This window comes from Tenrec ecaudatus, chromosome 1 (genome assembly GCF_050624435.1).
Source record: "Tenrec ecaudatus isolate mTenEca1 chromosome 1, mTenEca1.hap1, whole genome shotgun sequence".
NCBI classification, from domain to species: domain Eukaryota; kingdom Metazoa; phylum Chordata; class Mammalia; order Afrosoricida; family Tenrecidae; genus Tenrec; species Tenrec ecaudatus.
Genome location: NC_134530.1, coordinates 149,058,649 through 149,202,827, shown reverse-complemented (window position 1 = coordinate 149,202,827; position 144,179 = coordinate 149,058,649). Strand labels below are relative to the sequence as shown.

Sequence of the window (144,179 nt, the reverse complement as noted above, 5' to 3'; positions counted from 1 at the left end):
TAAAAAAATTATTTTATTGGGGGCTCTTACAGCTCTTATCACAATCCATCCATCCATCCATGGTGTCAAGCACATTTGTACATATGTTGCCATCATCATTCTCAAAACATTTTCCTTCTACTTGAGCCCTTTTATCCCTCCCCTCTTCCTACCCTCCCTCCCTCCCTCATGAACCCTTGATCATTTATTAAATTTTTTTCATATCTTGCACCAACTACTGTCTCCCTTCACCCACTTTTCTGTTGTCCATGCCCCCTGGGAGGGGCTTATATGTCAATCATTGTGATCTGTTCTCTTTTCTCCCCACATCTTCTCCTTGCCCTCCTGGTATCACTACTCTCATTATTGGTCCTGAAGAGTTTATCTGTCCTAGATTCCCTGTGTTTCCTGCTCTTATCTGTACCAGTGTATGTACTCTGGTCTAGCCAGATTTGTAAAGTAGAATTGGGGTCATGATAGTGGGGGGAGAAAGCATTAAAGAACTAGAGGAAAGTTGTATGTTTTGTCAATGCTCTACTGGCACCCTGACTGGCTCATATCTTCCTTGTGACCCTTCTGTTAGAGGATGTCCAGTTGCCTAAAGATGGGCTGTGGGTATCCACACAGCACTCCCCCTCATTCACAGTGGTATGATTTTTTGTTCTTTGATCAGACGATACCAGCTATCAAAAGACACTATGTCTTTTGATAGCTGGGCACCATCAACTTTCTTCACAATATTTACTTATGCATCCATTTTGTGTTCAGTGATCTTGTCAGGAAGGTGAGCATGTGTGATACTTTTTTTAAACTTTGAGGGGAATTAGATGAAGGTTTACAGGACATATGGTGTGCTTTACATTTGACAATTCAAACACATCTTATTCTCACTCGGTCATTGCCGTCTCCTCATTGTGTTTACTGTTTGCATTCCTCCTTCTTTCATAACCCTCTCAGCTTTGTCCCTGAGGAAATGCCACCCTTTTGACCCTAAATAGTTGATTATTTGAACAGCTGGGTGAGCTCAGTTGAGATCTAAATGATGACTAAGAACCATAGCCCTGGGGGGTTCCACCAGGCTCTATGTGACCAATAAACTTGGTCTCTTTTGAGTTTTTGTCCACATTTTCTCCTGCTCTGCCCAGGACTTTCTAATGTGACCTTTTTCAGAGAAGTTGGCAGTGGTGTCATTCAGCTCTCCTAGGCTCAGGGCTATGGATACAGCCAATGGTCCTTAATCCACTGGACTAATAGAATCTATATAGCCTTTGATTTGCAGCACTCTTCTTTGCTGTAATTATGGAGAGATCAATATTTGCACCTTAGATAGTTGCTCATGAGCTTTTAAGACCCCAGTAGCTACTCACCCAAGAAGGATGTAGAATACTGTGAACTATCTTATGCCAATTAAACTTGAGACTATGGTCCTGAACCACCAGGCCTAGTAACTCCTTCTCTCAAGGTGTTCAGTTATCTGTAAAAAAAATTCATAACTCTCCCCCCTCTATCCTCCACCATATTCATGGCTATACTTGCAGCAAAGGTAAATACACATATGCAATATATATATATATATATATATATATATATATCAGTGGGTATACTTCCACGCTCCACCCCATACCTGGGTTGCCTGCATGTCTATCTGAGTATCTACTTGGAGCTCCACTACTGCAGGATTGTGAATACAACAGTGTGCTAGGTTGGATTCTCTAGAGAAGCAAAATCAGTGATGCTTGTGTGTGCTGTACATGGAAAGTGATTTGCATCAAGAAATGGCTCACACAGTTGTAGAAATAGGTAAGTCCAGTGCGGTTCAAGTCAGGCTTCTCCTGAATCATGGAAGCTCATGAGCAGGAAGCAGGACAATGGAGCACAGATAACAGGGAGCACAGGCTGGTGGATGCAGAGGGGTTGCTGGACCATATGGTATATGCTGGACCAAATGTTTGAAGAGTCTCTCTGCACGCTCGTGAGCATTTGTTGGTTTCTTTTCTTTTGAACTTTTCTATGAATGCTGAATTAAGGTGATATCTTATTGTTGTTTTGATTTGCACCTCGTGATAGTTTGGTTTATTGTGTCAACCTAGCCATGTGGGATTAATCGGGTCACAGTTTGATTGGAGGGCAAAGAGATAAATGGGTCTGCAAGACTCATCCCCCCTCTCTCTTTTCCTCTGGTGACCAGAGCACGCTGGAGTGTGCTGCTGCTTTAGCTAGTTCTCTGCCTCACTGTGAGCTACACTACCCATGGGCCAAGCCAACCCAACCCGTGGATTGTGTCACTAGAGCTTGAGGCTCCTTTGACGCCTGCTTCACCACACTGCTGGTGCATATATTGCTTGAGTTTGAGGCTGGTGAATCCTGTCACCTTGCATTGTTTGAGTTCGATATCCTATCTGGCCCTGCTTTACTAAGCTCCTGAGCTACTGAATGTTGGTGACCCACCCTGCTGTTTGCTGCCTGTGGACCGACCCTGCTTCCCTTGCCCGAGAAAGGACTCTGCGTTCTCCTTCCTTGACCTTGGACCCAGCAGTCCACTGAGTTGAAGGACTTCCTGTATATTAACTGTTCCATGGAAGTGAGTTGAACTGAGCCCTCTGTACAGCTGTGTGGGTTAATTAGATGTTATATTCCTTCTTTCTGTGTATATATATATATATAAATATATATATATATAATCATAATTGTCCTGGTTTTGTTTCTCTAGAGAACCCTGCCTAACACACACCTCTTGAAGGACTAATGATTGTCAGCATTTCTTCTTTAGTGAAGGGTCTGTTCATGCATTTTGCCCCTTAGATTATTTGTCTTTTTTCTAGTTAAGAAGTTGAAGTTTTAAAATAAATTTTAGCGATTAGTCCCTTGTCTACTATGTCACTGCCAAGAAGATTTTCCCAGGCTGTGGGTTCTTTTTGGTGAAATATTTTGATGCACACTGTCTAATTTTTAGGAGACCCCAGATCTCTAGTTGCCTTCTACTGTTTGTGTTTAGAATTATATTTAATAGTGTGTTTGTGACATGTATTGGAGCCTCTAAGTTTGTCCCTAGATTTTCACAGATGATTTCTATAGTTCTAGGTATACACTTAGGACTTTGATTGTGCTTGAGTTCATTTCTGTATGTAGTGTGAGACATGGGTCCTGCTTAATTTTTCTGCAAATGAATACACAGCTTGGCCATCACGACTTGTTAAAGAGATTGTCTCTTCTCCATGTGCTAAATTTCAGCCTTTGGTCAAAAACTAGATGTTTCCAAGTGGATGGATTTGCTCTCTAGGTTCTCAATTCAGTTTCACTAGTCTCTGTAACGATTGTTGTAACTGTCTTAGGTTGTTTACTACTGCGGCTGGGTTTTGATATTGGCAAGTGAGAGCCCCCCTACTTTGTTTTGCTTCAGTGGTGCTTCGTTTGTCAGGGGTCTCTCTCCTGCCTATACAAAGTTGGTGATTTGCTTTCCATCTCTTTTAAGAATGGTGTTGGGATCTGAATCAGGGTTTCACTATAGCTATAGATCACCTTAGGCAGTACTGACATTTTCACAATGTTAAGACTTCTTGTCCATGAGTACAGTATATTCTTCAGTTAGGTAGGTCTCTTTTGGTTTCTTATAGCAGTGTTTTGTCGTTTTCTTTGTACAAGCATTTGGCTTCTCCGGTTATATTTATTCCTACATATTTCATCTTTGGGGTGGCTGTCATAAATGGTATAGTTCCCATGATTTCATTTGCAGAGCTCCCTTTGGTGATGCAAAGCAATCTCATTGAGTGCTCCATGTTGATCTTGTACCTTCCAAATAGAGCATAGCTCTTACCGTGTGCCACCACTCATCTGTCATACGGTGATGATTTGCATGTTCCTATGATGCTGGAAGCTATACCACCACTATTTCCAACACGGACAGGCTTCAGCAAAGCTTCCAAACTAAGACAGATGAGGAAGAAATAGATTAGCCAATAGATATTGTTTAATATACTACTAGAAGATGAAACCCCTGGTGACTACACAAAAGTCACAACATTCAAGAAACAGAAAGGTGGCAAACGACTGGGAAATGTTTCATTCTGTTATACCTAGGTGATTATGAGTTAGCTATGCCTCCACCCAAACCAAACTCACGACCATCAAGTTAACTCTGATTCATGGTGACCTCATAGGACAGAGTAGAACTACCGCATAGGGTTTCCAAGAGTGTAACTGTATTAGTGTGGGTACTTCAGAGAAACAAATCAACAGAAACTCATATGTATAAGACAGAGTTTTCTATAAAGGGTAAGTGCACATCAAGAAAACATCCCAACTCAGCGCTGCCCAAGACCACAAGTCCAACATTAACCCATATGTTCAACACCAATCCATAAAGTCCTCCTCCATCTCACAAAACAAACGCTATGATGCTGACTGCAGGAGGAACGCCACTCAGTCAATATGTAAGCATCTCAGCGCTGGCAGGGGTCTCCACACAGCTGCTCCAGCACCCAGGGCTGCAGTGGGGTAGGTCCATGTGGCTTCTCCTCAGGGATGTCTTGAAGGAAGTGAGCCTTGCCAGCTGAAGCAGGGAATTGGCTAAGGACCCTGGTCCAACCATCAGAAAGCAAGCGATCCAAGATCTAGAAAAGCGAGGCTCACTGAGCCATTTACCCCTCTGCCCTTCAATTAACCCCACATGTGTTTATTGGCCAGGTTGGCACAATAAACTAACTACCTCAGTAACTCCTTATGGGAGTAGAAAGCCTCATCTTTCTCCCAAGGAGCAGCTGGTGGTTTCAAACTGCTCACCTTATGGTTAGCAATCCAACTGGTAACCACTAGGCCACCAGGGCTCGCTTATGACTCCATAGCAACTGACAATTGTCTAACCCTCTTCCTTGTCCGCTTCCTCTCTTCCTCCACATCCCTCCTCTTAAGCCTTCTATCTACCTGGATGGAGTCCTGGATGACACAGACTTGGTTAATCATTCATCTATTAACCAAAGGTTGGAGGTTCCAAAAGCCACCCCAGAAGAGACCTAGGGAAAGATCGCAGCCTTGAAAGCCTTGTGAAGTGGTTCGCAGTGACACACATGGAATCAAATCAGCAGCAACCGGTTTGGGTTTGGGGTTTTCGGTCAGGTGTTCTTTTCTTCCCAGGATGATGCAAGAAGCATCTCCAGTCCCTTCTTGGTCTTGCCATTCGTCCGGCTCTCCGTGGGTGTGGTCTTCCTCGAAACGGGCTCTGCTGGCACACTGAGAACCCCACGGGTATGTCTGCGTGGATTACGGGAGGAACAAGGGGCACATATTGGATGTTGCAGCTCCATGTTAGTGTCTGCACACTAGCAAGCGCTGCAGTCTGCTTTTCCCTGGATGACCTAAAAGCAAGCACCTCTTCCTACAGCAACAATTAATTTTCTTCCAAAGACTGCAGACGAGGATATGTAGGAGTGCACATTCTTCCCATTAACACAGCATTGACCCTGCTCTTTGGGAAATAATTACCCTGGCCTTATTATACTGAAGGAACATTCGCCTACTTCCTGGCCTGGTTTTTATTACAGAGCATTTCCCTATTCACTGAAAAAAAGCTTCCATCTGAATCTTTGGAGATTGGCACCATCTCCTTGGCATAAATTCTTGGATCCCCAGATTATTTTTTAATAATAGTTTGGCTCTCTGTTTTTTACTTCCAGCTCCCTCATGCAACACCCACTCTGCTGCAGTTTCCAGCCTGAAGGGCATCTCTGCGTGCCAGCTCCCTGCAGAGATGACTAACACCTCCCAAACCTAAAGATTCAGCACTCAGGTTCCAGCTCGCAGACCTGATCACTTCCTCAGGTACCCACTCCATCCCATCCCCTGCCTGCTCTCCTGGAACTGGGATTCTCCACTTTGTCCCTGCCCATCCATCCCCTTGCACTATTGTCTACCTCCTACTACTGTTTGTAGGACTGAGTCATCACCAGATTTAAATTTTTTTATACTTTGTGGAATTAACAAAAGATAGCAGGGCGGTGCAAATGGTTTGTTCTCAGCCACTAACCTGAAGGTTAGAAGTTCAAGCCCACCCTACTGTGCTGCAGAAGAAAGACCAGGTTGTCTGCTTCCACAAAGGATCACAAACGAAAACAACAACAACAAAACCTCAAAGTCTCTGCCATCGAATTGAGTTAGATTCATAGTTGACCCAATAGGGCAGAGTAGAACCACCCCTGTGGGTTTCTGAGACTGTAAATTTCTTTCTCCTTCAGCTGGTGGTCTCAAACTTCTGACCTTACGGTTATCAGCCCAACAGGTCATCCAGTCCTCTGGAAGAGTTCTGTTCTGTGACACATGGGGTCGCTGCAGGGGAAGTGGGTTATTTAATGTGGTCTCCTAGACAAAGTCTCTTTAACATGCAGCAAATGACCTTTTCCTGCATGGGTCCAGGTAAAAAGATGGGGGAAGACCCTGAGAGGAAGCATGTGTGCATACTCGTTAACAGAACGCACAAGGCAAGTAGTGCTGAAGACTTTGGGGCAGGAGGCTAGCTTGTAGAGTAGGGTGCCTCTGGGCACTTAATTGGGGGAGGTAGGGTTGGTGACCAGAGGTAGTGCTGAGTGTCGTCAGGTTCCGGGTACTCCTTCAAGGAACCCAGCGGCTAACCCACGGAGCTTGAGCTGAATGCCTTCCTATTGAGGTTTACAGCAGACTGGCATGCTCTGTGGGATGGATTAGCAGCCCTGAAAGAACTTTGTAACCGGTTCTTACTGAATCACTCTATCCTGTATATTTCTCACCTGCATTCTAACCTGTTACCTTCCACGATGAAGCTTGTAATACTGAGTTTTGTCTGTGAGTCGTGTGTGGTCATTGCAATGAATTACTGAACTCCGGGGGGAGGTGGGGGGAAAGGCAGTGGTGTTAACAAACCCAGGGATAAGGGAACAACAAGTGATCCAAATCGGTGGTAAGGAGGGTGTAGAAGGCCTGGTAGGGTGTGATGAGGGGTAATGTAACCAAGAGGAATTACTGAAACCCAAATGAAGACTGAGCATGATAGTGGGACAAGAGGAAAGTAAAAGGAAATAGAGGAAAGAGCTAGGAGGCAAAGGGCCTTTATAGAGGTCTAAATCAAGGCATGTACATACGCAAATATATTTATATATGAGGATGGGGAAATAGATCTGTGTGCATATATTTATATGTTTAGTATTAAGGTAGCAGAAGAATATTAGGCCTCCACTCAAGTACTCCTTCAACTCAAGAATACTTTCTTCTATTAAATTGACATTCTATGACGCTCACCTTCCTGACACAACCACTGAAGACAACGGGGGTAAATAAGCAAATGTGGTGAAGAAAGCTGATGGTGCCCAGTTATCAAAAGATATAGCATCTGGAGTCTTAAAGGCTTGAAGGTAAACAAGCGGCCATCTAGCTCAGAAGCAACAAAGCTCACATGGAAGAAGCACACCAGACTGTGCGATCAAGAGGTGTCGAAGGGATCAGGGATCCGGCATCATCAGAACAAAAAATCATATCATTGTGAATGAGGGGGAGTACAGGGTGGAGACGCAAAACCCGTTTGTAGGCCACTGGACATCCCCTTACAGAAGGGTCCCAGGGAGGAGAAGAGCCCGTCAGGGTACGATGTAGCAACGATGAAACATACTTTCCTCTAGTTCTTAAATTCTTCCTCCTGCCCCACTATCATGATCCCAATTCTACCTACAAATCTGGCTAGACCAGAGAATCTACACTGGTACAGATAGAAACTGGAAACACAGGGAATCCAGGGCAGATGATCCCTTCAGGATCAGTGGTGTGAGTGGCGATACTGGGAGGTAGAGGGAGGGTGTGTTGGAAAGGGGGAACCTATTTCAAGGATCTACATGTGACCTCCTCTCTGGGGGACAGATAACAGAAAAGTGGGTGGAGATGTCAGACAGGGCAAGATATGACAAAATAATAATTTCTAAATTATCAAGGGTTCATGAGGGAGAAGGGAGTGGGGAGGGAGGGGAAAAATGAGGAGCTGATGTCAGGGCCTTAGGTGGAAAGCAAATGTTTTGAGAATGTTGAGGGCAATGAATGTAAAAATATGCTTTATACAATTGATGTATGTATGGATTGTGATAAGAGTTGTATGAGCCCCTGATAAAATGATTTTTAAAAATCTATCAAGTCTTTAAAACAAAATTACTGAACTCCATACCTGAAAAAGGAGAGGAGGTTGTGGTTGTCAGAGAAGTCACCATGAATCTGGATCAACTTGTTTTGTTGGCCAGGCAGGGTGATGGGGGGACATTAATAAAATAGTCGTCCGGCAATGCTCAATCCCCAGTTCCCACTGTTATTCCAAATCTGTCCCAGAGCTGAACATCACAACCCCACATCTCACTGAGAATCAGTGCGTGATTGAATTCCTGTGCTACCATCTCCTGCAAATCTTGTAAACAGACAAGAACAAACACAAGTCCTTCAAAGGAAAGGGGAGGTTCGCCCCCACCTTCGCCCATAAGGAACCTGTGTTTATTCTGCTTAAATCCCAAACCCCACACTCCCAGAGGCAGCCAATAGCTAGTAGCCTACATTGGGCGCTCCAGCTCACCCCACCTCACCCTCCGCCCCAATTTTCAAGCGTCCGCTTGATAAGCAGAACTATGAAATGCAGAAACTCATTTGTAAGGAAAACAATGAGCAGAATAAACGGCTCTCAGCAGGGGTGCCATGGAGGCTCTCCCTGGGACCCGTGCACTGTACCGAAGGCGAAGGGCACCTGGACAGAAATGCCTATTGTGCAAAACCCCACAGTGCAATGGAAGTGACCCGCTGCAAAATGTAAACCAGCCCCCGGCCCAGGGAGCCAGGCTCATTAGTGATCCGGCAGACAGAGTGGCTAACGGGACAGGACGCAATCTCCCGCCTGCTCCCAACGCGCTGCCTCGGGCGGCTCGCCGAGCTGTCGCAGGACAGCTATTTGGAAAAGGATAGAAAGGAAAATAAAGCGAGGACGCGGGAGGGGGAGAAAGCCTGAAAGGCTGAAGAGAGGCGGCAGACGGGACAGAGACCAGCTTGCCGGGAGGGAATGACTGAGGGGATCTGTTCATCTTGCAGGTGTGTCTGGGGCTCCCTGGTGAGTCGAGAGTTACCTGGAGTCATGTCATGAGTCACGGGCAGGAGCCAGAAATAAGTCCAGTGACCCCCTGTTCCTTCTCACCGATGTCTTGCAGCATCTTGAAGCAGGATGTCTTAGTGCAGAGAGTTTCCTAACTGCCAGGTGGCATGACTGGATGAGAAGCCCATCATCTCCCATCCCAAAGACTAAAGACTGAAAGTCAAGGAAGACCAGGATCTTCTAAAGGACTTCCCTGGCCAGCCCTGCTTCTCTACTCAGATCAAGTACAACTGTAGACCACCATCACGCTGCTGTAACAGAAAGACCGCAAGGGGTGGCTTTAGCGAACAGACCAGTATTTTCTCATCATTTTAGAAGGCCCTAAGACCAATTCAGGGCAGTGGCTGTAGGGGGAGGGTTTTCTCTCTTCACCCGCTCAGGGAGAAGGCCCACCCAACCTTTTGGTTAGCAGCTGAACACATCAACGGTTTGCACTACTAGGGTCTCCCTTTGATTCCAAAATCCAAATCCCTGGCCATGAAGTTGATTCCAACTCACAGTGACCTTCTATAAGGTTACTGTGCCTCTCTATGGGGGAGATAGCCTCCTCTTTCATGAGAACTTATCACGTTGGTTGAGAGAGTTCTAGTTTTGACCCCTCTACTACTGTCTAGCCACTCTAGAGGCAACCCTCTCTGCCATTGTGTCAATGCTAACTCATAGCGACCCCATAAAGACAGGGTAGAACCGTCCTTGTGAGTTTCAGAGCTTTTAATTGTGGGAGTAGAAAGCAAGCCCCTGTCTTTCTTGTGTGGTGTGGAGTGGCTGGTGGTTTCAATTTGGCCAGCCTGTGGACGGCAACCCAATGCGTGACCACTACACTATACTGCCAGGGCTCCTTAGAGTAAAGTAGGAAGTGAAGGGGTCGGGGGAAAGAGTTCTGAAAATAGTTCAATAAGGAGGGAAGTATCTCTTTTTTTAAAATCATTTTATTGAGGGCTCATACAACTCTTATCACAATCCATACATACATCTTTTGTGTAAAGCACATTTGTACATTCATTATCCTCAAAACATTTGCTCTCCACATAAGTCCCTGGCACCAGTTCCTCATTTCCCCCTCCCTCCCCGCTCTCCCCTCCCTCATGAACCCTTGATAATTTCTAAATTATTATTTTGTCATATCTTACACTGTCCGACGTCTCCCTTCACCCACTCTTCTGTGGTCCATCCCTTGGGGGGGGGTTATATGTAGATCCTTGTAATCGGTTCCTCCTCTCTACCCTACCCTCCCTCCACCCTCCTGGTATCGCCACTCAGGGAGGGAAGTATCTTTTTCCGCTCCCCACTTGCGGTTTTCTAGTATGCTTCCTCTTGGAAATAAATTTGAACTTGAGAGAAGTGAGGCAGTTGGAAGGGGAGATGAGATTAGAAAGGGGTGAAGATGGTCAGATTTAATTGCTATTTGACAGTGGGCCCAAATAAGGATAATGGGGAACATTATCTTAGAAATGAGAACACCAGATGTCCAGATGTGCAGACATGTGCCTTCCGAGAAATGACAGCACATTTGGAGGCTTGCCTTCTCCATCATAAAGTCCGATAATTATTCCAGGCCACATCCAGCTCAAAAATTCCATGATTCCAAGAACAATGAGAACAGCTCCATCCTTTCCCTGATAAAATTTAAACATACGATCAAGTTCTGAATTTATTAGTGACAAAGGCTTATGTGCATTAGAAGATGATGGGGAAACACCTATTGGTGATATTAATAGTACCAATAGCTAACATTTACTAAGTACTCACTATGTACCAGGACCTGTGCTAAGTATCCTCTGAGCACAGTCTCTCATAGTCCTCCTGACAACCTCATAAAGTTGATGCTATTTTTATCACCATATGTATTTGGAGAGCCGTGGCTGTGAGACACAGTACTCTCTGTTGTAAGAGTCCTTAGTGTTAGGGGCTTTTATATTCCTCGGGTCTCTTGTGGATAAGGTTCTTTCTAGCGATTTATGGTTTTTTACCTGTTTGTGATGTTTCCCCAGCCAACCAACATAAGAACATGTACAAAACTGTAGTTCTCACGTTCCCTCCAAGCCTGTTCTTCAATTTCCCATGAATGCATTTCCATCTCACACTTTTCCTATCTTAATTGATGGCCTTTGGTGCATTTGCTGACCCCAAATCCTAAATATCACCCTCAATTCCTTCAGCTGTTCCCCAACACCCAGGCCCACTGGCAAATCCTGTCCACTCAGACAGTGTTAAATCTGCTAACATCTCATACCTCCTCTGTCACCACCCTCATTCCAGCTACCAAAAGTTTCCCTCAACCACTCACCCCGTTTCCCCTGCTCCTCTCCTGATGTCCATTCTCCCACAAAACAGCCAATCAGTGCATTTGACGCCGTGCTGTGAATCAAACTCAGCATCAGCCCAAGGCCGATTCCTGAGGCACAGTTCAAACATGCCTCCTCCCTCTAACTTTTTTAAACCAATTTTAACACTAACCATCACTCCCTTGACACTCTCTGCTTCTCTGGTGGGTTCAATAATTCACTGAAGTGACCACACAGAATTCAAGACAATAGTCACACTAAAAGGTTTATTAAGGAATTAACAGGTTACAATTCAGGGTCAGAAATATTCAAACTACAATTCTTTGGTCACGACAGCCTTTTCTCAGCCATGCCCACAGATACACCTCATTCTGATCAGCAGAGTCTTCATTGTGTGGTCAGTATCACAAAGTTCTCTTAGTGCTGCCAATAAGTGCCTAACAGACACCCTACTCCGCCATAAGCCTCACCTTCATGGGTCAACAAATCAATCTCTCCTCGCCCAGGTGAAGTGCCTGGAAGCACTCCACTCTGCAAACAAGCCTCCTGCTGGAAGGCACTCAGCTTTGCTAGCTCCCTGAGTCTGGAAGCCCACTGCTCTCTCCTCTGTTCTGGCTCTCAGGTGTGCTGCTACTGTTCCTTGCTGCTTCTCTGGTATCAGCCATCTCCTGCATCAAGGAGGCTCAGTGAGCAAAGATCTTGGGATCCAAAGGACACACATCACTCTTTGCTCTTCTTTCTTGACGGTAATGACATCATCCCCTCCCCTCATCGTTGCATCTGAGATGGCTTATTTTGTCCCAAGAGGGAGAGCAAAATTGACTAGCAGTTCCATGTTAGAGTTCCAAGTCTCCAATCACAACTAACCCTGTTAACAGTCGCTCATTATTGACTCACATAATCCTCTCAGCGCCTTCCCCGCCCTTCTGTTACTCAGACCCGTCAGGAAGAGAGGAAATACACCCAGTCTGCATGGTCCCACCTAGTTGTTTGGTGGGAGTCACGAAGACTGTGGCTAGAAGAGCCAGAGCAAGTAAATCACTGCACCTCACCTGCCCAAAGACATCCCATCGCATCGCAAGTAAACCTCCACTTCTCCGTGTTCTGTGAGGCCTGTCGGACCAGGTCTTCACTCTCAGGTTGTGCCAGACGTTTCTGTGTTCCTCAAACATTCCTCAGACTTCCTGGATTGTGTTCTTCACCTAGAATGTTCTTCCTCCTCCCCTCTCACGCCAAGAACTTCACCTGGATGCCTCCTTCTTAGTGTCCAGCCTCAGAGAGATCGTCCCGGGCCACCATATTTAGAATGACCTCATTCCTCAACCCACTCCACCTCATTACCCTGGTCGACTCCCTTTTCCTTCAATCTTTGAAAATTAGCTTATTTATTTGCTGACTTAAAAAAAACTTATTTATGATCTCTCTCCATTAAAATTTAAGCTCAATGAAAGCAGGGGTCTCCTAAGTCCTGGTTCACTGGCAAGTCCATTGCCCAGAACAGTATCTGACACGTTATAGGTACTTCTTCATAAATGTTGCTTGAATGCATGAGCAAGATTAAGGTTCTCAAAGCATGGACTATACGTTTGTGTTTCTCCCTCACCTTTTGCTTCCCCCAATTCAGTGTTGTCATCCAAGTACATACTTACCAAATACCTGCTGGTTGGATGATGAGGGAAATCTGTTTTTTGGAGTAGCTGACATTGAATGTAAGATTTTCTGGGTCAGTCCAGAATTTTGAATTCAGAGATCCAGCACATAATATACCTGGATGAGACTCAGAAACTTGACTCCGTTTTTTTTTTCTATAGAGAAAGTTTCTGTGCAGCAAGACAGATTTGCTCTCCGCCTTTTTACAGGCTTGACCAGGTCCAAACTCGGGACTTTTGTGCTCCCACCAAGCTCACATGGCTAAATACATTCCGAATATTTAATACTTCTAGCCCAGAGAAGACATTGGGAGCTCCTGCCAGTCATTCTCCATCTCTCGGTGCTCCAAACTACTTAGGAAATGGGTTTTTCTGCCACAACAGGTAGTGTTTTCACTACAAGGGATTTTTTTTCAAATTAAGTCTATATTTGGTGTTATTTTCCAATGCATTGCATCCATACATGGACATGGGTTTGTATTTCTTGGAAATTGATTTCTTCATTCCCTAGCGTTTTTAAATGTTTTTGCCATACCGTTGACTTTTAAGACTCCCAGAGGTCTTCTCACCTCCACATCTCCCTGTGTAGATTGTGGCAAAGGGATCCTTGACCTGAAAATTCTGCAGGAAGCAGAGTCAGCTCAACAAGAACTCTGAGCTTAGCTGATGTGTCCTGAACACAGTTTCTGCTACTCTGAGAACACACGGCAGGAAGTCTCTCACAAGCTTTGAGATCGTTAATGTTTATTGTGCCAACCTGGCCAATAAACACAGGTGGGGTTAATTGAAGGGCTGAGCGATAAATGACTCGGTGAGCCTCACCTTTCTCGTTCTTTCTAGTTCTCAGGTCTCTTGCTTTCTGATGGTCAGAGCAGGGCACAGCTGCCTTAGCCGGTTCCCTGATTCTGTTGGCAACACTCACTTCCTGCAAGACATCCCTGAGGAAAAGCCACATGGACCTACCCCGATGCAGCCCTGGGTGCTGGAGCAGCCATGTGGAGACCCCTCCCAGTGCTGAGATGCTTACATGTTCACCAGTTGGGCTTTCCTCCTGCAGTCGGCATCATTGCGTGTGTTTTGTGAGATGGAGGAGGACTTTGTGGATTGGTGTTGGACATATGGGTTAATATTGGATTTGTGGTCTTGGGCAGCACTGGGTCAGGATGTTTTCTTGATGTGCACTTACCCTTTATATAAATCTCTCTCTTATACATATGAGTTTCTGTGGATTTGTTTCTCTAAAGTACCCAGACTAACACATGCTTGTTTGTGTCTTGTCTCTTCCTCACTGTTAGCATATTCACCCATTACCCACCTGACCTCATTGCTCCAGGCCTGGAATGAAAATAAGGAAAGGGATTTAAGAACGTTAAGTAACCTCCACATTAGCCTCTAAGAAGGAAGCAGCAGTGTCTATTCTGAATGGTATTGCTTACCAACAAGACTGGGCAAATTTCTCTCAGTGAAATGTGTGGGGAAGCCATCTGGGCTCTGTGTTTTCATAAGATTCCTTGGTTGTGAATAATAGGTTCTAGTTGAACTAGCTTAAACAGAATAGGACATGCAGGACATCTTGCAGAAAACAAGATTACAGGGAGGAGCTGGGTCACAGGATGAACGACTCACAGGACCCAAATCAGTTACTTTGCTTTTTGTTAACTCTTAAGACCACAGATTCTCACCTCTGCTTCTCTCTGTCCCATTGCATCCTTTTCTCTCTGGTAAATGGATTCTAGCTGTTTTTCTCAATTTGATAGTCGCTGTTCAACTCTCAAGTTTATATGTTGCATATAAATAAAAACCGGCTCACTGTCCCTGAATCATAAGTACAGCCCCCAGGGGTCAGAATCTGATTGACTTAGCTTGAGTAAGTTACTGAAACCCAATGTGTTGCCATTTCAAATCCAATCCGATCTTGGACAAGTCACCATATACTAATATGGTTTGAGAACCCATCCAATGAATAGACAGGGTGCAACAGGGAGTGTTATTCGACAAATAGGTATTGGACGTCTAAACAGCAACCCCCGCCCCCTGCCCAGATCTAAATCATATTATCACCCTCTTTGCACTTATGTTGTTAGATGCCATCAAGTCAGCAGTGATATCCCTTTTTCCATGTCCTCTTCTGAATTTCTGGCGGTTCCCTGTGAATATCCTTCTGCAATTATTTGTAGGTTATCTTCAGTCACATGTTCCCTGTATGTGATACCAATGATATTTTCGACTATTTCCACATTCTGTCGGTTCACTTTTCTTCCTGCTGAAAAGCCAGATGTTTTTGCTGATGGAACCAGAGCCCTGGGGCTGGAGGAGTCACATGGAGACCCACACCAGTGCTGAGATGCTTTCACCACCACTGGATCCACAAGACTTTCCACCCACTGGCCTGTGATCTTTCTTCCTGCTTTCAGTGTTATTGCATGTGCTACTTGAGTCTGAAGAAGAATTTATAGACTGGTAACAGACATGTGGGCTAATATTGGATTTATGGACTTAACCTGGACTGGGTTGGGATGGTTCCTTAATGTACAATTGCTCTTTGATATAAAGTTCTCTCTTACACACATATCTCTGGATTTGTTTCTCTAGTCAACCCGGATTAACACATCTGTGTAGCTCTTTATCTGTTGCTTTGTCAGAGGAGAGCACTCTTTGCTATTTTAACGTTCTAATGAACCCTAAAATCGTTTTCTACTGAGTGTTTTTTTCTTTTTCCCAGTTGTGTGAACAGGGGTCTCCAAGTCTCCGGGTCTCCCAGCCTCTAGTTCATTGTTACTGACCCTCAAACATGAGAAACCCCAATTGGTCCTGAGACCATTTTACATTGAGAAGGAGCAACGTGCATCATTAAGAGAAAGAAATAAGAAGTCAGAGGAGGAGGATGCAGAAAGGGAGAAAATGGTAAAGAAGAAGAGATAATATACATGGAAGAGAAGAAGCTAACGGTTAACTAACATTTATAACTGCCAGGTATTGTACTAAGCATCTTAGTTATTCAATGGCCAAATGGTTCCTTAAGCAATTTAGAGATGCTGGGAGCCTCAATTGTTACCCAATCACAAGCAGGACTGCTGCTCTCCCGTAAAGTCCCTCAAAGTACTAGGTTTGATTGCAAAAACGATTACTGATTATTTCCATTTACATGAATAGCTTTCATTTATACCTAATCACCATGTAGCCCGAAGCTCATTATGTGATGATTAACTTTGCTTTAAGATTAATATCAACATTAAACTCTGCCTATTACTTTCAGACTGCCTAGTTGGCTGTTCATACAAAAGTGATTATCCACTCAAACTTAAAAATAATTAGAGGAAACATCATATTGTGGGGGACCAGACTATCATACAGATGGTACACCAGTTTTCCCCACACAGCAGAGGATGACAGGATATGTTCAAGGCTGAATATTAAAGTATCTTAGTATTCTTTTTGAAGTGGAAGAAGTGTTAGGGTCTAGCTGTATTTTCAAGTGCTAAATAGTGAAGGCTCATGCGTGGTATATATTCTTAAGTCTACAAAGCATGTTTGTTAGGTGCCATCCAAGTGATTTCTACTCATAGTGACCTCAGGTGACAGAGTCAGATTCCCTATGAGGGTTTTCTGGGTATAATCTCTATGGAAACAGAGAAAGCCCCGTCTTCTTCCCGGGCAGCTGCTGGGTGGGTTCAAACAGAGAGCAGCCAGACACTCCACCATGTCACTGTCAAGGCTCTGTAAGGGATAGGCTCCTGGGACATGAATCAATGCCATGGTCGTGAGGATTCTGCAGGCCCGGGCAGGGTTTCATTCAGGTTTCTCTGTTATCAATCCAGGTCTCACCAGGGTGGCTGAAAAACAAAGGCTGAGACTAAATGAAAGTGAAAAGAAACCGGTTTACTTTGATTGATGAAGGAAGGAGCGCACCAGACTAGAATTGCCAAGGCAAGCTCCTCCCAAAGACGAGGATTTACAATTTACAAAGCAAATTGAGGGGGTTATGAATATGGAACAGATTTCCAAGGAATGGCCATGAGTTTTCAGTAGGAGGGCCTGATAACTCTCGACCAAGGATCTCTCACTTTTTAAAAAAAATCATTTTATTGGGACTCATACAACTCTTATCACAAACCATACACACATCAATGTGTAAAGCACCCTTATACATTCATCATTCTCAAAGTTTACTTTCTGCTTGGGTTCCTGGAATCAGCTCCTCATTTTCCTTTTTTTCCCTCTCTCTCCTTCATAAACCCTTAACAGTTTATAAATTATTATTTTATCTTTTCTTACACTGCCAGGCATCTCCCTTCACCCACCTTTCTGTTGTCCATCCCCCAGAGAGGAGGTTATATGTAGATCCTTATGATTGGTTCCCCCTTTCTACACCCCCTTCCCTCCTGGTATCATCGCTCTCACTGCTGGTCCTGAGGGGTTCATCTGTCCTAGATTTCCTGTTTCCAGTTGTCTTCTGTACCGCTGTGCATCCTCTGTTCTCACCAGGTTTGCAAGGTAGAATTGGGATCATGATAGTTGGGGGGAGGAAGGGTTTAAGAACTAGAAGAAGGTTGTGAGTTTCATTGTTGCTACACTGAACCCTGGGTGACTCATCTCCTCCCCACTACCCCTCTGCAAAGGATGTCCAGTTGTCCACAGATGGGCATTGGGTCCTGATCATGCACTCCCCTTATTCACAATGATATGATTTCCCACTCCCCTCCTTTGGTGCTTGAAACCTGGTCCCCTCAGCCCTTCATGATCACACATGTTGGTGTGCTGCTTCCATGTGGGCTTTGTTGCTTCTGGGCTAGATGGCCGCTTATTTACTTTCAAGCCTTAAAGACCCCAGATGCTATATCTCTCGATAGCTGGGCACCATCCACCTTCTTCACCACACTTACTTATACACACATTCATCTTCAGCGTTTATGTGGGGAAGGTGATCACACAATGATGATTTTTGTTCTTCATTGGGCTTCCTAGTGTGCACCTTGCTCAGCTAAATGGTCATTCCATGATACCCACCTCCCCAATATGATCACTGAAGACAGACGTGTGCATAAGCAAATGTGGTGAAGAAAGCTGATGGTGCCCGGCTATCAAAAGATATAGTGTCTGTGGTCTTAAAGGTTTGAAGGCAAACAAGCAGCCATCCAGCTCAGAAGCAACAAAGCCCACAGAGAAGAAGCACACAAGCCTAAGTGAATACAAGGTGTTGAAGGGATCAGGTAGCAGACACCAAAGAACAAAAACCATAATTGTGGGATTTCTCGCTTTTAAATGTCTTCCGAGTTAACCTGGTGTCAGCTCCCCAGCATTAAGGCTCCTTAATGAAAGGAATGTGTAGATCCCTAAGGAAAGTTCTTTTGTTCCGGGTGACCTAAAGGTTGTGACTTCCCTTCTGTGAATGTTCCAGGGGCAGATCTAGTCATGACTCAGACTCTTGCTGTGGTGGGACACTTTCCTGGGAGGAAAAGGCTCAGATGAGGTAAGTAGCAAGGAAATTTCAAATCAAAGATGGGCAATATATGAGATATGTCTGTGTGTCTCTGTGTATTTCAACACCCTATGACAATATTTCTTATATCTTTAGGGTACTTTATTGGGCGGGCACTGGGATTTACAACATTATACGGGGCTAAACAGGTTGTAGAGTGGGCTCATACATACATCTCTGAGTCGGAATCAACTTAATGGCACTTAATAACCACAGCAGAGAAATGAGCAGTAAGGTATTGTGGGAAGACTATCTTCCAGTACTACTGACATGAAGGTCAAAGCCATAGTCACTCTGCCTCCAACACCTGGTGACTGTGATACCTTAAGCAAGTGGATCTTGTGGGTGGACTTGACATCTTTTGGCTGTACAGTAGCAATAGAGTTAGACTTTTGAGCTCTTGTGTGTGTCAAGCAATATCATATTTAATCCTCAGAATGAGCCTAAGAGATTGGCAGGTTTTCATTCTCATTTAACACAAGAAACCAAAGCTCAGAGATGTTAACTTGACAACGTTCATGCTGTTAGTTCACAGATGACCAGGACGTTAATCCACATCGATCAGTCTTTCTAATTCTTCTAGACAATTTCTCTCAAAGACTAAATAATCCCCAACCTCTCAGAATCTCATTCTCCTCCTCTGTGATATACTTAACACACCGGTAGATTTTGATTAGGATCAGCAGAAGCTCACCTCTGAAAGCACTCCCTAAATTGCTGATGCTGTTGTTGTTGTTGTTGTTGTTTTGATTCTGACTCCTGCTGACCCTTGGTGAGTCAAAGGAGAGCTCCACCACAGGGTTTTCAACAGCTGGACCCTTTCCAAAGCAGCCTGCCCCCCACCCCCACCCCCCTGTCTTCCAAGGTGTCTCTAGATGGGTTCCAACCGCCACCCTTTCAGCTCGGCGCCAAGCTTGTGCCATCGCGGGACTCTTTATCAATACTAGGGACTTGGACAGTTTGACTGTTTGCTTTGAAGATGACAGCAAACCTTCGCTCCTTCATTCTTGTCACCACTTCTTCCTTCGCTGTTTCTCCCTGTGTTTCCTTCCTCTCCTTTCCTGTTTCTTCCTTCAGCTTTCTTCATATGGAATGACAATCTCACCCCTGTCCTGTCCTGCCTGATTTGGGAAAGAATGCCCAGACAGCCCACCAGGACATGCATATGAATGAGTGACCGCTGAGTCCACTCAAAAGCAGTGAGTTCAGTTTTTTACTAGGATTCAACTGGAACATCACTTTGCTACCCTGAGGGTGTAAGGAGTCCTGGAAATGATTCACACAGGCTCCCTGCATACCCAGCAGAGACACCGTGACTACAATCAATGGGTTTTGCTCCAGTGGAAGTACTGGCTGGATAGATAGGAGCGACTTCTTTTTATAGGATCGTGTGCATGCCGAGTCTCAGGCACTGGTGTGGGATTGTCCTAGGGAGAAACCGGACAACTGCCCTTGAGAGAGTTTAGTGGAGAAGGATAGCATGTGATCAGAAGACCCAGACCCGGTCCTGGCTGTGTCACTTTTGTGCTGTGTGACTTTTAGAAAGTTATTTACCCTCTCTGAACTTCAATTTCCTCATCTCTTGAAAGGGAAGAGTGGGTAAAAAAATGTGTTGGCAATGTGAGTATTTGATGAAGGACTACATTTGTATCATGACTAATTCATGAAGGATGTACTTTATTTACAGTGTGCTTATGATTAACTACAAATATTATTGGTGATTATAATTATGGTGAGTGTTTTTTTTTTCAATAGAAGGGTGAGTTTGGGGTGAAAGGGTGTAGCCTAGCCCCTGGAAGTGCTCCCTCACGGGTAGAATCTGCAGAGAGGGTAGATTGTTCTGGGGCTACACTTGCAGTTTTTGATACCATTTATTATTTAGCAAAACAAGCACAGATGTCACTGGTCAAAACTTACAAAGTAGTCCCTACATCTGAGGCAGAGACAATGTCGATGGTGTGTATGGGTAAGTGTAGGGGACTGAGCTTTGCAGGGACCAGACCCATTTACCTGCAGATCATTCAACAGTAGCTCAGGAGAGTAACCACAGATGAAAGAGTCAAGTGTCTATTATATGCAATTAGCAACCACTCTACTACCCTGGTGTGGCAGTTAGATAATCTCCTGTCAACTTAAGTGAAGGGGTAGAGTCTAGCCTGTCAATCAGGTCATAGCCCATGAGGGCTCTGTGTGGGCATGGCCTTCTCTTGAGGATTCTGGGAACTCTTGTCTTCCTCCTTGGAGGCAGGATACACACTCTCTCTGCAAGTAATTCCTGTTGACAAGCCACATGGAGACACACTGATGGAGCCAGGACCCTGGAGCTGGAGGAGCCACGTGGAGACCCACACCAAAGCTGAGATTCTTCCACTGCCATGAGACTTTTCATCCACCAGCCTGTGATCTTCCTGTTTTCAGCATCATTGCATATGCTATGTGCATCTAAAGAAGAATTTATGGACTAGCATCAGACATATGGGCTAATAACAGACTTATGGACTTGATCTGGATTGGGCTGGGATGTTTTCTCAATATTCAATTGCTCTCACATATAAAGCTCTTTCTTACACACATGAGTGTTTATGAATTTGTTTCTCTAGCCAACCCGGACTAACACACCCAGCCCATCCAATACCCCCAAAACTGCTGCTGGTGTTCTTCCACCCACCCTCACACCCAGCTGCCCTATCCAAATAACCAACCAACCAACCAATGTCATCCAGTCTGACTCCTAACCACCCCAAAGGACAGAGTAGACTTGCCCCATAGGGGTCTCAAGACTATGAACCTTCACAAAAGCAGACTGTCACATCGTTTTCCTGTGGATTTGAACTGATGGCCTTTTGGCTACTAGCCAAGTGCATAATCTTTGCCCCACTGGGACTCCTTCCCTGACATTTTAGATCTTCATGGTAGCCTGACTTTGAAAGAAGGAAGGGGAGCCCTGGTGGCATAGTGGTTATGTATTGGGCTGCTAACCACAAGGTCAGCAGTTTGAAACCATCAGCCTCTCCCTGGGAGAAAGAAGGGGCTTTCTACTCCCATACAGAGTTATCATCTTGGAAACCTATAGGGTTATCATGAGTTGGAACCGACTCAGTGGCAGTAAATTGAGTTTGGTTTTGGTTGAGAAACCAAAGGAACTCTGCTGCTACAGTGAGTTAAGTATGGGGTCACTAACCACAAGTTAGGTGGTTCAAACCCACCAGTCACTCATTTCACTGGAGAAAGATAGACTCGTCTGCTCCTGTAAAGATTTACAGTCTCAGAAACCCAAGGTCTATTTGGCCCCAGAGGGGCTCTATGAGTCAGAATATACTTGATGGCATGGGGTTTTGTTTATTTGTCTAGTCTGGTGTTGAGGGAGTGGGAATGCTGGTGGGAGGGTTGCCCCAAGACCCCCTGGCTGTACCTCTTAGGTCAGGCTCAGGTCCCCAGGACTGCTGGGGTGGGCACTGTCCACCTTCCCCCACGCCCCCCAAGGGAGCCTGATCCAAAGAGCCTGGAGTGTGTAGACTTGGTGGTAGAGAACCAGAAGCACCTGCTGCCACCTAATCGCTCTGGGCCCTGGCTTCCTCCTCAGTAAAGTGATAGTAAATGCCTGCTGCTTTCTTCTCAATACTGCCACAAAGGGCAAATTAAAATAGACACAAAACAAACAGAAAGCCATGAGAACAAAATGCCATTTCGATGTTTATTTTTAGGAAAATAATAAAGCAGTTAAAAGCAATAAGCTCAAACATAACAATATGGTTGCATCTTAAAAACATGATCCTGAAAAGAAAATGCAAGATAATGAGCCATGCAGCGCAATACCATTTGCATGAATTAAAAGTGCATGCTCACAAACGACCACACGTGGTTTTCAAGGTTTCAATACTAAAAGCATTTGAATCGTGATGGGACTAGGGAATGGGGTGAGAATGAATGAGTAAAGACAGGGAGTGGTAGTGGTGGTATAGCATGAGTGGAGGAATTAGACTAACCCAGCCCTGTGCACTTGCGGACTAAGAGTTTGGCATTAGTATTCAGCAGTAGCTTCATAATGAGACCAGTATTGAGGACACTTTCTTTGGCAGCACAGCCATGCATTCGATCATGAGTCACGTAACCTGAGTCAGGTGCAAGGATTACCAAGCTCTGCTTTCCGAAACATGTTGCTGATACACAAGCAAACAGAAGATTACAATGTGCTAGGACAGTGTCTAACAGAGGCAAAGATGAGAACCCAGGGGAGGTCCCTGGATCCGCTGAGGGGAGAAGGGATCGCGTGGAAAAACCACCTGAACCTGGGAAGATAAGAGGGAGTTCGTTGATAAAGAAGTGGGGTGGGGTGGGGCAAAGATTTGGGGTGTAACAAAAAGCAAATTCCGTGGCATTACGACTGGAGGGTTGAGCAGTTCAGGGCAGACCATTGAAAATGCTACAGAAAGAGCTCCAGGAGAGCTGAAGCAGGGGTTGCCAGCGGGGCCCTTCTCTGAAGCATTCTGGGGACTGAGATGGGAATTTGGATTTCTCCTAAGTATAGGGGGCAGTCGTAGTTTACACAATTGAACATAGCACACAGATGTGTATCTTTATTACTTTAATTTTTAAAGTTTTATTGGCATATAATCCACATATCATACAATTAAAGCATTCAATCGCATCAAAAAGAGATGTATAATCATCCCCACAATCAGTTTTAGAAGATTTTCCTCATTCTTGTACACATTGTTATTGGCTCCCTATTCTCCGACAACGCACCATCAACCCAGCTACTATCTCTATAGATTTACTTATGCCGGATATCCAGAAAACCTCTAAAGAAAACACACACAACCAACTAACAATAATAACAAAGTAAAACAATGAAAAACCTCAATAGAAAAGAAAGCAGAAAATATTAAAATCTAGAACAAATTTTAAAAGGATCAAAATGGAGATTAAGCGATAAGGTGTTACGTTTTAACCCAGCTGCATCTGCAGTAATCCTCCCTCTAGTGCACCCTGCATGATAGCCAGGCTACTCCCAACCCTGGTCTCCGGCCAGAGGGGCTTCACCAGAGGTTTGATCCACATGTAGTTCCTCTTCACTTTTTACAAAGTACCCTGAGCGTTACAGAGAGTGGATTGCAGGAGGCACGCTTGGGGTGGGAAGGACTTTTATAAAATTGAAGGAGCATTAGGGGAGCCCTTGGATGGTGTGACTAGTTAACACACTCAACCGTTAACTGGAAGAATGGAGGTCCAAGCTTATCCAAAGCTTCTTGGAAGAAAGCCTGGTGACCTACTTTTGAAAAATTAGCCATTGAGAACACATGGGAAGATGATGAAAATAAAGAAGATGCAGAGAAATGATTAGTCCCATTGACTCACATACCAGGCAAACATCATAATCCTGAGCCCCGAAGAACTAGATAGTGGCCAGCTAACACAGCCACCTACTCTGAAAAGGATCACATTAGGAGGTCCTGGAGAGAGTGGGAGAAAAAGGTAGAACAAAACGCAAAATCATAAAAGACAAAGCTTACTGGTTAGAAAGAGACAGGTGGGACCCCCCCAAGCTTATGGCCCTTTATCAGCCTTCTGGTCTAGACCAGAACTCACCACTGGCGTAAAATAACAACCACTTAAAATAAAAAGGTAGCATTTACTCCAGGTCAGCACTGAGAGGATTCGGAAAGGCAGAGAAACGGAAGCGGGAAGCCAGGAGAAGAAATAAGGGTTGTGCATTGAGGGGACTGCAATGGATGAGGCGAAACAAAATGTGCATAGATTGTTGGATGTCAAACTGATCATGTGCTCTGTAAGCTATTACCTAACTCACACATTTTAAAAGTTTGGGGGGTTTTGGTTGTTGTTTTTTAAGAAAACCCTACGGGTGACACAAGTGGGGTCACCACTGATGAGTCCAGACAATTCAGTGGCCACTTTTGGATTTGGAGTGTTGTGGGACTGAACGATGCAGGTGGCTGTGGAGATGGATCTGAGGTGAGGAACTAGTAAATGACAGAATTGGGATTGTAGTCGTTGGTGTTACCTGAATGTTGGGGGTCGAAAAGGGAGGTAAGACAAGATCAGAGATGATGTCCAGGTTTCTGACCCAGAAGCAAAGGTCGACAACCCTGCCATTCTGCAGAACTGGACATGCAGAATAGGGACAGACTTGTTGGGGTATGAAAATCAATGAGTCTGGCATGCAGAAGGCGGTTGCATGGGCACCGGAAGCTTTGGAGAGGGTTCTGGGTTAAAATGCCTCCACTGGGCAGCGTTGATGGGTGAAACCACAGGACACCAGGACACACTGAGAGAACGTAGAGGGTGAACCAAGAAAATGATCGAGAAGCAACCTCCCATTTGTTGCGGATTGAGTTTGGCACCCACACCCTCTGTGTGTGTGATTATAATCCCATAGGGAGACCAGTTCCCTTTCTTCTATTAATGAGCTAGGATTAGTGTAGAGTGTGTCTTGAGTTGATCTCTTCTGAGATACAAAAGTGATTAAAATAAACAGACAAAAGAAGAGAGATGAGAGAAGATTGATGACAAGCCACGTGGAATATCTCTCCAAAAAAACAGGACACAAGCTAAAGAGACACAGATCTTCCCCTGGAGCCAACAGAGAGAGGAAGTTTCCCCTAGAGCCAATGCCTTGAATTCTGGCTCCCAACCTCCTGAACTTTGGGGAAAGGAATTTCTGTTTGTTAAAGCCACCACGTACAGTATTTCTGTTATGTTGTTGTTAGGCGTTGAGTTGGTTCCGAATTATAGCGACCCTATGCACAACAGAACAAAACACCACCCGGTCCTGCACCATCTTCACAACCATTCTTATATTTGAGCTCACGCTGCAGCCCCTGTGCCAGTCCATCTTGTGCAGAATCTTCCTCTTCGTCATTGTCCTTCTGCTTTGCCAAGCATGACGTGCATCTCTCCTGGCGACATGTCTAAAGTATGTTAGATGAAGCCTTACCATCTTTGTCCTAAGGAGCACTTTGGCTATACTTCTTCCAAGACAGATGTGGTTGATGCTTGTGTCAATTCAAGCACTTTGCATAGTCTTCACCAGCACCATAATTTACCACCACTTGTCTGTCATCTGTTATACCGTGGTAGCTTGTGTGTTGCTGTGATGCTGGAAGCGATGTCACTCATATTTCAAATACCAGCAGGGTCCCCCTAAGTGAACAGGTTTCAGCAGTTTCCAGACTCTGAAGAAGAAATAGCCTGTCCAATTCTGAGATGTTAAACACTGAAAACCTAGTAGGCAGCACCAAAATATTTCTGTTATGGTAGCACTAAATAACTCCGACACGAGGGGAGGACTCGAATCTGCAGAAAAAAGAGTCCCAAACCGAAAAACCAAACTCAAAATCAACTGTCATCCAGTTAATTCCAACTCAAGGAGACCCGACAGGACAAGGTAGAACTGCCCCTGGGGTTTCTGAGATTGTGACTCTTTACGGGAGTAAAAAACCTCCTCTTTCTCCCAAAGAAGAGTCTAGAGCAGTGGTTCCCAACCTTCCTAATGCCTCGACCCTTTAATACAGTTCCTCATGTTGTGGTGACTCCCCAAATATAAAATTATTCTCATTGCTACTTTATAACTGTAATTTTGCTACTGTTATGAATCAGGGGTCCCTGTGAAAGGGTCGGTCGACCCCCAAAGGGGTCTTGACCCACAGGTTGAGAACCACTGGTCTAGAGGAAGAGAAATTAAAAGTAAGTTATGGAAGCCATGGATGAGAGAGTTCAAGGAGGAGGAAATAAAGAAGCAACAGATGATAAAAGCATGTCAAAGAACATCAAGACTGAGATGAGTAGAACCACCGAAGGCCGCGGGCATGGACACATGCTACACGGCATGGACACATACTACACGGCATGAATACATGCTACGCAGCGTGGACACATACTACATAGCCTGGGCACATGCTAAACGGCGTAGACACATGCTACATGGCGTGGAGAAATAGAATGAAAAAATGTAAAGTTAGTGGTGCAGAAAGCCCCAGAAATGTGGCCGGAGAGAGAGAAGGAGGAAGATAGAATTGCGAATAGAGGGAACCAAGGAAGGATTTTGTCAAGTATGAAGAACAACTTGGGTGCCTACAGGGGGAAAATTCAAGAGAAAGGAAGCCATAGAAGCTTTAAGAGAGAAGGGGATCCTGGGAGGGAGGATGGGGTGCAAGAACTGGAGAAGGGATTCTTCTTCCCTTGGATGCACTGACTTTCAACTTTCCTAAAACAACACTCCATCCATAGCCATCTGCTCCCTATGAGAGAAGCCTGGTGTTCCTAATGAGATCTATTAATGAGATGACTGTACGGCTGATTCTACTTATCCTTCCCTCACCTCCTCGCCCCGCCATCTCCCCGCACTGCGGGGAGAACAGGGAAGTTTCTGAGAAGCAGTGGGAAGAGCAGAAGCCACTTGGGGTGGGGGACGGGAAAGGGAGTCAGCCTTTGGTAGACCTAGAGGTCATACCCGCAACTCAACGCATCCATTGAGATATTAAGTCCACAGTGCACCCCCATCACTTTGTGGCAAGCCTGTTGCTGCTTCTACAGTGATTTAAACCCATTCTCACTTCCTCTGGTTTCCCTGAATCCTTGTCTCAATGTTTAGCTTACTCTTGCCTCTTTGGACTGGGGACTTAAAAAAAATCATTTTATTGGGGCTCTTACAGCTCTTATCACAATACATACATACATACATCATGTCAAGCACATTTGTACATTTGTACATATCATCATTTTCAAAACATTCTCTTTCTGTTTGAGTCCTTGGTATCAGCTCCTCATTTTTTCCTCCCTCCCTCATGAACCCTTGATAATCTGTTGTTGTTGTTTTCATGTCTTACACCAACCACTGTCTCCCTTCACCCACTTTTCTGTTGTTCATCTCCTTGGGTGGGGGAGTGGGGAGTGGTTTATATGTAGATAACTGAGATCAGTTCCCTCTTTCTTCCCCAACCTCCCCCTTACCCTCCTGGTGTCACCACTCTTATTATTGGTCCTAAGGGGTATTTCTGTCCTGGATCCCCTCTTCTGTCCTGTGTTGCGAGGTCTCATCTGTACCAGTGCACATGCTCTGATCTCGCTGAATTTGTAAGGTAGAAATGGGGTCATGAAAGTGGAGGGCAGGAAGCATTAAAGAACTAGAAGAAAGTTGCATGTGTCATCGATGCTATACTGAATCCTGACTGACTCTTCTCTTCCTTGTGACCCTTCTATGAGGGGATGTCCAATTGTCTACAGATGGGCTTTGGGTTTCCACTCCACTCTCCCCCTCATTCTCATTGATATGATTTTTTTGTTTTGGGTCTTTGATGCCTGATACCTGATCACATTGACACCTCATGATCACACAAGCTGTTATGCTTCGTCCATGTGGGCTTTGTTTCTTCTCAGCTAGATGGCCCCTTGTTTATCTTCAAGCCTTTAAGATGCCCTGATGCTATACTTTTTGATAGCTGGGCACCATCAGTTTTTGTCACCATATTTGCTTATGCACCCATTTTGTCTTCAGCGATCATGTCAGGGAAGATGATTATCCCAGAAAGCCAGGTTATTGGAGCAAAGTGTTGAGTTGAGGCCCAATGTCCATCTGCTACCTTTAATTCTTAACACATAAATATATGTACATAGATCTATTTCCCTATTGTTATATATAAATATATTTACATATGTATGTGCCTGTATTTAGGCCTGTATAAATGCCCTTTGACTCCTAGATCTTTCCTCTATTTCCTTTTACTTTCCTCTTGTCCCACTATCATGTTCAACCTTCATTCAGCTCTCAGTAATTCCTCTTGGTTACATTGCACTTGATCAAGCCCCACAAGGCATCCTATGCCCTCCTCGCCATCAGTTTTAGACCACTTGTTGTTCCCTTGTCCCTGGGTTTGTTGGCTCCCCCCTTCGTTTCCCCTGCCTCCCCCTCTCCCATGTTCCCCCCAGAACCATTGGTCCCATGGTTTTCTCATCAGGATTGTTTATCCCACCTATCTTAAATAGACAGACATGCAAAAACAATGACAAACACCAAAACAAAAGAAAAACAACAGCAGCAAAAAAGAAAAGCCTACAAATAGTTCCAGATCTGTCTATTGACCTTTATGCATGTTTTCTGGTCGAGTCTGATGAGGTGCCATGTCCTGCCTCCGAAGTCTATTTTGGGGATTCCTCAGGGACTTCATTGCTTTGCTCCCCTTGATGCTAGGTTGCACGCCCTTCGTGTTTTGCCCCGGTGTGGTGGGGTCAGATCGGGCACAATTCTCTCACTATGATCCATAGTGCTATGGGTCAGTGAGGGGATGCCATGTCTCATGGTGGGGCCAGCCTTATGGTCCTCTCTGTGCATTGGCTGCTCTGAGCAGGGTTTGGTGGGCCAGGATGTGTTCCACTTTGTCTTTCTCTCTCCTTCCCTCTTAGTTTGCTCCTGTGTGCTCTGAGCAGACACACCTGCCTCCCTGAGCTGTAGCTTCAGTGCTGTCTTCTGTAGTGCATTCTTCTGGGGAGGGGGTCCATGTAGCTGGGATCGGGGCTGGCTCCACAGACCTCTCTATTGGTTCACTGCTTCATGCCTGTATTTTGTATTCACATCTTGGCGCACTAGGTTTGAGGGCTGGTCCCTCTCAGGGAGTTGGACTTTCATCTCTGGCACCTGATTCTTACCTTCAAGGGTTTTGCCTGTGTTCAATCCTCTGACACTCTAGCTTCTGATTATTTGGATAAAATTCATGTACTTAGGCCCCACATCATTTAAAAAATTTTTTTTCGAGAAAGTTAACAGATATATTGAACACAGCAATATTTCAAAGAGATTATGAATTCAGAAGAAAAGCACAATTAGGAGAAAGTGGGTAAATCCAAGGATAAGGTGAAAATGTCGAAATGCATTACATGTAACTTTTCTATTTCTTACTTAAGGTGGTCCTAAATTGAGTTTTGATCTTCCTAGCAGCCCACATAAAAAATATATGTTAAGGCATGAGATTCACTGTGCTTTCAAATAAGAGCAAGTCCAATGAAATTCAAGAAACAGGAAATCCAAATGAGAAAGAGGCTAAGGGACCCTCGAGAAGGAGAGTTAAGGGAAATCCCAGGAATCAGCAAGCCTAGCAACCACCAGACTATATGATGAGCTCTCAGGTGTCACCATCAGAAGTAACTGATGGATACCTGGTCTGAAATACTGAAAAGTTTAGATACATGGGAAAGTTCAGACATGAACACATGGCAAGTACATAGAAATTAACCATATACAAAAGAGAGCATCATAATCCCAGTGTAAAAAAATAAAATAGTGCAGGAAAGGAAAACTGAATAGCAGTAATATTGTCACAAGAAAGCAATCAGTACATGTTGATCTAAACACATGTGTTATATTGAGAGGAGAAGAAAGTGTGCTCAGGCATCCAGTGATGATGGTGAAAGAGAACTCAATCCTCCTCTTTTATAGTGGAAAAATCGTCAGACCATCCAGAAGTAGACTATACCCAGGTGACTTTAAAAACCAAAACCCACTGCCATCAAGCTGATTTCAACTTGTGTGGCACAGTGACCACCCAAAATAGGACTTCTCATCTTCTTCCCTAAGAGCTGCTGGTGGGTTTGAATCGCTGATCCTGTGCTTACCAGCCATTATCTCTGCCCGACAGCTCCACCAGGCCTCCTCAACCCTGTTATTCCTTAAAATAAAGCAAAACAACTGAGGCAGTTAGTTTATTGTGCCCACCTGGCCGATAAACACATCGGGGGGTAATTGAAGGGCGGAGGGATAAATGGCTCGGTGAGTCTTGCCTTTCTAGTTCTCAGATCTCTTGCTTTGTGATGGTCAGACCAGGGTGCAGCTGCCTTAGCCAGCTCCCTGCTTCCGCTGGCAAGGCTCACTTCCTGCAAGACATCCCCGAGAAGAAACCACATGAACCTACCGATGCAGCCCTGGGTGCCGGAGCAGCCGTGTGGAGACCCCTGCCAGCGCTGAGATGCTTATACGTTCACTGATTTGGCTTTCCTCCTGCAGTCGACATCATTGTGTCTATTTTGTGAGATGGAGGAGGGCTTTGTGGATTGGTGTCAGACAGATGGGTTAATGTTGGACTTGTGGTCTCAGGCAGCACTGAGTTGGGATGTTTTCGTGATGTGCACTTACCCTTTATATAAAGCTCTCTCTTAGACATGAGTTTCTGTGGATTTGTTTCTCTAAAGTACCCAGACTAACACAACTCACTGCCATCGAGTGGATTCTGACTCACCGTGACCCTATAAAACAGAGTAGAACCGCCTTTGTGAGTTCCTGAAGTTTTTATAGGAACAGAAATCCCCATGTCTCTACTAGAGTGGCTAGTGGTTTCAAACTTCTGACCCTGTGGTTACCAGCCCAACTTGTAACCAAGACTCCTTGTTACATGGAAATTGTTGTTGTTGTTGTTAGGTGCCATCGAGTCGGTGTCAACTCACGGTGACCCTGTGTACGCACAACAGAGTCAGTTCCGCACCATCCTCACAATCTTGCTTGTGCTTCAGCCCGGTGGTGCAGCCACTGCCAATCTGTTTTTTTGAGGGCCGTCCTCTTTTTTGCTGCCCTTCTACTTTACCAAGCACGATGTCCTTCTCCAGGGACTGCTCTCTCCTGACACCATGGCCAAAGTATAGAAGAAATCTTGCTATCCTTGCCTCTAAGAAGAATGCGGGACTTATTTCCAAGACAGATTTGTTAGTCCTTTTGGCAGTCCATGGTACTTTTAATATTCTTCACCAGCGCCACAATTCAAATGCATCCATTCTTCTTCAGTCTTTCTTTGTTTTTTTTAAGTCATATTATTGGGGGCTCATACAACTCTTATCACAATCCATCCATCCATTGTGTCAAGCACATTTGTACATTTGTTGCCATCATCATTCTCAAAACATTTGCCTTCTACTTGAGCCCTTGGCATCAGCTCCTCATGTTCCCCTCCCTCCCTGCTACCCGCTCCCTCACGAATCTTCAGTCTTTCTAATTCAATGTGCAACTTACACATGATATGAGGCAATTGAAAATATCATGTTTTAGGTCAGGCGCACCTTAATCCTCAAAGTAATGTCCTTGCTTTTCAACTCTCTAAAGCGGTCTTGTGCAACAGATTTACCCAATGTATTGTGCTTTTCATCTCTTGACTGCTGCTCCCATGAGCACTAATTATGGACCTAAGCAAGATGAAATCCTTGCCAACTTCAGTCTTTTCTCCATTTATTATGATGTCACCAAGTGGTCTAATTGTGAGGATTGAGTTGTTATCATGCTGAAGACTGCAGTCCTCGCAGTCACCAGCAAGTGCTTCAAGTCCTCCTCATTTTCAGCAAGCAAGGTTATGTCATGGGAATATTGCAGGTTGTTTCTAAACCTTCCTGCAATCCTGTGCCTCCTTCTTCATATAATACAGCTTCTCTGATTATTTGCTCAGCCCACTGATTGAATAAGTACAGTGAGAGGATACTACCTTTCCTGAATCTAAACCATGCACTAGTCCTTTGTTCTGTTCACACAACTGCCTCTTGATCCATGTACAAGCTCCACATGAGCATAATGAAGTGTCTGGAAGTCCCATTCTTCTCAAGGCTGTCCATAGTTTGTTATGATCCACACAGTCAGATGGCTGGGTATAGTCAATAAAGCACAAGTAAACATCTTTCTGTTATTCTCTGTTCCGTGTCAAGATCCATTTGACATCAGAAATTATATCCTTCTTCCATGTCCTTTTCTGTAATCCAGCCTGACCCTCTGGTACCCCCTTGTCAATATATTGCTTCAACTGTTGTTGGGTGTTCACCAACAAAATTTTACTTGCCTGCAATATCAATAATATAATTCTATAGTTTGAGCATCTTGTTGGGTCAACTTTATTTGGAATTGGTAGATATATGGATCTCTTCTAGTCAGTTACCCAAGTAGCTGTCTTCCAAATTTCCTGGCATAGATGAGTGAGTGCTTCCAGTGCTTCATCAACTTGTTGAAACATTTCTATTGCTTTTCCATCAATTCCTGAAGCCTTGTTTTTGGCTAATGCTTATAGTGCATCTTGAACTTCTTCCTTCAGCACCGTTAGTTCTTGCTCATATGCTACCTCCTGAAATGGTGGAATGTTGACTAGTTCTTTTAGGAAGAGTGACTTGATGCCTTGTGTCCATCATTCAATGTTTTTCCCATTGAATCCTTCAAGAGTGCATCACAAACTTGACTTTTTTTCTTGTTCTTTCAGGTTCAGATATTATGGATGTGTTCTTCCTTTTTTGTTTTCTAATTCTAGGTCTTTGCACATTTCATCATAATATTGTACTATGTCTTCTTGAGCTGTTCTTTGAAATTTTCTATTCAGTTATTTGGCTTCATCCTCTCTTCCATTCACCTTAACTAATCTATGATTAAGAGCAAGTATCAGCTTCTCTTCTGACGTCCACTTTGATCTTTTCTTTCTTGTCTTTTTTTTAAAAACATTTTATTGGGGGCTCATACAGCTCTTATCACAATCCATACATATACATACATCAATTGTATAAAGCAAATCCATACATTCCCTGCCCCAATCATTCTCAAAGCATTTGCTCTCCACTTAAGCCCTTTGCATCAGGTCCTCTTTTTTTCCCCCTCCCTCCCCGCTTCCCCCTCCCTCATGTGCCCTTGGTAATTTATACATTGTTATTTTGTCATATCTTGCCCTATCCGGAGTCTCCCTTCCCCCGCTTCTCTGCCGTCCATCTCCCAGGGAGGAGGTCACATGTGGATCCTTGTAATCAGTTCCCCATTTCCAACCCACTCTCCCAGCATCACCCCGCACACCATTGGTCCTGAAGTTATCGTCCACCATGGATTCCCTGTGCCTCCAGCCCCCATATGCACCAGTGTACAGCCTCTGCACTATCCAGTCCTGCAAGGTAGAATTCGGATCATGGTAGTTGGGGGGAGGAAGCATCCAGGATCTGGGGGAAAGCTGTGTTCTTCATCGATACTACCTCACACACTAATTAACCCATCTCCTCTCCTAAACCCCTCTATGAGGGGATCTCCAGTGGCCGACACTTGAGCCTTGGGTCTCCACTCTGCTCTTCCCCCGTCATTCAATATGGTATATATATATACCCATATATATATCTTTTTTTGCATGATGCCTTATACCTGGTCCCTTTGGCACCTCGTGATCGCACTGGCTAGTGTGCTTCTTCCACGTGGGCTTTTTTGCTTCTGAGCTAGATGGACGCTTGTTCCCCTTCAAGCCTTTAAGACCCCAGACACTATCTCTTTTGATAGCCGGGCACCATCAGATTTCTTCGCTACATTTGCTTATGCACCCATTTGTCTTCAGCGATCCTATCCTGGAGGTGTGCAGCCAATGATATGATGATTTTTTGTTCTTTGATGCCTGGTAACTGATCCCTTCAGGACCACTCGATCACACAGGCTGGTGTGTTCTTCCATGTGGGCTTTGTTGCTTCTGAGCTAGATGGCCGCTTGTTTATCTTCAAGCCTTTAAGACCCCAGTCACTATCTCTTTTGATAGCCAGGCACCATCAGCTTTCTTGAACACATTTACTTGTTCACCCGCTTTGGCTTCAGCAGTTGTGTCGGGAGAGTGAGCATCATAGAGTGCAAATTTAATAAAAGAAAGTATTCATGCATTGAGGGAGTGCTTGAGTAGAGGCCCAAGGTCCTTCTGCCGCCTTAATATTAAACCTATAAATGTAGACACTTAGATCTATTTCCCCATCCTCATATATATGTTTGCATGTACATGTCTTTGTCTAGACCTCCATGAATGCCCCTTGACTCCCAGCTCCTTCCTCCATCTCCCTTGACTTTCCTCCTGCCCCACTACCATGCTCCATCACCACCTGGGCTACAGCTATACCTCTTCTCTACGCAACCTTACCCTTGATCATTCCCCACCAGGCCTGCCACTCCCCCCTCACTACCATTTTGGGTCCCATGTTGTTCCCTTGTTCCTGGGTTTGTTAACACCACTTCCTTAACCCCCCCCCACCCCTACCCCACCCCAAGTTCCCCCAGGACTGTCGGTCCCCTTGTTTTTCCTCCAGATAGTTCATCCAGCCTGTCCTATTCAGACAGACCTGTGGAGACACTAACATGCACGAAAACAAGACAGAGGAAAACAAAGCAACAGTATACAATCAGACAACAAAACAACAAAAACAAACCACTGACAGAGAACAAAACAAAACACTTCACACAAAAAAAGCTTGTAGTTCGTTCAAGGATCGTTTGCTGGCCCTTAGGAGCGTTTTCCAGTCCAGTCTGTTGGGGCACCACGCCCTGGCCCCAAAGTCCACTTTCAGAATTCCCTGGGGACCTTGCCACTCCATTCCCTTGCTGTTCCACTGCACTCCCCCAGTGCTTTGCCTTGGTGTGGTGGGATCAGGTCAGGTGCAATTCCCACACTGTGTCTCCGGTGCAGTCCCCTGTATCGTCCTTAGTCACTGAGGGGCATCATGTCTCATAGTAGGGCCAGCTATGTTGTTCTCTCCTTTCTTGTCTTTTTAATGACCTTTTGGTCTTTTCATGAATGATGCTATTGATGTCCTCCCACTCACAGCAAATCTGTTCTTGAGATGTTCTCGAGATTTAGGGGGTTGATACTCAAGGTCGTATTTTGTCCCTTGTGGACTTGTTTTCATTTTCTTCAGCTTCAGCTTGAACTTACATATGAGTAATTGATTATCTGTTCCACAATTGGCCCCTGGCTTAGTTTTAGCTACTAATATTGTGCTTCCCCATCGTCTCTTTCCACAGATGTACTCAATTTAATTTCTATGGATTCATCTGAAGAAGTCCACTTGTATAGTCACTTTTTGTGTTGTTTTAAAAAGGTACTTACTGAACAAGTAAATGTGGTGAAGAAAGCTGATGGTGCCCGGCTATCAAAAGAGATAGTGACTGGGGTCTTAAAGGCTTGAAGATAAACAAGCGGCCATCTAGCTCAGAAGCAACAAAGTCCACATGGAAGAACACACCAGCCTGTGTGATCGAGTGGTCCCAAAGGGATCAGTTACCAGGCATCAAAGAACAAAAAATCATATCATTGACTGCACACCTCCATGATAGGATCGCTGAAGACAAATGGGTGCATAAGCAAATGTGGTGAAGAAATCTGATGGTGCCCGGCTATCAAAAGAGATAGTGTCTGGGGTCTTAAAGGCTTGAAGGTGAACAAGTGGCCATCTAGCTCAGAAGCAAATAAGCCCACATGGAAGAAGCACACCGGCCAGTGCGATCACGAGGTGCCCAAGGGACCAGGTATAAGGCATCATGCAAAAAAAAAAAAGATATAAGTGTGTGTATGTATGTGTATATATGTGTATCTGTATATATGTGTGTATATGTATGTATATATATATATATCATATTAAATGAAGGGGTAAGTGCAGAGTGGAGACCCAAGGCCCAAGTTTCGACCAATGGAGATCCCCTCATAGAGGGGTTTAGGAGAGGAGATGGGTTAATTAGGGTGCGAGGTACTACCGATGAAGAACACAGCTTTCCCCCAGATCCTGGATGCTTCCTCCCCCCAACTACCATGATCCGAATTCTACCTTGCAGGGCTGGATAGGACAGAGGCTGTACACTGGTGCATATGAGGGTTGGAGGTACAGGGAATCCAGGGTGGATGATACCTTCAGGACCAAGGGTGTGAGGGACGATGCTGGGAGAGTGGAGGGTGAGTGGGTTGGAAGGGGGAACTGATTACAAGGATCCACATGTGACCTCTTCCCTGGGAGAGGGACAGCAGAGAAGGGGGGAAGGGAGACTCCGGATAGGGCAAGATATGACAAAATAACGATGTATAAATTACCAAGGGCACATGAGGGAGGGGGGAATGGGGAGGGAGGGGGAAAAAAAAGAGGACCTGATGCAAGGGGCTTAAGTGGAGAGCAAATGCCTTGAGAATGATTGGGGCAGGGAATTTATGAATGTGCTTTATACAATTGATGTATGTATATGTATGGATTGTGGTAAGAGTTGTATGAGTCCCTAATAAAATGTAAAAGAAGAAAAGAGAAAAAAATGATTAGGGCAAAGACTGTACAGATGTGCTTTATACAATTGATGTATGTATATGTATGAACTGTGATAAGAATTGTATGAGCCCCAATAAATTGTTAAAATAAATTTTTAAAAAAAGGTACTTACTATGAATAAGTTGTTGGTCTTGAAAAATTCCATCATGGAACCCCCCCAGCTTCATTTCTTTCACCAAGACCATATTTTTCAACTACTGTTCCTTCCTCTTGGTTTCCAACTTTTGCGTTCCCATCACCAATAATGATTAATGCATCTTAATTGCATGTTTGATTAATTTCCAACTGAAGATGTTGGTAGAATTCTTCAATTTCTTTATCAGTAGCTTTTGTGGTTGGTGCATACATTTGAATGATAGTTGTACTGATTGGATTTCCTTGAAGGCAGCTAGACATAATCCTATCACAGACTACATTGTACTTCATAACAGATCTTGCACTGTCCTTTCCGACCATGACTGCGATGTTCTTTCTCTTGATGTTGTCATGCCCAGCAGAGAAAGCCATATGACATTCTGATTGAAAATACCAATCCATTTGGTTCATTAATGCCTAGGACATGTGCACTATTTCATTTTTAACAACTTCAAATTTTCTTAGATTCATACTTTGCATATTCTATGTTCTGATTATTAGAGTTTTGCAAGCTGTTTCTACTCACCTTGAGTTGTGCCCCAACAGCTAATGAAGAGCCCAATGGCTCTACAGGCTCCCACAGGCTTTGCTCCATTCCCGTCACCATGGCCAATTCTACTTTGAGAAGGCAGCTCCTCCTCAGTTATATTGCAAGTGCCTTCTGACACCTTTCCCCCTCGCCCCCGACTCGAGGAACCCATCCTCCAGCACCGTCTCTGACAATGTTCTGTTTCCATTCATCAGGCCTTCAGTATCTGGCAGTGTTTTGAAGCTACAAGTAAGGTTTTCAATGGCTCCTTGCTCAGAATTGGGCAGCGGAGTTCTTCATAGTCTGTTCTTAGTCTGAGAGCTACATCTCATAGTAGATCTGCCTCATAGTAGAATGCAAATATTTGATGAAGGAGTGAATTATTGGCTTCATGAATGGAAGAAAAAATGTTTATAAAGGTAGGGTATTAGAGGCATGTAAATATGTAAGTATATTTATATATAATAGGGAAATAGATTTATGTACATATATTTGTTTGTTAAGTATTAAGGCATCACACAAACATTGGACCTCCACTAAAGTACTCCCTCAACACAAGAACACTTCGTTCTAATAACTCAGCTTTCTGGGATGCTCTCCTTCCCTGACATGATCGCTGATGACAAAATGGGTGTATAAGCAAATGTGGTGAATAAAGCTGATGGTGCCCAGCTATCAACAGATAAAGCATCTGGGGGTCTTGAAGGCTTGAAGATAAACAAGTGACCATCTAGCTCAGAAGCAACAAAGCTCACATGGAAGAAGCACACCAGCCTGTGTGATCACGAGGTGTCAATGTGATCAGGTATCAGGCATCAAAGACCCAGAACAAAAAATCTTATCAACATGAATGAGGGGGAGGGTGGAGTGGAGTCTCGAAGCCCATCTGTTGACAATTGGACATCCCCAGGATTCAGTATAACACTGATGAAACATACAACTTTCCTCTAGTTCTTTAATGCTTCCTACCCCCCACTATCATGACCCCATTTCTACCTTACCTTCAGTGAGGTCAGAGCATGTGCACTGGTACAGATAAGACCTCTCAACACAATGAATACAGGACAGAAACCCCTCAGAACCAGTCATGAGAGCAGCGATACCAGGATGGTAAGGGAAGAACGAGGAAACTGATCACAATGATTGACATATAACAGACAACAGAAAAGTGGGTGAAGGGAAACCTCAGTCAGTGTAAGTCATGAAAAAAATAATAATTTATAAATTGTCAAGGGTTCATGGGGGAGGGAGTGGGGGAGGGGGGAACCGAGCTGATATCAAGGGCTCAAGTAGAAAGAAAATGCTTTGAAAACGATGATGGCAACATATGTACAAATGTGCCTGACACCGTGGATGGGTGTATGGATTGTGATAACAGCTGTAGGAACCCCCAATGAAGTGATTATTTTTAAGTAGGGTATTAGCGGTGGACTTGAGAAAAGGGAGAAGTGGAGAGAAATTTAGGAGAGAGTTCACAGGACTTGGGACAATTGAATATGAGGGGCTCGCTAATATTTGGCTTGAGCGCCTGGTTAGTAAAAGATGGTTTCTGTAGCCACAAAAGTGGTTTTCCACTCTGCTTGGGAATTCCTGTGGGTTTTCTTTAGCACTACGTGACAATTAAGAGGCAGCACATCCTCTCAAAGGCAATTGTGCGAGGGCTTCTGGCGAACGGACCTGAGGTCTGGACAGTGTGAGATGACCCAGTAGAACCTGGATGAGCATGAGTTCTGTCAGCATGAGGCCATGGAGTTTGATTGAGACAATGACAGTCTGGGTACCATCTGTTCACAGCTTGGTAATCATGACCTGTCATATCCACTGTTTGCCCTCAGTCTTGGTGCCTCTCTTCTGTGTGTGTCAGTTAGTGCTAAGAATAGGTTGGCAGGGAAGCAGGCATGAACTAGTCTGTAGGAGGTAGAAGAGAAGGTGTGGAGGGAGTGAGGGAGACCTGGTGGCAAGGGAGCTTTTGAACTGGACATGTAAATAGTAGTTGAAAAGAATGATTGACTTGTTTTTCTGCTCTTGGGCAAGGAGGAGGGATAAAGATAGAGATGGAGGTAGAAGTAGAAGTAGAGAGAGATAGAGATGGAATTATCTTGAGGAAATGGCTCCTGAAATTGTGGAGGTTGACACATTCCAAATCTGTAGGTCAGGTGTCAGAGTGGAGGCTTCTCCTAACTCGTGTAATTGGAGGGACTGCTGAACCCTCAATTGGCAAGTCAAATAACAAGATTTTGACTCACAGGACTGTAGAGACTGACAAATCCCCAAATCAGTGGGTCAGATGTCAGGCTACTGACTGCTGCAGCTGGCAAATTCCAGGATGAGCAGGTCAAATGACAAACTGCTAACTCAAGTTCCAAGAACCAGAGGCCAGGTGATGATGAACTGAACGCAGGATCCAAAAGAAGGGAGCACCTTTCCAGAGCATCCACATGCGTGTATTTTAGATACGGGTCCCATCAACCATGAAACCCATTATGTCAGAAGAGTGTGACTGGTGCCACAACCTAGAGGAAAATTACATCAGAAAAGAAAACAGAAGAAAAATACATCAGATTAGAAAAATAGAGAACAAACCCACAACACTTGCAATTAAGACCCAGACAAGTTTACACATATCGCTAACCATTAAACCTAGCCAGAATCCTGAACTTTCACAAGTAGATGACAAGCCATCTGCACTTCAGCCTATTAAGGAATATGGATCTGCCTTTAATTGGTAACAAGAGAAATTGAATTTCATGCATTTGCCACATGGCATAAGTTCTGAGTCCCATGAAACTTGATATTCTTTTTATGGCTTATCTTTTTTTCACTCATTTTATTAAGGACTCATACAAATCCTATTACAATCCATACATACATCAATTGTGTAAAGCACATTTGTACATTCATTGCCCTCATCATTCTCAAAACATTTGCTCTCCACCCAAGCCCCTGGCATAAGGTCCTCATTTTTCCCTTCCCTCACCACTCCCTCCTTCCTCATGAAACCTTGATAATTTATAAATTATTATTTTGTCAGATCTTGCTCTGTCCCACATCTCCCTTCCCCCACTCTTCTGTTGTATGTCCCACAGGGAGGAGATCACATGTAGATCCTTAAAATAGGTTCCCCTTTTCCAACCCACCCTCCCTATGCCCTCCCAGTATCGCCACTCACACCAATGGTCCTGAGGAGATTATCTACCCTGGCTTCCCTGTGTTTCCAGTTCCCATCTGTACCAGTGTACATCCTCTGGTCTAGTCAGGCTTGCAAGGTAGGATTCAGATCATGACAGTGGGGGGGGGGAGGGGAAGGGAGCATTTAGGAACTAGAGGAAAGTTGTATTCTTCATCGTTGCTACATCCCACCCTGACTGTCTCTTCTCCTCCCAAGACCCTTCTGTAAGGGGATGTCCAGTGGCCTACAAATGGGCTTTGGGTCTCTACTCTGCACTCCCCGGCTCATTCACTATGGTAAGATTTTTTTGTTCTGATGATGCCTGAAACCTGATCCCTTGACACCTTGTGATCGCACAGGCTGGTGTGCTTCCTCCATGTGGGCTTTGTAGCTTCTGAGCTAGATGGCCGCTTGTTTACCTTCAAGCCTTTAAGACCCCAGATGCTATATCTTTTTTTTTTTCCGGGGTTGTTAACTCTTTTATTTATTTTTTATTTTATATATATATATATTCTTTTAACAATTTATTGGGGCTCATACAATTCTTATCACAGTTCATACATATACATACATCAATTGTATAAAGCACATCTGTACAGTCTTTGCCCTAATCATTTTTTTCTCCTTTCTTTTTTTACATTTTATTAGGGACTCATACAACTCTTATCACAATCCATACATATACATACATAAATTGTATAAAGCACATTCATACATTCCCTGCCCCAATCATTCTCAAGGCATTTGCTCTCCACTTAAGCCCCTTGCATCAGGTCCTCTTTTTTTTTTCCCCTCCCTCCCCTTTCCCCCCTCCCTCATGTGCCCTTGGTAATTTATACATCGTTATTTTGTCATATCTTGCCCTATCCGGAGTCTCCCTTCCCCCCTTCTCTGCTGTCCCTCTCTCAGGGAAGAGGTCACATGTGGATCCTTGTAATCAGTTCCCCCTTCCAACCCACTCACCCTCCACTCTCCCAGTATCATCCCTCACACCCTTGGTCCTGAAGGTATCATCCACCCTAGATTCCCTGTACCTCCAGCCCTCATATGTACCAGTGTACAGCCTCTGTCCTATCCAGTCCTGCAAGGTAGAATTCGGATCATGGTAGTTGGGGGGAGGAAGCATCCAGGATCTGGGGGAAAGCTGTGTTCTTCATCGGTAGTACCTCGCACCCTAATTAACCCATCTCCTCTCCTAAACCCCTCTATGAGGGGATCTCCATTGGCCGACACTTGGGCCTTGGGTCTCCACTCTGCACTTCCCCCTTCATTTAATATTGTATATATATACATATATACATATACACACATATACACACACATACACACACTTATATCTTTTTTTTTTTGCATGATGCCTTATACCTGGTACCTTGGCACCTCGTGATCGCACTGGCCGGTGTGCTTCTTCCATGTGGGCTCTTTTGCTTCTGAACTACATGGCCGCTTGTTTACCTTCAAGCCTTTAAGGCCCCAGACACTATCTCTTTTGATAGCCGGGCACCATCAGCTTTCTTCGCCACATTTGCTTATGCACCCATTTGTCTTCAGCGATCCTATTATGGAGGTGTGCAGTCAATGATATGATTTTTTGTTCTTTGATGCCTGGTAACTGATCCCTTTGGGACCACTCGATCACACAGGCTGGTGTGTTCTTCCATGTGGACTTTGTTGCTTCTGAGCTAGATGGCCGCTTGTTTATCTTCAAGCCTTTAAGACCCCTGTCACTATATCTTTTGATAGCCGGGCACCATCAACTTTCTTCACCACATTTACTTGTTCACCCATTTTGGCTCCAGCCGTTGTGTCAGGAGAGTGAGCATCATAGAGTTCCAATTTAATAAAAGAAGGTATTCATGCATTGAGGGAGTGTTTGAGTAGAGGCCCAAGGTCCTTCCGCCACCATAATACTTGACCTATAAATATACACACATAGATCTATTTCCCCATCCTCCTATATATATTTGCATGTACATGTCTTTGTCTAGACCTCCATGAATGCCCTTTGACTCCTAGCTCCTTCCTCCATCTCCCTTGACTTTCCTCCTGCCCTACTACCATGCTTCGTCGCCACCTGGACTAGAGTATACCTCTTCTCTAAGCAACCTTACCCTTGATCATTTCCCACCAGGCCTGCCACTTCCCCTTCTCTACCATTTGGGGTCCCATGTTTTTCCCTTGTTCCTGGGTTTGTTAACACCACTTCCTTACCCCCCCTTACCCCCCCACCCCAAGTCCCCCTGGAACTGTCGGTCCCGTTGTTTTTCCTCCAGATAGTTCATCTAGCCTGTCCTATTCAGACAGACCTGTGGAGACACTAACATGCACGAAAACAAGACAGAGGAACACAAAGCAACAGTATGCAACCAGACAACAAAACAACAAAAACAAACCACTGACAAAGAACAGAACAAAACAGTTCACAAGAGAAAAGCTTGTAGTTAGTTCAGGGATCGTTTGCTGGCCCTTAGGAGCGTTTTCCAGTCCAGTCTGTTGGGGCACCATGCCCTGGCCCCAAAGTCCACTTTCAGCATTCCCTGGGGACCTTGCCAGATGCTATATCTTTTGATAGCCAGGCACCATCAGCTTTCTTCACCACATTTGCTTACGCACCCATTTGTCTTCAGCGATCATATCATGGAGATGAGCATGTGTTGTAATGATTTTTTTGTTCTTTGGTGCCTGATAACTGATCCCTTCAGCACCTCGTGGGCACACAGGCCTGGTGTGCTTCTTCCATGTGGGCTTTATTGCTTCTGAGCCAGATGGCCGCTTATTTACCTTTAAGCCTTTAAGACCCCAGACACTATCTCTTTTGATAGCCGGACACCATCAGCTTTCTTCACCACATTTAGTTGTTCACCCACTTTGTTTTCAGCAGTTGTGTCAGGAAGGTGAGCATCATAGAATGCCAATGTAATACAAAAAATGTTCTTGCATTGAGGGAGTACTTGAGTGGAGGTCCAATGTCCATCTGCTACCTTAATACTAACTTTATAAATATATGCACATAGACCTATTTCCCCATTCTCGTGTATAAATATATTTACATATGATATGTACATGTCTTTATCTAGACCTCTATAAATGCCCTCTGCCTCCCAGCTGTTTCCTCTATGTCCTTTGACTTTCCTCCTGTCCCACTATCATGCTCAGTCCCCACCAGGGTTTCAGCAATTCCTCTTAATTACATTGCCCTTGATCATTCCCAACCAGGCCTCCCACACCCTCCTCACCACCAATTTGGATCACTTGTTGTTCCCTTGTCCCTGAGTTTATTAACACCACTACCTTTCCCCCCACCTCCCCATCTCCCATGTCCCCACGGAACTATTGGTCCTGTTGTTTTCTCTTCCAATTGTTCATCCAGCCTATCTTATTTAGACAGACCTGTGGAGATAATAACATGCACAAAAACAAGACAGAGCACAACCAAGCAACAATATACAACAAAACAACAACAAACCAATGACAAAAACAAAACACAACAAGAAATAAAAGCTTATAAGTTAGTTCAAGGATTGTTTGTTGGCCTCCCTGGCCCCAAAGTACACCTTCAGCATTCCCTGGGGACCTCGCCACTCCATTCCCTTGCTGTTCTGTTGCACCCCCTTAATGTTTTGCCTTGGTGTGGCGGGATCCGATCGGTTGCAATTCCTTCACTGTGTCTCCGGTGTTGTCACCTGTAGGACTACGGGTCAGTGAGGGACGTCATGTCTCATAGTGGGGCCGGTCATGTGGTCCTCTCTGTCGAATGGCTGTTCTAATTGGGAACATTGACCTCCTGGGCTGGTGGACCATGATGTGCTCCACTCTCTCCCTCCCACTTCATCTGCTCTCACCTGCTCCGATCAGATATGTCCCTCTTCTGGAGCTGTAGATTCAGTGCCATCCTTTGAAATAAATTCTTCTGCGAGGAGTGGCAGATGTCCCCTTAGTAGTTGGGGTTGGGGGCAGCCCCCCAGACCTCTCCACTGGTTCCCTACCCCACGCCGGCATGTTGCATTCACATCTTAGAGCATCAGGTTGAAGTCTAGACCCTCTTTCCCGGTGGAGACCCAAAACACCCTCCTCTTGGGTGGGTTAGTGCCCTGTGCCCCACTACCCTTTTCTTTTTCATTATTTTTTTTCCTTTCCCCTCCTCCTTTTTAGTTGTCTACCATGTGTATCCCTGTATTTGGTCTGGTCCCTGCCATATTACCTGGTCCTCACCCCAGGAATATTTGTATACCGTAGCTTTTGCCCTATGCCCCATTTGCTTCTTTTAAGCTTATCTCAGCACCCTTTCAAGTCTTTCTATATTTAAGTCAATGCTATCTTGAAGTCTGTTTTCTCTTTTTTCCCCTCTGGGTGAGGTTGTTCTATGTGGTGGTCTCTTATTTATGCTTGGTGAGTGTTGTTCTTTTGTCCATACTGGGTTGGCAAGGATCTTTTGTAGGGCTGGGTTTCTTCTAACGTATTCTTTGAGTTTTTCCTTGTCTGGGAAGACTCTTACTTCTCCATCTATCTTGATCGATAATTTGGCTGGATAGAGTATTCTTGAATTTGCATTGTTTTCATTCAATTTTTTTATTATGTTACTCCACTCTCTCCTCTTCTTTATCTTTTCTGCTGATAGGTCTGAGCATATTCTTACTTGGGAACCTTTATATGTGATTGCTTCTTTTTCCCTAACTGCTCTCATGATTTTCTCCTTTTCCTCAAAGGTGGATAATTTAATTATTATGTGCCTTGGTGACTTATTTTTGGGATCCAGTCTTGCTGGGGTTCTTTCAGCCTCCTGAATGGTTGCCTGGTTTTCATTCACTAAGCTGGGAAGCTTTCCTCCAAGAATTTTCTCACTATTGGTGCAGATGACTTCTTTGTTGTGTCTTCCTCCAATAAGCCAATAATTCTAATGTTGTTTCGCTTTCATAGCATCAGACATAGCTCTTAAGTTTTCTTCAGCTTCTCTGATGATCTTATTAGATTTTTGTTCACGTTTGTTAAAGTCTGCTTGGCTATCCTCCAAGTCACTGATGCGGTCCTCTGATTCCTCCAGTCACTTCTTGAGGTCCATGAGTGTTTTTGTTATCTCCTCCCTAAGCTCCTGTATTTCTTTTTGATTTATGGCTTTTACGTCTTCTATCATTCATCTTTTTTCTGTATTGTTTCCCTCATATCCTCTATGACTCCAAGAAGCATTCTGAACATTTCTTTCTGTGGCAGCTCAATGTCTGATTCCTCTATGCATGTCATTGTGTTCAGGACATCTTCTGGCAATGCCTTTTGCTTCTCCCGTTTTCTCGTTGAGGTCGTTGGGGCTGATGGCTGTTTGCGTTGCGTTGTTTTAGATGAGCCAGGTGCCATTTTCCAGGGAGTCAAAGAGCACTGGCTCTCTCTGGGAGACTTGTAGGAGTGCTTCTTCCAATTGCCTATAGCTTATTTCACTGTGGAATTAACCCACCACTTAATCCTCCTGTGACTTCCTTCTCAGGGGAGTGACCCAGAAGTGTTGCCTGCTTTGATGTAGTGGAAGTTGGGGAGAGGTTCCTGCCTCAGCATTGAGGAGTGTTGGCCAAGCTGCCTTATGCCCCCAGACACACAGGCAGGAATTCCCCAGTAAGAAGTTGAGCAGAGTATCCCCTGGTGGGAGTCAGCAGGGCGTTCCCAGCCTATCTAGCTACACAGGGTAGAGCTCACCTAGCTGGGTGGGGCACAGGTGTAAATGACCTAGGTTAAGGGGAGTGGTCTGGAGGTTAGCAGTAGCATGTGAGAGACCAAGAAAGAGACAAAGAGAATAGAAGGTTAAAAAGCAACCCCACTGAGCCTGTGGGGGTGGGGGAAGGGAGGATATAGTGAAGAAATGGAAACAAAGCAACAATGTAGCTGAGTCCCCATCCCCGCCAGTGGAGCTGCAAGGGTTTAGTCCCTGTTCCAAGGTGGCAGCAGCAAGCTGTGGCTATGTTGAAAAAAGGCCCCTGCGCAGCCCTGCAAGACCGAGGGGGACAGAGAGGAGACGCAAGGGTCTAGTCCCTGCCCCGAGGCAGGTGGTGACAAACTGTGGCTGTGTTGAAACCAAGCCCCCTTATAAGCTCCAAATGGTCCAGGCTCCAAATGGCCCGGGCTCCAGCAGACACAGTGGCGGGGCCAAGGTCAAGCCCCAGCCAGCCTCCACTGAGTTAAGCCAAAAGCCCCCAACCCCTCAAAACCCCATGGCTCTGGGCCTACTTATCTTTATGATGCTCCTCCTGTGATCCAGCAGTGTTGAATTTCCCTCTAAGCAACTCTCCTGAGTTGGATTCTGCAGAGTCCCTCTGGTATGTGTTACTCCGTTGCCATCTTGCCAGAAGTCGCAGTTTGATATTTACAAACACTCAGTTGCTAAAAAATAGTATTAATGGGAGCCAAAAGACACACAGTCCTATTGTTCTTATTTTGTTGTGGTTGTGGTTAGGTGTATTGAATGGGTTCCATCCCAAACACTGCCCGGTCCTATGCCATTCTCACAACCCTTCCGATGTTTGAGCCCACACTTGCAGCCACTGTTTCGCTCCACCTCGTGAGGGATTCCCCATTTTTGCTCTCCCTCTACTTAACCAAGCATGATGTCCTTCCCCAGCGATCAGTCTTTCCTGACGACATGTCCAAAGGAGCGAGGAGGAAGTCTTGCCATCCTTGACTCGGTGGAACATTCTGGCCATATTCCTCTGAGACAGACCGGTTTGTCCTTCCAGCAGTCCAGCGCCTCTATTCAATCCCACCACTTCTTCAGTCTTCCTTATTCGATGTCCAGCTTTCACATAGGAGACCATGGAAAATACCATGGCGTGGGTCAGGCGCACCTCAGTTCTCAAAGTAACATCTTCGCGTTTCAAGACTCCATAGAGATCTTGTGCAATAGGTTTATGTAATGCAACTCATCTTTTGATCTCTTGACTGCTGCTTCCATGGGCACTGGTTGTGAATCCAAGCAAGATGAAATCCTTGAAAATTTCAACTTTTCTCCATTTATCATGGTGTTACCTACTAGTCCAGTAGTGAGGAATTTGGTCTTCTTTACATTGAGTTTTAACCCATATGATTAAGGAATATAGAGATCAAGGTTGAAATCCTTGATCTCCATCAGCAAGTGCTTCAAGTCCTCCTCACTTCAGCAAGCAAGATTATGTCAACTGCATATCACAGGCTGTGAGATAGTTAAGGTTTATTGTGCCAACCTGGCCGATAAACAAATATGTGATTAATTGACAGGCAGAGAGATAAATGGTGTGGTGAGCCTTGCCTTTCTAGTTCTCTGGCCTCCTGCTTTGTGATGGTCGGACCAGGGTGCGGCTGCCTTAACCAGTTCCCTGCTTCAACTGGCAAGGCTCACTTCCTGCAAGACATCCCCAAGGAGAAGCCACATAGACCTACCCTGATGCAGCCCTGGGTGCTGGAGCAGCCATGTGGAAACTCCTGCCAACGCTGAGATGCTTACATCCTTACTGATTCAGCTTTCCTCCTGCAGTCGGCATCATTGCATGTCTTTTTTGAGATTGAGGCGGACTTTGTAGATTGGTGTCAAACGTGTGGGCTTGGGCAGCACTAGGTTGGGATGCCTTCTAAATGTATACTTACTATTTATTTAAAATTCTCTCTTATGTTTCCCTAGTTTACCCAGACTAACACAGGCAGTTAATAAGCCTTCCTCATTAGAATGTTGGAATCATGGATGTGACTTTGAGGGCTAAAGTGTGCCTGACTCAAGACATGGTCTTCTCAACTGCCTCCTGTAATGTGACAGTTGGACACTGACTAAGAAAAGTAAAAGAAAAATTGATGCATTTGAACTGTAGGGTTGGTGAAAAATATTGAAAGTCCCATACAGTGCTAAGCGGACAAATGGGTCTGTCCTGGAAGAAGTACAGCCAGAGTGCTCCTTAGAGGCAAGGATGACAAGACTTCCTCTTACCTACTTTGGACACGTTGTCAGGAGAGACCAATCCCTGGAGAAGGACATCATGCTTGGCAAAGTGGAGGGGCAGCAAAAGAAGAGGAGGGCCCTCTGATGGCTTGCCACAGTGGCTGCAACAATGGGTTCAAGCCGAAGAACAACTGAAAGAATGATGCAGATCTGGGTAATGTTTTGTAGGATTGCTATGGGCCAAAACGGACTCAATGGCACCCAACGACAATCCCACGAGGCAGGCAAGAAGCCCTGGTGGTGCAAACAGTTAAGCATGCAGCTACTTAGTGAAGGTTGGCCATCCGAACCCAACCAGTGTCCTGGGAGAAGAAAGGCCTGGTGATTTGCTTCTGTAATGCTTACATCAATAAAACCCTAGGCAGCAGTTCTACCCCGCCACATAGCCATGCTAGGAATCAACATCCACCTGAGGGCACCTAAACAAATAACGCCATGTGTAGGCACTGCTCCAGGTGCTGGCAGTGCAGACAAATGCCTGCCCTCAGGGAGATTTCACTTTATGGGAGGACAATTAAACAGATGGATAACAGCTAGAACATGACTGATGATTAAAATAAAACATGGAAGTGGAAAGAGAGTGAAGGTTTCCGCCTTAATTTTAAATAAAATGACTCGGACATTTTTAACAGAAAGGAGACTTTAAGCAAAAACTTGACAGAGAAGTGGGAGTGAGCCACACATCCATCTGTCTGAAGACAACATTCCCCACAGAGGAAAGGCCAAGCCCAGAGACCCGGAGGTCAGGTAGGGCAGGCACACTCATGGATTAGCCAGGAGGGCAGTGTGACTGACTGAGCCAGGGAATATTTAGAGGGTGAGTTCAGAGAGAAACCAGGTCAACCTTTGTGGGACATGATAAGGCATTGGAATGAGTTTGGCTCTCGGCTTGAGTGTGGTGGACAGCCTGCCCTAGAGCCTTGAGTCTAAGGCACTGTGTGGAACGCTATGGTGTACAATAGGAGCCCTTACTGTATTTTGGGGTATCCACGTAGGTTGAGATGCCATTTGAGTTATTTATGTTACTTTCCTCAATGCTTGTTGGCCATTAAACCAGTAATGTGGCTAAGACAAGTCAGAGGCTAGTTGTGGGGGAGTAAGGGTATAGAGTGAGGTTGTGGGGAACAGTCTTGCCTTCAGGAGAAGATGGTTTAAAGTAGATGATAACTCCCAGACAATCCCAGGGAAAGGCAGTTTTCCCATACTCACCCCACTCCACCCTCACCACCACCACCCCCGCCAACACACACACACAAACCCACTGTCATTGTGTTGATTCTAACTCATAGCGGCCCTGTTTCGGGTTTCTGAGGCTATATATCTTTAAAGAAGCAGAAAATCTCATCTTTCTTCCAAAGAGAAGCTAATGGGTTTGAGCCACCAACCTGTGGTCAGCAGCCCAATGCCACCAGGGCTACGGAACGTTCCTAGGTGTGCCCTTAATGATTTCCCAGGAAATAGTCACGTTATATAATTTCAGTTGAAAGGTGGGGACCTGGTGACTATGACTCAGTGCTGCATGGTCATGAATCGTACCCCAACCACCATGGAGCCAGGTGACTGGAGCCCCCAGAACCACCCTGTAAGCTCTTAACCTGCAATTATATATGTCTTCCGATCGGGGTCTCTTGCCTCAATCCACCTCCTTCTGTCGTCTTGCTTGTGACAGTGATGGATGAACTTGCCACCAATCATGATCTTGTGATGATTTACTCTGTTTTCTCTCAAGTATAATGAGCCCCGTGGCCCTGAGTCACAGGACTCCATTGACCTCTATTGACTGTGGGCATCCTCATCTGGGATGATTGTCTTTGTTTTTATCTTTGTCTTGTTTTTTGTTTTTAAATCCACCAACTCAGAGTGGCCTTATAAGGCAGTGCAGTACTGCTCCATAGGCCTTCACAGGCTGTAATCTTTATGGAAGGAGACTGACTCACCTTGCTCCCTAGGAGCAGCTGGTGGGTTTGAACCACTGACCTTTCAGTTATTGGCCCAACACTTAACCCACTGTGCCACCAGGGCTCCTTTATGGAATGCTTACTAAAGAAGTCTCAATAGAACATGTTTGAATCTAGGGTCTTCCCGCCCCCCAATATAGAAGGGTTGGGGGAAACAACCCAGTGGACCCCACTTTTCACCTGCAAACTCCAAATACTCTCAGTCTGGTCTCCCTAACCCTCAAGACTTTCCCTGCTCCACAGCGCCCCCAGAGCCAGCTTTACACAGTACATGTCTCCCTTTCTACTTTATTTTTTGCTTTTAAAATAATATTTTTATTAATTATATATTTTATTAATAAATTCGTTTATTTGGGGCTCTTGCAGCTAACAGTACATAAATCAATTGGACCAAACACATTTGTACGCATGTCGCCACCATCATTTTCAAAACATTTTCTTTCTACTTGAGCCCTTGGTGTCAGCTCCTCTTTTGGCACTCCCTCCCCAACCCTCCCACCCTCGTGGACCCCTGATAACTTATGGATTATTATTATTTTCATATCTTAAACCATCCACTGTCTCCCTTCACCCATGTTTCTGTTGCCCATCCCCCTGGGAAGGGGTGATTATAGGTCGATCATTTTAGTCCATTCCTTGTTTCTCCCCCTTCTCCCCCAACCCCCACCTTCCCACTACCCTCGTGGTAGTGCTATTCCCATTACTGTTCCTAGGGATTTATCTGTCCTGGATTCCATGTATGGAGAACAGTGTACATACTCCGGTCTAGCTGGATTTGTAAGGTAGAACTGGGGTCGTGATAGTGGGGTCAGGAAGCATTAAGAACTAGAGGAATGTTGTGTGTTCCCTCAGTGCTGTGCTGCACTCTGGCTGCCTTGTTCTTGGCTTGTGACCTTTCTGTAAGGGCGTGTCCAATTGTCTACAGATGGGCTTTGGGTCTCTACTCCGACCCCCATCATTTGCATCAATATATTTGCTTGTGTGGGGTCTTCTGATACCTCATACCTGATCCCTGATCCCGTTGATACCTCATGCTCACACAGGAGGCTGGTGTGCTTCTTCCATGTGGGCTCTGTTGCTTCCCTGCTAGATGGCCTCCTGTTTAACTTCAAACCTTTAAGATCCCAGATGCTATATCGGCGAGGAGGCTGTAGAATGCCTGGTGGGGTTTGATCAAGTGCAATGTAGCCGAGAGAAAGTACCGAGAGCCAAGTGAAGGTCAAACATAATAGTGAGACAGGAGGAAAGTAAAAAGAAATAGAGCAGCGGTTCTTAACCTGTGGGTCGGGGCCCCTTTGGGGGTCAAACAACCCTTTCACAGGGGCCACCCAATTCATAGCAGTAGCAAAATGACAGCTATGAAGTAGCAATGAAAATAATTTTCTAGTTGAGGGGGTCCCCACAACATGAGGAATTGTATTAAAGGGTTGCGGCATGAGGGAGGTTGAGAACCACTGACCTAGAGGAAAGAACAAGGAGGCTGTTCTATGTCTTGGTTGCTATAGAGCTTCCGCCACACAGCACCCTTCACTCACACCAGAACGTGGCTGTTGAGCTGGGTGACAAAGACCTGTGCTGCAGTGACTGCCATCTTTGGAAGCAATCACCAAGATGAACTTCTGTGGCGCCTCTGGGAGCACTGAACCGCCAACCTTTGGTTTCGTAGTCTAGCCCTTAACCCTTTGCACCACCCAGGGACCCATAACTGTCAACAGTTCCCCCATTGTTTCCAGAAAAATCTCAATTTCCCTAGTAAAGCTTTCAAACTCTGTAATTGGGCTTCCCCACACCTCCTAAGCCTTGCTCCGGCCACTCCCGAGGAGCACGTTGCATCTTGAGCACTGTGGAACAAAGTCTAGCTCCCGCTCACACCTGTTTCTGTTCAAGCTGCCCTCCCCCAGCGGCTCCCGTCCCCTGCTGACAGCTCACGAGTTTCCTACCCACCCTGGCAGAGCGTCTATGCAGTCAGCAGTTCTCAGCCCGTGTGTCTCTATGGTGAGGCACCCGCACCCCACCCCGGTTTCTAACTCTCCATTCATTTCATGGTGCTTTCAAGGCACGGCAGGAACATGCTTCATCTCAGAACCCCCAGGGCTAACTCAGCTCAATGAAATTTTATTTAAAACAAATCATCTCTTCAACCCCACCTGTGAAGTTAAACTGCAACTCTCCTTGTCCTCAGAAGTTCTTGCAGTTCCCCCCTCCGCCCGCACAATCACCCCAGTTTGAGTTTTACTAGTTGCGTAGGTACGTGTGTTATATCCTCCTCTGGATTTGGATTTTATTATTTATAGTCCTTGAATCACACGGGTTGGTGTGCTTCTTCCATGTGGACTTGATTGACACCTCACGTTGCCTGCATGTTTTGAGAGGGACGGACCTCTAAGACCCTCGGCGCTATTCGGACAGCCAGGCAGCTCTGCAGCACACCTCGCTGAGGTCTTTACCACACTTAGCCCTCGTTTCCTCAGAGATCTCTCCACGAGGGTGAGTAGAGAGCCTCATCTTTCTCCCTCGGAGCGGCTGGCGGTTTCAAACTGCTGACCTTGCAGTTAGCAACCCAAAGCACAAGTCAGCATTTAACCGAGGGCCAACCCAGAGAGCCAAGCAGAGCCATCTTGGCTTCCTGGCCTGTGTGAACTTGGCTAACCACTTAACCTCTAAGCCCACCCAACTCTCCTTTTTTTGGGGGGGGAGGGGATGAGGGCAGTGCCTTCCTCATAGCACTTACTGCAGGAGCTAAATGAGCTACTGTAGAGGGCTTCCTCTGATTAAGGGTTCACAAAGGCAGCCATCATCATGAGAGGCCACGTGGGGCTTCTCAAGCCCCTGCGAAGGTTGGTCCCTTTTGAAGGAGAAAACTGCTCACAAGGTCCCCGAGAGCACATCTGCCGAAACACTAAGTTCACTGTGTTCATTACACACAAATGGTGTGAGAATTTCCGCGAAACCTCATACAATGGAAAAGTGAAAACCCGAGTACTTTTTGGACAAGTGACAGAACCTAAAACCGGATCCACAGCGTGCAATCTGAGAAAGCCTTCTTTACCAAGCCGACTTAGGGACAAGCCCAAAGCTGAGGAAGGCAGCAGGCCATGCCCATGGGGCTGCTCTCTGCAGCCAGGCTTCGTGGTGGCCAGCAGAGACAGGGGCCCTTTGTTCTTTCACAGGGTGGGGCGGGGGTGGGGTGGGGGTTAGAGAGGAAGCACCCGAAGCCAGGGGCTGGCCCCTGGTGCCTGGAGCCTGGGTGGGTCCCGCCTGTGGCTGGGCACAGTCAGCAGCGCTTCATCCGGTTCCCAGGGGAGGACCTGTGGTTTAGGGGCAGAAGCAGAAAGCACTTCAGAGAAAGCCATGTAACTCATTACATTTCATGTCTCCAGGAGATGGGAAATCGCCAAGGCAAGAAAGGGTCTTTCAAAGCAGGGAGTACTTTCAAAGCCACTAAGCATGAACCAGGACCCGGAACCTTCTCCCTTCCCTGCCGGGCACTCCGAGTCACCGGAAGCCCTGGAGGTGCTGAAGAGCCTTTGGGGTCTTCCCATGCCACTTGAGTCACGTGCCACCCGGAACACTTGCTCACCTGTCCTCTCCCCAGTTCGAGGAGCCGGCCTGACCACAGCCCAGAGTGGAGGCATCTGTATCTCAGAGAGGCCTTCAGAAGCATATGGCAGCGCCCCTCCATCATCAGACAGGCGAGGCCTCAGTTGGAAACCATCACCGATCCTGCCCCCAAACTGAAAGGACAGGATTTCTAAGATCGCAAATCTCAGAAGCAAGAAGTGAGACAGCTTCATCTCTCTCCCTCACGAGGCTGGGGGGTTTGAACTCCCAACCTCATGGTTAGTCGCCCAAGGCTCAACTCAACGTGTCATCAAGGATCCTGGACAGAAGCTGTCGAGCTTAGAATATTATGTTTCTCCCCACCCTCCTCTGTCTCAGGACACTTGGGAAAGCATCCAGTGACATTAAACCAAGCTGAGCGCCCAGCGGCACCGTTCCAGGGACACCAGGCCAGTATCCTAGAGTAGAAGAAGCTGTGGGAGCAGCCCATGGGCCGTTCACAGAAGGGGGGGCAGTGAAAAGCCCCGGCAGAAAGACCCGCTGGGCCCCCCGGCAAGCAGTTCTCCTCTGTAACACAGCATCATTCTGAGTTGGAAACCGGCTTCACAGCGCCCAGCAATAACAGGCAGCACTAGGGGTGGCGTCACCCGGTGGAGCCACAGGGTGCCACCCTCCCCGCCACCCCTACCGCGGACAGGCGCCCGTGCTGATCTGTGCAGCCCCTGCCCCGCTTCAGGTGTGCTCACCTCTTCTCACCAGCCAAGGCAGAGACCCTCCTCACCACAGCTCATGGGGATGGGGGAGGACGGGGTGGCACTCGGTACAACGACGGTGACCAATTACACCCAGTGTTTTCAGTCTTTCCCCTGAGGCAGCACCATCACTGCGGTTATTCCACTCTAAGACGTCAAGGGATGCATGCCATCTGCACCCTCCCCCCATCACTGCTCACAACACTACCTCCTCCCACAGCGGCTGCATATGAAACAGCTCCTGTTGGGCCACAGCCGTGGGTCACGGGGCCTGTGGCAGCACTGGTGGACACAGTACAAGTGGGTTAGGCAGGGTTCTCTAGAGAAACAAAACCAGGACACTTATGATTAGATATATATACAGATAGATTTATACAAAACTAAGGAATATAACATCTAATTCATCCACACAGCAGTACAGAGGGCTCAGTTCAACTCACTTCCCTGGAACAATTAATATACTGAAAGTCCTTCAACTCACGGTCAAGGAAACAGCTGAGTCTTCTCTCAGCCAATGCAGGCAAAGTCCACCCAAAGGCGGCAAGCAGCAGGATGGGTCACCAACAGTCAGCAACTCAGAAGTTTAGCAAAGCAGGCCCGGATGAAATATTGAACTCTAGCAATGCAATATGACAGGATCCACCAGCCTCAAGCTTAAATGATGTACACACCAGCACCATGGGGAAGTAGGTCTCGAAGGAACCTCAGCTCTAGCTACATGATCCACGGGTTGGCTATCCCACAGGTAGTGTAGCTCACAAGTTGAGGCGGAGAACTAGCTAAAGCAGCCTTCTGATGGTCTGATTCAATCACCAGAGAGCAAGAGAGGGGTGGGGTTCGCCGACCCATTTATCTCTTTCCCTCCAATCAAACTGAGACCTGATTAATCCCACGTGTTCCTATTGGTCAGATTGGCACAATAAACCTACCTATCACAACAAGGCTGAGACTGAGCATCCTCTGCAGGGGTTTGGAGCAAGCAGTCCCTGTCATATGCCCTGATAGGTATTCAAATGAGAGTTCAACTGTTGGCCCATGTGCCCAGAGACCTGAGACCAGCTCTTTCCATCTGTCACTTTCTCTTTTTTTGGTACATTTTTTGCCATCATCATTTTTTTCTTTATTAAATCTTTCTGGGGACTCATATCTTTTATCACAATCCCTACATTCCTCCAGTGTGTCAAGCACATTTGCACATATGCTGCAATCTTCATTTTCAAAGCATTCTCTTCCCGCTCGAGCCCCTGATACCAGCTCCCCATTTCTTCCCCCTCTCTCCCCCGCCCTCCATCACAAACACTTGATAAGTTACAGATTATTATTTCCATATCTTACATCATTCTCCGTCGCCCTTCACCCACTTTTCCATTGTTTGTCCCCCTGAGAGGGAGTTCTAGGTTGATCCTTGTGATCGATTCCCCCTTTCTCCCCGCACCCTCCCCTAATATTCCTGGTATTTCTGCTCTCATTGTTGGCCCTGGAGGGTGGGGTTGGTATCTATCCTGGATTCCATGTGTTTCAGGCTCTTATCTGTAGCAGTGTGAATGTTCTGGTCTAATCCGATTTGTAAAGTAGAATTGAGGTCATAATAGTGGGGGGAAGGAAGCACCAAAGAACTAGAGGAAAATGTGTGTTTCATTGGTGCTATACGGTACCCTGACTGGCTCATTTCTTCCCTGTGACCCCTTTGTAGGGAGATGTCTGATTGTCTACAGATGGGTATTGGGTCTCTACTCCATGCCCCCGCCCCCCCATTCACCTTGGTTATGATTTTTGCTCTGGATCTTAGATGCCAGGTACCTGATCCCATCACCACCTCATGATCACACAGACTGGGGTGTTTCTTTCATGTGGGCTTTGTTGCTTTCTTACACCTCTGCTTCACCCACTTCCTTCCTCCCTTCTTCACTATAGATGAGCATCATTTTCCAGAGGTCAATTGGGCACAGTGTGCCGAAGGTCTTACTGAGTCAGACTTCCTGGAATGATTAGCTGCTGTCAAGCGGCTCCTGACGGCAACACCATGTGGCCCAGAGGGAACTGCTCCATGGGGTTTTCTTGGCTTGTGATCTTAACATAAGCAGTTCACCACCTCTTTCTTTTATGAAGCCACTGGGTGAGTTCGAACTACCAACCTCTGGTATCACAGCCACTGTGAACCCCTTGTACCATCTAGGCTCCTCCCCAGAGTCCCCCTCAGGAAAAGAATATTGTGGTTTTGCTTTAGTCTGTAAGAGTGCTCTTTGGAGTGTCCATGTCATAAACATAAAGCACCCAACAGCAAGTGATCAACAAAGCAAACGATGGTATTTTTGCTCCGTGGAATACTATGCAGCCATCACAAACGCTCTTGAAGGAAAAATGGTGATATAGGGAGAATGTTTATGCTATCTTGGGAATTTTTTAAAAGCATTTTCCAAAACATTATTTCAGTATATTTCCAATGGTATCAAATAGAACAAAACAAAAAATTTGCATCAAAAAATACTAAATATATAGTTTGTGGTAATGCTATGGGTTAAACTGTGCTCACTCTACCCACCCCAACCCCCCAAATGTTGCTGTATTAGCCTCTTCCTGCCTATGACTGTGATCGGACTCAAAAACAGGGTCTTTGAAGACCCTTGTAAGTGAATGTCAAGTCACATCGGAGGGGGGCGGGTCCTAGTCCAATCTGATGGTGTCATCACTGTGTATCTGCGTGCCAAGAAACACCTCGGCCGCCACGAGCTGGGAGGCATGAGGGAGGAGAGCAAGGCTCTGAGCGCACACGTCTGCCTTTCAGCACTGAGAGGATCAAGCCCTGTCTGCGCACACAGCCCTGGGGGCGCGACTTTTGTCCGGTAGTCATAGCAAACTTATACGAGTGAGGGGGTGGTGGTGATGTTCTTCCTACCTGTGCCTTCTCGTTTGTCCATGATTAGCACATACTGCTTTTTAAAACAGGACGTGAACCCGCACCAAACCCCTACCATCAAGTCGATTCTGACTCTTAGAGACCCTGCAGGGCAGGGCAGCCGCTGTGGGTTTCTGAGGCTGTGCCTTTTCACAGGAGCAGAAAGCTTCGTCGGTCTCCCAAGGAGGGGCCGGTAGGTTTGAGCTGCTGACCTTTGGTTACAACAGGTCCCCACAGCAGCTCCTTAAACGGGCACAGAAAGCCACATACTACCTCTTTCTCAAACACACACTGGGTGCACATATTTTTAGAGCAAACTTTGGATCACTTTGCCCATACGGAAAGGGCCGGGTTTGGAAAGGCTTGATGAATGCAGGACAGAGCCATTGCCTGGGCAGGCTGCAGAAATTGCCTGGTCCGGCGCAAGATGAAACTACAGGGCAGTTTGTTCAAAAGTGAACAATTTCAAGACAGTGAAATTACACCAGATCTGGGACCCTGCTAAGCACAGGATTTTGCAAGGACTGCTTAACTCACGCGCTAGAAAGTCAGTCCGGGCCACTGGCTTCCAACAGGACATATTCGCCCTGCCAATGAGGGCAAGGGGCTGGCACTCACCTCGAGGGAGTGGACAGCAAGTCCCACTGCCTCCTCACCTGCTGCTGGAAAAAGAAAATTTGTGTTCTTTGTGAGTCTAGCTTCCCAGGAGTCAACCTCTGGAACGGGGGCATACTTTATCCTATAGATGCAAATCAGCAGTCAGCCATGATAACTCAAACTATGGATCTTAACCATTTTTTAAAAAGTAGCTGCTTATTTATTCTATTTTAAGAATAACAGAAAGATGCCAAGTCGTCTCCTACCCTGAAATTAATGGTAGTCCCTGCTGAGAACAGGATGTGAGGTCATTTTCAAAAGCGGCTTCTGGTTATTTTTCCCACCAGAGTCTCTCAGAAGCCTGATTTGTGGAGGACCGTGGTCTTCGCCTGAGCAGACACCCTTTCCTTGCCAGTGCCTGCCCTAGGGAAGCCGCGGTGAGTTCATGCACAAAGCTCCCCATCGTTAGATGCCCTCTGTCCGTTCTGACTCCTTCAATGGAACAGAAACACCGAAGACCACGGCCCTGCCCCGTCCTCACAGTCACCGCCATGTTTGGGCTCCGGTGTCCATCCACCCATCGCACTGAGGGCCTTCCGTCTTCCCGCTGACCCTCCGCTTTACCCAAGGATCCTGACGCTGCAGAGCCAGTTACAAGTTGGCTCTGTTAACCTGAGTCAGCTGTTCAAACCCATCAGCCGCTCCTAGGGAGAAAGAAAAGACTGTCTGCTGCCGTAACGATTTGCAGCCTCAAAAACCCTAAGGAGTAGTGCTACTCTGTCCTGTAGGGTTACTATGTATTGGAATTGACACGATGGACGTGAGTTTGGGATTTTTCTTGTGCGGTTGTGTCCTCTGAGTTTGAGCCATGCTGCACACATCAGCAAATGCAGGTCTGGGAAGCTCTGCTCCAGCCACGTCCTGAAGGTGGACTCTGCTTTGAGGAGGCAGCTCTTTGCCGGCTGTATCTTGAGTGCCTTCCAACCAAGGTGCTCCTCTCTTAGCACTCTATCCACTAACGTCCCGTTGCCATTGATGAGGCTGTCACTGGCCATGCGTCTCAGAGGTAGGGTCCTAGGTCCTTCCTTCTATCTATCTTAGTCTAGATCTCTGCTGAAACTTGTCTACCATGGGAGACCCTGCTGGGGTCTTTTGAAAAATTGGTCATGAGCCATGGTTTAAAATATTGTCAGCTGTGAATAAGGGAGAGTGTGGACTGGGGACCCAAAGCCCATCTGTACACAATTTGACATCCCCTTACGGAAGAGTTGTGGGGAGGAGACGAGCCAATCAGGGTGCAGTGTAGCAATGATGAAACATATAACTTTCCTGTAGTTCCTAAATGCTTCCTCCTCCCCCACTATCATGATCCCAATTCTACCTTACAAATCTGGCTAGACCAGAGGATGGACACTGGTACAGATAGGAACTGGAAACACAGGGAATCCAGGGCGGATGATCCCTTCAGGACCAGTGGTGAGAGTGGCGATACTGGGAGGGTGGAAGGAGGGTGGGGTAGAAAGAGGGAACCGATTACAAGCATCTACATATAACCTCCTCCCTGGGGGACGGACAACAGAAAAGTAGGTGAAGGGAGACATCAGACAGTGCAAAATATGACAAAATAATAATTTATAAATCATCAAGGCTTCATGAGGGAGTAGGGGGCTGGGAGAGAGGGCACAAATGAGGAGCTGATGCCAGGGGTTTAAGTGGAGAGCAAATGTTTTGAGAATGATGAGGTCAACGAATGTACAAATGTGCTTTACACAATTGATGCGTGTATGGATTGTGATAAGAGTTGTATGAGCCCCTAATGAAATGATTATAAATAAATAAATAATAGAATTTAAAATATATTGTCAGCATAGCTTCTAAGATTACAGCAACACACAAGCTAGCGCAGTTTGACAACCTGACCGACGGCCAGGTGGTGAACAAACGGACCACAGCGCACCCTTCAGTCCACACAGGTTTGTGGTGTCAGGCGCTACAGGAAAAGCACCCGTGGGGTCATCATTTGAGCCACGGCTCTTTCTAACGAGCTTCACAGAGCCACGTCCCCACGAATGACCAAGGGAGGGCGGTTGGAGGAAGCATGTGGACTTGATTGTCTGAGGGGAGCTAACTCATTACCTAGCCCTTGGATGAAATCAGGTGCAAAGCATAGCTCTCCCGTGGCGAACAGCCACAGTGGCTGCCTGCCGCCGAAACACAAACACATCTGTTTGGGACCACCGTCAGCCACGTGCGTGAGCCTGAGCCCTGAAATCGGATGCAGAGCTGCTTGGGTGGAAACGCACGCGCCAAACTGTTGCCCAATGTCTCCAAGGGACGCTGTGTCTGAGCCTGGGCTGTGTGTGGGGTGGAGCAGCGAAGGACCCCGTCCCACCTTACTCCAAGGGTCTGCGAAGCCCTCTGGCTCCTCCAATTGCAGGATGTAGAGACCTGGGACCCACCAATCAATTGCCTCAGAACTTCTTACCCCTTGGCACTTCTTTTTAATCTTGCTGAAAACTGGAATGTTGAAAAGTATCCGGTGGGAAAGCAGCCTCCCCTTGGGAAAAGACACAACACTTTATACAGAGCCCAACGGGAGAGACCCCAATACCGTGCCCCCAATTGGACACATTGGACCTACTTTCTACCCATCCCTTGGTGACCCAGGCCGTGTGTTACAGACTACTGGGACTTAGCACCTTGTCCCTTTGAGGGATACAACATCCTTCATAGCCCACCCCAGAAGGATTCAATGTGGAAACCCCACTAAATAATGTGGGCTTTACTTTCAAGCACACCTGTAGCAGATTTGCGGAATCAACGTACTTCTTTGGACTTAAGGCTGAAATGCACTGGTCTGAGCAGGTGACTGCTCTCCCAAGGTGACGGGATTAGCCGTCATTGAACTTTGGTTCAGAGCTCTTGCTCCGAGTGTCCCTAATGAATGGTAGCCTGGGGCTACCATATATTTATTACTTTAATGCCCTCCTTGCTTTCTTATGACATGTATTGATCTTGTATGCATGCTTCTGCCTTTGTAAATAAGTGTTCATCAAAATATTTCCCTATCACCAACCCCCATTGTTGTGTAAATAGTGCCCAGTCACTTAAGAGTTTAATCTGATAGGAATTGTATGAGCCCCTAATAAATTGTTAAAATTAAAAAAAAAAAAGATTAAAAAAAAAAGAAAATGATTAGGGCAAAAAAAAAAAAGAGTTTAATCTGTACAAGTCAACAATTCATGTGTTGCAGTCTGCAACTGGCCTATATCATTTTCTTTCGTCAACAGGGCTCTAAATTTTAAAAACCCAAACCAAGCAAACAAACACACTGCCTTCCAGCTGATGCCGACTCATAGCAACCATATGCAACAGGCTAGAACTACCCCCTTGAGCTTCCAAGACTCCGACCCTTTCAGGATTGGAGAGGAAACCCCGTCTTTCCCCAGCAGCCCAACACAGAACCACTATGCCGTGAGGGAGCCCCCTTAAAATACATACCATTGGCTAAATGAATTATTGATAGACATTATCGATGGAATTACCTGATGTCCCAAGGGGGGTGTTTTATAATATTCCCTATCATAAATTGATAAAGATATCTCTAAAGTGTACCAGAGACATATTTAAACCATAGAAAAGTGAATGGATTGGGGGGGCTCACATTTAATTCTAGCCCCAATGTAAGAACATTTTTTTAAACAATTAGTTATTATAACATGGCCCTGCTCAAAGCTTGCCCTCAAAGAGATCACTGAAGACATGGGTGCTCTAGCAAAGTGTGGTGAAGAAACCAGATGATGCCGGGCTTTCAGAAAGAATAGAATCTGGGATCTTAAAAGCTTGTGTTCAAACAAGCAACTTCCTAAGGGAGGCGTCAACTAAATAATCATGGAAGAAGCACACCCACCTGAGTGATTCAAGGATTGTAAATATGATCTAAATCCGAAGGAGGGAACGGTCCCAGGGCTTCCATTGTGAATACTCGGTTTGCAGAAGGCTATGGATGAGAGTGGAAGGCCCAGATTGATTGACGTGGCTCCCACATGGATGAAGTCCCTGGTGAATCCCCTCGGGTCATGGCCAAGGACTATGACTAACCTTGATATCAGACAGAGAGCAGTGTAAAGTCAGCTACAGGAGATTATTTAGGTTAAAATGTCATATATTATCATTTGATCTCCCTTGTGACACATTTTAAAGTTCTTTCAATTTTTAATATATTCTTAGAGGTCTTTCTGTGTTGTGTCTAGTCATTGGTTTGGGATTTTTTGTTTGCTTGCTTGCTTTGTGTTTGGTAAGATTTTCTGTATATAAGACCCAGGACAGACAGGTAGATGTCACTCAAGAGGGGCAGGGAAGGGTGGAGGAGAATGGGGAGCTAACAACCGTGAATACGAGAGGAAAATGCTCTGAAATGGATTGGGGATATGATTGTGCAACTCTTAAAAGATCGAAAGATTAAATTGTATGATGTGTGAAGCAGATCCCAATAAAAACCTGTTTTAAAAGAAATAAATCCGTTTTCTGATTAAATAAAGAGAAAACACTCTCAAGTTAATCTAGTCTCACCTAATGCTGTGCAGCCTCATCCAGCACTCACCCCGGCCTTTGCTTGAGCACCCCCGGTAACAGGGAGCTCACCACCACTCAGGTAATGCAAAACCATCTGGTACCGTGCAGACGGGTAAGAAGACGAAGTGGAACACTCTCTCCATGCAACTTGTTCTGCACGCAGGGTCAGATAAAGTGAACATTTGGGGTCAGATACAGCAAGCCTGAGAGACACGAACATCAACCTAAAGCTTCAAACCCAATCAGAAGCTCACGGAAGTCAGTCTGCTGATCTGCTGTCACCAAACAAATGACGGCTAAACATAAAAAAACAAACCAACAACTCCCTAAAGAGCAGTCACATCCATAACGCATGGGGTCACCGTGAGTCGGGATCACCGGGACAGCATGGGCTTTCCCCCCTGCGTGTGATGAGCTCCTTCTGACATTTGAACGAGGCGTTGGTCTTAGTCCCCAGACGTCTCCTTGGTAGGTGTTGCCATCTGCTTAGAGGGTCAGCTTCCTTACAGGGAAAGCAGAAATGATTACAGTTGCCTTTCAGGGACCGTTGTGAGGACTGAACAGGACGCATGTAACAGGTGCCTACGAAATAGCAGCTGTAATGATTACCCACACCCAGGACAGACTACAACGACGCTGCTCCAGCCTGGCCAGTCCGGAGCAACCCAGGTGTGCTTACGCTTTGCTTCTATGAACGCTGTTCCCGGTGTATCAGAAAGGTGCCCTGGAGGCATAGTGGGTTGTGTGTTGGACTGCTAACTGGAAAGTCAGCATCTTGATCGAATCCACCAGCTGCCTCTTGGAAGAAAGATGAGGCATTCTGCTCCTGTAAAGATTTACAGCCTTGAAAATCCACAGGGGCAGTTCCGCCCTGCCCGACAGGTTTGCTGTGAGTCAAACCGGGCTCGATGGCAGTGAGTCTGGAGTCTGAGTTGGAGTACAGCAGCCGCATCTAGGGTGTGTCATCAGCCATATGACAAAGGACACCAATGGCAAACCTCCACTCCCTGTGTTTAAGCCTCTAGCACAACCACAGGCGGCTGTGAGAGTTAACTGGGAAAGGGGCTGTCAAGTGCACATAGTAGGGGCCCACCTGAGTCTCCTGGGGCTGCTGTACCAGCTATACAGCAGGTGGCTTAAGGACAGCCATGTATTTTCGCACAGTTCTGGGCACCAGGTGGCTACATTCAAGGTGGAGGCTCTAGGGATGCCTCTCTGTCTGTCAGCTCTGAAGGAAGCTGTGTCTATCAGCTTCTGTAGCCCCAGCACGCCTGGTTCCACGTGGACTTCCCGTGGCCTCTGCCTTCTCCCTATGGGGTTTCGTCTGTGTCTAATCTGCACAGCCGACATGAAGGTGACCTCACTAAGATAACCAAGAAAACCTTATTGTCAAACGGAGATACAGGTACCGGGGTTGAGTCCAACACGTGTTTTCAGAGACAGGATTCCATCTATGAGGGCGTGGGAAGCAAGCCATGGCTAGTGGTGACCAGTTGATAATACGCGTATTTTTCAGGAGGAGAAGTGGGGAACACTCCCCCTACCCCCAGGTTCAGTTGGTCCCTCAGCCAAGCTCACCGTGCTTCCTGCAGGGGCTGTTACCCTCCTCGCTCTTCAGGCTCGGGATTGCTCCCCATTCCCCCTCTCTCAGCAGGTTATTTTGTCAACTACTTCCCAACAAGACTCGGCTGCTAACCTCAAGCAAGGCTGGTGGTTGGTACGCCCAAGCCTCTCCAAGGGAGAAAGGTGTGGCAGTCTGCTGTCACAGGATCAGCCGCCTAGGAGCCCCTGGGGCAGTGCAGCTCTCTCCAGGAGGTCACTGTGAGTGAGTGGGGTTTCCAGCTTCACGCCCTGCTCCCAGCTCTGTGAAATCTTGTCCCTGTTCCCGCTGCCCTTCTCCCCCCTCACCCTCGGGGCTCCCTGCATTGCCCGCTTTCTCTGTTGCATCTTCAGTTCCTGCCTTGCTTCTACTTTTGACTGGGGAAATTTGTTTTTTTCACTTTTCCCTGGTCCTACAAATCTGTCCTTCATCTGTATGCTTCTGAACACGACACTGCAGCCTGGCTTCAGACACATGCCCTGCGTGTGGTGGAGGGCTTCAGGGCTTCCGAGTGGAAGACTCACTTTGAGAAGTACCATGACAATGTCCAGTGAGACCAAGGGTGGACAAGCCTGTGATACACCAGCCCTGCTTCTCCCGGGTGTCTAGTCAATGACTCATGGATGCACAAGGGACATGAACAAGTACCTCCCGTGCAGCACTGTTCGTAATGGGGAGAAATGGAAAGAGCCAAAATGTCTGGCAGGGGAGGGGAGGATATGGCGAACTAATACCATGATCCACCACCACCACCATCACTCTTGTCCTCAAGGCCACCCAAGTCGACTCACAGCGGCCTCGTGTGTGGCAGAGTAGAACTGTGCTCGAGGCCTGGTCTGTTTGGAAGTGGATAGCTAGATCTTTCTTCGGAGGTACCTGTGTGGACTCAAGCCTCCAACCTTTTGATTACCACCTAGGGCACACGACCCTTTAATATAATTCCCTATGTTGTGGTGACCCCCAACCATAAAATTATTTTCATTGCTACTTCATCACTCTAATTTTGCTACTGTTTTGAATCAAAATGTAAATATCTGATATTCAGGATATGTTAGGCAACCCCTGTGAAAGAGTCATTTGACCCCCCCCCCAAAGGGGTCGTGACCCACATATTGAGAACCACTGACCTAGGGACTCTCAATAGAAGAAAGAGTTAAAATAAGTAAACCAATGCTACTTGTATCATCCTAGGCAAGTCTCAGAAACAATGCTGAGATTTTTTTTAAATGCATAGATGTCTTCATAGAAGAAATCCTTTATGTGATGCCTTAAGCTGAGTTTTCAGTGAAGCATGTGTGTCTGCATGTGTACGTGTGTGTGCATGTGTGTGTGTGTGTGTGTGTGTGTGTGTGTGTGTGTGTGTGTGTGCTCATGTCAGAGAAATGGTTCACACAGTTGTAGAGGAGGACAAGTTCCAAATTCACAGGTCAGGTGTCAGGCTGAAGGCTTCTCCTGACTCATGCAGCTGCGGGGCAGATGAACCCAAGATCAGCAGGTCAGGTAGCTGGCTTCTGGGTGTGGAAGCAAATGAATCCATGGTCAACAAGTAAGAGGGGAAACTGGTGGTGACTCTCAGGATCGGCAGACAATACAGCAGGCCACTGACTCAAGTCCAAAGAACTGGAGGTCAAATGACAAACCAGACATCGAAGCCAGACCCGGGAAAAAGCAAGCGAGTTTTTCCATAGCATCCACATTGATTGAAAACAGGCTAGGGGGAGAGACTCGACGACCCACTCGCCTTGCTGGACCACCATGCTGCGTTCTTTTCTTGTCCGGAAGCCCGCTTGCTCTCGCCGGAGACCCAACTACAGCGAGCTGCACGATTCGTCCTTAGAGTTCGCCATTCAGCAGCCCTACGACCAGGCCCACCTGCTGGCCGCAATCCTGCCGCCCGAGGTCCTCAACCCCAGGGCCTCACTGCCCACACTCATCTGGGACTCGCTCCTGGTACCCCAAGTCCAGCCCAGCGGCTGGGCCTCCCTGCCACCCCAGGAAGGCCCAAAGGCCACCGAGCTGAGCTCCCTATCAGACGAGGACAGTGGGAAAGGTTCCCAGCCCCCCAGCCCGCCTTCGCCGGCTCCCTCGTCCTTCTCTTCTGCCTCAGCCTCTTCCCTGGAGGCCGAAGCCTTTGCTGCCTTCACGGGCTTGGGCCAGGTGCCCAAACAGCTAGCCGTGCTCACCGTGGCCAAGGACCCCCAGTCTCGGAAGGCCTTCAACTGCAAGTACTGCGACAAAGAGTATGTCAGCCTGGGCGCCCTCAAGATGCACATACGAAGCCACACTCTGCCCTGCATCTGCGACATCTGCGGGAAGGCCTTCTCCAGGCCCTGGCTGCTACAGGGCCACGTGCGGACCCACACCGGTGAGAAGCCCTTCTCCTGCCCCCACTGCAGCCGTGCCTTCGTGGACCGCTCCAACCTACGCGCGCACCTGCAGACCCACTCGGCCGTCAAGAAGTACTAGTGTGGGAGCTGCTCTCGCACCTTCTCCCGCATGTCCCTGCTCCACAAGCACAAAGAGTCGGGCTGCTCCAGGGGCCCCCGGGGGCCCTAGGGACCCCCCTCACACTTCCCTCACTCCAGCGGGAAGGACCCTTCAGGGCCACTGAATTCCCTTATGAGTGGCCCATTCTGGCTGTGCTGTGCTGGCCCCGCCCTGACAAGGGCCCTTGTCCGGTGGTCTTCACAGCTCTGAGAGGCTGGTGGGCTCTGAAAGAGGCCTTTCTGCAGACTTTCCCAGCGGTGGGCAGACCACAGGCAAGTGGGTGCAGCCCCAGTTCCAGAGCATTCCCCAGACCATGGCCTGCCCTAGAGGGTGGGTGTGTATGTCCAAAGCTGTTTGGATGTAGGTGCTTTTAGTTAGAAGACAAAGAGCCAACCAGACTAGGACTCACCCACCCCCACCCAGAGGCCCCCACTCTCCCCCCTTACTCAGGCCACCTCTCTGTGAGGTGTGGCTCTAACCATGCAATAGCCCAACCCCTGGCGTGTCCGTGGGGCCTGTGGGCTGGTCACAGGACACAAGCGGGTCGAGACCCCATTGCCCCAGGCCTGGGCAGCTATTTCAGCCTCCTGTGTCACGGTGGCACCTGTTTTCACAAGCAGTTGAACAACTTCTCAAAAGGGACTGTGAGTAATTGCCGCCACTTGCTGAAGCCCCAAGTAGGGTGCTTTGACCTGACCTAGCGGGTCTCCCAGCACTATTTTGGTGGCTCAACAGGTGGACCTGGAAGGAAGATGTTTACATTTTTTTTAAGGTACACTGGTATTTATATTGCAAGCAACGTTTTGTACTAAGGAAACATTTTGTATAGTAATATGTACAGTTTATTGATATTCAATAAAGCGGTTAATTTATCTATTAGAAAAAAAAAGAAAACAGGCTAGGGGGAAAAAAAGAAAGAAAAGAAAATGATTAGGGCAAAGAATGTACAGATGTGCTTTATACAATTGATGTATGTATATGTATGGACTGTGATAAGAGTTGTATGAGCCCCTAATAAAACATTTAAAAAAAAAAAAAGAAAACAGGCTGAACCTCAGGAAAATTTCCTTTCAGTAGCTTGGCTGCATGCAGCCAGTCTCACCACGGAGATGGACTGCATTACAGTAGATCTCATGACAAAGGATTTCCACGGAAACCACTCCAAGTTTTAGGTTCCTTGAGGGGATCAGAGACCTCCTCCTCCAATCAAGCGGCACAGACCCTCCCAAACCAAAAACCCGAATTCACTGCCCTTGAGTGGATTCCAACTCATAGCAACCCCATAGGACAGGGTACACGGCTCCTGTGGCTTTCTGAGACTGTACCATATATACTCCAGGATACGCCAAGTTTTTTAGCACATTTTTAATGCAGTTGGTATGGTAAAACTAGGTGCCTCCACAGATATTCGGGTGGGCTTATACTCAAGTATATACGGTAAATCTTGACAGGAGGACAAAGCTTCATCTTTCTTCTGAGGAGCAGCTGGTGGTTTTGAACTGCTAGCCTTGGGGTTAGCAGCCTGATGCGTCCCCACAAAGCCAGGCTCTCCCTCATGTGTCAGTGGGTTCAGCTTGGAGGATAGCATGAGTGCACAGCTGGAAGGAGGAAAGGGCTCAGTGTGACTTCTTTGGAGTGGCAGGAGACAGGGGTCAGCTGGAGATCAGGGTGAACTTGTGGGTGAACTTGGAATAAGTACAGACAGCATACTCCTTAGAAGCAAGAGTGGTGAGCCTTGTGTCACGGACTTTGGGCATGTTATCAGGAAGGCCCGGGCCCTGGAGGGCATGACACTTGGTAAAGTTGAAGGTCAACATAAAAAGGAAGACCCTCTACATGATGGAGCGCCCCGCTGGCTTCAATAGGGCACACGGAGCAGTCCGTGTGAGGCCGTGTTTCACGCTGAGATGCCTACTTGTCAGATGCTGTTGAGTTGGTTCCAACTCTTCGTGACCCTAGTGGTGGAAATACTGCCTGAGCCTACATGGCCTCGCAACTGCCACCATGTGTCGCTGCAGCGGATGCAACCAGGAGGTTGTGCAGAGAACTGCGGGGAAGTGGAGCGGATGCGACAGCACCTAACAACGACGGTCTCTGGGGACGCAGCTTGTCATCCCAGCCTTGTTCCCAGAGGACTTGCAAAGAGAGCTGCCGATGCAAACAAAGCTGAGCCCGTTTCCTGCCTGTAGAGGAGTGTTCCAGCCTGGGAAGTCTGTAGTCTCGGAGCTCTCATTTCTGTGGCCTTGGGAGAGCTTTCTCAGAAGGACAGGGCCCCCAAGTGGGCAGTGAGGGGCCCTCCTGCCTCCCTTGGTACCTTCTTGTCATTTCCTCTCCTCAAACAACTCTTCAAACTTCCTCTTTCCTCAAGCCTCTCCCTCCAGCATTCATGGCCATAAGGAGGAAGTTATAGTCCCGGTTCCCACGGGGCAGGTTCATAGTCTGTTCTAGGGAGACAGGCCCATAAACCAAGAATGGCATCTAACAAGGACAAGCAGGACAATGCACAATGCGCTGGAGCCCAGAGGCCACTTGGGAGCTCATTGAGGTAGCCCAGCTGAGTGGTCATGGCAGAGGTGGCAGGAGGGGTGGGAACGAGCTAAGGAACCTCTGGATATGGGCCCACCCTCCAATCCAGGCGAGGCAAGGGCAGGAAGTTGTTCCCTGGGCTTCCACAGCCGCCGCCACATCCCCTGTGACACGATCATGATGTGATCACCAGGTCTTTCTGATGAGGGCCCTGGGCAAATGCAAACCTGCAAAGTTTCAGTTAGCAGCTGACTGCATGTGAGCTGTCTACACCCTCAGAGGAAAGACTTGGGGATCTGCGGGCCTCTAGTAAATCAGCCGCTGAGCAGCCCCTGAAGCACAGATCTATTCCGATGCGCAAGGTCTAGCCATGAGCTAGAATCAACTCAACAGCCCGGGACGCTCCTCCCACCACGTCCCGGGCTGCCTCACTCACTGTGGTGAATTTGCACCTAACCTGCTGCTGTGGGCTCGATTCCGACTCAGAGAGAGCCGAGGACAGAGGCGAACTGCCCATGCAGTGCTCAAGGCTGTACTCGGCACAGGAGCCGACGGCCACATGGAGCAGCCGGGGCGTTCACACCATCGTGCCTTCTGTTAGTATCAGAACACTTCACCACCATGCCACGCCGCCAGGGCTCACTGCCATCCAGCTGGTTCCCAGTCCTGGTGACCCTGGGGGGCAGAGCGGCACTGCCCTCGAAGGTCTCCCGAGTCTATCGATCTTCCCAGGAGCACAAAGTCTCATCTTTCTCCCTGGAAGCAGCTGGTGGGATTGAACAGCTGAACTTTTGGCTAGCAGCCCAACTCTTAACCCCCTGAACCATCAGGGCTCCTTGAATCGAGACAAAGCATGCAGTATAGAGTCAATCAATGTTCATCCCATCTTCATTCAGCACCCATCTGTCCCCATTGGCTTTGACACTAAAATGTTCCCACAGATTCTTCCTCTCACACGGCTCCATTCAGATGGCCCGGCTCTCTGTGGAGGGGGGTCCCTAACTATGGGGGTCTCTCTCTGTTGGTGGTCGTCTTTCTGCTTCATGACTTTAGCTCTGTATCTTGCACTGCATTGTTGTGACCTCTTGACTCTGCAGCCTGAACACCACTTCTTGGCTTCTTGTTCCCTCCCTGCCAGTGACCAGTCCCAGAGGTCCAGTACTCCAGAGTGGCCCGCCTGAGGCAGACTCCACAGCCCCTTTGGAGTCCAGGATAGCTGCAGGTTGTATTTGAATAGGTAAATAAACAGAACCCACAAAAACATGACCATTGATTCTGACCTGGTAGCGAAACTGGTAGGCTGCCCTAAGCAGGCCTTTGCGGTTACTGAGCATCCTTTTGTTCCTCCCTGATGGACAGGCCTCTGGCCCATTCCCTGGCTGCCCCAAAGCCAGCACACATAGCAGCCCTCCAGCTGACCACTGAAAAAGGACTGATAGCACCCAGGTGGGAAGCTTGACAATTTAGGAAACATCTTCACATACATGATCTCCCTTCGTCATCACGGCACACTGGGGAAGGGAATGGTGGTACCGTGACCATCAACCAGATGAGAAGACCGTGAGCAACATGCAGGCAGGCAGAAAGGCACTACAGCTTCAGCCCTGGCTGCCTGGCCCATCCTTCTCCTCTGCTGCCCTCAGAAGAGTGTAAACCAGCCTGCTCCTTTCCAGGCCACGAACCAGTCAGTGCTTGCTGCCTCACGTGCCCTCATTAAAAGCCTACCGAGCATAAATCACCACTTATGCCTGATCACTTGCCTGTAATTTATAGGCTTCCCAATGAATGCTGAGTATGGGCTTAAATGAGATTACTCCTCTCGCCATTTAAAATGCAGTGGTCCAACGAGAATGTCCCCTATGTCTTCTTGTACGCACTTAATTATCCTGAAGTGTTTCTAGCTTACATTTTTAAAGCTTCTCCTAGATGGCTAAGCAATATATGATGGTTAATAGATTATTTGCATATTTGATATACTACTTGTGTTAGTCCGGGTTGACTAGAGAAACAAATTCCTAGACACTCATGTGTATAAGAAAGAACTTTATAAAGAAGAGCACTTCTATATTGAGAAAACATCCCATCCCAGTCTAGATCAAGTACATAAGTCTGATATTAGCCCATATGTCTGATACAAGTCTATAAATTCCTCTTCAGGCTCACGCAACACATGCAATGACACCGAAGGCAGGAAGATCACAGGCCAGTGGGTGGAAAGTCTTGTGGATCCAGTGGCAGTGGAAGCATCTCAGCGCTGGTGGGGGTTTCCACGTGCCTTCTCCAGCTCCAGGGCTCTGGCTCCTTCATGTAGCTCCTTCACGTGGCTTGTCAACAGGATTGTCAAGCAGAGAAGGTAGATCTGATATCCAGTGAGCTATTTATCTCCTTTGCACCTCCAAATGGGGTCATCAAGCTGTGACCTGATTGACAGGCTAACCTCCACCCCATTCACTCTTAATAGTAGTCTCAAGTTGACACCAGATTATGTAACTACCACACCCTTGGAAATATATATATATCCCCCCCCACCTCCATCAGGACTCAGGACTGGCAACAACAGAGGGAAGAGGAGGGATTTGCTAGTCGATAAGCAGGAAATGAGAAGCAAACTCCACATGTCTATGGATCTGCCTCCTGCACTGGAGGAGGTTGAAGCCAGTGGCTTTTGCTCCAGCAGCGGCGCAGGGCACGCAGCAGCCTCCGTGTCTGCCAGAGAGCCCCTCTGACCCTGATGCTCCGGAGCCGGGTGTCACTGCCTCTGGCTCCCCGAGCTTTCAGCCTTGATACACTCTCCTCTGCCTGCCCCCCACCTTCTGCTCAACAAGGCAGAGTTGTAAAGACCGAATCTTTATTTATGGATTTAATAACTCCATGGAAGAATTAGAAATGTGGAAGCCAGTGTACTTTAAAGCACAGAGGGCGAAAGTAGAAAACATCCATTTGCCATAACTTGGATTCTGATGATTCCCAGAGCTGGGTGGTTCCCCAGAACACGCTGGCAGGACCTGGGATGCCAAGTCAGCCGAACACCACCACCTCTGAGAATGGATGCCCCTCCCCCACGCTGTCGTGGCTGTGTGGCCTGCAGTGGACACACCCAGTTCTCTCTCCTGGGCACTTAGAATTGCAGAACAGAGGCTGGATCTGAGGATGTGAATGGAGGCATCTTGTGGCCTGCTCCCCACAGGCAGCGCGAGCCTGACTGCAGAGGGAGAGGATGAGGCAGGCTCTGGTTCTCACAGGCACTCATTTTCGGTTCCCACCACCCTGCGGCAGCCACACTACACCTCTGCCCCCTGTGCTCTACTCTATCCCTGAAGTCTTAAATACCCGTCTTCGTTCTTTTGCTTCAGTTTTGTTGCTCGTTAGCATGAGTGGATTTCTGTCTCTTGCAACCCAAAGATCCTGGAATAAGATTCCTCCTCCCCTTCCCCTTAGCTCCCCACCAAAGCAAAGCATCACTCCGGCCCCTGGACTGCAGGGCAAATGGCCTTGTCTCTCTCCAGTGGTTCTCCCTGAAAGAGACCCAGGACACTCATCCTCATTACCGTCAAGTCGATTCTGACTCCTAGAGGGCATATTAGCACTGCACCTGTGGGTTTCTTAAAGCCGTAACACCTGGCAGGCGTAGAAAGCCTCCTCTTTCTCCCCAGGATTTCCTGATGGGTTCAAACTGCCGACCACGTGGCTAACAGTTCAACGCCACCAGGGCCCCAGAGGACTCACTCTAGAATACGGCAAGACCCTGTGCTCGGCCTGTCCTGAACCATCCTACCCAGACTCGTTCAAATCACGCCGCTCCCACGACACCCAGCTGGCTGCTTGGTTACACTTCTGTTCTGTTCATGATGTGCTGTTGCTTCCTCTCCCGGGGCTTGAATTCTACCCAATTGGATGGTCCTGGGAAGATTAAAGGACTGACATGCAAGTGGCCCGGTAGTGCAGCCAGTCATGCATGGGCGCTCTGAAGTCATTCTTTTGGGGGGGGGGGCTCTCCTGACCATCTCCACTTGCCTGCGCACTCCCCCAGGGTCAGGTGCCTTACCCTGATTACAGCACATGTCACAGTCCGTTTGTCTTCTATGGGCCAGGCACAGAGCCTGGTTCATAGAAAAAAATCCAAACTCACTGCCATCGAGTCAGTGCCAACTCACAGCAACCTGGCGGACAGGGTAGCACTGCCCTGTGGATTTCCACGACTGTCACTCCTTAGGGGAGTAGAAAGCCCTTCTTTCTCCCTCGGAGCAGCGGGTGGTTTGAACTGCGGATCTTAGAAGAGGCTCCAAAATTCTTGTTGAATGAATAAATGTTTGTATGCATTGAAGTTCTCCTGAAAGACTGAACCTTTCAAACTCTGGGGATGCTGCCTGCACAGATCTAGCTCGGGGTGGGATGTTTCTTTCTGACAAGTAGCATGTGCTCTTGGTAGTATGTTTCGATTCAGATGAACAAAGACATGCCCCAGATGAAAGCTGAAAGCAGGCTCCTTCCAAATGAGGAGCACACTAGCTCTTCCACAGTAACAAGTTCCAGCTACAAAATACAAAGAGAAAGACTCATGCTTAGCAAGTGCCCATGGTTAGCTAGCACATACTGGCCTTACAGGAGGCCGTGTGGGAAGAGGGTAAGAATGAGGAGGTGACGGGAAGATCTTTGGTGTTCAGCTTCTGGTTCCCAGCGAGTGTTCGGGATGTTCCTACCCTGGCCGACTCACCTGTGCACTTTGTTTTTCTCCTCTGTAAAATGGGAGTGAAGGTCCGGCTTCACAAATGGCTGGGGGAATTAGAGGAATGGTCCTTGCACAGCAGTGAGCCCCGTGCCTAATACAATGTGGGTGTCCTGTGAACACTATTGTGAATGTCATCCTTGTTTCACATCGCGAGCCACTCTTGGATCCTGGCAACAACCTCATGAGACAGGCAAGGTCCTCTATGCTCTGTGGGACACAGAACCAGGAAGTGTGTGTATGCAAACTCTCAACCTTCATACATTAGGGCATGTGGTTAGGGCAGTGTGTAGGCAAACTCTCAACCTTCATACGTTAGGGCATGTGGTTCTCAACCTTCCTCATGCCGCGACCCTTTCATACAGTTCCTCATGTCATGGTGACTTACCCAAACATAAAATTATGTTTGTTGCTACTTCATAACTGTAATTTTGCTACTGTTATGAATCGTCATGTAAATATCTGATATGCAGGATGTATTTTCATTGTTACAAATTGAACATAAACCACAGTGATTAATCACAGAACTATGTAATTCTATATTGTGACACATTTATTTCTAATTACAAATAAATGAAATTTTGTCTTGAAACATGGCGTAGCATGGGTAACAGTCTTCATGCCGGGTACTGGTAGGTGGGCGGATCTGCGTGTGGGCGGACTCGCCTGGTGGCAGATAGAGGAGCAGCGTCTTGTTCGGTTCCTAAGACCAATAGAAAGATGTGTTTTCTGATGATCGTAGACGACGACCCCTGTGAAAGGGTTGTTCGACCCCTCCCCTAAAGGCGTCACGACCCACAGGTTGAGAACTGCTGTTAAGAAGTCTCGGAGGCCAGGTTTCCTGTGGAGGGAATCTTCACATTTCTGGGTTGGAGATGAGTCCCACTCACGTTCCCCTAAGTAAAAGTTACTGCCCACAATGTCCCCCATAATAATGCCAAATCTAAGGTGCTGTTTACAAACACTTGGTCACTGACTTTACACTTGGAGATCAACTGCTTGAAGGTTGTCAGCCATCTAAGGCAGGGGTGTCAAACTGGAGTAAAGGTAATGAGGGAATTGTGTGTACGGTATTGCCTTGATCTCCCCTAAGCGCTGTTTTCTTCATAACAATTTTTTCTATTTTCATTTTATTTCAGAGCATCATGGGCCACAAAAAATTACCTCGGGCTGCATGCAGCCATGGGCCACCAGTTTGGCACCCTGATCTAAAGCAAGCAGGCCCTATTGTCTGTCGCACTCCCTTATGATAAAGATTGCTCTCTTGAAGAAGAGCTCAAAGATTCCTCAGGTCAAGCCAACTCAGGGACGACTGCCATCTTGGTACATGTATGCCTTCCTGTCACATGTATGCCCTAGTGCCTCCCTTCCTATTGCGTGTATGCGCCTAGCTCGCCCTGTTACATGCATGCCTAGTGGACAACCCCTTCCTATTACATTTGTGGTTACCTGTAACTAGGGGGGCTTGCACACCCCTAGAGTGTGTATAAGTCTTGGTTGGAAATAGATTTGCTCTCTGCATAGACCTGGCTCTTGAAGTCACGGCAGTCCCAGAGGTGAGCGTTTGCATGCTTTATCTTGCCTGGTGTCTTTTTAATTTACCCCTCAATTACACAACCACCCTTTGGACCCATTCGATTGTGGGGGCTGGCACCCCGCACATATACCCTTTCCCATTGCTGTCAAGAGTAGAACTGCCCCACAGGGGTCCAAGGCTCTAATCTTTAGGATGCTGACGGCCACATCTTTCTATGAAGTGTCTCATGGGTTCAAATCGCTGACCTTTGTTGGTTAGCAGCTGAGGTACTGTGGTTACATGTGGATAATGGCGGTTAATACAATTGGTCCAAGCCCACATAGCTAATAAGCACTGCAGTCAGATCTGGAACCTGTGTGGAGGAGTGGAGAGAGACAGAGTTCTGAATTTAACATAGGCTGAGTTCAAATCCACTTTCATATGGTTTTAGTTTGCTTTGATTAGTGTGAGCTTGAGAAACAGACGTGCTGGTGTGTATAAACTATCAAGCAGAGCATCTTGTATAGGATTAAAGACAACCCTCCAAAGTCACTCACTACCATGGAGTTCATTCTGTCTGACTCACAGTGAGTGACCCTGCAGGACAGGGAAGAACTGCCCCTGTGGATTTTCAAGACTAACTCTTTATGGGAGTACAAAGCCTCATCTCTCTCCCTCAGAGGGGCAGCTGGGTTCAAACTGCGGACCTTGTGGTTTACAGCACAATTTGTAACCCAATACGGTACCAGGACTCCACCTTGTATATGATAGGTGTTCAACCAGGGGTTATACCCAGGCATCTGGGGGACAGTATGCCTGTGACCATCTCCATGTGACACTGAAAACATCTGTCCTGTACCACTGGCTCCTCTGCTGCCTTCTCTCTCCATGCGAGACAGTTCCATCAGAGGACATTTCCCATGTTTTCCTCTGCATGGGATCCATCTGCTCTAATCATGGCTGCCTTTGTTGTCAACAGAACGGTTCCCTGGGGTTTTCAAGGATGTATCTTTGTCTGCCTAGGTGTCTCTGGATAGGTTTGAACCACCTACCTTTCCAATCATCAACAACTGCTTAACCATTGGTACCACCTACAGTCACCTTCCTCACCATGGTGTGGTTGACAGGTAGCCTGCACCAGTCATCAGGGAATAGAGCAGGGAGAGCTTTATTCTCCTCCAACCCCGCCCTCCCCAACCTCTTACTGTGCCTTGACCCACTCTGTGAACACTGCCAGCAATGGTGTGGGAGTTTGGGGCATGCTGCTACCTTTTCCTTCCACTGTGTTTTGTCTTAAAGGTATTTCAGCTGTTGCACATGTGCTGAACTGTCACTAGTGTCAAAAGTAACTGTCACTATTGATTTGGGTTTTTTCCCTTTTGTTTGCTGTAGACTTTTTACAGACCGACCCTTCAATGCCATTTCCATGACACTTGGTCTTCTAGATATTTATTACTGATCCACTGCGCCTGACTGTTGTCCCAATGCCACGGGATTTTGTGTTCCAGACCTGTAAATCCAGGCAGGTGTCCAGAGCACCAGCTGTTCTCCATCTATTGATGCCGCTTTTGGAAGAAGGGCAGTGGTGTGGAACGAGCACCAGGAGAGGATGAAGACCTTTGTGTTCCTGTGGGATGGCTCCGTGTGGCTGGGTGTCCTGGCTCTGCTAGTCAGTGGCCGTGACCCCTCTAAGCCTCGGTTGGCTCATTTGTTAACCAGGATTTATATACTTGGATTAATATCTTTGATTGGCAAATACAAGTCCTACTGTGTGTTTTCGGTTGAATTTTGTCTCAAAAATAAATAAATATATGTGTTGTAAATCTCAACCCCTGTACCTGTGGGTATAACCCTGTTTGGGAATGGTTGTATTAGTTTAGGGTGTGTTGTAAGTCAGTCTCATTTAAAAAGGCAGCAAAAAAATCACTGGTTGGGGAAGGTGCCATACCACAGGAGATCTCAAGGAAGTAAGAAAGAGAAGCAGAGAGCGCAGGCCTTACCCAGAGTCGACACAGAGAAAACAAGAGCCTGAAGTCAGGCTTCCAGCCTCCGAAACAGTGAGAAACAGTGCCCTGTTAGAGCCACACGTGTGGGGTTTGTTTCACCCACGCCAGAGTGTGCAGACCACACAGAGCATTACTATCTCCAGGAGGAAACTTAGGAACGATCTGCTCAGCTTCCTCTTTTTCCCATTTGAAGAAACTCAAGTCCAGGGAGTCTTCTGAGGGCAGGAACCGTGCCTCATCCATTTTTTATCCCCAGCATCCAGTCTGGCAGGCACACACCAAGTGTCCAATAAATACTTGACAAATGGGGGGGGGGGGGGGAGGTGACCAGCTCCCAGTGACATCCTCTGATTTGGACTCTGGATGACTCAGAGTTATTATCAACATTAATTGCTGTGCTTTGCCCTGAGCCAGGAAGCCTGCAGCACCCAGCACACTATGCAGCAGTGGGCGACGAGGACGTTTTCCAACTCCGTGTGGCTTCTCTCTCCTCTCTGGCTGTCACCTGTCTGTCTGCCCTGCAGCCATCGGATCCACTTTGAGGAACCTTGATCGCCGTTTCTAGGTGGCCAAGGCAGACCAGGAGGGAGTGGACCTTGAGAGACGTACAGCTGGGTCCCTACCAGAGGCCTTTGTGAGAGTCACCTGGCACGTGGCAGAATATTATGCAGATTAGAAGCATTGCCTATTGTAAGCTGGAAGAGACCTTGAAAGCCAGGGCCTAGTCCCCTCAAGTCATGGAAATCTTTTCTGCCTTGCTGACCCCCTGCCTACTACTCTCTGTACATGGGGTGGCCCGTTGGTTCCGTGGTCCATGTGCAGCTGCTCGCTTCGTGCTGGCAATGGCTGCGGATGCCCTGGTCCAGGCGCTGGAATCTCTCTACCATGCCCTGCACTCTTGAGCAGAGCACTGCTCTCAGCTGAAGTGCTAAGAAAATCCCGCCTGTACCCAAGAGGTCCCTGGGTGGCATAAACTGTTGGTGCTCCATTTCTAACTCATAGGTGGGTAGTTCAAACCCAGCCTGTGGCTCTACTCAACAGGACAGGCTGGGTGGTCTGCGGGTCGCAGCCTTGAAAAGCCCTAGGGAACACAATTCTGCTCTGTGACACCTGGGGTCACCAGGAGTCAGAACTGACCCAACAGCAATGGGCCTGCTTCCAGGACCTGAGCCCTGGAGCGAACAGCAGACCTGATGAATTCCAGGGCGGTTCAGCAGCTCTGGGTTGGAGAAACTAGGAGCAGTGCATGGGGGCTCTCAGGAAGGGGTGTTTACACAGAGACAAACTGAGAAGGATCCAGAAGTGTGAACATGGAGATGGATGGGAGGGGAAGGGGGGGGGCGAGGAGGGGAGAGTAGGAGGGGGGAAAGAGAGGGGGAGGACAGGAGGAGAGAAGAGAAGGGGGAGGGAGGAGAGAAAGGTGGGGGAGGAAGCTTTGCTCAGAACCCGGTCCCAGTCCCCAAGGAAGTACTGACAGCTGAGCCAACAACTTCATCCCTTCCATCTCAGCGAGCCCTCTCCCCAGAAGCCAGAGCTCTGACATTGGCTTGGGTCCCTTGATTAAAAGGAGGACATGTTGGCTTCCTGGGGTGGGGGAGTTGCTGACCTTAATGCCCAAACCAGGGAAGACAAGACAGTGGGAGCAGGGTGAAATGGAAGCTAGGAAACTTCATCTCCCAGGGAGTGAGGGTGAGGGGAGCCCTCTCAACTCTGCCTTGAGCTGGAGAAAGAGCACCAGGGCTGGTGATCCGCCCACAGCTGCAGTCGGTCCTGGTTCTGCATGCCATGCTGGCTGCTTTAGGCGTCAGGTGCTGAGGGCAGATGTAGATGTTCCTGTGGGTTCTCAAATCAAAGCAGCAGCAGAACACCCAGTTAGGGCCTCCATGGTCCTGGCTTGTTTCTGTGCAGGGCCGAGCTGTGGAGGGCCTGAGAGGGCTGTTTGTGCAGGGCAGTATTCAGCTGCGGGAGGTCATGTGTCCTGAGCAGATCACTGGATTTGATACATTTGGGATAGTGTCGCTGGACCTGCCCACACAGTCCCACTCACCTTCCAATACGCTTCCAAAATAGCACCAGCCCAAAAGTACAGGAGCCCCAAATTGAAAACGCTAAACATAAAACACAAGGCCCCAGAGATGCCTGCCCTTTCAAAAAGTCTGCGTGAACTTTTCCAGAGCAGCGTGAAGTCAAAGGCAAAAAAGACTGTTTCTCCCTTCCTCGGTGAAGATGCTACAATCCATGTGCCAGGGGAAGGACGAGGTCTCGCAGACTTGACAGGACTCACAGATGCACCGACATGGGCTGCCCAGTGAGAGCTGTTCTCCTTCCGGTTCACCAGAAGCCTCCCCTACCACCCCATGTTTGGTGCTCCACCAGGCGAATGTCCCCTCGATTCACTCCCGGTCAGACATACAGCCACGCCAGGAAGGAGACAGGTGCCCCTTACTCATGGGCGTGCACATACAACCACGAACAGCCAGTCCTGGCGCCAGGACCCCTCTCCTTCAGCGGCCGGCAGCCAGAGGAGCACACCCTCCCCCACAGCCCCCTAGTGCACGAGCTGGAGCCAGATGTTCCGTGGGCAGAGCCCTCCGTGGGCTGGCAGGCGGTGATTACTGTTGCCAGCCCCACATTAGGAGAGAATTGAATGGGAGCGAGCCCCCACCTTCCTCGGGCTCCCCACAATAGTGCCTTTGTGAGGTGCTCGGCTGCCTTTCTTTCCCCCTGCCTCACCAGCCTACGTCAGGAGCGGGCTGCCTGCAGAAGAAAAGGAGACAAAAGGAGGATCGGGGCCCTGACTGGTGCGCTCTGCCCCGGGGCCAGGAAGAGTAGGCTGTGTCCCCCAGGTCCCTCCTTCCCAATTAGGGTAAAGAGCTGGGAGGGCTCCCAGGGCTTGCTAGAGATGGGAGCCCCAGAGCAGGGCCCTCCCCGTCTGGCCTTCTCTCCCTTCCTCAAAACGCCTTCTGCCACCTTCAGGTGAGAGGTGAGGATCCAAGGCCAGAAAGGGTTAAGTTTCTGGACCCCTGGGGCAGGCAGCAGCCAGGTCTGGGCCTAAAGGGGACTGGAGGGGGGAGGGGGCTGGAGAAAGAGAAAGCTGGGGGATGGAGCAGACCAACATCTCGGGCTGCCCCTCCTCCCCACCCAAACCGCAGACGCTGTGGCAGCAGGAAAATCCAAGCAAGCAAGGCTCCAACCAAGAACAATTGTGCAAGCAGCCTGGGACAAGTGCGGTGCCAGAGGTGGAAGTGGGGGTTTAGGGCCAGAGACAGCCCGCTTGCTTCAGGGGGGCAGGCCCCTAAGTTCACACACTCCAGGCTCTGGCGTCCACAGAATTCACCATCTGGTCTAAACACCTCTGGGCGTTGCCACTGGAAGCTCCGCTCCTGGGGCCCTGTCTCTCAGGCCAGGGGCGCCATGCCACTGGCGGTTCTGGGAAGCAGCTGTGGATAGCAGTGGGTGTGGGGGAGGCCTTCCCCAGGGTCCTCACAGCACGGTCTCTAACCCAGATGGCCCAATCCTCCCTGGGCAACAGGGGCCCAGCCAGACCTTTAGTGTGGCCCAAGGAGTGGGAATGGGGAGGGAGGACAGGGAGAAGGGGCCTGTGGCAAGAAACTTGATCCCAGGGCTGGCTACCCGAGACACACACAGGAAGAGCATGGGGTTTCTTTTTAATACCAAATGTTTCGATACAAAGCCGCCCAGAGAAGGCCTCTTCTTGAGGAGCTAGGAAGGGAGACCACAAGGAGTTGAAAGCTGCCTTCTCTTTCCCTCCTCCCCAAGGCGCACCCAGGGCAAGTGACATTCTGTTTTCTGCTTGCTGGGGTTGCTACCCCCTCCCCTGCCCTGGGTTCTCTCTGGCTGGACTGAAAACATGTTGATGCCGGGCAGGAGGTGGGGCTTCTGCTGGCCAACCAGAAGGGATTTGAACCCTAACTTGCCCACGTTTGGAGAATGAGGACCAGGACACGACCACCACCGACAAACGTACGACAGAGGCAAAAAACCTCCGAGATAGCGCCTTAAACTTCCTCCTCCTTCTTCCTCATCTCCAGCTTGTAGACAATCTGGTAGCCATCATCCCAGGCATAGAGCTGGCGCTCTCGGGGATTGTAGCGGAGGCTGGCGTGGGCGCCGTACCGGCGGGGGAAGTAGGGCAGTGCTGCTCGCTCGGGGGACAGGGTGCCACTGGCATCGAAGGAGCACTGGATGCGGGCCCGGCTGGCAGGGCGGGTGTTATAGACGACGTACAGGGTCCCACAGATGACAAAGGCGGCCTCGGCATTCTCTCTGGGGCACGGGGTGTCCCACTGCTGCTCGGTGTCCAGCGTCTGTGGGTCTAACTTGGCCAGACACAAGTGCCGGTCATCCTCCTGGGTGGCATAGACAGCCCAAAGGCCTTCTTCATCAGCTGCCAGGTCAATGTACGTGTCCACCGTCAGCCCATACGGGGGGATCAATGCTTCTGCTGGGAACACGGAACTGTCCACCACGGTTCGGTTTGCCAGGTGGAATTTGATGAGCTGCAAGGTGTTCTCCGATTCTCCCCCGCCTCCAGGCCCTCCAGGCGGCCTCCGGGCATAATAGAGAAACCCCCCATAGACCAGCTGCCCTGTGCCTACCCAGGGGTAGGGCACCCGGACTCGGGCAGCTTTCCGGACCGCCATGGAAAGGGAAAAGTCACGCAGCCTTGGGAAGACAATGGCCGTGTCGTTCTGCGTCCCGTCTAACACGTAGATCTTCTCTGCTGGCCCCAGGGGATCCTTGGTCCACAGTCCGGCGGAGCCACCAAAACGCCGCAGGATCTTCATTGACCTCACCTGGGAGATGGTGTAGCTGCAGTCTGGTGAGGAGGGGAGCACAAGAAAAGGAGAGGCAGGTGAGGACTGAGGTCTATACAGCAAGAACCCCTAGGGTGGGCTATAGGGTCAACAGTAGGCACTTGCCCATGGGAGGCCAGGGAAAGACGCAGGCCATCAAGGGAGCCCGGGTCCCCAGAAACTCTCCTGTAATGGGCCTGCCATCACAGAGGTCTTCCCAAAACAGATTCCCGAAGACAGAACCACAATGGCTTGGGGCAAAGAAAGAAAGGCCAAGAACCAGGGAAGAACCCGGGTCCTGAGCGCATGAAGGGCCTGCCTTTTAGATCACTTGCTTACCTGTCAGCATATCGTACTTCTCATTCCGTCTGCCCTTGCCTTTGGCCGCAGGCCCTCCAGTCACCTTCTCCTCAACCTCTACGCAGGGCAGAGCTGGGTTCTGGGTCTCCAGATAGTCTACCTCCCGCTCCAGACGGTCCACTCTCCCGGAGATGGAGTCCGCCTCCGTCCGGAGCGCCTCCCGCTCCTTCTCAGCCACCTCCAGCAGCGGCAGCATCTTGTTCTTGAAGTCTCGCAGCTCAGCCGCATGGCGACTGCTCTGGTCCTGGCACTGGGCCAGCCGTTCCTAAGGAACCGCGGGGGAGGTGGAAGCGGGGTAGCAGGAGGAAGAGCAGAGGGGTTACAACTCAAGGCAGAGGGAGGTGCAACCCAGGGGATGGGAGTCAGGAACAGGTAAAAGCACACCCCCTGTGCCAGGGTCCAACATCCCCTTTCTCTCTCCTCCGGAAAGGAAACCAGATGTTCAGCGATGCTAACTGTGCAGAAAGCCCTGTTCACACTCACCTGGGCTTCCGCCCCTACTCCTGGTCCTCCAGCCTGCACTCGCTGTAGACAGGGCCACCAAATTAGCTCCGCCTCTAGGGAGATCCTGGTGCATGCAGGTAAGAAGGGGGTCGCTGTCTCCTCTTGGGAATTAAGATGCCGCAAGCCTCCAACTTCAGACGGCGGGAAGCTGCGAATTCCGGGAACCTCCAACTTGTAGACTGCTCTCCTGACACGCTTCCCCCTAACTTGACCTCTCCCTGTTCTCCTTACCCCAGCGAATCCCAGGTATAAAAGACCACGGCAAGTTGCTTCAGCACTGCCTTGTATGGGGCCAGAGGAGGGCTTGCCCTCTTGAATGTCGTCTTCTTAAAAGAATGGAATGACCTGACAGTTCTTTGAAGACCTTACCTTGTCATCTGCAGACCTCTGACAAACTGGCTCAGTCACCAGATGTGGACCCCCCCCCCCCCACACACACACACACACACACGCTGGACCAGGGAAAAACCAGAGTTGCTCACCTCTAAGGCAGCCAGTCGGCGTTCCATGTACTCCACAAGGTGGTGCTGCTGTCCTCCAAGGGGTCCCCACCACGACAACAGGAGCCAGAGGAGGAAAGGGGTGCTGGGCCCCATGGCAGCCCAGCAAGGGGGGCGAGTGTAGTCTGTCTGGCTCTTCCGCTCTGGACCCGGGGTTGGCTTTGGAGGCGGGGTGGGGGGCGGTGCCTTCTCTCTGGATCTTTCTCACTACTCTGGAATGCTTTCAGTCTCCTTACAGCCCCCACCCCCTCCTTTCCGCCTGGATTGATCAAATACAGATGGTCTCGCTGCAGAGGAGCCAGAAGCCTGAACCACCTCCCACGGAGGCCGCAGGCTGCCCAAGAGGGGAGATGGGAAACCCTCGGGCAGAGGCCTCTGGGCAGCCACCCAGGGAAAGGTGGTGGCTTCTGGGAGGCAGAGGCAGATAGGCCCCCAGAGAAAACGCAGCCAACTAGTCCTGTTCTAGGAGTGCTTCCAGCACTGACTTCTTAAGCAAATGACAGCCTACAATAATCTCTCCTTTGCCCGCAGTAATGGAGCGGATTCCTCTTTCTGCCTGGTTCAGTAGATGCTGAAAAAGGGACAGATGAGGTGTAAGGACAAAGTAGAGGAGGGTAAAAAGGCCAGAGTGGTCAAGTTGCTCTAATTTCTACAGCTCACTGGCGCCACCTTGTGCTAAGCACACAGTGTCATGACTTGACTCTTAGGGAAACTAGGCTTAAATTTCACCCCATGTGGAAAATTTTCCACAAAGCAGGTCAAGTACATTCTCAGCATGCCAATTGACTAAAACCCAGATATATCCCACAGACTATTCAGTTACTTTAGGGGGTGGCCTAACTTCTTAAGAGAACATAACAATGAAAACAACAGTACCCCCTCTTCCCCCCCCCCCCAAATTATCTGATTGACTTGTGCTTCTCTGGAATGAGAATGACCACTGAGCCGGTCCATGAAAGCTTTCCTTTGCCTGAAAGCTCATGGGTACATGTGCTCCCCGAAACAACCGTGCTCCGCAAGCTGACACTGAATTTACATTCATTTTCTGGAAGGAAACATCAAAAATATGTGTGTCGCCATCTAAACCAAAAGAAATCTCTGCTGACCTCTGGGCTGCTGGGAGAGGAGAGAGACCACTGACCGCTGTCTCTGGGCTGCAGTCCCAGAGAGCGTTTCTTGCTTCTACAGCCCAACCAGGACTTAGGAGGCCACAAGGACGTCGCAGCCACCACGGAACAGGCAGCGTGAAGCACACGTGTCAAAGTGGTGAAGCAAATCCCTGTTTTTACACATAAATCTCTCAGAAGAAAGTCCGTTTACTTTAGAACCACGGGAAGTCTGATCAGAGCTGTTCCTTCTCTAGAAAGGACCAGAGCTCTCACGGGGCCTTCGGAAAAGAAGGGGAAACAGCATCTTCCTATCTTGCTATGAGTCCTACTTTCATTTGGTAACTTGGGGTGTCTGGTGAGGCATTCTAGGATCCAAAGTCTAATTGCCCTTAGGCTTAGTCTGTTTCTTTCTAAGGCCATGTCCAGCTCACTGGACACTCCATTCCTAGGAAGTGTTCCCCACCAGCCCCTTATTCCTCGCCTCGGCGGAGATCCGTGTGGCCCATCTGTCTCTAGTACTCTACTGATGGTCAGGCACAATCTATCAAGCCACCTCCACAGATGTCACTGGCCGATTCCCTTTGTCCCCCTATAAACACAAGCAAAGCCAGCCATGTGAATCAGAAAATTTACCCATTTTATTGATGCATTGCAATTGCTCTACATTTTACCATATTATGTAGAAAATACTGAAAATACAAGCTACTTTGTAAAACCAAAGACAAACAGTGAATCCAAAGATAAACTATGTTTTACACAATGGACCCCTTTCCCTTAGAGTTAGTATTAAATTTTAAATATCTATTTCCTTTGTTAAAATGATTATTTTACATACTCCCTAGTACATTGGCATTACAAACAGAGCGTGGTAATTCTCAGAAACTATGTTTCTAGAGGCTTGTTGTAAAAGCGTACAACCAGAAAAGGGAGAAAGCAAAAATAAAGAGTGTAAATCGCACACAATGAACTAGCAATATCAAATACATTTAATAAAGTAGGAATCTCATTGCAATATCAAGGGTTCAAAGCAGAAATACTAACATTACATATAATGTACATATAATGTACTGCTACATGTAGTGAGATTATTTTTCAAGCTGAATTGAAACCACACATTATATAAAGTTTAGCAACAAACAACCATGTAGACATGCTGCACCATCCATCAGTTTAAAACAAAACAAAGTAAGAAGCAGGCTTGGCCCATTCCTGTCACTGAGCGGTGACTTCATTTCCTGTCCTATAGCGAACCACCCCAACCAGTGGATTCTTGCATAATAACGTGGACTAAAGCATGAGTGGCTGTGCTTCCCTGGCTGAGGGCAGCCGACAGCAGCCCCTCTAGTGGTGGCCGGTGGAGGAGCAGGCTCAGATTGGCCAGCACTTGAAATGGAGGTCTTGTTCCTGGGCTTGGTCATCAGGCACTGACAGAGTGGTCACTTCTTGGGAGCTGCTACCAGCTCGGGAGTGATCATGTGTCCTGATGGACCTAGATTGGCTATGCTGAACCCTTCCCTCCTTGCTCTCCGGGGCTGAAGGGAGAACCTGGCCATGCAAGTCCTCTCTGAGAACTTGGATCTCCTTAAACTAGTCTGAGGTCAGGCCACCATGACCCAGGCCAGCGACTCACTAAATTCATGGGGCTTCCTTTCCTCAGCCAGACAGGGCTGGCAATGTTAAAGCCTCAGGGTCAGGATCGAAAGTCACATCAAACACAGCTGAGTGTTCACCCTGTCGTGTCTCAAACGCCTATTTGCAGGCTAAGACCCATGATCCTAAAATTCTGAAAGCCACACACAGTTAGCAGTGCGATGAAGGGAACCATCTGGACTACACTGTGTTATGATCTTGCCTGGAGAGTCAAGACCCCTGCCTTAAAAATGGTTACTGGGCCGGCACCAGTGGGGGTGTTTTGTTTTGTTTTCTACCTGCATCTCATTTCTTACAAAAACAATGAAGCTGTCCCTTATGGAGGGAAGGGAAGGAAATTAAAATGTCTCCGTTAGAAACATTTGACCTGCATTTGAGCAAGAAAATCAGAATGTGCTTGGCAAAAAGGAGACATGGACGGAGATCACCCGGTGTCCAGAAAACTAAATGACACTAGTGACAAGAAACTACACAGTCTGCAACACTATCTTGACCAATACAATGCTGGAAACTAAATAGAATGACTTAGGGAAAAAAAAAACAAAATACCGACATATTCCTGGTAGGCTGTACTGAGTACCTGCCCCATCTTGGAAGCCCTTTCTCCTTATAATGAAGAAAACTCCAGATACCTTGACAGCTCCTCGCTGTTTGGCCCAGCCCAGAACGTGCTGACCGGGCTCCATGAAATCTCCCATCTCCACCCTGCACCTCCTTGACACCATCTCGACACAGAACCAGTCCTGGAATTATCCCCCATACAGACCATCCTCTGCTCGGTGGAGCACATCTGTATCGTAGGGTTAACCTTCTCCGTTAGCCCAAACCCCTGTACTGGCAGGAAAGCTCCCACCTCCCGACCCCTTCAACTTGACCCAGAGCCGTGCAGGAGCTGAGAGGACAAGGACAATTTCACAGCTGGAAGGGCTCCAAGAATATAGAACTTGCTGACAAGAAACCTCACAAGCCCCAGGGGCTCAACAGGCTTTGGTCTCTTCTTAATATTCTTCAGCCACTAAGAAACCTTTGTGAGTTCCCCTTGTTACCAGCGGCAACACAAGCCAACTCCTCAGAGTATGGGGACACAGTAAGCAATACAACAGGCTCTTTGGTATGAACACATCTGTTAAAGGTTTCTCCAACAATATTTTACTAGGAATGTTGACTATGTGCACAAAGGGCTGCCACATGGGAAAGGGGCAGGGCCACGGGGAGGGGTCATTCTAAAAGTGATTGCGCATACTTGAAAAGGCAGGTTTACTATTGATGTGACTCCTCTCACCTGCTTCCTGGATTCTCACAGAAGCAAGGGAGCATGACACAGTGAGAGGGCCATCAAAGGGGAAACCCTCCAGGGAGAACTGGGCTGAAATTCCCAAAGGGAGAGGGGTCGAGGTGGCTGCTGTTTTTGCTTTAGGATGTCGGCAGGGAAACTGAGAACAATGCATTTTATACAACACAGCTACTAGTGCTGTTCTGATAGAAATCCCAGTGAACAGCATAGGATGGGGGAGGAGGGGGCTTGCTTTTCCATCCTAAGGCAAGCTCACTGTAAACTCTATTAACCACTACATTATCATATAAGGCACTACAATAAGGGGAGGAGGGAGAGAGGGAAGAAAGAGACACACACTGAACAACTCCTCACCAGACACACCTGTGCAAAACAATTCCAAGGGTCTCCTCTCCTTGCAGGCAAAGCCCCTGCGCATTCAGCACTACAGTAATATGCTCTAAGATAATTGCAATTAGTTCACATACATTCCAACAAGTATCAGTTCATTTTGGTTTAAATACAATGGAGACATCAATTCCATCTCCGGGGTAACACTGGAGGATCAGATACACACTAGGTACACAATTCAAGTGTAATCACTACACATTTTGATTACAAATAACATTTGGGGTTAGCAGGAAAAATTACCTTGTTATATTTTCTTCTAATCATTATGTACAGATTTAATTATGCAAAATATTAAAACACCACCATTACAAAACTTCTAAAATATCTTTAAATTCAGTAATAAACTTTTAAAATATTTGTTTTTTATGCAATTCCTACATGCACTTATTGTATAAGCCATAATAAGAGAGCATTCAGTTTGCTGCTGGCATACAAAGGAAGCTACTTTAAAGTATAAAAGTGATCCACAACAATGTTCTGATCTGATTTCAGATTCTTTAGCTCTTTAGCTCTCTCCCCGAACAAATCACATAAAACAGAAGGGAGAGATGAGGCAGAGAGGTGGCAGAGAGAGGTGGATGATTGGAAAGTCAGACTCATCTTCAGGCTAACCAAGGTCAGCGCCCCTCAGGCAAAGCCCCTCGAGGCCAGGATTTCATAATACAAAGAGACTCTGCATACAGTGGAGCCGCCACCACCCAATAACCACCTTAGCCTAATGGCTTTTCTCACAACAACACTGAAGCTGACTCACAGGGAGAGAAGGGCGTTTACAACCATTCTAAAAGAAGGCAGAGTGCTTTGACCATACAGAGGCTCCAACATTAAGTTGTAAGCAATGCTGAGCTGCCGGGGCAAGACTGTACAACACAGGTGCAGATGCGGCAGAGAGAATTCCAGCGGTAACCCAAAGGAGCACGTGGCCAGGTGTGCAGAAACACCTGTCTCCCATGAAGAATCGTCAAGACGTGACAACCAAGCGGAAGCACTCCAAGTGGAAATAAACAAAGGTGCCCTAAACAATTTCGAGGACAAGTGCGCTATGGTGATGTGCAGATGAGTGCCAGCTGCTTTGGAAATGGAATTGGGCAAACAGTCTGTTGTCAAACACACGGAAAGAAATTGGCCTTCTTGTTTCTTGTCTCACTTCGTTGCCACAGTCCAAGTTCTTCTGCCAGCACCTGTCTCCTCTCAGCAATGACAATAAAACCAAGTTAAAACACTGTGGGGCTTCACTTGTTTGTAAAAGCATTTATCGAAATCGAGTCAGAGAGATGAAATCGTTCTCAAGGAAGGGGTGACTGCAGGATGAATGATGGCTCTCCCCTGGTGATTGATTATGCAGACGATGGGCACTTGAATGCTTCCCAATACCAAAAATGCTGCCACAAAAATAAAGAATTAAAAACAGGGCATACTTGGGAGACTACAGCAATGCAGTCAGACACTGAGACAGGTTTCCTGGAGAAAAGCCTCCTACTTCACAGGCCCCTGCAGCAAACGTGGCTGGCTGAGGAGTTTGAAGAAAGGGTGGGGGCGGCGCTCAAGTCACCCAGGGATGGGACAGAAAGACCAGGAACAGGCAGCCAGGGCCACTCCGCCCTCGCGCTCACCAACTACAAGTAGGAATACTGGCTGATCTTGGTGGGACTCAGCGGGTATCCAGTGTAAACTGTGGAGCCTCGGGAAGATCCAATGTAGGATTGGGTGGCAAACTGGTGTTGGTACTGAGCAGGGGCCACGCTAGCAGAAGTGAGGAGGCTGGGCCCCACACTGACGGGTACCTGGTGGACCAGCGTGCTGGGGTGCGTGGCGTAGGCTGCAGCGTGCCTGGAGGACCCTTGAGGGGAGAAGAGGTGAGCAATGGAGCTGGTGGAACCCAGGGCCGCTGCAGAGGTGGGGGCTGCATACGTATACAGGTGAGGCTGGCTTGGCAGGTGAGCGGGGGCTGGGGCCAGGTGTGGATGCCCTCCCGAGTGGAGTGGGCTGCCATGCTGGAAGGCGTAGGGGGCTTGGGAGAGCGGGGCCACAAACGCCTGCTGCCTGCGCGGGGCAGGGTTGCTGCTTCTCTCTTGCGTGGTTGGAGCTGATTGCTGGTTCTGGAAGGAGGAAGACGGGAGTGAGGAATTTTGAAGTCACTGGGGGGTTCTGGGCAGCAAACTGAGAGTTGAGTTTCTGACTTGAATTGTTTCTGGGAGGCCACAGCACAGACTCTCCAAGGCTGGTGATGCTGTCAGAAGCCAGCCATCTATTCCTTTGCCTCTTGGCAGAATAGACTTAACCCAGAAGGTAGCAGTTTGCTCTTAAATGTGACAGGGAAAGGGGGAGTGCAAAGGTCATTGGACTACCCCATCCTGCAAGTTAGTAACCGGTGACCCAACTCACCCTATTCTGGCCGCAATGAATTAGAAATTTTCCTAGCCTTTCTTTCTTGCCATTGTTTCCTTTTGTATCCTCTAAGTTCTTCTTATTTCTCTTGAAATGTGGAGCCTAAAACACATGCACTAACTCAAGCTTACGTTTGCGCTTGTGTGTGTGCATGTTCACACACTCACACACGTACAGTTACACCTGGTGTTTTCATTTCACACTGGCAGACAGCAGACAACCACCAGAATTTTAGCTGAAGAAAGAAAGAAAAAAGGAAGTGACCACCCCTACACCATCAGAGGACAAGACAAGGGAGAAACTCACCTAACCCAGCCGTTGGTAAAGCATAAGCAATATTAAGCCGGGTTGCTTAAATAGCCAGTAAGTTTTTCACTGTCTCTTGACAGTGAGGTATGCAGAGGGAGGTTCAGGTTAATTATGGCCTGGGCGATACGGGAAGAGAATCTGGCCTCCAGGTGGCACAGCGCGTAGAGTATGGCAGAACCAGGCACGGTGGAAGCGTCCTAAGCTCTTTCTTAATTTCAGACATTTCACTACTCTTCCAAGATAGACTAAGTTTGGTGGGAAACCTGGAGTGCACATCCCAAGCACACTTACAGAAGGAATGAAAAGCTGGCCCATGCACACACGACGCAGGCCACAGAACACCAGATGGTGGGACACAAAAAGAGGCTTCATTTGGCTTTATTCAGCAGTCCAGCCAGAAGAGGGTTTCTCCAGACAGTAACAATAGAGTGGGGCCCAAACAGAAAGCAGCAGCCCCTAGCGCTTACCTGGCTAAGGTTGAGTGGCTGCGCTGCGCTGGTCCCCCCGCGTGGAGCTCGGTACCCTGTGGGGGTGATGCAGCATCCAGATGACTGCCCACTCACCGAGGCCACTGGCTTGGTCTTACTGCTCAGAAGCCCTGAAAGAATGCCGGGGCTGAGTTAGTCACCAGTAGATATCTTCTCAGTACCATGAAGCCATACACTTCAGATGGCTTAATAAGAACACATTCGTACATGTTTTGTAAAAGTTCAGATCTCGTGCATGTATCTCATTGCCTTAATTATATTTACGCCAGCAGAAGAGAGTGCATTGACTATCTCTTCCCACCTAACTACAAAGCCCCATAAAGGACCCTATGGCTTTAGGTAGGAAGGGTGAACCAAGTCTAGAAAAGCGGACATACACCTGCGTAAGGTGTCGGTCATTCTCAAGGAGGCGAAGCGACAAAGGGTTTATTTACAGAAAGGCAAACTTGTATCTTGTTGGACACTTACTGTCTTCAAATCTAAGAAACTAAGCATAGTTGAATGCAAAGAAAGACCTTTTTTCAAAGGTTTGCTTCCTTCTGTGTTCCCACAAGGAAAATGAAGGCAGTTATTAGGTGCTCTGGAGAGTAGTCCACATTGTTTGGATCCAAGAGTGGACAGAGCTCCCAACATTTCCCAGAAAAGTGTGTCTGGTTTGCAATGGCCAGCAGCTGTCTTCTTCTGAAGAGAATCTGACTGAGGCTGAGCACAAGACCAGCCACCACCGAGAGCGCCCAGACTCTCAGTGGTGCCGTGCGCGTTGGAGCACAGCTGAGCGTCAGTGGGGTTTTCAGCAGCTCGCTTCACTGCAGGACCTTATTCCAAGTTGCCTCTGGGCAGAACCTTCAACCTCTCAATTAGCATGTTGAAAGTTTCCCAAATGAGAGCCTACAGCACAAACACAATCTACAGGCAATCCGTAGACAAGGATGGCTGAGATGGTTCCTCTGACAACAGAAACACATGCTGCCACACTTCCTTGGTGTGGGGTGCCACTGGGGAGCAGCAGGTGCAGACGGCATTTCCTGGGCCCTGCCTCTGTGGGGCCATGGCATCAGGTGAAAGTGATTAAGAGTGTGTCTGCCTGCTCCACGTTTTCTTTCTCCTTCTATCTGCAGGCAGAACATCCCAAGGGCTTCAGGGCAAGGCTGGGGACCATCCAGCCCAAGAACCACAGAACCATCAATACCAACTACCACCACATACCTCACCAAACAAAAAGTTCCCGCCATTACATTAGAGTGAGTTAATTACATGTCTGACCAGGTAAAGCAGGCTAATTTTTAAGTTGATAATTTTGCATGGCCCCAAAATGATGTTATAAATATCCAACTGGCCCTTCGACAGAGCAAAAAAAGCTTCCCCGCCCTGGCTTTTGGGGATGATGAAGGCACCAGGGGGCCCTGAACTCCTGCTCTGCCCAGGAACCTTTGAGAAGTCTGGAGTGGGAGGGAAACGTCTGCGTCTGCAGCAAGCAGACACCAACCCTAGGGTATCCATCTGAGAGGAAAATAAGGGTGGGGGGAGGCAGAATCGAGTCGATAATAAAATTGACAAAAATACCATCGCTATGACAAACTCTAAACATCTGGACCACCTTCACCCATCAACTGTGAAGGTGATTCTGAACCTACACACTCACTTGAACATCAATACAAGCGGGGAAAAAAATGTACAAAGGTGGCCCCAAATCATTTCATCCTGCACGGACGTGAGTTCTCAATTAAATGTTTGTTAAGCATGTCTGGCCGCTAGACTCTAGAGCACCGGGGTAGTGGTCTGGGTAACGGTCTAGAGCAAGGGGTCTTCAAAATACGGCTCGTGGGCCACATGCAGCCCACCGAGCACATTTATCCGGCCCGCCGGGTGTTTTTGCCCCATTTGTTTTTTACTTCAAAATAAGATAGGTGCAGTGTGCACAGGAATTTGTTCATAGCTTTTTTTAAACTATAGTCCGGCCCTCCAATGGGTCTGAGGGACAGTGAACTGACCCTCTGTTTAAAAAGTATGAGGACCCCTGGGCTAGAGCACCGGGGTAACGGTCATACACTCACCTGAGGCCTGCGTTGCTACAGTGCAGTCGCCAAGCTGAGTTTTCAGAGGCGGCACAATGATGGTGCGGGTGCCGGTGGCGTCTGCCAGGACCCTGCCGGGCCCTTCCAGGAGAGGCCCGCTGTTGCCTCTGAGGGCATTCAGGGTGTCAGTGGAATAGGGGCTGCTCAAGGAAGAGTCCGAGTCTGGAGAGTCATTGACAGTGACGTAGCTGATGACATTGGACCTTGGCTTCATGCCAGAGCTGAGAAGAAAGCAGAGAGTTTCAACAGCCCATTCAGCAGGGTCCCGTCAACCATTTTCAGAGCCCTGGTGGTCCTCTGGGTTAAAACAACAGCCTGCTAACCTCAGGGTCAGTAGTTGAAACCCACCAACTGCTCCGCATGAGAAAGATGAGGCTAACTGATCCTGTAAAGATCTGCAGTCTTGGAAACCCTACAGAGCAATTCCTAGAGGGCTGCGGCAAATCATAGATACTTGATGGCAGAGGGTTTGGGATTGGGTGTACGAACTTGAGTTTTCCCTTGCTTTCTAATAGACTAGCACACCATTCAAAGGAATGCTATATGTACTTCTCTTATATGTAAGTCACTCTTCCTCACTGGAAGATTCACTCTTTTTCTCTTCCCCAGTAATCTGGTGGTCTCTTTCAAAATTCAGTTTCCAGTGCACAATTTTGCAACTGTGACATACTTCAATTTTAAAATTTCAAATAATAATTTTTAAAAATAATTTTTATTATATCAAATACTTTATTTATTGTTAAAAATGGTTTTTCAAGTTCACGTAAATGTATATATGACTCCGTAAGATCTTTTAAGCTTTATGTCTGAATCTTACCTAAGTAAAAAGTTGGGTCATGTCTTTTAGTTAATTGACCAATTAAAGTACTAAGGGACTGTGATAAAAGGAGATAACCGGAAATTTTATTTCATAAGCATTTTAAGTCTTAAAGCTGAGGTCTACAGGCTCAATGAACTCTTATTTATATGCCTCTGCTGTGGTATCTGAGAAGCCCTGCTGGTGTAGTGGGTTACACACTGGGCTGACAACCACAAGCTTGGGAGTTCAAGCCTACCAGCTGCTTCTATGGAGAACCATGAGGCTTTCTGCTCCTTTAAAGATGTATAGCCTCAGAAACCCACAAAGACTGCCCTGCCCTATGGGCTCACTATGCATCGGAATCCACTCGATGGCAGTAGGCTGGGTTGGGTTCTCGTATCTGCTTTCAGATCACAACATTGCTTGAAGGCAGGGCTCGTGTCTGTAGTGTAATGTGCATTTCAAGCTCGAGTAGCCTGCCAACATAAACCTGTTGTCTACAAGGCTGGTTTAATGGATGAGCACAGGTATGACTACAAAACGATATATGCTCAGCTCTGGAAACTCATCACACAAGGCCACAACACCTCTTTTCATCTCTTTCTTTCACAACCCAAACAGGGCCAGCTGCCTGAGGCCAAGCTGCAGAGCCAGGGCATCATTCCGCTCTCTTACCTATCGGGCTTGTACTTGTTGTCCTCTTCCTCATCGGTGTCACTGCGGATGGTGATGACGCTCACAGGAGGGCTGGGAGTGTCTGGAATGATGATTGGCTGGTGCTGGTCTTGGACGGGGACTAGGGAGTTGTATGAAGACGTGGTGCGAAGGGGGCTGCTTCCAACCAGAGAGTAGACTTGGGAAGGCAACGTGTCTAGAGAGGGCCTGCGGAAAAGGGGCACAGGGAAAGACGGCTCAGTCCTCGGCCCCCTTCCATTTCTTCATTCCTTTCTTTTTAATTATACCAGTGAACTAAGGTCCACAACTATAAGAACCCTGGGGGAAAAGGCAGCGACAACTCTGGTGAGGGGTTTGGGGCATGAGAGCAGCAAACAACAGAAAACATTTTTTGGTATGCCCTTTAACTCTTGGTCAAATTTCACTCTGTGAGGTGGCAGAAAAACGCGAACACCATCTAAAGAAGGCTTGGCGTCAGGAAGGTAAGCAGCAGGCCACATCTGCTCGCATGCCCGGAAGGAAACGTGAGCACATCCTCAATGTGGCAGGTGCTTGCTGTTTCACACCACCACACTCCAAACACTGGGCGCCTGATCTCTCATCCAGGCACTGCTTAACTATGGCCCTCACGAAGACTTACTTGGAAGAGGCCGGGGCAGATTGCTTGTTCTTCTTGGAAGGGAGGGAGCTGGATTGGTGCTGTCTAACAACATGGGCAACACCAACATTCAGGGGCTGAGCAGCAGACAGGGTCACATGGTTAGTCAGCAAGGGCGGCTGCTGCATGATCGTGCTGTACTGGTTGCCATGAGAGTGGGCATTCCTGTGGGAACAGAACACAACGGGATGAATCCAACCCCCCCCCCGGGGAGCCAGGACCAACCAAACGGCATTAAAATCGGTTGAAATGGGTAGGGTTGCATTTTATTTTTAAAGCTGGGGAACTAAATTACCCATCTTGGGCTTTTAATCTATGGCTTCCAGGTGCCTAGCATTTTCTTTAAATCTGGAGTAAAAGGTTCCCAATCTGAGAACCTACTGTTACTTTATTTCAAAGTTTTCTTATAAACTCCATCTCCTAGTCTGATGGGAATGATTAGCATCAAGGATTTCAAACAGAGATCTATTTCTCCTTTCTTATTTTCCTCCTTTTCCCTTTTCCAGGTGTCTCTAGACCAGTGGTTCTCAACCTGTGGGTCACAACCCCTTTGGGGTCAGATGGCTCTTTCACAGGGGTTACCCGATTCATAACAGTAGCAAAATCACAATTACGAAGTAGCAACAAAAATAATTTTATGGTTTTGGAGGGGTGAGGTCACCACAACATGAGGAACTGTATTAGAGGGTCACCGCATTAGGAAGGTTGAGAACCATTGCTCTATACCATCAAGTGCCCCTACCCTAGGGATTTGCCCTTACAGATGTTCCAGAGAAAAACACGGGGCACTTGCCTCCAGTCGGCTAGCTGCTGGCCACTGCCCAGGGCCTCTGGAATCACTGCTGTGGGCTGGACAGAGTTGTGGAGCGCCACTCCAGGCAGCTGCTGCCAGGTTGAGGGCAGGAGAATCTGCTGGGTTCCTCCAGGCCAAGCTTGCTGTAAGGAAACACACAGAGAGACCCAACACTTGACTTTTTTTGGCATTTTCTTTTGTTTTTGTTTTTCAGATGAAAGAAAAATGTGTATCTTAAAAGAAGTTGCATGTAGATTGTTAACTTGCAGAGATTTTAAAAAGAAAGGTCAGAGGGGGCCATGGCTACAAATCGCATCAACAGGGACTGAGGACAAACTGCTTTCTCTTGGCCATTTCCCAGGAGCAGGCAGCCAAGGGAGTCAAGCAAAGAAGACCCCTGCGACAAGAGTGTCTATTGTGCTACAGAGGAAAGGAGTCTGAAAGGTCAGAAGCAAGTGCTGCATAAATGCTGGGGTACTGTTTCCACAAAGATTTAACACGCAGTCCTTCAAAGAGTTAAGCGAACTCCTTTGAAATTAAAAACAGGAATTTAAAATTTTAGTTCCAATCAGAGAAGACATCGGGTCAATTCAGCCATAAAACAAAGGGCAGAATTGTTCACTTTTTAAAAGGGGTAGTACTTGAAAAATGGAGTCAGATGTGGATGACCAAAGGGCAAAATCCTTTGGCAAACAAGTGCACGCTATTAGCAAGAGAAAGCTAACCTCATCATTTACACCCATAGGGCAGAATTGGAGAATACAGCAATAAGTAGATATTTAAGAAATAGACGCAAAGTGCATCACCTGGTTTTAACAGTTGCCTAAGGTTTGTTTACATTATCTCAAGTATCATTTATAGAAACAGACTTCCATAGAAAAATGATCATTACAAGCAAATACGTGTTCCCGGTTTTTAGCAGGCCGTGTCACCTGCAATACACTACAGGCCAAATTATGGGTTTTTTGTAACCTTACTCCAAGCAATTCTGAGGTACTTTCTAAGGAAATGGGAAAAGACTTGAAAGTTCCCCTTTTAGAGGGGAATTTCTGCAGTACAATATCTACAATGCTTGGGTACATATTGGTACTTCTGTCTGATATTTTGAACTGTAAAACAATCACCACACACTGTTTTAGAAATATTTCTGCAAGTTACAGATCCACTTGGTACAAAGACTGGTTCCAAACAAGAAGCCTTCAAAGCAGAGAAAACTGCAAACACGTCTGCTACCATAAGCAGAATTTAAAACAAAACGAAACAGAACAAAAAATAAGAGAAGTATGTTAAGTCACACCATGCGTCTTTCCATAAGCCAACACCTGCACGAGACAAAGCATGTAGTTTAATACAGAGCAAGAAATAACATTCCAATGTGAGGCAGAAATCTGGCGTTCCAAGCGACGAACTGTTTTGACAGAGGAAGGACAAAAATATGCAAAGCTTAGCAAATGGCTAATGCAAACTTAAGAGAAGCAGCAAAGGAGAAGTGTCCATTAGCGTGCCCAACCTTAAAACCATAGGTGAGCAAGCGGCTTGGATCGATCAAGGTTGGGAAGTCTATATCTGAGTCCCTTGCACTCAGGTGTTATACTTGAAAGTTCATTTGGAGGGGAGAGAGTTAAAATCAGAACACATCCCAACAGCCAAAGTATGTTTCTGGAAGAAGTGTTTCCACTCACAGGAGTGCTTAAGAAACAACACAAGACATTTAAAGCTACTTTGGAAGATGGAGAAACACCAGGATTGAAAAGTGTCACTTCGGTTTTTAAAAGCTTAGCTAATTTTGCAGTTTCAAGTAAGGAAATATGCTGGATCTCCAATAAGCAATTCTAGCTCCCCCAAATAACCCCCACCACCCTCCCAAAAATCCAAATACCACTATTCTTCAGGTGACAAATCCTAAAATTCAACTCGAAGCCCAGCTTACTTATTTTCCCTATCTCTTTGTCCCCATACCATACTCTTATATCTGCCACTTTGGTCAGCAATGCTCGCCACCCCCCCACCAACGTTAGATAACAGAGGTGTAATGGGTGCACGGAGTTTGTCGGCCATTATTGTCACCTTTGAATAAAGATCTAGTTGGTAAAGTAAAATTTCCCCTTTTGAAGTCTTAAAATGTAGCTCATCTTTAATTTCAAACAGCAAATGAAATATAATCTAGAGGCAGTCTACAGGGAATGTTTTTCCGTGGATGTAAGCTGCCATTGATCATGAGTGAGCGGCTAAAAGAGCTAACTACATGGGGTATCAGAAGGAAGGTTAATAGCAATTTTAAAAGCTATAAATTACGCATTTCTACATGCATGGAAGTTGTCAAAGCTTAAAAGAGCAAAATAAAGACAGAAGCTAACTTGCCAATGAGCTCAAATTTTGGCCATTTGGGTGTACCTGTAGCAAAGCAAACTAAAGGCCAATTCCTTCATTCTCAAAGACCAGAAGGTAAGAAAGGGCAGGGAGCAGATAACAGGGCTGAAGCTCTTCTGAGGCTACACCCAAAGCTGTGCTCCCACTAAAGCTGCCAAAGAAGAACCAAGCACCCGGGCGACACTGAACATCAGAGTGAAACAGGGCTTCAGCAATGTTGGGGGGAAAACAATGAAACATTAAAGATGTAGCAAGAACACAGCCACAAGATGGCACATGCTTCCATGCCCTCTGCAAAGTCTAAGTTTAAAAATTTTTTTTTCTCTTTTCTTTTTCTTTTTTTTGGAAAAATAAGGAAAACAGAAAAAAAACAAATAGGAAAAAAAGAAAGAAACCAAAGAAAACTCCGTTAGTAACACAATCAAGTGAGGGGAATTACCAGTACAGCGGCAGTCTGTTCAACCAGCGCCGGCCGGCCGGCTGCGCAGCTCAGAGTAAAGGGCACCGCATACTGCGGAGTGATGGTGGCTACTTGAGGGTGGAGAGTTGCTACCATTAGTGGTGTACAGCTTCCCTGAAACGTAGATTAGGCAGGTGAGTGAAACAAACACGTGGCAGGTTATCGGGATTCAGAAGGGCTCTCATCCCCCCAGGTTATTACCGACAGTAAACAGTATGTTTGTTATCACCTACACAAAACCTTCCCGTAACCTGTGCACAGCATTCGCCCCCTAGGTCCACTGGCAAGGGCGCAGAGCAAAAAAAGTACAGAAATCCTTCCTGGACCAGATTCAGAGGATTAGTTCCACAAAAGCCTGTTAACAAAGGCATCTGTTCAGAATCCCTCCTCGTCCTCATAAATGAGGGTTTTGGAGTTTCAGGGTTTGCTATGTGCCATGAGCCACACACATTTACATAAAACATTGAGAATCAGAATGTCTACGGCTTATGTAAACACTTCGTAATTGTCTGGATCATCTTAGTTGCATGCTCTACGGCAAGTGCACGGTTTGAGGGTGTCCTGCAGCCTGGGTTAACCAGGCATGGAGGACTGCACTACTTGAAGAGGCAGCCTGGCGGGTGCAGCCTCTCAACCATGAGATTCTGAAAGAGTAAGTCACAAGGCCATTACATGAGCAAGAGTTCAGGAACTTTATACTCTAGAACCCAATGCCCCCCCATGTCTTCTAAGAGCTCCAAAGTCAAACATTAACCCCAACCCTCAACATTAAGAGTACATAAACTCGGCAGATAAATAATGCTCAATTCCCCTCACAAAGCTAAGGAAGACACAGGCTGAGTTGTGATTGTGGTGGCAATTAGTATATTGTCCCACAGAGATGCTTCATTTTCAAGTCCACTGAATCGTGACCAAGAAAGATCTTTTCATTAAAGTGAATACCATTTGCTCGAACAAAGTTTCTGATTTTCCAAAGTGCTTTCGGCAATACTTAGTATCCAAGTCGCCTTTGGCTTTTACCTGTGTGAGAACTCCTGACTGAATCTGCAGAGGCTGAGCAGCCGGAGCCTGGGGTACAAGTGGCACGGCATTATCCATCCTCACAGGGAATGCAGAGTGTTTTGTTGTTGCTTGTAATCCAGCTATGGAAAACAACAGCACCGTTAAACTGGTTTGCAAGGTCTAGAGTTCTTGTTCATTTAGGTTGTTGGTTGCTTATGAGCGTTCTACACAAATAATCTATTAGCCAGATTTTAATCCTGCACATTTAAGATAAAGAGCTCCATAAAGGTTTTTAAGAGTTGAAAAAAAAAAGAAAGAAAATGGAAACTCGTTTATTCTATTCAGGTCACATTAATAAGATGTGTGATACTGGGAGAGCTAGTTTGAAAAAATTCTATATTCATGGGGGGTTTTTAATCCAACAAAATTCAAAATATAATAGTATCCTCGTTAACAACAAGGGGCTTTTAAAAGTTTGCGGGGGAAATTCTATTATCTTTTAATTCTATTATCTTTTAATTCCGTGCACTTTTTGAAGACCTTTCGTAATTGGGGAGGGGGTTTGGGGTGAGCACTCCACTTGTAAGTAACATTTACCTTTTAATCCACTAGGGGGGAAAGTGTTTTTTCCCCCTCCAATTATTTTTTAAATCATTTTATTGGGAGCTTTTATAGATATTATAACAATCCATAAATCAATTATACCAAGCAAACTTGTACATATGTTACCGTTGTCATTTTCAAAACATTATCTTTCTACTTGAGTCCTTGTTACCAGCTCCTTTTATCCCTCCCTCTCCCACCCTCCCACCTTCATAAAAGTTTTGTTTTATTTTTTATCTTACACTTTGGGGGGTGGTGGTGGCAGTTTTTTAACCAGTAAAATCAAAGTCGCAAATGTGATTACAACTTTGGTTAATCTGATAAGGAAAAATGGTAAAAAGCTAAAGAATTCACTCTCTAAGATACCTCTTTTTTATTTAAAATGCTTTAAGTAGATGTTTTCTCCCACTCCTCAAAATGGAATTTCAAGCACAAATTAGTCATAGATTTTATTTTTAACTACTATGTAAATTAGACATTCTGACAGTAAGGTATTAAAATGCTGGCAGGTGGGCTTTATGAGCACACTTTCTACTTTCAAAATCTACTCTTTGTTCTCATCAGTGACAGATGTCTAATAAGGCTCTCTTATGGCTAAGGCTATCTATGAACAGCTATGAAAATCAAGAACCCTTGGTTTAAAGCAAAAAATATTTTTAATGGATATTTCCAGGAAAGTCTCATGATGCCAGCTTCACTCTGCTGTGACCATCTTTCAACAGTGGCCCTGGCTTTCCTCTCCTCCTTATACGTTCTGATCCGGGCACAAGTGCTGAAGAAATGTCTCCTGTAATGGGAGCAGCTCATCCTGGGAAAGGAGGACTCTAAGAGCTCCATTTTAGGCCAAGACTTGAGAAGGCAGATTTCTTAAAAGCTCTCTGCTTTCAATGACAAGAATTTTATATTTCTATTATGCCTCCGGTTCACTAAATGCCTCCAGTTTTATTGAATGAGCATGTGCCCATTTTTATCAGAAGACTCCTCTTTCAGTGACATTTTCTTTTTTTTTTTTAACATTTTATTAAGGGCTCATACAACTCTTATCACAATCCATGCATATACATACATTAATTGTATAAAGCACATCCATACATTCTTTGCCCTAATCACTCTCAAAGCATTTGCTCTCCACTTAAGCCCTCTGCATCAGGTCCTCTTCTATTTTTCCCTCCCTGCCAGCTCCCCACTCTCAGTGACATTTTCTAAGTGATCATCAAGCAACTTATCATCAAACTGTTAAGGAGTCATATTAATCAGAGACATGAGTCCTAAGGCTGCTGTTTCAACAAGTTAATCTTCTGATTTTCCATTTCAGTACACATAGGCAAATACAGCCCAGATATGTACAAAGTAAGAAAACTAGTAAGTCTGAACTGAAATTCTAAAACTGACTTTTAAAAGTACACTCTAAAAAACTAAGCTCACTGCCATCCAGCCAATGCTGACCCCTAGCAACCCCCTGTGGGTTTCCAAGACCGTGACTGTTTATGGGAGCAGAAGGCCCGGCCTTGCTACTTACATTAAAACACAAGGTGGGGAGTGGGGTGGCAATGAACTATTACAGATATGAAGATTTTTTTAAATGCCTGACATGCTTCCTTAGACTATGCTATTTAATTAAAAAACAAAGCAACATAGATATTCCTGTGTTTATTCCCTGAACTCATGGTTAATTGCAAAGCCATGTCAATGTTAGTCTTACAAGCTCCCTCAAATTGGAGGAACCAAGGAAGCAAAATTTCAGGCAGTAGGGTTCATTACAGATGCTCAGTAATGGCTCCTAGGGTGAGGATGTAAAAGAGAAAATTACCACTAAGCAAAATAAAGACTAGTTACCACTAAGTAAATATGTATTATACGGAATAGTATGGAAAGCACTGTTCACAGCAAACCCTGTAGAACAAACCACAACTGCCAAGGCTTTAAAATTAGGGAAGCAGACTGCCTCAGCTTTCTCCCAGGGAGCAGCAGGTGGGTTCAAACCGCCAACTTTCCGGTTAGCAGCCTTGCACTTAACCACACCACCACCAGGGCTCCTCAGTATTTACGGTACTGACCTATAAATATGACTCTAAGTATCAGATGGCTGTAATTTAGGCTAAACCTCAGCAATCAAACTAGTTTAAAACTAGCTTCTTTGGAGAACCACAAGTGAAACAAATAATTAACAAAAGCTAACAATTTGGGAGGTTCTCCTGCTTTTTAGAACGAAGGATTAGCTTTGATGTGGGGGATTTGATGTGATGCGACACAGCTCCTTAAATACAGAAGAGCGGTAGCTGCACAGCAAGTGGAGTGTCGTTCATGTTCCTGAACTGAATGTGGAAGAATGGCGGAAATGGCAAGCATTTGGGTTTCATCTATGAAAGGACTTCAAAAGTTCACAGAAACATGGAATAAAAAGATCGTGGAGTTTGTCCATAAACTTTTTGAAGCCCCCTAGTAATCAAGCACAATAAAAATAAAGAAAAATAACCTTGGAAGATGTTAAGAAATGTACAACTGCCTAACTGATGAAGTCTATCCTCCTCTAAGGAGATGGGCATTTGGTAAAATGAACAGATGGCGAAAGCGAAGTGAGCAGCCCGGAGTAAAGGAGGGCTGGGCAGAAACCAGCATATGGTTGTGGCTGACAAAGCAGCGGAAACTCCTAACATCTACAGAAGATCCAGCACCGAGTGGCAGCACATAGGAGGCTGTCAAATCACACCCGCTGGGGCCCCCACCACCTGGGTTCACGCTGGGGTTGGGCCGTGAGCGTCTTAGGAGGCCTTCAAGCAGAGAAAGGGCTGATGTTGTCATTTTCTCATTTATGAAGCAGGCTGACTGGCATCTAATCTATGAAACAGGCTGACTGACCTCCTAGGGCTTTTGTGAGGATGAGTTAATGCATGTTAAATAAAGCATTTGGTTCAGTATCTGGCACCGAGTAACAGGACACAGCAGATGGCATCATCACCTTAATTTTGACATTTCCTCTTATATAGAAGTGGAAAACTTTGCTCTTTACCTAGTGCCCACACTTCTCAATAGGAAATAGGTAACAGTTCCGAAACTCATACTTACCTAATGAAGATATCCCACACCCCCCACCTCTACATCTTCAGTTTGTATTTTGTTTTGTTAAGTCAACTCAGAAGTTCATCTGCCCCACACCTGAGGAGATGCAGAACACCTCAGCACCCCACATCAGAAAACTATCCCCATGTAACTCACGTTTTGAAAATGGGGAGAGGAAGGAGAGGCTAGCTTGCCCAGTGTTACTAGTAGCATAATTCAGCATAAGGATAACCCAAAGTATTGAGTTTACTGTTAAGAAACATATGCAGAAAATAATTTGGTTACATAGGCTATGTTTGCATTTACAGGTTTTGAATCTGCTCCTCCGCTCTCCCTGCGGTTTCTCCCTGGTTTACATCGCTATCGCTCTCCTGTCCTCCCGGTAATCTTTCAGTCTCCCCTATCCCCTCTTTGCCTTCTGCTTGCTCCGACTCTGTCAGAAACCAAACAAACAAGAGTCACAATCAGTAAGTAACTGAAGTCAAAAGATTAAACATGCTATCCACTTCTACGGAAAGTGCTAACGAGAAGGCTGAGGCCCGATCTGTCCCGGAGCCTCTGGCTCACTACAGAAGGCCAGTATGCTGTTGGGCAGTTTCTGGACAGTGATTTAACCTTTCAAATGATTCACCAGATTAAGAAATACACATTTACATGTTTCAGGAAGGGGGTTAAAAAAACTCGGCAGACTGGTCTACAATTCTGCAATGACAAAATGAGGTGGGGTGGAAATTTAAAATTAAAATTGTATTGTGACACATGAAGGCAGAGCCTCCTTTTTCAGTCATTTTGTTCCTCTGTTGACAGCAGCTTAGCAGGAACAATATGATCTCATAAGCTGAAGTAGATAATCCTACTACCTTCTCAAACGAGTATTTCTGCTTCTAGAATGATCTTTCTCTTTCTCGGAATGTAATTTAAGACAGTTCCATATTCCTAAGCATGATATTGAACATTTTAGAATAAAAGTCCCCTTTATTTGGCAACTAATTATTATTTTAAATGGAATAATGTAAGAAACAAGATTCAATATATAACATTTCCATGTACAATAAATTTTTCCAGGATGTATGTCTTGTATATCGGGAAATAAAAAGTTCTTTAAGATATGTGACATTGAGACAAGACCTCAATGGGCAAAAAAAATCTAGTATTAGGCAGTCCATTTAAGGAAATATTAATTGAAGGCCCAACAATGTGTCAGCAAGCATAGAAATATAATTATATATCTAATTATATAAGAATTCTATGGAAAGAAAAATTTCTCTTGTGATATCAGCTAATTTCAGTTACTTATATTAGCAGAAAAGAGTTTAATTTGTCAGTCAAAAGCCCAAATCAAAACCACTATCACCAAGTCAATTTTTTAAAAAAATTATTTTATTAGGGGCTTACAGTTCATATATCAATCCATACATCCAGTGTGCCAAGCACATTTGTACATATGTTGCCATCACACTTTTCTGCTTGAGCCCTTGGTATTAGTTCCTTTTTCCCTCCCCCCCCCCACCCTCATGAACCCTTGAAAATTATAATTATTTTCATATCTTACACCATCCACTGTCTCCCTTCACCCATGTTTCTGTTGTTCGTCACCCTGGGTGGGGGTGGGGGATGGTAATAAGTCGATCATTGCAAGGCGTTCCTCCTTTCTCCCCCCACCTTCCCGTACCCTCAAGGTATCGCTACTCCCATTGTTCCTGAGGGTTTATCTACCCTGGAGTCCATGTGTCAAGAGCTCTTATCTGTACCAGAGCACATGCTCAGGTTTAGCCCGATTTGGGATCATGATAGTAGGGGAGGGGAGGTGGGGAGCCAAGTCAATTCTCAATGATAGCAACCCTATATAGGGTTTCTGACACTGTGAATCTTTATGGCAGCAAACAGCCTCATCTTTCTTCCATGGAGGATGCTGGTGTGTTTGAACTGCCAACCCTGCAGTTAGCAGCCCAATGCTTATTCCACATTGCTTTCGGGGATCCTTTACATTTGTCAAAGATAAGACCAAAACAAATTGACACCTGAAATAAAGATCTGCCGAAAGCAGAAAGATAGTATCATACGACACCAAAGTCCCCACTTACTTTGGAAAGTCGGTGGACATACGATAAATGTTTGTTGGAATGGATCTGTCTGAGTGCAAATCTGGGTGGTTCCAGGCTGCAAGGAAACACCCTGCTGGGCAACTCCAGGAACTGGTGCTGCAGATGATGGGTACAGAGCAGACTGGTAGTTTAGTAGTGAGACATCTGAATTAGCTAGAGAAAGAGTGGCAGCTGCTGCAGTAGAACTGGAAGCGAGAACGCTGGCCTAAAAACAAAAAGATTATATTTGTACACTGATGTAGCAAGGAAATAACAATATTGTTACATAAACAGAACCTCCCCAGAAAAACTTAGAAGTTTAAAAACAGATTAGCTGTCTTTGAAATAACTCTCTGCTTAAGAAAATCAGATTTCCCAATCCCTCACCTAAAGGCATAAGATCAAATAAGCAAGAAAAGAACAAAAAAATGGTCTTGTACTAGCTGAGGTCATATATCTTAGATAAGGGATCTTCAAAAAGTTCATGGCAAAATTCCATTGTCTTTTAATTCCATTTTTCAACAAACTTTTCGAAGCCCTCTCATATAATCCCGCCTTTCCCCCGCCCCCTGTGCAAAAAGTTATTGAAGGTTCAATCCCACCAAATCTCCTATTACATCATTTTTAAAATCCAACTAAGAAATTGGGAAGCTTACATTTTCAGAAACACATTTAAATCCCTGATTAGCAAACAAATGCAAAACTAGCTCTTACAGTTAATTATTGTAAACACCCTTTACACAAGATGTAATGAATCAAATAAAACCTTGCATGAACTAGGAGAAAGGAAGCCACTTGGCTGAAAGCAGTATAAACATAGTGCGTTTACTTAATGATGTTAAAAACTACAAGGGTATAGTTAGGCCATAATAATGCTCTTTTGACAGTCTATATTGGTTCACTCTGCCTTTCCATCATTTTTGCCAAGTAGGAGGACATTCATAAGAAGCAACAGAACTGCCAAAGTAAAGACCGGGTTCTTTACCTCATTGTACTCAATTATTAGATCCTTTATGTTATTCCTCTTAGCCTTGAATTCCCAAACACATCTACTGAACGCTTACCTGATTATGCACTGTATTGAGCTGGTTGCTGAAGCTCATGGTCAGATTTGTGCTGGTATTGGGAGCAACATGCGTTGTGAAAGGGCTCTTGATCTGACTCACGGTATCATACATGTGGACCCTTCGCTTGCAGATCTCCATATTCTGAAAACAAGATTTAACGCTGAAAGAGAGGAAAGAATTACTGAAACGACTGCCAGATTTACACACATAGCAAACAACTCAGTCAACCTGGATCAAAGTTTGGTTTTTATTTGTTCTAAGTACGCTCAGATATACAACTAACTCTGAGATTCCATGTAACTATTAAGAGGGAAAAACTACATCAAATGTTTCATCTCACGAGAAAGAGAAGCAGCAGGGAGCCGATATACAAATGTCCAAACTGCTGTTCCATTTTACCGTTAGGCTGTGTGCCAACTGAGAACTGCATCATGGCAAGCGCCCCACACAACACCATACTCACTGGTTGCTATGTGGAAAATCCAGAAGGTGAGTCATTGTCACAAACTGATGGTTAAGAGTTTTCAGAGGAGTAATTCTCTTATCTGCATCAATTGTTAGCATTTTTTTTAAGAGATCAATGTATTCTCTTCGATCTGCCTTCTCAGCCAGCATGTCCGTTCCTTCTAAGTCTGTAGACATATTCACCTTTCCAAAAAAAATATTGAGAAATATCATACCTTGCCTTACACTTTAATGCTGAAATTAAGTCCCTTCCCTCTTCTCCAAATTACAGAGTGATCAAGAGAGAAACCTGGGGCACTTCTTTTTATGCCAGTATAGGAAGCTCACTTATGTAAATGCTCACTTAAATTATTGGTAAAACAAAGATGAATTCTTTTCATTCAAAATTTAGAAGCAAAAGTGATTATTGCTATTTAAACAAAATTTCTATTGTAGAAAATATAAAATACAGCACATTAAGGTCCTTAGGTTTAGAACATACTATGCAATAGTGTAAATTAGCACTCATATATATTTCTGTGGTAGAAAAGGAATGTGATAAAAAGGAATTCTTCATAAACAAGATTTTAAAGTACTGACATGCAACATAAGTTAAGCAGAAAGCAAGGATTAAGTCTAAAAGTATCTTCTGTTAGGATGTGCATGTTCTTTTAATAGATGGCAGAATATTAAAATATTTTTCCCTTCAAAAACTGGACGCCAATTATGTCCCTAGTAAGTCCTATCACTATGGAAAGGGAGGATGGGGGACTACTGGAAAGACAGACTGGAGATAACGGAGATGAAATGTGCTGTGAGCACGACTGAGAGAAGCGTGGCTCTGACTGCGGGTAAGCACAGGAAGGGCTCTGCAGCAACGTTTGTAGGAAATGCAATGAAAAGATCTGGCATCCCTGCACTGTTTGAATCCCCCTCGAACGCCTAGAGTTCAGAACGTCCCATGCTCACCTGAGCCATGTCATCTAAACAATTAAAAATGTACTTCCGAGCTTCTTTTGATTTTATTCCAGTCTCCAGTTCGTGTTCTTCAGGTGTCTATAAAATATGAATTCAAGAATTCCATCTATATATTATTTTCATTTTATTATAAATTAAAGTCAGGATACAAAGTAACAAGCGTTGTCACCTTGTCAGCCACAGATGGCAAACATGAAAATGGTTTACAACCCAAACATCCTCCAGTCGGAGAGATGTAATCTTGGTAATCTATCCACGTTTAAGTGATAAATCCGTAATACAATGATACAGTTCACTTCGGGTGAGAAGTAACATTACCAGTTTTCTCTTACAGCTATTTTCAAAAGAACTGATACTTCACACAGTAACTACCATATATACTCGTGTATAAGCCGAGTTTTTCAGCACATTTTTAATGCAATTTTTGTGGTAAAATCAGGTGCCTCACCTGATATCATGATGGTTTATACTCAATTATATATATATGGTTCCTGTTCAAATGGGTCAAATTATTGAGAGATTTCTCAAAAGAAGTGGGTCAGATATAAAAAGCAGGTAATCATTTCAAAAACAAACAAGGTATTATGTGGGCACTTAGAAAAGTACAGTGAGTTTTGACAGGTTTATTGAGAATTCTCTTAAAAAACAGATTTTACAAAATTACTGTAACTCTTTTGACACTTAAGAGTAATGAATACTACTCTCTGCGCCCTCTCAGCTGCTGATCAATATACACACACAACCTGCAGCCAAGTGAACTGGCACCTCAAGCTTTTGCTTTGTTTTCTCTTGTCTTGTTTAAAATTAAAGATAAGGCAAAATGGGTACAATGAAATAATTTTCAAACTATTTCCTACTATAAACATACCTTCCTCCTCTCCTTTTCCCTCCCCCACTTCCAGAATTTGCTAACTAAACTTCAAGTGCAACAGTATTAGGGGAGCAGGAGACGCCCGGTTGGGAAGACAGACCTTTAGCCTCCACAGTGGGTACCCCAAATTGGGATCTCGGGTGAAAAACCTGGTCGTTTTTGTACCAGCACTGAGAAGATATTCAGCGGGCAGGCCTTGTGTTTGTGAAATGTAACGAATCTGAAACAGCAAAACATACCAAAGTGGAGTGAAACATGAAATCATGAAGGAAACTCCATTAAAACAGTATTATCTCTTGGATATATATATATATATAGCCAATCAGAAAGATTAGGGGAAAATCCTCTTTCAACCTTTCTTCCTGGGCTACTTGAGCTTTTGTTAGTTTTACCTTCTCAAAATTACTAGTTGTTCTCGCCTATCGTAAATTTTAACACTTAATTTCACTTCATGTTCATTCTGGTAGCATGCTTATGTATTCAACATTTGCTGAGCACCTACTATGTAGTAGGCCAATAGTTTACAAGGTGTAGTTTGGGTACCCCTGGAGGTCCCCCACAAACCTTTCTTCAGTTGTTCATAAAGCCAAAACTATTTTTGTAGCCGCACTAAGCAGTTACTTGCCCTTTTCACTTTCATCTCATTAGTGTACAGGAAGGGCTAATGCAACAGTAACTGATGCTAAGGAATTGTGTGCTTTGATAGTCTTGAGTTTTACATTTTCCTCATTTTCATTCGTCACACTTCTGTTTGCTTTTGCAATCTTCCCCACTCTGGAGAGCAACATAAGAGACAATGTTTTAATCCCCACCTCCCCACCATAGTATGAATGGCCATATTTGAGATAAATGTAGAAGAAATTTATAAGCAAGAAAATAAATCTCCCCACCCCCTTGCCCTGAATTCTGTTTCCATTCTACTGCAGTCAATATTGGTAGGTAGGAGCCACAGGAGTGCAGCTCTTTGGGATCCTCAAGAACAATGGTTCTCAACCTGAGGGTTGTGACTCCTTTGGGGGTGGAAGAACCCTTTCACAGGGGTTGTCCGATTCATAACAGTAGCAAAATTACAGTTATGAAGTATCAAGGAAAATAATCTTATGGATGGGGGCCACCACAACATGAAGAACTATATTGAAGGGTCGAGGCATAAGGAAGTTGAGAACCACTGCTCAAGAGTCTTTAAGAATGTAAACTGAGTCAGCAAAGTATGGCTTACTGGACCATTTAAAAGAACAGCAGGAATATTGTTCCAAATCTGGGAGGCTCCAGACCTGATGACCAAAAATTACAGCCTCAGCTAAAGAGAATTTTAAACATGAATTTCTTTTGCATACAAAATCCGTGAAATATTTGAAAGTCACAATAAAACCTATAAAATGAAATACTGTGCAGACAGTGAAAATGATAGGGTAAACCCCCCCCCAAAAAAAGTGGTGCATTTTTTCAATTGAAGGAGTCTTAGATTTGATAAAATAGAGCATACTTGCTTCTCTATATCTATAAGCTTCCATGGAACATAACTTTATGAAGTACAATTTATTCTTTTAATGAGCTTGCACTGGGCAGTGGGGATTTTATTTTAACAAGCATGGTTCTTGCTCTCAGTTTTCTGTGTAGTGAGGGAAACAGATACTGAATGTGTAATTCAAATAAGTCGGCATCCTGAGGAAAAAGAAACAGGTTCTATAAATATACAGGTGGTCTGGATTTAACAACATATTTGAGTAACAATGAACTTCAACTGTCTTTTTTCTTTTTTCATATTTTATCATTAGTAATATGTACTACATACAATGTTGCAACATTTAATTTACTGATTTTATTATTCTCATGCCAACCCCCAAAGTCAAATAAAGATTAGTTTTATAAAGATAAAGGCAACAACAATAGAAACAATGAGGCATTTGACTTATGTCAGAACTGATTTATGAGGGAGTCAGTCATAAGCCAGAGACTACCTTACACAATAAAAGAACCTCACCTAGCCCGGGATCAGCTGAGAAAAAGCTCCTGGAGAGAGCAAGGCTGCCCCTGGACAATGAGCAGGCATGGGCGGAAGGAAAGGAAGGGGGTGGGCGTGGAGAAGCACTCTGGCCTATGGGACGAGTGTGTGCAAGGGCCTCTGCTACAAGGAAGGACATCTTTCATCAGCACTGAGATGATGTCCACGGGGCTGGAAAGCAAAAGAAAGTCTGTAAGATCATTCTCGAGAGGAAGACGAGGGACAGACCAAGCAGGAATACAGAAGCTTCTGAAAGCAATAGGAAGCCACTAAAGGCTAGGTGAATGGGGTTCAAATTTGGATTTTGAAAATATGAGTCTGGTTAAGTGATGGCCACAACCTGGACTAGGGTAATTGCAAAGGAGAAAAAATCTGAGTATGACCAAGAGCAATTTAGAACAAAAAAGGTCCAGAGGTGCATATGCACACACACAAAGGGACTGCAGAGAGTTCACAGAAAAATGGAATTAAACGAGAATGAAACTTTCTCACACTTTTCTGAAGTTCCTTGTATACAACGCAGAGCAAACCACATCTTTCCTTCATAAAAGGTACAGTACAATTATGTGTCTGATTACTGCCTAATGTCTATTTCCCATCACCAAAGATAGATGTTTGTATCCAACACTGTATTCCCAATGCCTGGAGGGGCTGGTACCATGTAAGTCCTTAGTAAGCATTCATGCATAATAAAGACAAACAGTACCCAAACATAATATAAATTACCTCTGAGTGGTGGAACTACAAGTTTATATTTGTGTGTCTTGGCTTATTGTGCTTTTCCTCATTTCCCTGTATTGATGGACTCTGTAGAGTTGAACCATGTAAAGTATCTACTAGGACAGATGAGTTTCACTGTGACGGGAGCATGGGAAGCCACCACACAGATGCTGCTTTCACACAGCTTTAAAAAAGCAAAACCCAAGCCCACATTTATGCAAACAAAAGTACTACTTGTTGATTTTCATTTTAAGCAATTAAAATGCTTCCAACAAATTTAAAGGCATGAACAATCTAGAGAGGAAAGACACATCTGGCTTCAAGACTGACCAAACAAAAGACTAACCAACTTGCTATATAAAGCTCAGCCACATCATTTTCAGGGTCTATAAAAAACCAACAGCTAGGGAGACGTCGGACAGTGTAAAATATGGCAAAACAACAATTTGTAAATTATCAAGGGTTCATGAGGGAAGGGTAAGCAGGGAGGGAGGGGAAAAATAAGGACCTGATGCCAGGGGCTTAAGTGGAGCAAATGTTTTGAGAATGATGAGGGCAATGAATGTACAAATGTGCTTTACACAATTGATGTATGTATGGATGGTGATAAGAGTTGTATGAGCCTCTAATAAAATGATTTTTAAAAAAACAACAGTTAATAATACACCTGATAGGAAGAGACTGAATGCTCTCTTCCAGGATCAGGAAGGAAACATGTCTGCCCACTCTTGCTGCCTCAATTCAATACAGCACTGGAGGCTCTATCAGAGCAGTTAAGCATCCAGATTGGAAAGGGAGAAGTAAAGCTATGTTTATTTGCAGATGGCATGATCTAGCATCTGAAAAATGCTAAGAAACCCACGGGGGTGGGGGTGGGGGGAGAACAGGACTATAAAGATGGAGAAAATTCTGTTTTATATCTATACAATAGCAATAATCAATCTGAAAACTGCACTAAGAAAAGCATTATATTAACAGTATCAAAAAGAGTAAGACTACTAGAAATAAACTTAACAATAGTATGATACCCAGACTCTAAAAATACCCCCAAAATAGCATATTCTAAATGAAAAAGACCATCTCACATTCATGGACCAGAAGACTTCGTGTTGCTAAGGCAGCGATGCTTCCCAATAATCTACACGAATATCTATCAAAATCCCAGAGGCTTTTTGTTGATGCAGAAATCAAAAAAATTGATGCTAAAATTCATATGGAAATGCAAGGGACCCAAAGTAGACAAAACAATCTTGAGAAAAGAACACATTTCCCAATTCCAAAATTCACTTCAAAGTTACAGCAGTCACGAGACTGGAGTACTAACTTAAGTTGATACAGACCCGCAAAACAGTCCACACCTCATGGTCGACTGCCTTCACCAAGGCAGCTAGGACAACACAGTCTTTTCCAGAGAGAACAGCTGAGATTCTAAAGAGTCCAGTTGGACCCCTTCCTTTTGCCATACAGAAAGATTAACTCAAAACTGATGACAGAACTAAATGTAGGAGCTAAGTGGAAAAAATTCTCCAAAGAAAACAGAGGTAAATCTTCACAGATTGATAAAAGACTCATAGACTGGACACCAAAAGCACAAATAAATAGAGGAACTGGACTTCGTCAACATTAAACACACTTTTGTACTTCAAAAAACCCTCCGTCATTAAAGCTGATAATGACTTAAAGCAACCCTACCGGGCAGAGGAAACTTCCTCAGAGCACTGGGTGGGCTTAAACCACCAACCTGGCAGTTTGCAATCCAATGCTTAGTCCATGGTGCAGCCAGGGCTCCTTTGTGCTTCAAAGGACACCATCAAAAAGTGAAAAGACCACTCAAAGGATGGAAGAGAATATCTGAAAATCACATAACTGATAGAAGCATTATATATATAAAGATTATGACTAAATAATAAAAAGACAAAGCAATTTCAAAAGCTCTATAAAGGCACTTAAAAAAAAGAGTTAAAGTCAGTGAGCACATGAAAAGAAGGTCCAACATGTGCAATTCAAACCACAATGAGATACCTACCACTGGTCTAAGATGATCCTATCTTGAAAAAGACAGATAGCTACATAATTACAAGTATTGGTGAAGTGGTGGAGAAGCTGGGATCCTAATACATTGCTGGTGCAAACCAAAAAACCTGCAGCCACTAAGGGGAAAAAACCCTCAATCTCCTTCAGTCAAAAGTCTGACTCATAGCAAGCAACCCTGTAAGACTGAGCTGAGCTGCCTCCTGAGAGTTCTCAGGCTATAATAAATCTTCTCAGTTTCACTTTTCTCAAAAACACCCAAAACACAGTGTAACCATGTTGTTGCTAGGTGCTGCTGAGTTGGTTCCAATGCATGGCAGCCCTATGTCCACAAGAACACCCTGTAATTCTAAATCTCAGTATCCATCTCAACCCAAACAAGACACACGCACTGCCATTAGGTCCATTCTGAATCACAGTGATCCTATAGGACAGGGCAAAATTGTCCCTGTGGGTATCTGAGACTGTACCCTCATTACCGAAGTAGAAATCCTCAGCTATCTCCCAAAGAGCAGCTGGTGGTTTCAAACTGCTTACCTTTGGTTAACCAATGAGTAACCACTATGCCACCAGAGCTCCTCAAGTATATATCTAAGAGAAATGAAAACCTGTCTACATAAAAAGTTGGACACACAAATGCTTATAGTAGCATTACTTTTAACAGTCAAAAATTAGAAACAACTCAAATGTTATGAACTGATGAATGAATCAATAGGGTATATCAATACAATGAAATATTACTTGGCCACCAAAAAGAAATGAACCATTAATAAAAGCGACATTAATGAACCTTGAAAACTTCATGTTCTGGGAAAAGTCAGTCATGAAAGACCATATATTCAGAATCAACAAGCCCACATGGATGAAGCACACCAGCGTGTGTGATCATGAGGTGTCAATAGGATCAAGTAACAGGCATCAGAAGACCCAAAACAAACCAAAAAAATATTGTTGAGAACAAGGTGGGGGAGGTCAGAGCAGAAACCCAAAATCCATTTGCAGACAATGAGACATCCCCTCACAAGAAGGGTCACAAGGAAGGGATGAGTCAACCAGCGAGCAGTTAGCACCGATGAAACACGATATTCTTCGAGGTTCCTCCAGGCTTCCTCAGCCCCACTATAATGACCCCAGTCCTGCCTTTCACTGCGGACTAGACCTGGAGGATGTACAATGGTACAGATAAGCGCTCACAACACAGAGAATCCAGGTCAGAGAAACCCCTCAGGAACAGAAATGGGAGGATCAGTACCAGGAGGGTAAAGGGAAGTTGGAGAGAGGAGGGGATGAAGGGGGAACCGATCACAATGATTGACACATCAACACACACACACACACACACACACACCCCTAAGGGGGGCGAACAACAGAAACTGTGGAGGGAGACAGCAGTGGTCAATGGTCAGTCATTGTAAGATATGAAAATAATAATAATGTATAATTTATCAAGGGGTCAGGAGGATGAGAGGGTGGGAGGGGGAGGGAGAAAGAGTAGCCTGATACCAAGGGCTCAAAGCAAATATTTAGAACAGAATGATGGCAACATATGTCCAAATGTGCTTGATCCAATTGCTACATTGAGAGCCATAAGAACCCCTAATAAAATGATCTTTTTAAAAACAAACCATATATTATATGATTCCTTATACGGAATGTCCAGAAGAGGCCAATCTATAAAGACAAAAAGTACATTAGTGACTGTCTAAGGCTTGTGGGAAATGAAGAAGTGTCTGCTAACAGGTACAGGCGTTTGGTTGGTTGGTTTTTGAGTTGTGAAAATATTCTAAAGTTGATTATGTTGACGGCTGCAATACTCTGAACACACTGAAAACCACTGAACTGTGCACACTAAATAGACACATTGCATGATACGTGAAATCTACTTAGAAACATTAAAAAACACAAAATTCAGCTAAAATAAGGATTCTAAAAAAAGAATAAGGATTCTGTCTTAGAAATCTTTGTGTGTGAAGCAAACATGTAAAACCAAGGTAAATTACTTCCAACACTGCTTACAACAGCAGCGTCCAATTTGTCCCTGGTAGGGAAAACTGCTTTATCCCAGAGCCTGGTTTCACTCCTAATGATACCAAATAACTAACCAATTATGCCTTTATAAAAATGCGGTGTATTTCCCACGTGTCAGGAGCAAGGATACGCTGGCAGAGCAAAACAGTGCTTGCCCTCAGGAACTTAGAGTCTATTGGGTAGAACCATTTTTTACAAAGGAATAAATGAATTCATAATTTATTCCCATGGTGCAACTTTTTCCCTAAAGCATCAACTCCTTAAAAGACTGTAACCTATCTTCTCCTAAATTTTGTCTCTTTTGAATTTATTAAAACACTTTATAGCTCAGATGATTTCCCTCCTAAATTTTATTTTACAGGAGTCAATACACAGCAGTTTCTTGGGCCACATGTGCGTGTTTCAGTTTGACAGGTTTGTGCCACATATAAAAAAAACCACTGCTATCTGCTCCATTTATTCTTAAAATTTCAATCCTTCATTCTTACTTTTCTTTCCTATCTCAACTCAAAAGATACATTAGCCAAGGTTAAGCCTCTAACGAACCATTCCAGAGCTGGAAAAGAATCATCTGAGAACATAAAATTTAAAATTTTTTTGAATTGCGAATACTTTACACTAAGAAGCAGTAAAAGAAAAATCTATTACATTTTTTTAATCCATGTAACTTTTTAAATGAAGGCAAAAATATACACAACGAAACATTCTCCAATTCAACAACTTCCACATTCATCGCCATTGATTATACTCTTCCTGTTGTACTATCACTATTGATATCCTTTTCCAATTGATTCTACCCCCATTAACATAAATTCAATACCCCCTAACCAAAAACTCTTCCTCTTTCAACTCATGGTAATCATTGGGCAGGTTTGGTTTTCTTTCTTCATTTTTCATAGTTTTCTTGTTAGTATTCACATATCATACACTTCGATAGTTAAGTTGCTTTTTAAAAGTTGTATTATATCACCACAATCAATTCGAATGCTCCCTCCCCCCTCTAGCATACATTTTTTTCCTTCCCAAATCCCCTTATCCTCCCCACCACCAACCTCCACGTCCCTGATAAACTGATGATAAAACCCAACAGTTATTCTCTATGAATCCATTCCTTCTGTGCCTCACAAACTGGGAAACACAACAGAAACAGCAAAAACAAAATGGCAATAAAATAATAATAAAAATGTAAAGATAAAAATAAAGAGTAAGAAAGAAAAGACCGTCTACAGCCATACCACCCTGAACGCACCCTATCTCGTGTGATCTCAGAAGCTAAGCAGGGTCGGGCCTGGTTAGTACTTGAATGGGATAAAGAAAAGACCACCATCACTATTTTTTAAAAGCCAGAGAAGAAAATTCTGTCATGGAACAAGCGAGAAATACGTGAGCTTAAAGTAAATTCAGAGTGGGTCAGGAGAGAGGTCAAATGACCCAAGTATCATATCGCATCACAGTTCGTTCCACAATAATCAGGTTTACAACAATCTCTGATAATAAAGCTGTTCTGGGTTCCTCACCTGTGGCTAAAGGGTATCTGCCAGAGGCTAATCTATATTATTCTTTAAGCAATTCTTTGTAAACAAACTTTTTTTTCCCCTGCTACTCAACTACTTCACTAGTACCTTCTTCTCTTCCTCTGGCTCTCTTCCACCAGTAACTATTTGTTCTCTAGTTCCATCCAAACCCAACACTTACCTGATCATATTCGGAAGCACCAGGATAAAGAGGCCAACCTAGGAACAGCTCAGCTATCACACAGCCCAGTGACCACATATCAATAGCTTCACAAAATGGTAATCCGAGAATAATTTCAGGAGCTCTAGCAAAAATGAAAAAACATGGTATGATAAATAAACATTTGAGAAATTAACTGTCGACCAAGTCCTACTTTATTGACAGTTAAAGATGCGGTTATTTTATGAAACCAAAAGCAACCTCTAGAACAGTCTGTCATCCAAAACTCGTGCTAAGAGATGTGTTTGGAATTCAAAATATTTTTCATTTCAGAAAGGTAATAGTGTATAGGCTGCATATGATACAATAATCCCAATGGAACTTGGGGCATCACCCCCAAATGCATGACTAGTTTTGCAATGAAACATATATGCCATCACAATATGTTGGTTAAATCAGGACCTTATTAAATAGCCTTATAATGGTTGAATCTGCCAGTCAGTGGATTTATACCAACCCTAGGAAAAGAATTTAGGTTTTAAGAACTTTCTAAACTTTCAACATTACAGGTAGGGGGGGATCACAGACTATGGTTAAAATCCCCAACACCTCCTTAATTAGAAAATAAAAATTAAAGGCCATGTTAATAAGTATTCCTTTGTGACAGAAATTACTTCTGAAGGGATTTGGTAGTTGAGGCAGACTCTAGCACCGGCCTATTCGGATCTGAATCCCAATGGTATCATTACACCATCACTATGGGCAGTTAATCTCTATGCTTCATATGGCACACCTACAAACAGAGATGATAAAAGAACATTTCTCCTAGGGTTGTTGGAAAGTTTAAAAAACATATTTTAAAGCTCTTAAAACAGTGTCTGGCACACAGTGAAAGCCCAACCCTACTGCCATCAAGTTGACTCATCCTCATGACCCCCTTTCCTAGAACACAGTAGAGTGGCTCCTTAGGGTTTCTAAGACTAACTCTTTACAGGAATAGACAATCTCATTTTTCTCCTTTGGTGTGGCTGTTGGGTTTGACCCAATGACCTATGGGTTACCAGCAGCCCAAGGCTCAGACACAGTGCAACCAGGGCTCCTTCTTGATACCCAGCAAGCCCTATATTAAGTATTAAATATGGTAACTAGTATTATACACATCATTGTTCTAAAGCTTTGAACTCCTGGTATGATTTTGCAAATACTTACCATTAATGTGCTAGGTGAGAAACATAACCCTACAGAAACTTCAAGATCATAACTATGAATTTTATATATGAAGCATATTTCAGATATAATTATCACCTCCATTTATAGAGGAGGATGCTGAGGCAATGAGAAAGTAAATCACTTCCCCCAAAGCACAAAGAAGTCACGCAACAAGGCTAGGATTTGAATTACATTGTCTTAAGAATTAAAAGCAAAAAAAAAAAAAAGAATTAAAAGCGGAGAGAGAGAAAAAAAGAATTAAAAGCTAAGTATATACTCAAATGTATAAATCTATTTGTCTGGCATGGTGGTAATATACTAAACGCATTGCCATCAATTCCACTTCAATTCATAGTGGCCATACACACAGGAGAGACCTGCCCTGTCTCCAAGGGTTAAGACCTTGTTCTGGTTTAAACCCAGTCCTGGAGTTTCCAAGACTTTATATCTTTATGAAAGCAGACTGTCCCAAATGAGAAGCTGGTGGGTTTGAAATATGAACCTTTACGTTAGCAGCTAAGAACTTAACCACTATGCTACCAAGATATGGTCAATTTTCAAAGTATGACTAAAATCAATAAATCAATGGGTTCAAAAGGGGATGATAAAAAAGGGGGGGGATAATAGAAGCAATAGGCAAAATTCTATCAATTCTATCATGATGATTCTGAGTGTTTAATATGTGTCATACACTGATCTAAATTCTTTGTAAGTGCCAAGTCACTTAATCCGTACAACAAGCCTATTTACAAAGCACTACTAACTCTATCTCCATCTATTCTAAGATGCACATTTTTTCATTTTAATACCTCTTAAATTAAGATGACTCATCGATAATGGTATACTTTCTTAAGTGGTATATAAATCATGTTCTCACTTAGATTCTACGTAATAAAACATTCTCACTGCCATCCAGTAGTTTGACTATTAACAGCCCTATGGGACAGAGTGAACTGCATCTGTGAGTCTCCTAGACGGTGATTCTTTACAGGAAAAGAAAGTCTTGTAGCCAGGGCTCTTCGTTCAAAGAAAAAGAAGCTGGACACTGAGAGAGGTTAAGTAACTTGCCCAAGGCCACACAATAAGTTTTTTTTTTAAATGGCACCCAAGCAGTTGGCCTCTAGAATTAAAGTTTTTAAACACGTCACCATGTTCTCTTTTTGAAGATTAGCTAGTTCGCATACCTCATTTAACAGCAACAAAATGGAAAAGTCAGTCTCTCTACAAAGGGCAGTCTGGCTTGGGAGTGTCTCTGGGTGAAATGTATACTAAGTTTCTCAAACTTTACTACCAGTAAGTGATTACTGTTGCCTTTTGTGAGGGCTGGGCAGCAAGGATTAGGGGAAGAAGATACAAAGTATCTCCCTAAGTAAAAATATCCTGAACAAGTCATTAAAATGTGTCAAGTCACGCTTAGTAAACAGGGCAAATTGAAGGGCTCTTCAGGGTCTGGAGGCTTTCCTGATTCTTGCTAGCAGCACCAGCAGAAGATGCAGGCAGGCCGATTCCAATTTACAGCGCTTGACAACTACAGGTGGAATCATCATTATCATCCGTGTTTGTGCTGTTTTAGGGGAACTGTGGCTTTGTTAGCCAAAGAAACACAAACTAAGATATTCCTCTGGTACGTGGCCAGAGCCACACATTTCTGATGGAATCTCAGAGTTCAATTAAACCCCACTAGTGTGGCATGTTTTAAAAATATCATTTCAGTGTGGTAGGCACATTAATAAACTAGAGGGCAAGAGTACTCAGAAGCAATATAAAAGCTTTCCTGAAATTGAAAAGGAGCAACATTTTCAACTCTCAGTGAGCAGAATCATTCATTTCCAAGTCCACGACAGTGCCAGAAATAGCTGGCAGGGAGGATGCGCATGGCTTTGGACCAAAATAAAACTGGGCTTAGAACATTCCTCAGCCTCAATCGGAGAGTGGTAGGTTGATGCTGCCACTCCCACCATTCTAAGAAGACATTTTGAAGTCCAAAAGGTAGGTCACAGGGAGTGACCTGGCCACAATATCATTCCTCTAAACGGTAGCAATAACATCAATAATTGCTAGGTTTCTGAAGCTTAAAGCTTCAGGGAAAACATGAAAAACACTAATTCCAGCTCCCAATCCCCATTTAAAACGTTAAAACTGAAGATTAGCTGGAGAGGAATCTGTTTTTACATTAGGTCTCACCCTGCTATGGGGACAACAATAACAACAAGGGATCTTAGCAAAAGCTCACTCAAAACAGAAATCCCATCACATCAGCCACACAAAATCAGGCAAGAACCAACCAATTAAGTAACTAAAGGCAGTACAATGATGATGATGATGATGAAGCTGCTCAGCCCGCTGACGATTTTCCACTGTCACTGGAAACCTGGCAATATGAGCCTTGCCAAACTACACCCCGCAACCCCAGAAAACAAGAAGCTGTTATTTTCACTTATACCGAAACAGCAAGGAATCATTAGTGTGTTTGTGGCTAAAGACAGAATCTTTTCAGCTCTAAATTCAGATTACAATTCTTGGAAAGATTTTCAGGCTTCTAGCTTCTTTCCCCCCTTGGCCTCCATTGTTTTGCTCAGTCCCTTAATACAAACTCTCCGCAGTGGAGCTCGGGGATTTGCATCTGGATATAAGAAAACTGAGTCAGAGACTCAGTGTAAGTCTCTTCCCTTCCCTGACTTCCTAATAAGGGGGCAGTAGAAAAGATCACCTATGAAGGCCCAAGGAAAAGTAGAGAACAAAACGGCAGCACTTCCTTCTGGAGAAAAATGGAATTGCAGTTTGGATGTGTTAGGGCTCGTCTCCTCATTAAAGACACAGCTTATCCTGCAAGGATAAATACTAATTACTGTGGCCAAACAAAAACAAAACAACTCACGGTATTGTGTCCATTCCGATTCAGAGCGACCCTGTGGATTTCCAAAGTCCATCTCTTTACAGGAGTAGAAGCCTCATCTTTCTCTTGAGGAGTAGCTGGTGGTTGTGAACAGTTCAGCTTGCAGTTCGCAGCCTAATGTGTAACCACTACGCCACCAGGGTTCCTTACTGTAAGGTCCCATCCCTTTTTGTAATTTCCCAACAACAAAGCTCTTTACATCGGAAACATCCTCTATGGCTCTGTAGAGTTCCATCTCCCTGGGGCTCAGAGCTGGCTAAGGTTAGCATCATGCTGCAGCACAAACCATTCTCCGGCCATTTTCACGCGTATGCTTTTTCCCCATTTTAGAGAAAGAGAGCTACTCACCAGATCAGAGATATTACAGAAAGTTTAGCTTCCGGCATCTGTGGCTTAGGTCAAACTGAAGTTTCACCACCAGAGGAAATGGAATTGTTTGTATTGTATCAGCTAAACTGAAAAATATTTTCCTTCTCTACATCTTGTCCTCACATACACAACAAAGTGATGGTAGACTGAACTAAAGACCAGCTAGTTGGTTTAGGAAATGTCAAAAGTTTTCAAGGTATAGGGCCTGCCATCCATCATCCTCTCTTCAGGGAAAAAAAAAATTAATCAGTGATTCCCCCACCCCCAAAGAACAACTTTGCAAAGAGAGCTCTGTTGCAGCCTCCCTGGATTGTTCCAGTGCCCCCCAGGGGGCAGCATCACCCATTTTTGAGAAACACTGAGTTGGGGGTCTAGTGGCAAAGTGTTTAAAGTACTCACTGGTTAACTAAAAAGTTGGTGGTTCATATCCACCCGCCCCTCTGTGGGAGAACACTGTGGCAGTCTGCTGCTGTAAAGATGATCTCCTGGGAAACCCTGGGGGCGGGGTGCAGTTGCACCCTGTCCTATAAGGTTTGCTCTAAGTTGGAACCGACTCCACAGCAATGGGTTTGGCTTGAATGTAGTTTGTTCAAAATAGAAAGCCACTGATCACGTAAGCATGGTGAACCTTTGCCCCTACAAGATAAGGCTTTGCTAGCATCAGTCCACATTTGCCGGGGACCAGCACAAAGAACAGATATTGCTTCCACTGCTTGGGTTGTTTAGCCAACTGGGAATAGTTTGGCATGTTGTTGACAAGATGAAGTAACGTAAAATAAAAAGGAGGGAAGGAAGGAGATTGGGTTTGGAGTCAGAAGATTTCACCAGCCAAAAGATTTTACTGAGGTTTTCTGAAAGACAGGCGAGGGCAAATAAAGCAACACACAAGCCGCTTATCCACTGTAGCTAACATGAGCGACAGGTGCAGGTCACAGCGGCTCTTCCATCTGCCTTCCTCTCTTTGTCAAGTTACTGTGACAGGACAGATCACTCAAGTTAAGTTGTGAGTGCTGTCCAACCTTAGATACAGGACATATTGTGGGCGACACAGAATGAACGCCTGCTTCTAACGGGTAAACTTGGCTCTACTGAAATGACACCGGCAGTTCATAACTAATCTGCTCTGGATTCCCAGGACATTTTGTTGAAGAGTTATTACCAGTGGGGTAGGCAAACCTAACCAACATTCAAAATAAAAACCAAATCAAAACAAAATGACTCCAATGGCAAACTACAATTAAAGTCTACGGATAAGGAAGAGGTACAAAGGCCAGCAGCCTGCCACTGAGCAATGGTCCACTGAACTGACATTAAAGAAGGTTGATGAGCTGCCAGAGGTTGATATTTATACCCCTCACAGCTGAGTTACCCTTGAAGAGAAAAACCCATCAGAAATGGTTTCATGCAATAATTCTTCTCTTACTAAATAAAAAAACAGCCGATGCCATCAAGCCCTCTCTTTTTCTATCTGAAAACTACTGTTAACACAAGGGGATGCACGTTCTCTGGACAAATGGTTAAGTGAAGGAACGTCTGTGGCACTGACTAGAGGAGATGAAGAAAGGGAAGGCTGACCACCCTCCCTCGTGCCGCAGCTGTTGCTTGGGTCTCTCCCCAGCCCCACTCAGAACACTCTTCCACGTTCCTGTCCAGTGTGGCTGGATGGATGGAGAGAGGGATGGATGGTGGGGAGAGGGGGGGGGGGCAGGGTAGCAGAGTTGCTCAAGGAAAGGAAACCAGCAGATGAAAATACTTGAATAAATTCATAAATGTGAGAGTCTCAAAGCTGGCCAAAGCTACCGATGACAGCATGAAACCAGAGATCAAAGCCTGTTGAGGATTTCTTCAGCCCACCTGATTCATGTCAAAAATGTCACAGAATAAGACTAAATTTAGAACAAATGAGGAAGGTGCTGAGAAATAAAGAGTGCTCATTTTAAAAGCTTCCCCACAAAATAAATGCTTTCTCCCTTTTTCAGCAATGTTCTCTGGCTACAGAGCAGATGGGATTGTACATACCAACACTGAAATGCTGCCCATAAGCGTTTCCGATTATGAAGAAAACTACGCTAGAAGTACCAATCTGCACACATGACCTACTAAAGCATAAGGCATGTGGGTCACAGTCAGTCAGGGATAGTCCTGTAAATTCCAAGTATTCCAACTTCCAGTCATCTAAACCAAATCTTACTTTTTATATGAAAAGGAAGGTATAAAAATAAAATGGTGGTAAAGTTAAGCCTGAATTTAGCACCAAGGCCATTTCACCTGCCAAGAAATGAGCCGGGAGGAGATGAAGGGGGAAGAGCACGGGGGTGGGGCGTGGGGGGGTATGGACAGCATATCCCCAGATTCATTGCAAATAAGCACAAAACTTTACATAATGAGAACTAGTAGGCTGATACTAAAGAACTGCATGCTAATATAATTCAACTAGCAACAAACCACCCTGAGTTCGTTGTTCCACTATATAAAACTTCAGAATTCAGCTACCACTATACAACTCATCACACACACGAGCTAAGCTAAACCACACTGTCCTATTTCTACCTCAGAATCTGCAGATAAACCAGTTCACTGTTACATGGAACCCTAGTATGTTAACTATCAATATAGACCTCCAGTCTCAGTATTTGTCACTTGCCTGTAGTATCGTGACTGTAAGTACGTTGAGCACACGGCTTTGGAAACATGACTAGCAGAGCCGAAGTCAATGACCTTCACTCGGTAGGGTTGACGCACCGGATCCACCAGCATTATGTTTTCAGGCTTAAGGTCAGCGTGGATCAGACCAAGGCTCTTGAGCTTCATCAGGGCTGTGGCCACCTGCTGTAAGATTGGTCTGATGTACTTGAGTGGCAGTGGGCTAAACTTGTTCTGCTTTAGAAAATCGTATAAGTTCTGCTCCAGCATCTCAAACACAAGGCAGGTGTGATTCTTATGCTGAAAACACTCATAAGAACGGACAAAATTATACTCATCAGCATTTTCGCTGCTGAGGCGGGACAGGATGCTCACTTCAATCTGGCCCTGTCTGGCATAGGAGGGGTGATTCTTCAAGATTTTAATCGCCACGATTTCCTTGGTGCTCCGCTTCCAGCACTTGGCCACCTGTCCAAATGTCCCCCGGCCCAGGAACTCCAGGACTTCATAGCTGTTGGTCATGGAGCACAGGATCTCATGCTGGACTAGCTGGTAGTCTCCTTCTCCGCTGGAACTGCTACTCTTTGTGGTCACAGTGGTGGTCGTGGCAGCAGCACCCACCACAGTCCTGTTTTGCAGCATGAGAGGGGGATGTTCTTCGATGATCTGCACGCTACCGTTGCTGTCCACTTCCTCACTTTTTCTTTTCAGCCCACATTTTTGATATGGCTCCAGCAGGGAAACGTTGCTCCTGTGGCTCAGGCTCTGGCTGCTTTGGAAGGTGGACGGAGCAGCGCGGCCTGAGCTGTCGGCGGCTGTTACAACAATGTGCTCCACTGCGGGAGCCGGGAGGAGGAGGCCCTGGTCGTAAGCAGGGAGGCTGAAATTTGCTACCTGGTGAGAGGAGTTGCCTTGTCCTTGTGTGGCTGGGAGGGTTTTGCTGTGGGTGTAATATTTGTCGTTGCTGCCCTGTCCTGAAACATCCCAGCCAGAGGGCTCTATTTTCAGTTTCTTCGCGCTGCAAAAGGCACTCGACGACACTGCCGGGGGAGAGAACACCTGCAGCTGTGATGCCATACCTAGAGGAAGAGAGAGGACATTAGACCTTATAAGACACCCCACCTGGGAGATTAGAAAACCTCACGTTTAGAAAAGCCGCAAATGAACTAACCTGAACCTGGTCTACTCTGTACTTTATACCTTTTCCAAAACTTGCTTCTGTTTCAGAAGGTTACCATTTGGGGTCTAACTACACATCCCTAACCACTTCCTGGCACGCAACCAATGCATGGATAGATTTGGTAAAGAGCATGAACATCTATGATAGTCTATAAAATCTCACAGTTTAGATGACTGGTCCTATTATGACCCGCAGCACTCGTGTTGGTCTGACCACAGCTCTTGAAAAGCGATTCCCATAATCCCCATTTTAAAGACAAAGAAAATAAGGCACAGAGACAATAGCTCGCACCGCTATTAAAGCGGCAGCACTGGAATTCAAACACCGGCCTTCTGGCTCCTGAGCACATTTCCGAGCTCTGTCTTCATTCCTGGCTGCAATGACGTTTTAATCAATTCTCTACATGTGGACATTGATGACATGTTTTTAAAAGTCACAGATGAACGTGAGTTGGGCAGGACACTTAAGTTTGCTAAGTAACAGTCCCCTGCCCCACCCCACCCACCCTCCAAACTAGAAGGCAAATCAAGCAATGACACAACGCAAATGCTCCTATACTGAGGCCCAAAATATGAAATGCACAAAGCACAAAGGCAAGAGATACAAGGCTTAGCCGCAGCATACATAAGATACACTTGCAGATGATAACAAGAGAAACATGATGTAAATAATGTCTACCTCCCCTCCCTGACTAACTGCATCTCATCCACAGAGCGCCACAGACCACGTGCAGGCTGCCCACTGGATTACATACACATGGTGTTTAGCTCTGGCTGCTACAAGGACCGAAGGAAGTATTCAGAAGAAAGCAGTCCAGATGATGAGACGACTGTAGAGTCTGCCAAGGCACTGAAGAAGTATCTTAGCAAAACACAGAGGGACAGAGTGGAGGTGCCATAGACACTTCAGGCCCAATAAACCTTAAGACTAATAAACCCAGAATGATTACTTTGAGACTAAAGTCCAAACATTTGACCTAGCACACAAGCCATTTCATATATGCCTTCTCCCTTTCTCAACCATCCAACTCTCTCAGATAGCTGGTTAACCCCTTTTCTCTCTCTGCACGTTTCGTCTTTTCAATAAGCACTCCCCAGATAGTCACCTACAAAAGATTACCAAATCTATTTCTCTAATTCAGACTTCTTGAAGTTCAGAGTCTTATAACGAGGTATTCATTTACTATGGGCATGCAGCTATCTCAGCTTCAAAAGGGTCCATGCTGAACTTAGCCCCTTTCCTCCACTTCATCCCCAGTCTTCTCCCTCAGTAGCTCAGTCAGGAAATCTAACTCATACCAAGTACCTCAAGCCAAAGTACAGGGAAACAAAGAGCCTCAATTTGCTCATTTAGGATGTTTAGGCGCTCTGGTGGGGCAGAGGGCTCCATAGTGAACTGCAAGGTCAGCAATTCGAAACGACCAGCCACTCTGAGGGAGAAAGATGAGGCAATCTACTTCCACAAAGATTTAGTGCCTCAGAAGCCCACAGAGGCAATTCTACCCTGTCCTTCAGGTCACTCACTATGAGTCAGAATTGATTGGATGGCAGTAAGTGTAAGCTTTAGCAGTTTGAAACCACCAGCTGCTCTGCAGGAGAAAGACAGCTTTCTACTCCAATCAAGAGTTACAGTCTTGGAAACCCACAGGGCAGTTCTACCCTGTCCCATAGGCTTGATATGAGTCAGTATCAACTCAAGGGCCTAGAATTTGGGGCCGAGAATTTGGTTATTTTTTATTGTTAAGGAGCCCTGGTGTCGTGGATTAAACTAGCCACCAGACCAGCAGTTCACACTCAGATAAGATGCAGCTATTTGCTACCATAAAGATTTGCAGTTGTAGAAACCCAAAGGCACAGTTCTACACTGACCCACTAAGTCACTATGAGTCGGAATCAGCTGGGTGGCAGTGAGTGGCAGGTTTGAGGTATTAATTGCAGTCAAGTCAGTTCTGACTTGTATCTACCCCATGTGTCTGAACACAACTGCCCCACAGGGTTTACAAGACCAGGGTTTTTTACCACCAGCTTGCCCGGCTTAGCTCCTGACGTACCTCTGGGTGGGCTCAAAAGACCAACCCATTGCTTACGTGTTTAACTGTTGGTGCCACCCAGGGACTCTTCTTCATCTCTAACATGAGGGCAGTAACATCTGCCCCTCCTGGGATCTGTCCAAGGACTCAGTGATTTAATGCACACAGTGCTGAGTGCCTGGCACACGGCCATTATTATCCTGACCTATTCCTCTCCTGTATTCTCTCTAACACATGAGCCTGCTCAGGTCCGGGTCTTACAAAGGCAGCAGTTTCAAGTCAGCCATTTCTCCAGCCCCAGACAGGCACCATCCTTTCACACTGTCCCCAATCTCCAAACCCGTCTCCCCAAACCGACTCAAAAAGACTGAACAATGCAGGGAGATGCCAGGTTAGCTCATTGACCCCTCCCTCCTCCTCTCCCTCGGGGCCTTTCACCACTTTCTGGAGGAAGTCCAGAATCCTCAACCTGCCTTTAGAAACTCTCACATTTGGCCACTCACCTTCCCACCTAAATTCCCCATTCCAGCCATCTGTTCTGCTTCCAGTTCTTGGAGGGCTACTCCATAATCCCTCACCTTCAGGCCCTGATTTCAGGGGTACCTGCTGGGAAAATTTCCCTGACAACCTCTCCTCCCCACATGCCACAATCACCTCCCTGGTCTTGTAAACCTCCCATCTACACTCCCACAACTCCTTGTAATGATTCATTTACTGCTATATTCCCAGCTACAAGGTAAATTCCACCAATACCATTTCAATCTGGTATTTTGTTTGTATCTCTTAGCCTAAATGGAACCCCAGCAATACCTGTGGTTGCTAGGTGTCCTCACAGAGAGCCAGCAGAGAGCCACATAGGGCTTCTTTCCTAGGCTGTCCCTCTTTACAAATGCAGACGCCCCTATCTTTCTCTGGTGGTGTGGTTGGTGGATTTCAACCACCATTTTCGGTTAACAGCCAAGTGCTTCCTCCAGGGCTCGTTGGCAATAGCGAGGCACACAGTATTTGCTGCCTAAATTATATGAGCCCAGCCTATCTATTTCATGTCTAACACATATCCTTACCACTGATGTTAAGCTAGACCTATCCACTGCCATCAAGTCGATTCTGACTCAAAGCAACCCTGCACAGGGTTTCCAAGCTGAAAATCTCTACAGGAACAGACAGCCTTATCATCATTCAAGACGAAGCTGGAGGGTTTGAACTGATAGCCCTGTGCTTAGCAGTTCAATGTTTACTCAACAGTGCCACCATGGCTCACACTATATAAAGCGACAGTATGAAAGTACTAAAGAAACATTAAACTATAATATTTCAAATGTTGTTTGAATGTCCCTCGTCTTTATCTGTGTGGGTTGCCAAACAGGATGGAAGTTTCTACTCCTATCCAGAGTATAATTTTACTAGTCATAAGAGAATAAACACATACAAGTAGAAACAGAATACCATGGAGCAATTGTGTTCATTTTGTTGTGCCTGAGTGAGTGCAACTAATAACCATCTGTACTGAGCTGGAGAGCTGGAACATTTTTCAATTTCTTATATGCAGGTTGGGTATATTTTAAGAAAGAATTTTCCTAATTCATATGAACTTTGAGGAGAAAAAGATAAAAATTGCAATCTAAATTTAGATAACACTAATGTTATCACTTTATGAATTTGTTCTATTAATGATATATTACTAAATAAAAACATACTAGAGCTCCTTTTAATATACACCTGTTAAAACATACCCAAAACAATGAAACAAAACAAAATGTTTTCTTTTGTATCTGTTAAATGACTTGACTTAGCAATCCAGCTAGTAAAAATAAACACAAACTTTAAATACTAAAAGGATTGGGATACAAAGTCTGCTATTTGTAGCTCTCAGCAAATAGGAAGGTCTATAGTAAAAGTGCTCAAAAAATTCCTGAAATGTATTATCAAATTTTAAGTATGCTTGTAATTAGATAGGCTTTAAAAAGAATGCCTTTCCACCCAAAAGACCCAAAACAAACAACAACAAAAAACACATTATTGAGAATGAGGGGGATCAGAGCAGAGACCCAAAACCCATCTGTAGACAATGGGACGTCCTCTCACAGAAGGGTCACAAGGAATGGATGAGTCAACCAGGGCAATGAGTCAACCAGAGTGCAATAAAGCATGGATGAAACACACTATTTCTCTGGTTCCTTAAGGCTTCCTCAACCCCCACTATCATGACCTCACCAGTACTGCCTTTCACCTTGAGCTAGGCCAGAGCATGTGCACAGGTACACATAAGAGATAGAAGCTCAGGACACATGGAATCCAGAAATAGGAATTGGAGTAGCCATACCAGAAGAGGAAGGGAAAGGTGGGAAGAGGGGAGGGAAGGGGGAACCCACTGCAATCATGGACACATAACCACATACACACACACAAACACGCACACCCTCCAGAAGGAGTAACTACAGAGACCATGAGGGAAGGGAGACAGTGGTCGGTGTAAGATATGAAAATAATTATAATTTATAATTATAATTTATCAAGGGGGAGAAGAGATAGGGGGAAAAAGAGGAGCTGATACCAAGGGCTCAATAGAAAATAAATGTCTAGAAAATAATGATGGCAACATGTGTACAAATATGCTTGATACAATTGATCAAGCATGGATTGTCATAAGAGCTGTCAGAGCCCCCAATAAAATGATCTAATTTTTTTAAAAAATTATTTTTTAAAGAATACCTTTCTCAGAATGTTATCAACAACTTTCATCCAATGAACCAAGTGACTGGCACTGATGGTTTCAAACCTTCATATTGCAATAACTTCCCTAAGCATAGGTTTGAGGAAATTAGTCAGGATGTTTTAACAAGTAAATATAATTCTTATATACCTGGGAGGGGAGGGGGAGAAAAACAAAAGAACCACCCGGCATTTCACTGGTCTTCCTCCCCACAGCAAGCATGTACATGCTGCACTTAATCCTTATCAAGCCCACCCAGACGCTAACAAAGTGGCCCAGATTCATTCTAACCAGAACTAGCACAAAGTATGAAGAAAACTACACACTCAATTTGCCTAACAACAATGCCAACCAATCAACAGGCTCCAACTTACACAATGTTCTGAAAATCTGCTAACAACAATTTCTGCAAGCAATGGGAAAAGGGGGCATGTTCCACAAAATGATAACCAGACTTCAGCACATGGGGAGACGTGTCTCTTAGGAGATAACTAAGACCACCGTCCCAGCAAACACATGGCACCAAATTAACTTCATGGAAAACACACTATGTGTCACACTGTTAAGAAAATTATGAGCTCTTTTCAATTCACATGGAAACAGCTCCCAATAAATTAAAGCGTTTTTTTCTCCTGACTTCCTGGAAATGTTACACCTCTTGGCTCCAGCTGGGAATAATGCCTTTGTTTCAAACCCGGACTTTCCGTGGACTTGCCCATCTAAAGATGATGACAGATTTGCTCACTGTGTTAATCATAAACTAGAACTGATAGGCAATGGCTAGGGGGGGTGGTGTACTCATTGCTAAAAAGATTAAACTGCATCTTGCTGGAATCCAAGACTTGGAAAGCCATTCCAGTGAAAAGCCTCTCTACTCCCTGGCATAAACAATAAAGGTTCCATCTATTAAGCACTTACTTGGTGTCCCACGCAACAGGCACTACGGAGCAATCATCTTATGATAAAGAATTCGATTAAAACCCAGAGTGGGACTGTTGGGCGTGACAACCACAGTTGTCTTTTTACAATGGCTTGCCCTTAGTCCTTAGTAACTTCCATCTCTTCTCAGACACCAACAATAAACACCTGCCGCTTCCCTTTCATCTTTGCCTCTTCAAAACAACTTTACCATTGGTGACCTAAATAGCCTAAAATAAGGACCACAGGTTGATTTCTTCCTCTGGCCCAGCTGTTCTCAATCTGTGAGTCATAACCCTTTTGGGGGGTGTCAAATGACCCTTTTGAGGGGGTCACCACAACAAGAGGAACTGGATGAAAGGGTCCCGGCATTAGAAAGGTGGAGAACCACTGCTCTAGTCTGTCCTCAACTAACATATACACAGGTGGACATACTGTCCAGCACACTCTGATAGCGTATTCATATCAGTCAAATAGGTAAATAGGGGTACGTGGTCGACAAAAATAAAGCAAGAGAAGCAACTCTCACCAGAGCACCTAGGTATCTCTTTGTTCCCATTTTTTCCCTCCTCCTACTGTACAATCTGGACAGCTGAACTTGAACCTAAGTGATCTACCCCAAAGAGTTCAAACTCCTCTTCGAAAATTCCTCTCTCCCAACCCCTTTCTTCACCTTACAAGGGAAGGTATTAAAAATGCTATTTGTCCTCTGATTAAGCCCTTAGGATAGTCTAAAATCTCTCATTCGGATTAACTGGGTTTACACTACCTGGAACCTGGTGATCGCAGTAGCTTCCCTTCGCACCCACCTTCTCCCTGGGGCTCTCCCTTCTTCCGGTAGAACTGGCCTTCTCTCAGTTCCTAGGGAAGTCCTCGCTTTCCCCTGCTTGAGTTCCTTCATACAGAATGTTCCCCCTCACAACCCCCTTTGCCCCTCTTAGCTTTCTCTTTCCCTGACTGAGTTATCCTTTAAATTCTGCTTTTCACTGTCCACATCTTCTGTGGGGCTGAGGCTGTTTCTACTTTGGCTCAAACTCTACTCTCTTCGTGTTTCTGTTCGTTGACTAGTTCGCCTCCTCCAGTGGAGGCGCTACATGAGGCCACCATTTCTGCACCTTTCCCCTTCTACCAGGAGGAATCAGCGGGGACAAGACCCAAGGGAAGGGAGAACAAAATGAAGGAAACCTGGGTCTCTAAGTGACCACACGTAACAAAATTACCTGCCAACCTGGAGCGCCCACTTCAACCAGGACCGTTTTTTTCAGAGTATTAGATATGTGAGCTTTATGCTGACAGATATTGTCTTTCCAGGACTACGGAATTGGCTTCCCTGGTAATCTCCTACAGCATCCTCCATGACTTCTTTGCACTTACCACACATACATTTGTATTGATTTCCCTTATTAATTTAACAAGTACATAGTGTGTACTATGTGTGTGCTAAGAGCTGCTGGAGACACAAAAGCTATTGTGGTATTTAAGATGGGCATCTCACGGGCTTACATTCTAGTGGGGAGAGACATACTTTACAACCAGCAGGTAATGAGCGCTATGGGGGAAACAAAACTTACAGAGGTGCAAGAGATAGTGTGTGCTGGAGAAGAAACACTCCAAAGCAGCGGTTCTCTACCTTTGGGTCACGACCCCTTTGGGGGTCCAACAACCCTTTCACAGGGGCTGCCTAATTCATAACAGTAGCAAAATTACAGTTATGAAGTAGCAATGAAAATAATTTATGGTTGGGGGGGTCACCACAACCTGAGGAACTGGATTAAAGGGTCGAGTCATTAGGAAGGTTGAGAACCACTGGTCTAATGCCAGCGGGTCAGAGGAGCTTTCCAGAGGCGACAGCAATTACGTTGAGATGAGTGACAAGGAGTCATTCCTGTCAAAGAGAACAGTTGGAGCAAAAACAAACATTCTTGGTCCATTTGAATAAGAAACCAGTGTGGCTGGATTATGTGACAAGAGGCAGCACAGGAGAAGTAGGGAGGGTCCAAAGAGGCAGGCAGGGGCCAGATCATAGACTGATTTCAAGGCCATTCTGAATTTTATTCCAAGAATGACTACTTGTAATTATTTATTTAAAACTTGATTCCTAAACTGCCAGTTCCCTGAGGGCATGAAGGGCCCTCTGCAATCCAAAACAGCATCCATCACAGTGTCTGGCTGGCACACAGCATGTCCCAGTGGCTTGCTGGGTGGCATGACTATGAAAAGACTATAGTACCTCTCAGTGTAAAAACGTGAGGGGATCTCAGAAGTACCTTGGATCAAATTAGATAACAACTCACATGATGAGATACAAGGTAGTTTCTTTGCATGAATATATATCTACATACATTAGTGTTCTAAGTATAGTGACACAGATTTTTTTTTTAAAAAAAAGCTTAAAACCCTAAGGATATCATCTGAATCAACATTCCCCGCCCCCTTTCCTGTAGCACTTCCTTTATAAGGGAACCAAGTGAAACACAGTTCCTCAACTGGTATGCAAAAAAAAAAAAAAAAAACGGTGTAGAATAGGTGTTAGCAGCTGGTGAAGTAACTCTACAAATAGTTTTCTCATATTTTGGTACACTGGCCACAAAAAGTTATTTTCCTTCCAAGCTGGAAACTTTTTCCTAAATTTCAGTAGTTCTCAGATTTATTTGGAGTGGCAAATCGATAGCAACATGACAAAAGCGCACAGGGAAATCTACAAGGTCTATAAAGTTTAAAAGAAAACTGTACCTCTAAAGAAGAAAAGAGAAAAAAATGATTAGGGCAAAGACTGTACAGATGTGCTTTATACAATTGATGTATGTATATGTATGAACTGTGAAAAGAATTGTATCAGCCCCAATAAATTGTTAAAATAAAAAAATTTTTTTAAAAAAAAAGAAAACTGTACCTCTAAAGTTTAGATAAAATCTTATCCCTTGCAGTCTTCTGAAACCAAGTAATTGTTTAGTTTACCAGGTCAAGAATGTCTGCCTTGAACGTTACGCTCAAGCTGTCTATAGGGATCGAATTGGACAACTCAAAATTCCCACAGAACCTTAGGGACAGTGCATTTACATTAATGAGAGCAGAATAACTCAGAAGGAGTCTGAGAAGCTGCAAGTTCAAACTCTGTAAAGAGTGTCACTGAACACGTAGAAACTGGTGAATTGGCGATTGCTGTGTTGTGTATATTTTCAACAAAAAATAAAATGGGGGGGGGGGTGTTTCCAGCTAAATGAAAAAAAATCTAGTTTAACAAAACACAGATCAATATAAAACAGACAGAAGATAGAACCCTGTTTAGCTTTGCAAGCAGAGGCCCAAGAACTTAGTAAGGTAACAATAGTTTGGCAGCGGAAAGGAGGACCTCTTTAAGAATAAGATAACTAAATAAAAATGTATAAATTACCAAGGGCACATGAGGGAGGGGAGAGCCAGGGGGGAGGGGGAAAAAAAGAGGACCTGATGCCAAGGGCTTAAGTGGAGAGCAAATGCTTTGAGAATGATTGGGGCAGGGAATGTGCAGATGTGCTTTATACAAATGATGTATGTGTATGTATAGATTGTGATAAGAGTTGTATGAGCCCCTAATAAAATGTAAAGAAAAAAAAAGAATAAGATAACTTTTGCCAGTATGTCAGGGGGTATGAAAAAATGAAAGCTAGTTTAGAAAGTGGAGGTTCGTTAAAATAGAGCAGAAGACACTGCCCCGCCCCAAATAAACAAAAACCCAATGGCACAGTTCTGCTTTGTCCTACAGGGAGGGTCCTAAGGGTTGTTTATGGAGTTGCAAAGAATTTAGGTTTTCTGAACCTTCTTCATTAAGCACTGTGAGAAAGCACTGAATCGGGTATCCTTAAAGAATCCAAAAGAAATACAAGGTATGTTTTTCAATCTTTGAGGAGCTCAGAATGTTGCTGAGGTGATATAACACATTTTTTAAATTAGAAAAAAAAATTAAAACAGGAGTTAAAAATTTAAGTGCCAAATCATGTGCTAGAAAAACCCATTAGGTATTTAGGGGTTAGGTTTTAACACCTAAAAGGAAGACAGAAAGTCGGAAGGAAGAGAAAGAATAAAAGACTGACTGATCAGCAAATCAGTAATTGCTGAAGTGGTACCTGAAAAAGAAAATCTTCTTGATGCTCAGCACTCAGCATGGCATGGGTGGCATGGGAAGAAACTGAGGAAGAATTAAAATTACTAAAATATCTTTAACCCTGAAAAACACATAGATTGCTTAATACTGTCACAAAGATGAAAACAAAAGGGAGATCAGGAAGTTCACAATGTTCAGCAACATGACAAGCATATTTTAATGTCACTCATCTGTACATCAAAGACTGTTGAAATGCCAAGTGTTTTGCTACCTCTACATTTACAGTGCTACAATGTTTTAAAGTTAAAAAAGACTTGCAAAACATCTTCAAATTACAAAAGGGCCCATCACAATGTATAACTAACAACAAGCTGCACAAATTCCAAGTGTAAGAAATTTGCCAGGCAGATTTGGCTCACTGGCTTCTACCAACACACCACGGACTGCTGAGCTGTGCTTATAAAAACAAAACCACAGAATGAAAGAATTATTTTTTCCAGAGAACTGTGAACTTTGAGATTACCTTCCCCCCACCCCCCCTTCTTTTAGGAGTTCTGGTTTGTTATCAATTTATCTAGGACCCATAAAGTTGCAATCTTTCCAGAGATGAGATAAACTATACAGTCATAAAGTGGTCACCAGCAAAATGCCTACTCTACAATAGGCCAACAATATTCACAAGATCTCATTCACCATTTTACTCCCTGGGATGTTTACCTAGCTACCCTTCCTCCAATTCCAAGAAGTTCTTTACCCAAATCCCCCTCAAGTCAGAAACAGTATCTTACAATCTCTGACACTGCTCACCTTACCGCCATGCCAGCGGGGTAACACAGACCTGAGATAATTACATGCAAGGAGCCAAAACCACCACCTGAACAACTACTGGTAAAATGTCTTGTCAGTAGATATTTAAAGCTTTTACTGAAAGCCTTAAAGTTTTGTAAGACTGAAGAAAAAAAGAAGGGGGGGAAAGCTGGTAGTGGTTTGCATTCTCTATCATCTTAAAAGGAAAAAGAAGAAGAAGAAAAAACCCTACAGACCAAAAGTCAAAAATAGCTTTACACAAACAAGAGTAAAATTGCAGGTTTGACAGAGAGCATCAGCCACTTACTTTACCCCCACTTGATCTGGCCCAGGAAGCCACCACGCTGTTTGCATCAGTTACTAGGAGACAAATAAGCTGAAGAAAGGAGTGAGGCAGAAAAGTCTCGAGTTGAAATTGAGTTTTTTGATGAGGTTACTGAGAATTCCCAAAATGACAAGAAAGCATCCAAGATGAGTCTATCAGTGAGTCAGTGGTTTCAGTGGAGGGAAACACATGGAAGCTAGCTGGAGGTTGGCACCCCTTGCCCTTCCCTAATCCCCGATCTCCCACCCCTACCCCACCCTACCTAAACAGTAAAGAAAGCTCGCCCAACCATAAACAGAGGCCGTTGATCTCAGGTTTGTCACCACAACAAACTGAAGCTTAGTTCGACCAGCGCTCCGGGAGGCTGAGCGACTGCGCCCCGGTCTAGGTTGCTAAGGACAAAAAGGGCCTCTACCCCACAGTGTGAGCGCTAACCAAGTTTCCGTGCACATCTTTGTTGTTGTTGTTGTTGTTCTAACGACAGCTCTGAGAGCGTAAATAAGGGAACCGGTTTCCCTTTGGGCCAGCCCACGAGATCTGCGGTGCACCGATGCACATCGGGTGGGCTGGACTCACGCAATCTCCACCACAACAAATTACACATGCAACCATTACAGCACATTAGGGGACAGGTTAAGAAGGCGTCCAGGCCACTCACCCCACCATCCTCTCCAGACACCGCCTCCTGGACTCGAACAGGCATAGCCTTAGACCCTGGAGACGAGCCGAGCGGAGAAATACACTCGCACGAGCCCCACGGTGGGAACTGGCCACGACAGCCAGGGAAAAACCGGCCGGGTGAGGAGACGTAAGGCGGCCCCCAGTCACTTAAGGACAACAACACGCCCAGAAGAGAAGTGGCAAGGGGGCGGGGGGGGGGAGTTGCCCGGAAAACAAGCCCGAGCGTCCCCACTTTCTGGGAAACGCAATCCCCTAACACGCCCGTGAGCAGACGCGGCGCCGGGTCCTGGGTGGGGGGAGGGGGTCGCGCAGAAGGAGGCGCCCCACATCCCAACCCCGCGGAGCCCCCACAGCCGGCCCGGCCCGGCCCCGCCTCGGGGCGCCGAGGGGGGATCGCTCCCGGCAGAGGCCCTCGCGCGCCCGCCCGCCCGCCGGCCCCGACTCACCGCCGGTGTGTCTGGTTCTCAGCCGCGAGCTGGGGCTGCCGTGAGGAAACGACGGAGGAGACGCGATCCGGGGCCCCGCCGCCGGGTCATCATAGCCCCCGCGAGAGCCAGCCCGGGCCCCGGCCCCCGCCCCCCGGAGCCAGCCCCGCGCCCGTGCCGCGGGGGAGCCCCCTCAGCCTCCCGCCCACTCCGCCACCCCGGCCCCTTCCCGCCGCCACCGCTCCGGCCCCGCGCGCTCCCGCTCCGGCCTCCCGCCGCCGTCCGGGGCCACCGCCGGGCCCCCAGCTTCCCCGCCGCCGTTGCCGCCAGACGCGACGAGCTGAGCGCCGAGCAGCCGCCCCCATCCGGTGGCCCCGCCTCGCCAGACTCACCCGTCCGCGCCATGACGCCTGCTGAGGCGGAAGTGCTGGGGCGCCGGCCGACTAGGACGCCAGCCTAGTGCTGGTGGCACCGGGAGTGGATGGGCCCCCGTGAGGAGCCAGCGTGGATGGCTTGGAAGAGCCGGATGCCCCGCCCCCTTCGCATGGCTGACTCTGCGCTGCTTTAAAGATGTTTGGTGGCGGTAGGAGAGCCTGCGGCTAAATGTCATAGCCGCCAGTGTGATATCAGCACGAGCTAGTGTGACACCCACCAGAGATCGGGCCGCACCTGGGGAGGCGCGCCTACTCGGGAAGCCCTCCTGCTGGTGAGGAGGCGCCTCCACGTAGGTTGCAATGTTCCGTTGCCATGTGGAGATGTTTCAGCTGTCTGACGTCCGTGGACAGAATCCGCAAGCCTCCACGTGACGCTTCAGGACCCCTCCCATTGCCGCCTTGGAAACTGATATTTGCATCGTTGTGGGTACCATCCAGTCTGTCCCTGCTCATAGTGACTCTACATACAGCAGAACCAACTAAACACTGCCGGGTTCTGCGCCAGCCTCACAACTTGTCTCATGTTTGAACCCATTGCTTGCAGCCACTGTCAATCCCTCTCGTCCAGTGCCTTCCTCTCTTTCGATGCCTCTCCGCTGGACTAAGTATGATGTCCCGTCTCCGGGGAATGGTCTCTCTTGATATCATGCCAAATTATGTAAGACTAAGTCTTGCCATCCTCAGCTCGAGGGGGCATTCTGACTGTACTTCTTCCAAGATAGATCTGTTTGTTCTTTTGGCAGTCCGTGGTAATTTCAATATTCGGCGCCAGCACTGTAGTTCAAATGCTTCCATTGTTCAGTGTCCAACTCTTACTGCGTATGAGAGGATTGAAAATATCATAGCTTGGGTCAGTGATACCTTAGTCCTCAAAGTAACATTCTTGCTCCCCAATACTTTAAAGGAGCCTTGTTAGAATAGTGGTTATGTTGGGACACTAACCACAAGGTCAGCAGTTCAAAACCACTACCAGCAGCTCTGAGGGTAAAACACAAGGCCGTTCACTCCTGTGAAGTGGAAACTTACAGTCCAGAACTCACAGAGGCAGTTCTACCCTGTCCTAGAGGGTCACAAAGAGTCGGAATTGACTCTATGGCAGTGAGTATATTTCCATTAAAAGGTGAGAATCAACCAAACACAGAATATAATCCCTCAAAACATAGTGAGCGAATGGTCTCGGAGTGGTACTCAGGAAACGGTGCACAAAATGCTAGGAAAGAGAACACTTCAAGCAATTAGGTTAACAGTCACCATCTATCTCCCAGCACCAAGAGATTCTGTGAGATGTACAATGCTTTCTGCTGTTTAAAATGCTCTGATCCCTAAAGTGGAGGGCATTTTTAAGTAGGCTAGGTGACACTGTGCTCTGCTGTTATTATTGGGTTTTCTTCAGTTAGTTCCAACTCATGCCATCTGTTTGCACAACTGCCCCATCCTGCCCTATCCTCAAAATTGTTACGTTTGAGCCCATTTTTGCTGCCACTGTGTCAATCCAAAGGAGTTCTGGTGGCATCATGTTATGACTTGGGTTGCTAAATGCAAGGCCCATATTTTGAAACCACCAGTCACTCCGGAGGAGGAAAGCAGGGCTTTCTACTCCCATAAAGAGTTACAGTCTCAGAAACCCAAAGGGGGCAGTTCTCCCTTTCCTATAAAATCCAGTTTGTTTGTTTGTTTTGATGTTAATCCAGGTCATTGGGGATCTTCCTCTCTTTTTGTAACTCTCTACTAAGCATGATGACCCTCAAGAGACTGGGCCCTCTAAATGATACGTCCAGAGTACATGAAACAAAATCTACCCATCTTCCCTTTTTTTTAAAATCATTTTGTTAGGGGCTCATACAACTCTTATCCCAATCCATACATACATCAATTGTGTAAAGCACATTTGTACATTCGTTGCCCTCGTCATTCTCAAAACATTTGTTCTCCACTTAAGCCCCTGGCATCAGCTCCTCATTTTTCCCCTCCCTCCCTCATGAACCCTTGATAATTTATAAATTATTATTTTGTTATATCTTGCCCTGTCTGATATCTCCCCTCACCTACTTTTCTGTTGTCTATCCCCCAGAGAGGAGATCACATGTAGATCCTTGTAATTGGTTTCCCCTTTCCAACGCACCCTCCTTCTACCCTCCCAGTATCACCACTCACACCACTGGTCCTGAAGGGATCATCCACCCTGGATTCCCTGTGTTTCCAGTTCCTATCTGTACCAGTGTCCATCCTCCGGTCTAGCCAGACTTGCAAGGTACAATTGGGATCATGATGGTGTTGGGGGGTGGGGGGAAGGAAGCATTTAGGAACTAGAGGAAAGTTGTATTTTTCATCATTGCTACATCCCACCCTGTCTGACTTGTCTCCTCCTGAGACCCCTCTGCAAGGGGATCTCCAATGGCCGACAAATGGGCTTTGAGTCTCTACTCACCACTCCCAGTCATTGTCATTCACTATGATAAGATATTTGTTCTGATGATGCCTGATACCTGATCCCTTCAACACCTCATGATCGCAAAGGCTGGTGTGCTTCTTCCATGCGGGCTTTGTTGCTTCTGAGCTAGATGGCCGCTTGTTTACCTTCAAGCCTTTAAGACCCCAGACACTATCTCTTTTGATAGCCAGGCACCATCATCTTTCTTCACCACATTTGCTTATTCACCCACTTTGTCTTCAGCAGTTGCCTAGGGAAGGTGAGCATCATAGAATGCCAATTTAATACAAGAAAGTATTCTTGCATTGAGGGAGTACTTGAGTGGAGACCCAATGTCCTTCTGCTACCTTAATACTAAACCTATAAATATATGCACATAGATCTATTTCCCCATCCTCATATATAAATATGTTTGCATATATACATGTCTTTATCTAGACCTCTATATTTGCCTCCCAGCTCTTTCTTCTATTTCCCTTAACTTTCCTCCTGTCCCACTATCATGCTCAGTCCCCACCAGGGTTTCAGCAATTCCTCTTTGTTACATTACCCTTGATCGTGCCCTACCAGGCCTCCTACACCCTCCTCACCACCGATTTGGATCACTTGTTCCTTTGTCCCTGGGTTTGTTAACACCACTACCTTTCCCCCCACCTCCTCCTTTCCCATGCCCCCCCCCCCAGAACTGTGGGTCCCGTTGTTTTCTCCTCCAGGTTGTTTATCCAGCTTATCTTATTTAGACAGACCTACGGAGATAAAAACATACAGAGAAACAAGACAGAGCAAAACCAAACAACAATATACAACAATCCAACAACAACAAACCAATGACAAAGAAACAAAACACAACACAACAAGGAAGAAAAGCTTGTAGTTAGTTCAAGAACTGTTTATTGGCCTTTTGGAGTGTTTTCCAGTCCATTCTGTCTAGGCACCATGCCCTGACCCCAAAGTCTACCTTCAGCATTCTCTGGGGATCTTGCCGCTCTGTTCCCTGGTTGTTCTGTTGCACGCCCTAGTGTTTTGCCTCGGTGTGGCGGGATCAGATAGGGTACAATTCCCACACTGTGTCTCCGGTGTTGTCCTCTGTAGAACTATGGGTCAGTGAGGGGCGTCATGTCTCATAGTGGGGCTGGCCATGTGGTTCTCTCTGTGGACTGGCTGCTCTACTTGGGGTCATCATCCTCAAGGCCTGGTGGGCCAGAATGTGCTCCACTCTCTCCTCCCCCTTCATTAGCACCCATGTGCTCTGATCAGATATGTCCCTCTCCCGGAGCTGCAGATTCAATGCCATCTTTTGAAATAAATTCTTAGGGGTGGGGGGGCTGGCCGGGACCATCTTCCCATTTAAAGAGCATTCCGCCTTACTTCTTCTGGCACAGATTTATTCCTTCTTCTAGAAGCCCGCGGTATCGTCAGTAATCTTTGGCAACATCATCATTCAAACCCATAGGCCCTCCAGTCTTCCCTCATCTTTGACCAGCTTTCCCATGCATACGAAGTGATTGAAAATACCATGGCTTGGGGCAGGAACACCTGAGTCCTCAAAGTGGCAGCTTTGCTTTCTAGCACTTTAAAGAGGTCTTTGGTAGCACATTTCCCCTACAATACTTTGTTTGATTTCTTGACTGGCTGCTTCCATGGACATTGATGTGGATCCAATTAAAATGAAATGCTTTGCAACTTCAATCTTTTCTCTTTTTATAATGATGCTAGCTATTAAAAACGCTACTTGTATTTTTGTTTTCTTTATAATGAAATATAATCCACACTGAACACGGTAGTTTATTGACAGGTGCTTCAAGTCCCTCTTTACTTTCAGCAAGCAAGCTTATGTCATTTGCATATGGAAGGTTGCTAATGAATCTTCTTCCAGTCCTGATATTTCAATCTTCTTATAGTCCAACTTCTCAGATTATTTGCTCAGCAAAACATTAAATAAACATGGTAAAAAGATATAACCCGATGCAGATCATTCCTGAATTTAAACCATACAGTATACCCTTGCAGACTTCAAACTGCCTTTTGTTCTGTGCACAGGTTTGACATGAGCACAGTTAAGTGTTCTGGACTCTCCATTCTTTACAACATGTTCTAGAATGTGTTATGAGCCACATAGTCAAATATATTTTCAGAGTTAGTAAAACAGGTAAGCATCTTGCTGGCACATCCTGCTTTCAGCCAAAATCCATCTGACATTAATGTGTTAGTCTGAGTTGAGTAGAGAAACATGTATGTAAGAAAAAGCTTTATAGAGAGTAATTTTATATATTTTTTAAATTTCAGCCCAGTCCAGATCAACTCCATAAGTCTGCTATTAGCCCATATGTCCCATGCCAGTCTGTAAATTCCTCTTCAGGCTCACACAACACATGCAATGATGCCAAATGAAGGAAGATCACATGCCAGTGGGTGCAAAGTCTTGTGGATCCAGTGGCGGTGGAAGCATCTCAGTGCTGGCGTGGGTCTCCATGTGTCCAGTCCAGCTCTCTAAGTTTCTCAACAGCAGGACAGGGAAGGCAGAGAGAGTGGGTCTGGTCTCCAGTGAGCCATTTATCTTCATAGCACTTCCAAATTTGGTCATCAAACTGTGACCGGATTGACAGGCTATACTCCACCCCTTCACTCAAGTTGGCAGGAGATTATGTAACCCCCACAATTAGCAATAACATCCCTTACTCCACATCCTCTTCTAAATTTGACTTGAATTTCTGGCAGTTTCCTGTCAATGTGCTGCTGTAACCATTTTTTAATTCAGCCAAAATGTACTTATCTGTGATATGATGTTCAATAATTTCTGTATTTCAATAAATTCTGTATTCTTTTGAATAGATACAAATATGGATCTCTTCCAGACAGCTAACCAGGTCACTGTATTCTAATTTCTTTTTTCACCATCTCAACACAATTTTAATTGTATACCACATCACTAAGAAAAATATCTAAGCATTTTCATTATATCTGGGGGCCACAAATCCAGTTTCATTTCCTTGCGGTGTTCTTCAGTGGCTGAGACTGAGGGAAGAAGCTACTCCATCATGTGGCTGAGACTTGGACAACTGTTTTCTGGATCAATGTGGATCCTCAAAGCAGACTTAACTGTCATCCAGTCCATTCCCAGTCACAGCAACTGCATAATGGAACTACTCGTGTAGGTTTCCAAGCCTGGGAATCTCTCAAAGGCATCAGAAAGCCTCATCTTTCTGGACCCTGGGAACGACTGACGTCATGATCAGCAGACTCGCCGGTAGGCTGCTAGCGTC

General features: G+C 45.8%; 2 protein-coding genes and 1 pseudogene across 4 annotated transcripts; 1 reads left to right on the top strand and 2 right to left on the bottom strand.

Moving 5' to 3' along the window:
* Window positions 1-66,060: 66,060 nt before the first annotated feature.
* LOC142437001 (zinc finger protein SNAI1 pseudogene) lies at window positions 66,061-66,771 on the top strand (annotated as a pseudogene).
* A 14,446-nt stretch (window positions 66,772-81,217) lies between these two features.
* OLFML3 (olfactomedin like 3) lies at window positions 81,218-84,092 on the bottom strand. The gene is made up of 3 exons (XM_075559619.1): window positions 83,730-84,092; window positions 82,723-83,008; window positions 81,218-82,406 (listed from the first exon to the last, which is right to left on the bottom strand). The coding sequence occupies exons 1-3, from the start codon at window positions 83,841-83,843 to the stop codon at window positions 81,586-81,588; spliced, it is 1,221 nt and encodes a 406-aa protein (XP_075415734.1). The 5' UTR covers window positions 83,844-84,092; the 3' UTR covers window positions 81,218-81,585.
* A 1,378-nt stretch (window positions 84,093-85,470) lies between these two features.
* Window positions 85,471-138,578, bottom strand: HIPK1 (homeodomain interacting protein kinase 1). Of its 3 annotated transcripts, none has more exons than XM_075559604.1 (16): window positions 138,444-138,578; window positions 124,891-125,968; window positions 117,794-117,917; window positions 109,415-109,534; window positions 108,435-108,521; window positions 107,485-107,669; window positions 107,019-107,181; window positions 105,955-106,180; window positions 100,226-100,347; window positions 99,185-99,319; window positions 96,376-96,518; window positions 95,565-95,747; window positions 94,925-95,131; window positions 93,430-93,671; window positions 91,355-91,485; window positions 85,471-90,289 (listed from the first exon to the last, which is right to left on the bottom strand). In XM_075559604.1, exons 1-16 carry the CDS (start codon window positions 138,454-138,456, stop codon window positions 89,807-89,809), a joined length of 3,642 nt encoding a protein of 1,213 aa, XP_075415719.1. In that variant the 5' UTR covers window positions 138,457-138,578; the 3' UTR covers window positions 85,471-89,806. The 3 variants fall into 3 exon arrangements, with proteins under 3 accessions (XP_075415719.1, XP_075415724.1, XP_075415728.1); XM_075559609.1 differs by lacking the exon at window positions 138,444-138,578 and adding an exon at window positions 138,073-138,227; XM_075559613.1 differs by lacking the exon at window positions 85,471-90,289 and adding an exon at window positions 90,537-90,680 and having other exon boundaries at window positions 138,444-138,577.
* Between the last annotated feature and the right edge of the window lie 5,601 nt (window positions 138,579-144,179).

Excerpts from the sequence above, each read along its gene's own strand:
- OLFML3 (XM_075559619.1), bottom strand. The coding sequence starts at position 83,843 with ATGGGGCCCAGCACCCCTTTCCTCCTCTGGCTCCTGTTGTCGTGGTGG. Across the intron at positions 83,009-83,729 it reads GCCGACTGGCTGCCTTAGAG|GAACGGCTGGCCCAGTGCCA; the intron begins GTGAGCAACTCT and ends GCGGTTCCTTAG. Across the intron at positions 82,407-82,722 it reads GAAGTACGATATGCTGACAG|ACTGCAGCTACACCATCTCC; the intron begins GTAAGCAAGTGA and ends CCTCCTCACCAG.
- HIPK1 (XM_075559604.1), bottom strand. Across the intron at positions 109,535-117,793 it reads GTGCTTCCGAATATGATCAG|ATTCGTTACATTTCACAAAC; the intron begins GTAAGTGTTGGG and ends TTGCTGTTTCAG. Across the intron at positions 108,522-109,414 it reads ACCCACTGTGGAGGCTAAAG|ACACCTGAAGAACACGAACT; the intron begins GTCTGTCTTCCC and ends CATATTTTATAG.